The sequence below is a fragment of the Marmota monax genome, unplaced genomic scaffold (assembly GCF_021218885.2).
Source record: "Marmota monax isolate L192 unplaced genomic scaffold, Marmota_monax_Labrador192_F-V1.1 WCK01_AAM20220418_F8-fsc00041, whole genome shotgun sequence".
Taxonomy (NCBI): domain Eukaryota; kingdom Metazoa; phylum Chordata; class Mammalia; order Rodentia; family Sciuridae; genus Marmota; species Marmota monax.
Genome location: NW_026695238.1, coordinates 12,978,062 through 13,104,109, shown reverse-complemented (window position 1 = coordinate 13,104,109; position 126,048 = coordinate 12,978,062). Strand labels below are relative to the sequence as shown.

Here is a 126,048-nt window from a genome sequence, read left to right as displayed (position 1 = left end):
CCTGCTGTCAGCATCTAGGGGAGATGTACGGGGAAGAGACGGAGGTGGCCTTACCCACGGAAGCACTTGCTAGAAAATGTGGTGGGCAGGAGCTGGCCAAGTTGGAATACCTGGGAACCGGTGTCCAGGGTCACAAAAATTCCACAGAGTATAGATTTGCACAGAGCATAAATTGGCCTTTATATCCGACCAACCATCAAAGTTCTGGTTTAGGGAAACTCCAAAATAAAGCATAACGAGCTCTCCCGAAGGCCACAGAGGTCTCTAAACTACTGTACTGTTCCCCTGCCTGGTGCACGTGCTTCTCACAGGTACAACACTGCACTTGTGAAGCAGGTGGGCACCCAAAAGGGCCCCAGCACAGGCCAACCACTGGGTCTAGACAGGTCATGAAGTGGACCTGGGAACACAGGAGGGTGGCCCAAGGGCTCTAGCAGGTCATTGGTGCCCTGCTGTGCTGAGCATCCTTGTCTCACATGGCAACTAGGCTTATCAGGTAAAGGCAGGCTCCAAAGCCAACAGGTGGAAGAGCTCCTCGGGAGCAGGTGGCCTCCAGGGTCTGCTGGTACTGTGGCTTTGGGGGGAAATGCTTGGCACAGTTGTGTTAGTTCTCAAAACAACGACATTCAAGTTGCAAACTCACCCATCTCACTTGCTACACACCCATTTTCTTGGAGTACTAAGGAAAAAAACAGTAAGTTCTCTGTCATCACGTGCCAGTTCTCAACCTCTAACCAGCTCAGGATGGCTGGTGGGCTCAGTTTACTTGGTGACTTGCTTCCTCCAGAGAGAATGGAGACCCGTCTGCCCTTTCCCACACATACCGCCTATGGCCTGTGGCTCCCTCTCCTGTGGATAAATCTGGGAGGTTTTGAGCCCGTTGAATGTGGGGTCACGGTAAATGAGCGGCCCATGTGTATCCAAGGACTCGGGGTTGAGTATGACGACAATATGATATCCCTGAACGTTGCCTACAAGAACCAAGTATTGGGAGTTGGGTTCTTACCACTGAGCTGTTTTGGCAGGAGGGGCCTGGATTTACCATTTATTGTTCAGACAATGTACAATGCAGGAACCCAAGGACTATTTCTTGTCTTTCCTGAATAAACACAAAGTAAATAAAGACAACCAGTTGGAATCTACAGAACTCAGGCCACACGTCTACATGCTACCTACATGTGCCTCAGGCTCGGTCTCATTCTCACAGACCCAGAGAGGATGAATCTAGAACACACAGACCTTGTCTGAAGCAGTGTACACTCTTCCAGTCCCATATACCATGAGGTTCAGGGCAAAATGTGAATGAAGAGATCAGGAGAGAAATTTCTAATTTTGATGCAATATAGAAACAGGTGGTTTCGTGTCAGATGAAACATTGTAGACCAGAGAATCTGAACGTGCCTGTTATTGAAAGGTCTGGCAGCTCTGATTAGTTCATTGTTCTGTAGCCCCCAACCCCTCCCACCCCACCCCCCGTGTCCCATCAGCATCTACACTGACTGGATGGGTAGCTAATTGCCATCTCTTGCTTGAACCAAAACAGGAACTCTATTTTAGCAGGTGATTCTGGTGGTTAGGCTCAAACTACACTCTTGGTCTGTAGTAGAAAAAGCTCAGCCCCAGATCTGACAGATTTCAGTTTGCCACAGGTATCAGCCACAGACTAGGGAAGGGTTTACACACACATTTTCTATGACCCTCTCTTTTTGGACATTTTCCCCTCACTTCCCAGAAAGCCTGGTTACTCTGGGCTCTTCCCCTGGCTCTTCCAAGCAGAAAGAAGAGCTTCCTAACAAAGTTTTAGGCCACCAAGCAAGAGTGTGGCTGTTCTTAGAGGAAGAGGAAGTGGATTCACTACAGGCTGCTTCCTTCGAGTTTCGACTTCCCCCCAAAGTTTCGATTTCTCCCCAAAGCCCGCCTGCTTGTGTTCACCTTTCAGAAGCCTCAGGCAGCTGGTTTTTGAGTAGTGTCCAGAGTTTCTAGCTAGTTTGGAACTTTGGAGGGGAAATCCTAGCATGCTTCAAATCCTTGAGTCCCTAAAACTTACCTACATGTCATGTCTCTGAGTCTTGGTAAGGTTTACCTCTCACACCCACAGTACCTGTGATTTACCCAAGGCATTCAGAATACTCAATACTTCTTGCTCATCAGATCCATGACCACACTGTGATCCGTACAGTGGGCCAATGTAGTGTGTTCCAGCAGCCAGAGGAGCTCTACTGTTACAGAAAGCAGGAGAATTTCTTTGCCCTAGTACAAGTATACTGTTGTCTGACCCACGTAACTGTTGTGTCCTGATGACACATTCAGGAGCTGGGAAAATGACTGCCGACTGGATTCAGTACACCCATTCTGAGATGGACATTACCTGACACCCATACACTCTAACAAGGGGGCCAGGATGGCTCTGTGTCCCCAGATATTTGCATCAACTCCAACCCTGTGTTCAACAACTCTTGAAATATCTGTGTGTTTTTCTTTCCCTGACATGTGGTTATTTGAACAAATGGCCATAGATCCCTTTGGGGAAGAACTGAGGGAATCCTACTACTTACCCTCTCAAGGTTCTTTCTTCTGAAAACTTGCCCTCACTTTTATTGGAAATGATCCTCATGAGAACTGGCTAAACTGAGGTAGCTATCTATCATCTTGTGCTCCTCTATTTCAAATCACTTTTGATGATGTATATGAAGTAATATCCTCATTGGCTGAGGAACACAGTCACTTCCCGGATGAGTCTTTCCATTGTAGAGCAGGGTCACGCTAGCATGTCAATGTCCCTCGGCTTTTGTTCCCCAGAGCCTGCCACAGCAGTTTGGGCATCTCTACCTTCCACTTCATTTAATATGTACCACAGTTATTCTAAGCCTGAAATAGCCACCTGGGGCATACAGAATCACTACCATCATCCCCTGCCAGGTTGATTAAAGTCTGTGGCACAGAAGAGCTCTCCTGTATCAACAATTCCCCCTTATTTAGTTTTACATCTTACCTTTCTTGATCCAGGATCTACTACCAATCTCCTAGCTCCTGTTGGTAATGTTGGCCAACCTCCATCTCCTTTGAAATATAAACCCTCTTTCAACTTGCAGCCCCACCCATAGTTTGTCCAGTTGGGTCATGCAGAGAGGCCTCTGCATGCTTAAAGTCTTCATTTAAGCAAGATGGGGATGGGTGTAGTTCCCTCTTCCAACAAGGGGAAGGGGGATTCTTTTTCATGACAAGTGGTTCAGAGGGTATAGTGGTTCAAAATTCTCATGTGCATCTACCTTGATAGCCCCATTTTGAGTTTCAGGGCCTTGAATTTGGCATAGAGACCACCTGAGCTTGGAATCCAGTCCTTTTTGGAGTTCTGCCATTCTTAAAACCAGGACCTGAAACAGGCCTGAACTTCCTGTCTGCTTTCCAGATGCAAACATAAGGGCCTCTTGGCTTTAGGTTGGCGATTAATAGATCTAAACCTGATATTTATGCTTATCAATATATTAGCAATAGCCACCAAACCCAACATTTCTTATAGTTACCTTTTCTCCCTTCTTAAATGCCAAATTGCACCAGCTAGTGTGCCTCTTTTCCTGTAGCTCATCTGGCTTTCTACAGTAGAAAGTCTGGCAACTGTCCTGTTATAACATCCCAGGGACTACCAATATCTACCTATCACGGGGCTGGGGGTGTGGCTCAAGCAGTAGCGCGCTCGCCTGGCATGCGTGCGGCCCGGGTTCGATCCTCAGCACCAGACACAAAAAAACAAAGATGTTGTGTCCGCCGAAAACTAAAAAAGAAATATTAATAAATACTCTCTCTCTCTTAAAAAAAAGTTAAAAAATATTCACCTATCACCATTCTGCGAGACAGTGATCCACCTCCAGGATCATGTTCTTAAGAGTTTGTTTTCTAGGACCACTACTTAGGGTGGGTCCCTGCTGTGGTTTGGATCTGGAATGTCCCGAAAAGTGCATGCTTTGAAGGCTTGGCCCACAATGAAGCAATGTTCAGAGGGAATCACTTTGGAGAAGTGACTGGATCGCGAGGGCTCTGATCTCATCAGAGGATTGATTAGTCAGTCGGTAACTGAATGGACTGCTGAGAGTGGGGGCAATTGCAGGCAGCAGAGTCTGTTGGAGGAAGCAGGTCCTGGGGGTATGGCTTAGAAGGCTATTCCTTGTTCCTGGCCCTGTTCTCTTTCCTCCTTCTCTCTCTGCTTCTGAGTTGCCACAAGCTGAGCAGCCTTCCTCGGCCATGTTCTTCCATCATGATGTTCTGCCTCACCTCAGGCCTGGAGCAGTGGAGTCCGCTGACCATAAACAGAAACCTCTGAAACTGCAACCAAAAGAAATCTCTCCTCCTCTAAGTTGTTTTTCTCAGGCATTTGTCACAATGATCAAGAAAAAAAAAAATTAACACAGTCCCCTAGAAGCAGAGTCTGAGATGAAGTATCTTAAGGTATTGGTTTATTGTGAAGCTCTCTCAGAAGAGGAGCGAGGGAAGCAACATAACAAAGCGAGAAAGGTGAGGTCAGCTGGAAACTAGTTTCAGCCTGGTTCCGTGGGATCAGTAGCCACGGTGTCCCTGGTTCTACCTTAAGGCAAGGGAACCAGCTCTCAGGCTGGGAGGTGCCACCCCGGCTGAAGCTGGCTTTCTTTGGTACAGGGATGCTAGACTTAGTAAACGGTGTTCACTGCAGCAGAGGGTGGGAGATCTTGCCAGAAAAATAAATTGCACCAGAACACCAAGAGCAGTTACTGCACCAGTCAACTATTTTCATTTGTTTCCTGAATAGTGAACAGTCCCTTCAAATTCTTCTCGAATTCAGTCTCCAGTCTAATTCCCATTTGGCCACACTCACGGTACTGGAAAAAAAATAATAAAGACAAAAATGAAAACCTCATTTTCCGTGTTGTTAGACATCTGGCCATTGAGAATGATCAGGACACTTGTTAAACATTCTGAGGCACACTAACCAGTTCAAACTTGAAAACTCATATAGCTAGGAGCAACTTCTGTGTTCTGCTAGCATAATTAGAAAGAAATGTGAAATCATTGCCATGTTGGGGGACCATTACTTATTTGACTTTGGTTGTTCATTAGAGTTCAGTAAGAGTTAGAAAACTGATCTATGTTAATAGAAGTCATGTGTGAGGGGAGATCAATGATCTCTTCCTTCCTCATCACTTCTATTCCTCTATTGGGGAGTCCCTGTTAACTATATGGTCCTTGAACATATATAGGAGCCTTGAGTTTGGGATTTCTGAGAAGTTTTAAGGAAGCTTGGGGGAAGATAAGAAGCACAAACTGACTTGAATATAAATTCTCTTTCTGGGCTGGGGTTGTGGCTCAGTGATAGAGTGCACGCCTAGCACGTTCAGGACCATGGGTTCGATCCTCAGCACCACATAAAAATAATAAATTAAAATAAAGATATTCTGTTCAATTACAACTAAAAAATAAATATAAAAAATAAATAAATTCTCTTTCTGTGTGTATGGGAAAGGGAGGACTTGACTGTTCTCTCTGTGCTCTTGTCGGAGGGATGGCAAATGAGCGCTTGAGAGCATGGGGCTTTCTTTGGTTACAGGGACATCTTCTGATTCACTGTTAGCTAAGTCTTAAACTAAAAGAATCACTCATTTCCAGAGCCTTGCTTGTGCAGGCTTGTTAGAGGAAGACAAGGGAAACTAAACTTCCCAGGTGCCAGAAAATGAGGGGTAGAAGCAGCCAATGGGAGAAAACAGAAAGGGAAGCAAGAGTGCGTTCCTTACCTTGTATGAGGCCCTGTGGTTCTGAAAGATGAGGCGTATGTCCTGCACAAACCCCTTCACTTGGGAGTAACCCTGTTTATTCAGCCTTTTCTTGATTTTGTCTAACCACATAGGTTCCTTCAGACTTTGACAAGTCTCCCTCATCTGCTGACAAATACACCAAGTTACTTAAGTCTTAAACTGGAAGAATCTGTGAGAGCTACTAGCACAGTTTAGTGTTTGACCTGCTATGGATTCTCATAAAATCCAATAGAGAGACAAACAATGTAAAGACAACGGGCTGCTGTCCCACTCCCAGGGACTGAGATCACAGATCCCATTTCAGAGTCCCCTCGTAGCCTGGTGGCCTGTGACCGAGGCTCTCTGCTGTTACTTACACGATAATAGCGTGGATTCTTGGCAAAAATGGAGCTCTCAGAACAGCAATAGACCTTCAAGAGGAGGAACTCACATTTCTACAAGAGAAGTAGGCTGTCAATGAAAAGCAGCTTGAAAAGAAGAAACCCATATGCTCACCCCACAGAAATGAGCATGACTCATGCCCCCCAGCTTCAGGAAGATTCTCCAAACATGTGTAATGGCCAAGTTATTCTTTCTGTAAACATGTTCTGGTGTGATATCAGCATAACAGAAGTGTGGATCGGAAGAGAAAGCTCCCTCTGAGATCCACTTCTCTGACCCCAGGCCTGTTGGTGTTTCTCACAAGAGAAGGGAAATGAGAAGGCTTGGGGATTCCACGGACTTACCAACTGTTCCTCGGGCTGCATCTGCCTCTCTAGGATCTCAGACTCCTGATGACTCTCTTGACTGTCTAAGGAGCCCATCCTGCAGAAAATGCAACTCCACGGGATCCTGAGAGATTGTGCATAAAGTGAGCAGAGAACATGGCCCCTGGAAATAGCTACTGTTCCTATAGCTGCATGTCCTCCTTTAAGGAATAGCTGATACGCTAGTTAGAGAGCACACTCCCAGAGAGTGCAAGATCCCCACATGGGATCTTGAGCTGTCCACTCTGTTTCCATCTGTGGCAGAAACAGGATGTCAGTCGTTGGAAAGAGTGTCATATTGACTATTAGGATCTCCTTTCCCCCACTGGGAATACAAGGAGCCCTGCCGACGAGGCTCAAGTATAAGAAACGGGGCTTTAACTCCTGGTGATCTTGGGTCCATCAGCCCATTAAAGCGTAATGAAAAGTGGGAACCAGTTGTGTTTATTTCTTTCCTGACTAAGCACAGAAGAAAAAAAAAACCTGTCATTTCCCATTTCCAATCCATGGACATAAGTCCCTGCTGCAAAACTTTGAAGAAAGGACAATTATAGTATGTAGGCTAAGGACCCCAGTCACCAGTCTCTGCATCCCCAAAGAGGTATCGCTGGTGGCACAGAGAGTATTGATATTGCAGCATCTTTCAATAGCCCTCTGAATCATGCTGCTAGATCCTGGTCGCTAAGATCTCTGCTCACTCCCCATCGAGACCCAAGAGGAACACTGCAGGGCAAGTGTGCATGGCAGGGGGAAGGACTCCTAGCAGGAGAGAGAGAAGGAATCACATCTCACTCCTCAATCTTTGCTGGTGGAATGTGACAGTCCCTATGGAAGGCTCTGGAGCAAGTGTCACAGCAGAACAGCAGTCCCCTACGCCGACACACCTCACACACTTCCGAGTTTCCCATCTAGAAGAGAAAACAACAACCACGTCACTGGGATTGGCAAGACCCTGCGCAAAGCCACTGCTATGGGAACCCAGAACACAAGCCTCTGGGCAAACTTGCATGGACCCATTTGCTTCTCCCTGGGATAGTAAGTGCTTGGAGTGGAGAGTTCAGACAAGACATCTTCTGTTAAAGTTCAGGAAGAGGAGACCACGTGCCATACCAGAAAACATTTCCTCTCAAAACCAGAGATATAACACAGAAAGACCAACAGCAAAACAACGTGATGATTTTGAGGGAATCAGAATAATTTTATTACTAGCCTGCAGACAAAAGTTCCTAAAATAAATGTTGAATCCATTTGCTTATACAACATTGCTGAAATTGGCTCATCAAAGTGTGATTTACTAAAGGTTTATATATGAGGGAATAAACTTTTGAAATATCACTGCATCCCATAGCCTTGGCTGTAAGCTCCCCATGAGCTGAAGGAAAGGCCTGGGGAGGCTTTGGGCTGTGGGTTCTGACTATGGAAAGTAATCAAAGATGAAAAGGTGCTGACTAATAATCCTTTTTAGGTTTGTTTTGAGCTTTGGGATGAAAACACTTGTTAGGTGAATTGGGATCTTGGTCATTTATTTGATCTTAAAAATGGTCATATATGAGAAAATACTGGGCCCCTAAGGCTCCTGCTTGATGTCATGGGGGATTCTTATGCAGATCTGCAATTGGAGACTGAAACTGCTCAGACACGGAGCCTTGGACCCATTCTTCTCGTTAGTGCAGACTCATGGATTACCAGCATCACTGTCAAGAAATTGATGCCTCCTCTCCCCAAACAACAAGGAAATAATGGAGGCAACAAGTGTTTCAGAATCTTGCAATCATAATCCTTTTAACAAGATATTTGATTCCTTGACAGTCCATGGGAATCCTCAGTGGAGAGTACATAAACTACCAACGTCCTGGTCCCAACACCAGAGACCAAGTCATGTGGTCTGGGTTGGGGCATCAGCATTACTGTTCCTCTTTAAGTCATAGAACAAGTATTTCTGTGCAGCAGAATCATTTGAAGCCTTTGAACAAGTCCTAGTCCAAACTAGTTCAGAATCAGAATTTCCTCTGGGGGCGGGATCCAGGCAACAATGCTTTTTACACCTTTTCAGGTGATTCTGGTGTCAAATTTGAGATTCAGCCTGAGACAAGTCTGGTTATTGAGGCCTGGAGATGTATATGTCAGGGTTGTTCGGCCTTAATATCTATCCCAGGAAACATTAACAGGGGAGAGGATACCTTTGCTTGGGTATGACCTAATCCTATGTCTACATCTATCCCCAACAAGCCACACAAATACTGGACTCCAGGGCTGTTTTGACTATTGAAGACGCCCTCTGTAGAACAAGGTAAAAACCAGTGTGAATAAGATCTAAATCTGGTTGGAGAATTGCTGTGGAGGTGTGTGTAAAACTACTTTGCTATGCCTCTTCTGCTGAGTGTCATGAATGGAAGACACTCTTTGCAAGTATTGACCCACAACTGAGGGAAACGCTAACATGGCCTAAAATCTGCATCTCATTGCCATGAAAGGAATCTAGATATGATTTAGCACAAAGAGAGGAGTCATCCATGATTTCAGCAGACCCCAAAGCAGGAAGCCATATGGCAAACAGGGCCCATGGAATCAGAATGCTTTGTACATTATTAAGCACCAGCCAAACAGTTTGAATAAACTATGATTTGCTAAGTGGTGATGGTTTCAGTGTTAGCCAGCTCAGCCTCCTAATGGCTCCCTTGAGACTGGCTACAGTCTTTCTTTCCCTCCCTCCCTCCCTCCCTCCCTCCCTTCCTTCCTTCCTTCCTTCCTTCCTTCCTTCCTTTTCTTTTTGGTACTAGGGATTGAATCCAAGGGCACTTAACCACTAAGCCATCCCCAGCCCTGTTTTCTGTTTTATTTAGAGACAAGGTCTCACTGAGTTGCTTAGGGCATCACTAAGTTGCTGAGGCTGGCTTTGAACTCACAAACCTCCTGCCTCAGCCTCCTGAGCCACTGGCACTACAGGTGGGCACCACTGGGCTGGGTGTTCTGTGTGCATTTCTATGCAGGACTAAGAACTATGTAAGACTAAGGATGTTAGTACTTACATCAGGTTCAACATTGTTGTGAGTCTGTGGTGTTGTCTGTTGAAAGAAAAATATTCAGTGGCTACATTGCATGTGATGTTTGAATCTATCACTTATTTAAACAATCATGTTTCAAGGGATTCAAGTAACAGTTATTTTAAAAATAAATTAATTAGGAAGTCAGTGGGTTGGGTTGGCTTCAGGACTTTAAGTTTCCACAGCTTGAACTCGCCAGTTGGGCCCAGCCTGTCCCCTCAGGGTGGTGCTGAAGACCATCTTGAGCTCCGCCTGCATCTGGGTGGACGTCACATATTTTCCTTACCACCCTTTCCATCCCCACTGACTTCTTTAAAGTGCTGTTTTCCTCTCAAATTTGCTGTACACCCCTCATCTTCAGGCCATTCCTGACCATCCCTACCTTCAATTCTGCCTCTAGATCTCTGCTTCCCATACCCACTTGGAGGGGAGACGAGGCACGGGAAGTTTTCCACTGAAATATAAGGAAAGGGTACTTTCAGTGGAGACACCCAGTCTCAGACCCATGTCCCTGTCTTGGGGGACACACCTGATATTCTTTGTTCATTGCACACAGCAACATACTACAGGAGTGAGTGCACTTCAGGGAAAAGCAGTCATGACACAGGAAATGTGCTTGGAAAAAGGTCTGCGGTCTGGGGATGCAGCTGGGAGTTAGTACTTACATCTGGGGCAACATTGTTGTGAGTCTGTGGTGTTGTCTGTTGAAAGAAAAATATTCGGTGACTACGTCGCATGAGATATTTGAATTTATCACTTATTTAAACAATCATGGTTCAAGAGATTCAAGTAACAGTCATTTAAAAAATAAATTAATTAGGAAGTCAGTGGGTTAGGTTGGCTTAGGACTTTAAGTTTCCACATAAAAATGTAAACAGTAAGGAAAAACTAGTGACTTTAGCAATTAAAAAAAAAAACTACCAGCTAATCTTTAACCAGGGTCTTTCCATTCTAACCAATTAAACGTATCTTCTCTGTCTTACTTCCACCTTAGCCCATGAAAGTCGCCTGCTCACACTGGTGCATCGGAGCTCAGTGGTGTTCTTACCTGAGTGCTGCCCAACTCACGACCCCTTCATTGCTCAAATAAGCTCATCAAATTTATTTTGTCTATAAAGATTTTTCTCTCAACACAATAGGCCTTTTATTTCATACCTTTTTATGTTGACCTATGTATCTATGAGGAGAACAAAAAGTGCCAAAGAGCTCTGTGTGCCAATGCACATTCCCTTCCCCAGCTCTTCGATTCAAAGTGGGCCTTCGTGTTGCCAAGAAAGGACCCAGGACCTAGTTTCCACAGACTGAATTGGAGAAATTTTACCTGTCCTGTTGCTTCAAGGGGTTCCCAGCCATTTTCCTTCAACTTGGCTGCCCAGGATCTGCCAGCCCACCCACAGGAGCTGCAGCGAGAATCAGTCTGAGGACTTAGCAGTCACAGCCCTCAATAACCACAGGGCTATTCTGGAATATTCCTGGAATCCAAGGAAGCCCACAGAGAACTCTCCTACTTTCTGAAGCTCTCCTAGGGATTATCCCTAAAGATAAAATATATAAAAAGTCCCCAGGACTGAAGTTCTTCTCCCTGAATGTCCCCCTCCTTGCTCCTCTATCCAAATCCCAAGAAGATGTCAGCTGGCTGACTGAATTTTCAGAGAAAATTCTAGATTTGTTTACATTGCCTTTAAACATCCAGTACAACGAGCTGGCATTCTTCCCTTTGGAGATATGTGCAAACTCAACTCTTACCTCTATCCCAGGATGGAGAGACCATAGACAAGTGGGACCTCAGGGACAATACCCTCAGAGGTGGCCATGTCACTGCCCACCTTTGACCAGCTTATTATTATTCCATTTTTACAATGAATTGACACAATCCTTAAGGTCAGGAATACAGTTTCAATCTTCTCTAGTGACCACTGGACACTTAGGATGTGTTCATTAATTATGTGTCATGTACTGGAAAGTTTTCACCTGGTGCTAATGGTGACACTGAAGTTTTCAGGAGCCAAGTGGCTCTGAAAGCAAGGGACACTCCAAGAGGCCCTGAAGACCTATGGAAGTAGAAATGGATCCTGGGATCTGCCACTTTGGAGAGCATCTGCTCTCACCAACAAGGAGACACAATATATAGAGGCAACTGCAGCTTGTAAGCCAAGAATTACACTCATGATAGGGAAGATTCTGTTGGTTGGAAATTTCCAGCTCATTCTCATAATGTGGTCTGAGTTACTCTTGACACCTTGGGAAAGTTAGAGCCACTTGTCTTTAAAGCACTCACCAAGTAGGCAAAAAGTAGTTTCTTTTTAGGAAACCCACTGGATGAAATATTCCAGGGGCTGAGAGTTCAAACCAGTGAGACCACTGATATTGCAAAGGCTGAGATCTCAAATTCTAACATGAAGTCCAGAGGTCAGTGATGTGACCTGTCTTAGAAGTCTGTGAATGTCTTGAGTGGCTCTTTCTACCTACAGTATATAAGAAGGGCACTTCTCCCCTTCGCCTCCTCTTTCTCAGGTTATCATTCATACTCAGTGTTGGAAAAACTGTTGCCTTGCCCTGATTCTACACCACACTCAACCTATTTGTTTGTTGCCTTCTTTCATAGAAGGACAAACCGCTTCTCACAAATAAAAGTTTGCATGCACAATCCTTCTGATGGAGCAAAAGTGGTGGTGTCCAGTTCAGCACATCTTGTATAGATGTACCTACCTTCCAAGACCTCCCTCTCCAACAACACTGTCCTTATTTATGAAAAGCAAATAATTTTCCCTTGAGAAAGATTTCTATGTGGTCCGGGTCCTGCTGAGGGCCGGTCAGGACTCACCCGTTGCTTGGGTTGCCCGGCAAGGGGAACGAAATGCTGCCATTCGCATAGGATACCAACATGGCAGAGATCTGATGTCAGCAGAAAGCGGTGGAGGAGAGATCTTCATCAATACCAGCGGTGACATAAGCAGTTGGTCTCCTGGTAAGGGGGGTGAGGCTCAGTCACCCGAGTCTCCTCAATTTGTCCTCGAGCCAGAGGGAAGGAGCCGGGCCGCCGCCAGCCCCCGGAGCAGGCCCAGCGGCTCGCCAGCGTGGTGACCGTGTGACCCCAATTGGAGAGGGGGCGGAGCGGAGCCGCCACCCACACCCGCCAGGTGGGCAGACCCACGAACCAGTAGTACATGGGCGTGGTAGGAGGGGCAGGGCAGAGCCGCCCTTCGCGCTTGCAAGGTAAACAGACCAGTGACAGCCTGGCAGGTCAGGCCCAGTGGCCTGCCAGTGTGGTACACACGTCACCCCAACTGGAGTAGGGGCAGAGCAGATCCTTCTCCCACGCCCGGATCAGGCCCTGCCGGTGTGGTGGTCACGTGACCCCAATTGGAGTGGAGGCGGAGCAGAACCGCCAACCGTGCCCGCAGGGTGAGCAGACCAGTGATCAACCTGCAGATCAAGCCCAGGGGTCCGCAGGCGTGGTAGGAGGGGCAGGGCAGATCCGCCGCCCGCGCCTCCAAGGTAGGCAGACCTACAACAGACCGGCGGATCAGGCCCAGGAGCCTGCCGGCGTGGTACAAACACCACCCTAATTGGAGTAGTGACAGAGCAGAGTCGCCTCCCTTGCCAGGAACAGGCCCAGCGTCCTGCAGGCGGGGTAGTCACGACACCCCAATTGGAGTAGGGGCAGAGCAGAGCCGCCGCCAGCTCCCAGAACAGGCCCAGTGACCTGACGGCGTGGTAGCCACGACACCCCAATTGGAATAAGGAGAGAGCAGAGCCGCCGCCCGCGCCTGCAGGAAAGATACGCAAGCAGTATGAAAAGACAAGGAAAGAAAGGACCACAAGCAATGCAGGTCAACGCAACTTTAGAAGAGGTAACAGCTGCAGCAGATGGAATGTCAGATAAAGAATTCAGGATGTACATGCTTCAGATGATCTGGAGTATCAAGGAAGACATTAAACAGCAAAATCAGACAATGAAAGATCACTTTGACAACGAATTACGCAAACAAATCCAGGAAGCAAAGGATCAACTATACAGGGAGATAGACGTTATAAAAAACAAGCAATCAGAAATCCTAGAAATGCAGGAAGCAATAAACCAACTTAAAAACTCAATGGAGAATACTACCAGCAGAGTAGAACACTTAGAAGATAGAACATCAGACAATGAAGACAAAGTATTTCAACTGGAAAAGAACATAGACAGCTCAGCAAGACTGTTAAGAAACCATGAGCAGAACATCCAAGAAATATGGGATAACATTAAGAGACCAAACTTAAGAGTCATTGGGATACAGGAAGGTACAGAGCTCCAAACCAAAGGAATGAGCAGTCTATTCAATGAAATAATACAAGAAAACTTCCCAGACTTGAAGAATGAGACAGAATCCCAAATCCTAGAAGCCTACAGGACGCCGAATGTGCAAAATCATAAGAGATCCACACCTAGACACATTATAATGAAGATGCCCAACATACAGAATAAGGAGAGAATTTTAAAAGCTACAAGAGAAAGGAAGCAGATTACATTTAGGGGTAAGCCAATCAGGATAACAGCTGATCTTTCAACACAGACTCTGAAAGCTAGAAGATCCTGGAATAACATATTTCAAACACTGAAAGAAAATGGGTTCCAACCAAGAATTGTGTATCCAGCGAAATTAAGCTTCAGGATGGAGGATGAAATTAAAACCTTCCACGATAAACAAAAGTTTAAAGAATTCGCAGCTAGAAAACCATCTCTTCAAAACATCCTCGCCAAAGCATTACAGGAAGAGGAAATGGAAAATAACAGTGAAAACCAACAGTGGGAGGTAGGACAGTAAAGGGGGGGGGAAATAATCAAAGAGGAAAACAAACAATGTTTAGTAACAGAAATAAACAAATATGGCTGGAAGAACAACCCATATCTCAATAATAACCCTAAATGTTAATGGCTTAAACTCACCAATTAAGAGACACAGGCTAGTAGAATGGATCACAAAACAAGACCCAACAATATGCTGCCTACAGGAGACGCATTTGATAGGAAAAGACATACATAGGCTGAAGGTGAAAGGTTGGGAAAAATCATATCACTCATATGGACTTCGGAAACAAGCAGGCGTGTCCATACTCATATCAAATAAAATAGATTTCAAGCCAAAGTTAATCAAAAGAGATAAAGAGGGACACTACATACTGCTTAAGGGAACCATACACCAACAAGACATAACAATCATAAATATTTATGCCCCAAACAATGGTGCAGCTATGTTCGTCAAACAAACTCTTCTCAAGTTCAAGAGTCTAATAGACCACCACACCATAATCATGGGAGACTTCAACACACCTCTCTCGCCACTGGACAGATCTTCCAAACAAAAGTTGAATAAGGAAACTATAGAACTCAATAACACTATTAATAACCTAGACCTAATTGTCATATATAGAGTATACCACCCAACATCAAGCAGTTACACTTTTTTCTCAGCAGCACATGGATCCTTCTCAAAAATAGATCATATATTATGTCACAGGGAAACTCTTAGACAATATAAAGGAGTAGAGATAATACCATGCATCTTATCTGATCATAATGGAATGAAACTGAAAATCAACGATAAAAGAAGGAAGGAAAAAGCATACATCAATTGGAGAATGAACAATAGGTTACTGAATGATCAATGGGTTATAGAAGACATCAAGGAGGAAATTAAAAAATTCTTAGAGATAAATGAAAACACAGACACAACATATCGGAATCTATGGGACACATTGAAAGCAGTTCTAAGAGGAAAATTCATTGCTTGGAGTTCATTCCTTAAAAAAAGAAAAAACCAACAAATAAATGATCTCATACTTCATCTCAAAATCCTTGAAAAAGAAGAGCAAAACAACAGCAAAAGAAGTAGAAGGCAAGAAATAATTAAAATCAGAGCTGAAATTAATGAAATCGAAACAAAAGAAACAATTGAAAAAATTGACAAAACTAAAAGTTGGTTCTTTGAAAAAATAAACAAAATCGACAGACCCTTAGCGATGCTAGCGAAGAGAAGAAGAGAGAGAACTCAAATTACTAGCATACTGGAGGAAAAAGGCAATATCACAACAGACACTTCAGAAATACAGAAGATAATCAAAAACTATTTTGAATCCTTATACTCCAATAAATTAGAAGATAGTGAAGGCATAGATAAATTTCTTAAGTCATATGATCTGCCCAGATTGAGTCAGGAGGATATAGAAAACCTAAACAGACCAATATCAATTGAGGAAATAGAAGAAACCATAAAAAGACTACCAACTAAGAAAAGCCCAGGTCCGGATGGGTATACAGCAGAATTTTACAAAACCTTTAAAGAAGAACTAATACCAATACTTTTCAAGCTACTTCAGGAAATAGAAAAGGAGGGAGAACTTCCAAATTCATTCTATGAGGCCAACATCACCCTGATACCTAAACCAGACAAAGACACTTCAAAGAAAGAAAACTACAGACCAATATCTCTAATGAACCTAGATGCAAAAATCCTCAGTAAAATTCTGGCGAATCGGATACAAAAACATATCAAAAAAATTGTACACCATGATCAAGTAGGATTCATCCCTGGGATGCAAGGCTGGTTCAATATACGGAAATCAATAAATGTTATTCACCACATCAATAGACTTAAAAATAAGAACCATATGATCATCTCGATAGATGCGGAAAAAGCATTCGACAAAGTACAGCATCCCTTTATGTTCAAAACTCTAGAAAAACTAGGGATAACAGGAACATACCTCAATATTGTAAAAGCAATCTATGCTAAGCCTCAGGCTAGCATCATTCTGAATGGAGAAAAACTGAAGGCATTCCCTCTAAAATCTGGAACAAGACAGGGATGCCCTCTCTCTCCACTTCTCTTCAACATAGTTCTCGAAACACTGGCCAGAGCAATTAGACAGACGAAAGAAATTAAAGGCATAAAAATAGGAAAAGAAGAACTTAAATTATCACTATTTGCAGATGATATGATTCTATACCTAGCAGACCAAAAGGCTCTACAAAGAAACTATTAGAGCTAGTAAATGAATTCAGCAAAGTGGCAGGATATAAAATCAACACGCATAAATCAAAGGCATTCCTGTATATCAGCGACAAATCCTCTGAAATGGAAATGAGGACAACCACTCCATTCAAAATATCTTCAAAAAAAATAAAATACTTGGGAATCAACCTAACAAAAGAGGTGAAAGACTTATACAATGAAAACTACAGAACCCTAAAGAGAGAAATAGAAGAAGATCTTAGAAGATGGAAAAATATACCCTGTTCATGGATAGGCAGAACTAACATCATCAAAATGGCGATATTACCAAAAGTTCTCTATAGGTTTAATGCAATGCCAATCAAAATCCCAACGGCATTTCTTGTAGAAATAGAGAAAGCAATCATGAAATTCATATGGAAAAATAAAAGACCCAGAATAGCAAAAACAATGCTAAGCAAGAAGTGTGAATCAGGCGGTATAGCGATACCAGACTTCAAACTATACTACAGAGCAATAGTAACAAAAACAGCATAGTACTGGTACCAAAACAGGCGGGTGGACCAATGGTACAGAATAGAGGACACAGAAACCAATCCACAAAACTACAACTATCTTATATTTGATAAAGGGGCTAAAAGCATGCAATGGAGGAAGGATAGCATCTTCAACAAATGGTGCTGGGAAAACTGGAAATCCATATGCAACAAAATGAAACTGAATCCCTTTCTCTCGCCATGCACAAAAGTGAATTCAAAATGGATCAAGGAGCTTGATATCAAATCAGAGACGCGCCGTCTGATAGAAGAAAAAGTTGGCTACGATCTACAGTTGGTGGGGTCGGGCTCCAAATTCCTCAATAGGACACCCATAGCACAAAAGTTAATAACTAGAATCAACAAATGGGACTTACTCAAACTAAAAAGTTTTTTCTCAGCAAAAGAAACAATAAGAGAGGTAAATAGGGAGCCTACACCCTGGGAACAAATCTTTACTCCTCACACTTCAGATAGAGCCCTAATATCCAGAGTATACAAAGAACTCAAAAAATTAGACAATAAGAGAACAAACAACCCAATCAACAAATGGGCCAAGGACCTGAACAGACACTTCTCAGAGGAGGACATACAGTCAATCAACAAGTACATGAAAAAATGCTCAACATCTCTAGCTGTCAGAGAAATGCAAATCAAAACCACCCTAAGATACCATCTCACTCCAGTAAGATTGGCAGCCATTAGGAAGTCAAACAACAACAAGTGCTGTCGAGGATGTGGGGAAAAGGGTACACTTGTACATTGCTGGTGGGACTGCAGATTGGTGCAGCCAATTTGGAAAGCAGTATGGAGATTTCTTGGAAAGCTGGGAATGGAGCCACCATTTGACCCAGCTATTCCCCTTCTTGGTCTATTCCCTAAAGACCTAAAAAGAGCATGCTACAGGGACACTGCTACATCGATGTTCATAGCAGCACAGTTCACAATAGCAAGACTGTGGAACCAACCTAGATGCCCTTCAATAGACGAATGGATAAAAAAATGTGGCATTTATACACAATGGAGTATTACTCTGCATTAAAAAATGACAAAATCATAGAATTTACAGGGAAATGGATGGCATTAGAGCAGATTATGCTAAGTGAAGCTAGCCAATCCCTAAAAAACAAATGCCAAATGTCTTCTTTGATATAAGGAGAGTAACTAAGAACAGAGTAGGGACGAAGAGCAGGAGAAGAAGATTAACATTTAACAGGGATGAGAGGTGGGAGGGAAAGGGAGAGAGAAGGGAAACTGCACGGTAATGGAAGGAGACCCTCGGGGTTATACAGTGGAGGGGGTAGAGAGAGAGGAGGGGAGGGGAGGGGAGAGGTGGGGAGGGGGGAGGGTGGAGGATGGGAAAGGCAGCGGAGCACAACAGACACTAGTATGGCAATTTGTAAATCAATGGATGTGTAACTGATGTGATTCTGCAATCTGTGTATGGGGTGAAGGTGGGAGTTCATAACCCACTTGAATCAAAGTGTGGAATATGATATGTCAAGAAATTTGTAATGTTTTGAACAACCCACAATAAAAAATTAAAAAAAAAAAAAGATTTCTATGTGGCTCTACTCTGCCCCTACTCCAAATGGGGTGACGTGTCTGTCGTACCGGCAGGCCACTGGGCCTGTCCCGCTGGTCGGTCGCAGATCTGCCCACCTTTTGGGCACGGGTGGAGGCTCTGCTCTGCCCCTACTCCAATTGGGGTGTCGTGACTACCCCGCCTGCAGGACGCTGGGCCTGTTCCTGGCACGGGCGGTGACTCTGCTCTGTCACTACTCCAATTAGGGTGGTGTTTGTACCACGCCGGCAGGCTCCTGGGCCTGATCCGCCGGTCTGTTGTAGGTCTGCCTACCTTGGAGGCGCGGGCGGCGGATCTGCCCTGCCCCTCCTACCACGCCTGCGGACCCCTGGGCCTGATCTGCAGGTTGGTCACAGGTCTGCTCACCCTGCAGGCACGGGTGGCGGTTCCGCTCCGCCCCCACTCCAATTGGGGTCACGTGACCACCACACCGGCAGGGCCTGATCCGGGCGTGGGAGAAGGATCTGCTCTGCCCCTACTCCAGTTGGGGTGACGTGTGTACCACACTGGCAGGCCACTGGGCCTGACCAGCCAGGCTGTCACTGGTCTGTTTACCTTGCAAGCGCGAAGGGCTGCTCTGCCCTGCCCCTCCTACCACGCCCATGTACCACTGGGTCGTGGGTCTGCCCACCTTGCGGGTGCAGGTGGCGGCTCCGCTCCGCCCCCTCTCCAATTGGGGTCATGCGGTCACCACGCTGGCGAGCCGCTGGGCCTGCTCCGGGCGCTGGCGGTGGCCCGGCTCCTCCCCTCTGGCTCGAGGACAAATTGAGGAGACTCGGGTGACTGAGCCTCACCCCCCTTACCAGGAGACCAACTGCTTATGTCACCGCTGGTATTGATGAAGTTCTCTCCTCCGCAGCTTTCTGATGACATCAGATCTCTGCCATGTTGGTATCCTATGCGAATGGCAGCATTTCGTTCCCCTTGCCGGGCAACCAAAGCAACGGGTGAGTCCTGACCGGCCCTCAGCAGGACCCGGACCGAGACGCAGTTTCCGCAGGCTCCTAGCCCCGGTCCAGGGAAGTTCCAGGAGCCGGAACTCGGCCGCTCCGTGCTCGGTGTAAGCTCCTATAAGTGTAAGCTCCAAGAAGCAGTCCCCGCGGGCTCAGTTCCGGGAGCCGGAATTCGGCTGCTTAGTGCTTGGTGTATGCTCTGATAGTAGCAGGGTCCAAGAAGCAGCCTTCGCAGGCTCCGCAGCCCTGGGCCAGGGCGGTTCCGGGCCGCCCCGCGCTCGGTGTTCGCTCTGATAAGATCAGATTCTAAGAAGCACCCAGGCGCTGAACCCTAGCAATCTGTCTGCAAGCCGCAGGCGAATTGCAGCCTGAAATTACCTGTTCTATGGCTGAATGAGCTGCGGTCAGTCGAAAACAGGGAAGGTGACGTCAGTTTACCAACATGGTGGCTGCTGGCCTCCTCTGTGGTCTGACCGGTGTGGAGAACCGAGATGGACCGCTTCCTTCCCCCGTCTCGAACCCAGAATTCAGCCCTGAGTACGGTGCTTGCGCAGCTGGCAGAAACTGCAGCGCTGTAACCCTGCGTCTCTATCCCAGCGCGCGCTGCAGACTCTAGCCGCGGGGCGATTTGCTGAATAAGCAGTGTTACCCTCCGTGCGACAAACCTCTCGCGTTTGAGTCCCCGTAGCCGATCCTCGTGCGATGGAAATCCTTCCTCCAGGTTCCGGAGCACCCCACTATTGCTGGAAATTCCTAACAAGATATCCTTTAGCCGTCCTGACTTGTCATACACCCACACAGTGAAGCAGCACACGGGGGCAATGCACTCCCCTCGCTGCCATCTTCCTCCAGGACCCTATGTATATATTTAGTTGGAAATTGGAAGAGGATGTGAAGGACCAGAAAAGGAATATGCTTTTGGTTGTATTACTCATAAAATGATATGTAATTTCACATAGGTCCCATGAAAAACTATTAGTTCAAGCTCATCAAAATGACTGTGAGCAGAAGAAATAGCTCAGTTGGTAGCATGCTTGCCTCACATGCACAAGGCCCTGAGTTCAACCCCCAGCACTATAAAACAAAACTGACTATGAGCAAACTTTCGCTCCATCAAATTTTATTAAAACTAGAGAAACTCTTGGCTTGAGTTGAAGATGACTCTATCACATGATTATGAGATGTTTTTATGTATTCCACAATTATGTTTGCCTTTTCAACTTTGATGCCCTTAAAACAATTACAGTATTGCTAACACACTTCCATGAGGTCTATTTTGATGGCTCTCTATCATCTCCACTTCTCATGGATTAACAAAGAAGACCTAGCTTTATATACAGCATTGTACTCAAAAGTCACAACTCTGAAGGTGCATGTCCCCCCCATCCAAAATGAAAGAAAGAAAAAATAAAGGAAGGGGTGGAGGAGGTGTAAGATTAGTTATGATTACCCACTTGAGATGCCATAAATAAGACACTGTACAAGTAAAGTCATATGTGGTGAGAACTTGTAGAAAGTTATATAATGATCACCTTTTTTTTCCTGTGATATATTCTTGGAGGATGAGGTAGAAATCCTTCCTGCAAGATAAAAAGATTCAATATATGGTTACTCTGGGTTTCTGTTTTGTGAGCCTGCATAGCCAACCTCCTCCCAAATATTTCTGCCTGCATGCTCCACTGCCAGTTGAGATTCAAGGTGTCTGAATGAGAATCTTTCTTTTCTCACTTGCCTCTTCCAGATTTCAACAAATGGTAGTTGGAAAGTCACCTGTAGAACCTTCTCCCTTTCTCTTGTCCTCTTTTCTAAGTCTCTGAGAGGCTTTCCTCAGACAGCCTTTACCTATTTCCATTCCCACAGGACGCTCAAGTTTGAATTCCTACACTAGGACTCTCCAGGCAACACACAATTATTGCCCAATATCTATTGGAACCTCTAATAGATATTGGGCATGCAAAGAAGACACATGTATAACTCTGGAGAGGTCTAGAGAAGAAAAACAAACTCAAGGAAGTACAAATCTAAAATAACTGGAGAGGAATCTTAGTGGTGGGCTCAGAGAGCCCTGGGAAGGGATGATGAGGGGCTGGGACATTTAGGGAGGGGTGACACATTTTAACTGAGCATTCTGTGTTTGATATAGATTGCTGAGTGCAGAGACAGGGAAGCTGTTTCAAAGCAACATGGCTATCTAACACACTGTTTTAGGGGACTGAGGTGTAGCCCAAAGGTAGAGTGCATGCTTAGCATGCACGAGGCCCTGGGCTCAACCCCAGCACCCAAAATAAGACAAAATTGTTTTAAATGTTATTTCCAACAACAAAGATTTTGCCGATTCTATGTTGACTAAATTATGAATTAGAACCAATTAGCCTAGTATTAGAACCCTCCACAAATGATCCCCAAAATATGTCTTATTGCATACAACTCATCAATCTAAATCCACAGTGCTATTTCAGTAATGCCTTTCTCTGGAGTGTCTTCTTGCATTGTTTGACTGTAGGCTTTTTTTTTTTTTTAAACGCAGAAAGTTTCTGCATTTACTCTAATTGGAATGGCCACCCCCCTCTAAGGTTCTGCATCTACCCTTTGCAACATTCATGTGCTGTACTGTCCTGGAGTTACAAATGTGGGACCCCTGGCTTTGAGTCAAAGGAAAAGTGCAGAGGCATCAGGGCTGTATCTATAACTCACAAACATTTGATGATGAAATAGTGACCTAATTATTAAGATGCAACAAGAGGGGTACATCTCTTGCCCTTTGTGAACAGAATACCTGCAGCAGCCATAGCAGGGGCCGCCCGCCACAGTACACACTCTGTTTCCAGTACTTCGATCTTGCGTAGCCTCCTTTGATTTCAAATTCACGAGGTGTGAGCCAGTCTCCAGTCTCACTCTGTATACACTTTATGGAGATTCCTGTAAGACCAGAGAAAGTTGATCCCTATTTATGTTTGTCCCTAAAGCTTAGACTACAGCCTCCCACCATCCAAATTGGGCTCATGGTCAATAGCAGAAGTCCCACCTCTCAGATTTCAGGGGACCCAAATCCAGCCTGAAAGTTCCCTGAAAGGAGATTTCTGGCAGGGTGTGTACATTTCTTTGATCTTCGCATGAAGACAGTAACAATTACCATGAAAAGCAAGCTTTTAAAAATATCTAGGAATCACCTACAAGAGGAAAAGCAAGCAATTCCTAAGAATGAGAGGATTTCAATTTGTTGTCGGGTTCTAGAGATAGAGAACATTGATTTGTATGCTCTAAATAGTGAACTGAATTCTATGTGAATGATATTTCAGTAAAGTTGTTTTAAAAATTAACACCCAAAGACCCATATTAAGAGAGGTCTGAGCAGTGTAACTCCACATCATATACAATCGCAAGGATGGAGGTTATACTCCGTGTGGTAGGATTCGTCAAAATACGTTCTACTGTCATGTATAACTAAAAAGGACAAATTTAAAAAAATTTTAAAAGGAGAGGTCTGAGATGAAGTCCATCATCATGAACTATTTTTGAAAGGCCTTAGAAACTATGGTCATAAAATACGTTGTGTCGATTCTACTCATTAATTCTTACAGCAATACTAGGGTGCAGGTTTTTAAAATCATTTTCCCCTTTCGTAGATAAAAAATTTCAGGCTCAGCAAGACCTCCTTCTCTCATGAGAATGAAACAGGGGCTGTGGATATAGCTCAGCTGGTAGAGTGCTTCAGCCTTGCATGCACAAGGCCCTGGGTTCGATCCCCAGAGCCGCTGAAACAGGAACTCAGGTTTCCTGATCCAAACCTAAATCCTGTGATCTCACCAGGTTAAGCATCCCGCCCTGTGATGAAGATCCAGCAGGGGAGAGGGTATAAAGGTAGAGGCTGAGGTCTATCTCTAGCTATAAGTAAGATATTTTATTTCCCACCTCTGGATGGGATTTCCTGCACTTATCTTTGGTTCTTTGGGTATTACTATGGACAAGCCCACGTGAGAGCATCTAATATCTGTGATTTCTCAGTGTAAAAGTATCATCTTAAGAATTCCTTCCTCCTTCTCTCAAGTCAAACTAGAGACTCAGCTCCTTGAATGTTGAGTGATTCACATGACTGATTCCCTTCCTTCCTGGGAATCCTTCAGATAGTAGTCACAAATTAAAGAAGACAGTGAAACCCACCTTTTTTCAATTTCTCCTTATATAAAATTCCTTTCAGCTCACCACAGCTCACAGGAAGTAATGGAGCACAAAAATCCACAGGTTCATTTCTGACCTTTCTTGAACCTGCAAGAGAAGGGTCTTATCCCAGTTCACTTTCCAATTGCACATGCCCCCCTCCTCCCATATTGAGGTCATTCCTGTAACGGCAGGAGGTACTTAAGGAAATTCAGCCCCACAAATCTCAAGAGTTAACATCTTTTTCCAAGTGGTATTTTGGATAGATAATAATGAAATGTCTCCCTTGATTTCACACAAACTGAAATGCTTTAGCAGAGAAACCAGGCTTCAATAAAACTGTTTTGATTCTCAATCTAGTGAGCTCCACCGATTCTTACATGAGCATAAAATATACAGTTACTGTCACTGTTCTGGTGAGGTCTCCAGCATTGCAGTTTTGCCACAGGTGGGAGCCAGAGACAGAGCCAGGGATGGTCGTCCCACTTCCCCATTTGAGCACTGACCAGGCAAGCAGAGGGAGGAGGAGGATGGAGATGGTGTCTGCTTCCTATTGCTCTCTGCTTTACTTATACTTCATTTTCCCCTTTCTCTATAGGTTAGGAGGGAGCTCAGGGAGTTATAGAATGATTTGAAAATTATAGAGGGGAGGGAAATGGAGACCTGACTCCACAGAAGTGGGGAAGAAAAGTCTTGAAACAAATTCCGGGTGGATGAAGAGCTAATCTAGCTTCTGACCAATGTGGCAGAGGCATGATGGAGGGAGGGAGCGGTGTTTGGTCCTAAGACTGAATCTGGGACAGGTAGATGTCCAATCAGGACTGGAAGGTTCTGTGAAGGATGGCTGGCCCAATTTCCCCTTTCAATTAACAGATGAGAAAACTGAGGCAAAAGACGTCAAATATCATGCCTAAGTGCTCACAGTCAAAGGACAAGAAAACCCTAGGACAAGTCCTCTGACCACCACGTTGGCCACCTTGGTGTGCAGTCACAGACTGTTCCCTTGATATGGCCTGACTGTTTGCACCCTTGAACGTTATCTGTTCAATGAAGGCAGCACTGCAGTAGCCCTGGGCCCCTGGAGTCTGGTTTCAGACATGGCATAGAGTTTCTCATTTTTCTCCCAAATACATTGACTAAATGGGACACATTTCTCAGTAGTTACCATTGCTACATGAAGTCATGAAGCAACTGGAGAAACAGGTTTATTAAAAAAAAAAGCAGAGTAAAGACCTGGAAATCAGATATTTAACCATTGAAAATACATTGTATTCTTCTCCTTCTTTACCTCTTGATCTTCTTTGCCATGCGCCTCTAGCTTTCTGAGTTAGGTGGATTCTAGATCTGCCTCTCTTTCTCTCTGAGAAAACAGAAAAATATAATCACCACACTGAATATGTTGGCACTTTTTAAAAACTGCACTTAAATGTAGCTTCCCCAAAACCAAGAATTAAATGGCTAATCTTAGGCTCATCTTATGTTTCATTTTCATATCCCTACATCAATAAAAAACTAATTGAAATCAGTATTTCACTTGTATCTCAGGAAGCAGTATGTTGAGTCTTAGTACATAACATTCATTCTACTATTTAATATTTTTATTCTACTAATTTGTTTAATTTTTGCAATAAATAAAGGTGATGATGATAAAGGTGAGATAAAGGTGATGACGATTAGAGAGAATATTAGAAAATATTCAAGAATATTGAGACGAAACTAAAAGTTTAAGTGAAGACATTGTAAGTTTCTCTTAGTGGAGAGAAAAGAACAAATCCAGTTCTGTGAGTACAGGAAAATCTTTTGAGGTGTTCCAGGTGAGATACTTGCTTGTATATCAACTTGAATGAAGGTATCTGAACATTTGTTCTGAAAGTGACCATAAAGGGAACCAAAGGCTTTGTTCACTGGGGTTTGGACAGAGATATTTGGATCTGAGAAACTAACCAGGAGAAGACTAGCCAAGAAAATTGAGTCTTCTGAAAATTGTTTCAAATAGTAATTATAGACTGACTTGGAAAGTGCTTCAGAAAGAATATACTTCCATTTACAAGTTAACTGACTGTGGATGGGAATCTCAATATTTTCCATCACTCAAATTGTGTTTTATCTGCTAAAGAAGCAATACAATTTTTTTTTTCTCCTTTCTTATATCCAAAGTTTACCACTCACGGACCACCATCTAGTGGTGCTAGTTGAAGTTATGCAGACCCCATGAGAAAAAACCCTCCTGACTATGCAGTCTTAAGTGCTGTCAACTCTCCCATGTTAGGCTGCAAAATTAAAAGGATCTTCATTTTATTCAAACCCAAAGTGTTCCTGGTACTTGGTAATATAATTCCACTTTCTGTTCTTCAGACTGAACAATTACTGTTATTTAAATCCATAATGGTCTGTGGGACAAATATTGGTAATTGGGCAACCTTATCCCAAGACCAAACAACTTTCATCCTTACAAACTATAACTCCATTAATATTTAATCAAAATACTGGGAGCTCAAACAAGAGTTCTAGGAGAGTTGGAAAAACTCATGGAAGAAAGTAGGGTATCAGCAGCCGAGGGCTAAGGAAAACTAATAAAATGATGGAAATGTAGTCCTCAGGGAGAATATTATCTGCTTGCTCTCTCTTGCTTCCTCTCTCTGGCCAGCACATTCACCAGTCTCTCCCAGGGGCTCTCCTCTCCCCTCTCACCCAAGACACCAGTAGGACTCTGGATAGCAAGGACATCTCTGGGTGTTCCTTCTACCCCCTCCTCCTCTGAGGGTCCACACTCAGAGCCCAATGAGAAGAGATTCAGACGTCTTATTCTTGCTTCTCTTTCTCCTCCTATATTCCAGCTAGGCTTGACATTACAGCTCTGACCACACCCTCAGACAGTCTGACAAAGACAGAGCTCTTTCTTGCTTTCTATCTATCTCTGTCTGGTTACATCTTTTCTGAGACCAGTAGCCATATTGTGTTTACCTTCATCAAACCTGTTTACGCCTAATACTTGTAGGAGAGAAAAAGCAAACATATTGAAGTCTACTCTAGCCCTTGGATCCTTTGGTATAAGGAGATTTGAAGCTTACATCCAGCTAGCCCATAATATGGCACTATTGTGTTTTCTCTCAAAACAGAGTGGCTGAGCTAGGCAAGATTCAACTTATTGTGCTCTTAGGTTAAAATAGCCATTTAATAATACTAAAATCTCATCACAAATTCTCTTAAATACAATATGGTCAGAATATAATTTTAAATTTTCATAAAATGATTGTTATGGATGGTATTGATTAAACTCTAGAATTAAGTGTGACACAGTTGTCAATTTCTTCCTTTTTTTCTCAAAACTTTAGTAGACATCCCAATAGTTGGGAACAATTCAATAAGTGCCAAGTAGGGTGACCCACTGTCCTTATCTGCCCAGGACTAAGAAAATGCCCAGGACACAGGAGTTTCAGGGGAAAAACTGGAAAATCCAGGCAGCCAGGGTGAGTTGGTCACTCTAGTTCCAAGCACCCATATCCCAAGAAAATGCACCAGGTCATCTGCACAGTGTTGGCAGAACTGGTTGTGCCAAGTCACGTCCAGGTGGCAGAAGAAAGGCTGCATTTCTTTTGAAAGAAGTCAATTGTGGTGCCTGATGCCTCCCGGTCCCTCAAAGGGGAGCTGATGAAAGCATCTTCACTCCATTTCCAATGTCATTCCATGGCTGTGCGTGTCAAGCAAAACCCTTCCTCACTCATCTCTCCTGTCCTCCTGCTCCCCAATCCTGGATGGGCCCAAGCCAGCAGCTATTGAATAGGGGTAGAGTTTAGAGAGAACAAGAGAAGATGGCGACCATGCCACCCCTGCTTTACAATCAAAGAGGAAGAAAGGTTAGACGGTGGGCAGATGAGAATATAAACACAAACAGTGTGCAACTCTGGTTCCAAGCGAGTTTGCTTTTGAGATTTCACTGCTCTCAAATCAACTAAGAAATTTGACTAGTAAAAAATGAAGGATTTAGATTCCTCGAAACTGTAGCAAAATCTGTACTGACCTGCAATGCGGAGGTAAGGTGCTACCACTTTCGTCCTACCCCTGATCCTGGCAGGGCCTGGCAGATTCATTGTCACTGCCTCTTTGCTGGAGGCCTTGTGGTCATTAGCTGTGCTGTTGCCTGTGGACAGACATGGGAAAGGGAGAGTTGGGCAGAACCACACGTGACAGGTGGGAACAAAAAGAAGCGAGGGTGTCCTGGGTTTGCTTTGGACCCTTTACTCCACACTCTCAGACAAGCAAGTGAATGCCAAGCAAAGTCCAGCAGGGGTCCAGGGCGTTTTCTCTCTTAGGAGGGTCCACTGTTAAAATGACACGCAAGATTTGTTGGTTGTTTTTTTTTTCTTTAATTTTTGGTACAAGGGATTGAACTCAGGGGCGCTCTACCACTGAGCCACACCCCATCCCTATTTTGTATTTTATTTAGAGGCAGGTCTCACTGAGTTGCTTAGCACCTCACTTTTGCTGACACTGGCTTTGAACTCATGATCCTCCTGCCTCCGCCTCCTGAGCTGCTGGGATTATAGGCATGCGCCACTGCACCTGGCAATGTGCAAGATCTAATCATGCTTTGGAAAGAAGTCTCCTAGAATTTGTCTACATGCACATAGACTTAAGTGAAATGTTATAATGGCTTAGTCCAAATAATTTATCATTTTGAAAATACCCATTTATAAAATGGATGCAACCATTTTTTTCTTTTCAAACAAAAATGTACATATCCACCTATAGGGGAGCCATATAATTGTCAAAAACATAAGATATATATAGTTTGGTGAAAATTTTAATCCTTAATAGGATTTTTAAAATCTACTATTTCAAAATTGACAGTCATTCGGAAAACAAGGGTTAGCCTTCATCGTCTAGGAGAAAGGAATTCCTTAGACCTTTTATAAAATAAGATCTGGGGGCTGGATATTGTGGCTCATGTCTGAAATACCAGAAACTTGGAGGCTGTAAGTTTAAGGCCAGTCTCAACAACTTAATGAGACCCTCAAGCAACTTAGTGAGAACTTGTCTCAAAAAAAAAAAAAAAAAAAAGTAAAAAGGGCTCAGTAGTAAAGAAGCACCCCTGCATTCAATCCGCTGTAACAAAAAACAATCCAACAAACAAAAAACCTTCAAAATAATAAGATTTTAGGGAACTGATTATAAATAATATATACATTAAAGAAATTTAGAAAATAAAATTGTATGAAACATTACTATGTAAAGATAGTCACAACTAACTTGTTCAAAAATATTCTCTTTGCATGTACTACTTTTTAAAATTTTTAAAAATATTTATTTTTTAGTTGTAGTTGGACACAATACCTTTATTTTGTTTATTTATTTTTATGCGGTACTGAGGATCAAACCCAGGGCCTCACTCATGCTAGGCGAGCACTCTATTGCTGAGCCACTACTTTTTAAATAACGTTTTTGCATTACAAAAGCTGAACATGTTAAATATTTTAATATACACACATACATTTTAAAACTAGAAATAAAAATATAAATACCTTTATTCCATTGACCAAGTGTAACCAATGCATATAGTTTTATGGTTGAACTACCACTGATTTTTCTATATGTCCACATCTATGTCCCTATATACAGATAAATATATATGTACAGATCTGAATTTATAGACATTTAAATACATACTTTCATAAATATACATGTTTACATACATGTATTTTTTATAATGCCCATACATGCCCACATGCATATGCATACATAGACAACCTGCTTTGTTCATTTACGCTTCTTTGGGACATCTTTCCAAGTAATAAGAATTTCTCAAACTAGGAAATAAAGCCACATACTGAGAATGGCAACACTTCCCTATATTAACTGTGGATCATTTACTGCTGGATGAGTCAGTAACATGTATGAGAAATAAACCATTTTGTAAAAGCCATTGTATTTGGGGACCTCTTTGTTACAGCATCTTAGCCTACCCAATACAGTAGCTATGAAACCACTATGGCCCTCGGGAGGTTGCCCGCCTCCAAGCATACAATGAGCAGTGCCTTAATAAACTCATAGGATGCCCCTACTTCACTTTGCCTGCTTACCTTTTTGAAGTATGTTTTGTGGCCTTTTCCTTCTTATTCTTGATCAGTTATGTCCTTTCTTTTTTCCTTCAAAAAATAATGAAGTGAGTCATTCAGGGCTATAAATCGAAGTCTCCAAGCCTTATAGGTCAGTAGTATTCAAGAACTGTTTGCAATGGGGAAAATCTCTCAACACCCAATATAGCAAAGTGGAAGTTGATTAGAGAGTAAAATTTTAATCCTGCCTTTGCATTGGCTCCCAAGCTTGGGAGACTGTCAGAGACCACATTTCTTTGAAAATTCAAAGAGGAGGAAATAAACTCCTGCTTTCTAACTAGATGACAACTGTCACTGTTATTTATTAGTGTTTCCCTTTTAAGCGTTTTTCATGTAAATTCAAATGTGCAAGGAGAAGGCACATTTCTTGAGTCTGACAATGTGATGGGTAGTAGACTGTCCTGGAAGTTGGGGTAAGTTCTCAACTGGGATGTGGAGAGTCTTTGTTAAATAATCTCTATACTCTTGCAGTTGCAATGCAAATCCTCTCACATATTTAATCGAGCTCCCAAAGAGCCTGGAGCACTTTAAGGAACCACAGTGGGTTCTTTGTTTTGCTGTTGTGGCTTTCCTTTGAATGATTTGAATGCACAGGAATGAATGCATAAGACCACAGGCACTGAGCGAATGGAGACTGTATAGAATTATTGGCAACTATAGTGACAGCCACCTTCTAGAGTTTCATTTGCTAGAAGTGAAAGCATGACTGGAGGAGAGAGGCCTTGACTGCCCCACCTGAGAAGCCCATTTTGGGTGGGTCAACTCAGGCTCCAGAACTGACAAGGAAGGTTGGTTCAAAAACACCTTGCTCTTCAACTGGAAACGGTATTGTCAAGAACACAGGGACTTTGCCTAGTGGCACCTCTGCTTCAAGCCTGTAGCAAGCCTCTGGGTTGGTGGGGGCCTCGGCTCATTGAGATTCCCCTGAGGCCTGGGCCTGGTTCACTCATGCTTGGTGAGGCTGGGCTGCTATGGCTGTTCAGCCTCAGAGACAGCTATGCAGAGCCAAGAGTGGACGTGGTCACTCCTCCTGGTTGGCAGAACTTAGACAATTGGGTTTTGCTTCAATGGCTTACGTATTTGGTCTACCACATGGGAAACCATAGGAGTGGCAGATTAAGGGCACACTTCTCTGGGGCCATGAACTGTGGAAACAGTCTCTGGTTGCCGAAAGGCCTGGTGGGTGGGTCTCTCATGGAAGTGCCAAGTAGTGCCTGGTCTCTGCTGTTGGCAGCTGATGCTGTTTCTCACATGGAGGCTCCTGCTGCCTACTAGCTTTGCGACTCCTGCTGAATTGTCCCTCTAGGGGGAAACCAAGGTGCTTTGATTGCTCCTGGTACATGGATCAGACCTTCGAGCCCCTCTTAGGGCTGTTGGCAGTACCTCAACACCCACCCCTCAGGTTGCAGGTCAGCTGACTTGGGCCACGCCCTTGCAACCATGGAAACTCACCAGTGTCATGCCTGGCGATGAGGACCATCTGCAGCCTGATAGGGACGTGCCCTTTACCAAACAGGTATGCAACAGTGTGCTCACTGCCTGACTCTGTGTCCCTCCTCTCCTCTTGTCCACATACCTTGCAGGGCAGTTTGCTCTCGAAAGGTAGCAGTGCAGAGAGGGACCACTGCCTTCCTGGATAATGACCAGGACAAAAGTGAGGGATGGAGTCCTTATAGGTGATATACGAGCCTCTCTTGAAAATTTAGGCCTCTGTTCTGACCATTGCTCATTCTTTCCTCCATAACTTAGTGTATACAGCTTTCAGAGTGCCCAGGGGAGTCTGGTTTAATTCCAGTTACATTGTCTAAAAATGCTTTTGCCCTGCTTGTATCAGACCCTTGTGGATGGAAGGTCTTGGTGAGAAAAGGAGATGATTAGAAAAAAAGATGTAGCTACAGCCACTGGAATGGCACATACAGCTTGTGCGGCAGCAAAGTGAGAGCAAGACTCCAAGCATCAGAGAAGGAACGTCTCAACCCCTAGAAGGTAGGCAGGAAAGAGGAGCACTGATAATGTCTGCCTTTCAGAGCTGCCACTAGGTCCCTTGTCCATAGGAAAACACCCTGGTGCGGCTCTCTCACCACTGGGGATGCAGAGATGAATGCCACCTATTGCCATCGTGGACGAAGGGTGGATTGGACACACTGTCCTCAGTCAGTATCCTCCCAAGTCAATGAGCTGAACAGGAAACCGAGGCTTACAGCTGTCCAGAGGCCATGCTAGAGGCACTGTCCACCTCCCCTCTGCCTAACATGGAGGAGGAGCTCAGTACTTGCAAACACTTCTTTTCCAGGGGACCATGTGTGCCCTGGGCCTTGGACTTCTTGTGTGAAAGCCAGGCTATTAACCTGCCCCCTCATGCCAACAGGGCCACTTGTACTTTAGAGGTGGTTGTCAGAGACCTAAAGCAGTTGTGGTTTATGACATTTATTAAATACTGTGGGAAACAAATCCAATTTGCTCTGAGTCGCATTTTAAGGCTGGGAGTTTCCTATGCATTGTGTCCCTCAGCTGCCACAGCCCTGGGTGTGCGTCACCTGCTCAGGCCTCCTCTATAGCATGACCTTCACGGATCTGGGACGCACACCCAGGGGGAGAGCTGATACATCTATCCTGCGGCAGAACATTTCACGCCTATGTATTTATGCAAGAGGTAGGAAAGCGCCTGGCCCTAGACAGACTTCTACAGGACATTCATGGAGGCTTTCTCATTATAGCTCAAACTGGAGACTTGGAGGCATCCGAAGATTGGAGACTGTATAGACAATGGTGAATCTAGACAATGCACACCACTCAGCAATAAAAAGAAACTACTGCCACACTCACAATGTGGATGAACCTCAAAAGCTTTATGCAGAGTGAAGGGATGCTTATGCGAATGAGAACATGCTGTGAACCTTAATTATATAAAAAGTTTTAAAACAACCCAAATTAAGTTATCATGAAAAAAAAATAAAGAGTAGCAGTTGCTCTCTAGGCATGAGGCAGAAAGGGCACAGGGAATCTCCCCAGGGTGATGTCATTTTCTGCATCTTGAGGATTTCGATTGTACAGAATGATACAATTACCAGGATGCATCAGATGGTAAACTTGATAATTATGTTTTATTATAAATTGTTTAAAAAGGATTGCAAAAAATATTTGAACTCCAGGTAATGATATGTGTGTTGAAGTGTGTGCAGGGAGGTGTACTGATTTCTGCAACTTTGAGGAGTTAACAAATGGACAGAGAAACGGATGGATAGAAATGTGGTAAAGCCATAATGCAGGAATAATACAATAGCATCTGTGAATGCACGTGAATGGACATTCGTGTTCACCGAAATATTCTCCCAGGTTCTCTGGATGTTTAAAAATTTCATGATTCAATGTTCATGGAAAATGTATTTGGAGAGAAAGAACAAATTACTTGCCAAGAATGAATAGTTACAATAAAAAGTACTTTCATCAGTCACACACTGAGTCCTGAAGGCGATGTGGTGATCACTTTACTGCACTGAGAAATACATGTCAACATCAAATTGTCAACTTAGATTTTAAAAACCTATAAAAATAAAGATAATTTGCACATACAGGATTTGGAAAAAACTTACTACTTAGAGATCACTTGCTAAAATACCTGAAGGATTTACTTCAGCTAGATAAAGAGTGGAGCCAAAGAAAAAAATAATTATTGAGTACATAAAATAATTTTAAAAATTTGATCTAAGTAAATATCAACCACAAAAGAATGTTTCCAAATTCATAAATAAAAGACAAAATATTAAATAACAACAGTTAAGTGGTAGAGGTAGAATGTTCAATTTCTAGTGAAACCACGGTAAGATATTTGCCATCTTCTAGGATTGGCACATGGTTGAAAAATTACAGAAATTTTATCTCTAATTTCCAAATAGCAGGGGGCTGGGGGGAGGGGAGGGGAAGGAATATATAATTTTTTTATCCATCTGTCAGAAAACAGGAAACACACACACACACACACACACACAGAGAGAGAGAAAGAATGGTCAGCAAGAGTATAGAGGGTATGGATCCATATGAGTCAGGAATCAAAATAAGTGTAAACAAAAGAAACTTTATTAAAAGTCTATGATGATCATATACAATTACAAGAGCTGAGTGTTGTTATAAGGGACACAAAACAAAGCTGCACTTGAGAGGTTAACACAAAGGGAGTAAGAAGCACAAAAAACCCCAAAAGTTTGTGGAACAATTGTCAGCACTCCACAAAAGAGATGTTAAGCATCAGTTAAGATAACATGGCACATGGTTAATTGTAAAAGAAAAAAAATTCACTTAAAAGTTATAATGTCATGAAAAGCCTCAAAGTACTTAAAGTAAACCAACAGAATAAGCAGGAATTGGAAAACACACAAACCTCGTGGGCAAACTTAACATATCTATATGAATCTAGTGGAAGAAATAGAACCTAACTTACCATGGAAAAAGATTTAAACAAGATGGCACTTGAAGAGGAGAGGCATATGAAGAAAAGCCACAGCTCAACATACAGCTCAGTTGGGTATTATTTTCAAGTGGCATAGAACATTTGTAAGTATTGACCACACATTAGAATGCAAAGGAACATTCAACAATCTTAAAGAATCCATGATCAAGTCTTTATATTGGCTTTCAGATATCCATTTCCCATTCCTAATTAACTGACAGAACCCCTTCAGTATTGGAAAGATAGATGTTTCCAGAGAAGACTCCACAGCTCGTAGCCTCTCTTGCAGATGGTATGGCTACCAGCTTAAATCTGGCCATAAGACCATAGCAAAATATCACTGTGGAAGGAGGGAAAACTTGGGGACACTTCTGAAAAAAGGAATAAATCTCTGAGGAAGATAGTTTTTGCTCTCCATCCTCTCCTCTCCATCTAGTGGCTAGAATATGTATTATAGCTGAAGCTCAGCAGGCACCTTCAACAAGGATGTGATCTCAAGAGGGCTAAACTGAAAGGTAGAAGAAGCTTCAAAATGCACAGGGCTGAAAATATCCAAAACGATTTTGAAAAAAAAAAAAATCAGAGACTTACACTTCCTGATTTCACGTATTTTTACATATATAATATATATAATAAAAGCCAGAAATAGACCCAAACACATGGCCAACTGACTTTCAACAAGGATGTCAAAGCAATAAATTTAATTCAGAAAGAATTCACAATGGTTCATCAACAAATGGTTCATATGGAAATTCATATGCCAAGAAAAAACAATCCTTCAATCCTTACCTCATACCATATACGAAAACTAACCCAAACAGGTCATAGATCTAAAAACTAATAACATAAAACTTCTTGAACAAAAATAAAATCTTGAGTTAGGCAAAGACTTTTTACATAGTACCCTAAAATCACAGACTATAAAAGGGAAAAGTTATAGAAGGATACTTCATCAAAATTTTAAAATTTTGCTCTTTAACAAACAATGTTAAGAAAATTAAAAGGAAAGCCACAGACTGTAAGACCTAAAACTAACAAAAGACTATCTGCAATATGTAGGTCAATTAGTACTATCATGAATTTCTGGTGGGGAGGTAAAAGGGAACAATCAATCTAAAAAAATGTTTTGGCAGATTCTTAAAATATCAAACCTGTATTTATATTCACGTGACCCAGTTGTACCACTCCTAGGTATCCAACCAAGAAAAATGAAATAATATGTTGACCCAAATATTTGTATGCATGTGTTCCTAGCAGCTTTGTTGTGATAGATGAAACTGGAAACAGCTCAATGATTATAAAAAATAAACAGATAAACTATCTCTGTGTATCCATACAATGGAACACTTCCTGGCAATAAAAACAAGAGTAATTACTGATACATACAGCAAGATGAATGAGTCTCAAAAGCATTATGTTAAGAGTGAAATGAGTCAGATATAGATAATCTATTTATTGTATGACCCCATTGATATGAATTTTCATAAAAGAAAAACTATATGTATAAAAAGAGGTTACTTCTTGCCAAGAGCCAGGGGGTTGGGAGAGGGACCCAAGAGAACCTTTGGGGGTGATGGAAATCTACGCTGATTGTCGAGGTATTTATATGACCACCCATTTGTTAAATGTGTACACATTTGTTCCATTTTACCCTAAAGTGGTGAATTTTAAAGCTGATAAGGAAACTAAAAAACATATAAGATCTACATAAAGAAACTATTCCCTTGGTGCCCTTATCAAAGATTATTTGACCACACATGTGCGGTTATATTTATGGGCTCTCTATTCTGTCCCATTGGTCTGTGTATCTGTGTGACAGTGCTGTATGGGTTTGATTATTAAAGCTTCATAGTAAAGTGTGTCAGCGTGTGATGGCTCCAGCTTTGTTCATCTTTCTCAAGATTACTTGGCTGATGTGGGGTCTTTTGTGGTTCCGTATACATGTTAGGATCACTTTTTTCTATTTCAATGAAAAATGCCAATGGAATTTTAATAAGAATTGTATTGAATCTGTAGATCACATTGGGCATATGGACATTTTGACAGTATTAGTTCTTCCAATCCATGGACATGAGATATCTTTCCATTAATTTCTGCATTGCTCAATTTCTTTTACCAATGTCTTGTAGTTTTCAGTATATAAGTATTTCACCTCCTAGAATGAATTTATTCCCAAGTGTTTTATTCTTTTTGATGCTATTATATAGGGATTTTCTGGTTAGTTTGTTGTTAATATAGAGAAACACTACTGAGCTGTGTTATGTTGATATTTGTATTCTATAACTTTACTGAATTCATTTATTGGTTCTAATTATTTGGGGGTAGAGTCATTAGAAGCTTCTATTTATAAGGTCATATTATCTGCAAAGAGTTTTACTTGTTGCTTTCTGATTTGTACACTTTTTATTTATTTCTTGCCTAATTCCTCTGGCTAGAACTTCCAGTGCTGTGTTGAAGGGATAAGGTGAGATGCTTCTGATCTTAAAAGAAAAGATTTTAGCATTTTGTTTTTGAATATAATGTTAGCTGAAATAAACAGACTAGTGATTCGGAGTTGATTCCAGACACAGATCTGTGTATGACAGAAAAAGTACATTAAATGATATTTAATGTTGGGGTTATTTTTTATAAATACTATCTCACATCAGACACAAAAAGGTGAGTCTCATTACATTACTGGGTTATTGGGTCTAGTGTATGATATACTGATTTAAATTGAGGAAGACATAGCAGTATGGATAGATTTATTAGATAAACAGGATTATTTCTAAATGTGTAAATACAAATATTAAACATTGAAACATACTAAGTATTTCAATTACTCTAGAAGCAAATAAAAATATTTCCAAAGTCTCGAGGTAGAAAATATTCTCAATAAAGCTTATATAAAACCTGAAAACCATCAAGAAAGAAGCTGAGAGATTTGACTACATAAATTTTTCAAATTTCTCTAGGATAAAGATGCAATTAAAAAAACTTAAAAGAATAACATCTAATGAAACAAAATATAGCAACATATGCAGGTAAAATATACAAGTAGTTCTACAGTTATTCTGCATGGTAAAGAGAACAACATAAGACACCAACAAGGCCTATGTTCCAGGTATTTGTAGAGAAGGAAACTAAATGGTCATAGCAAATGAAAAATGTACCCAAAGTAAAAGCACTGCAAATTAAAATAGGAATGAAATAAAACTAAGTAAAATATTAAATGGTTATTGGGTCTAGTGTATGATATACTGATTTAAATTGAGGGAGACATAGCAGTATGAATAGATTTATTAGATAAACAGGATTTTTCTAAATGTGTAAATACAAATATTAAAAAGATACAGGAAAATATACACCAAAGTGTGTGTGTATTAACATCAGAAAAAAAAATAACATAAAGATATAAACCATTTAAAAAAAAATAAATTTATATTTTTAAAAATCTAATATATCCTAGCAACTACCACTCTTCTTGTCTCTATAATTTTAGGTAAGTATTTAATATAAATGAAATTATACAGTGAAAAAAGTTCAAATCTAATATAATTATATATGGAGGATTTTTTTTTTTTTTTTTTTTTGTCTTTTGAATGTACTGGTTTTCCGTTGCTGTCATAATGAATTACTATAAACTTAGTGTCTTCAAACAACATAAGCTTATTGACTCACAGTTCTACAGGTCAGAAATCAGCTGTGGGTCCCGCAGTCCCACAAGGCATCTGTTTCCTCCTTGAGGCACTAGTGGAGAAGTCATTTCTTTGTTCTTTCCAGCTTCCCACAGCTGTCTACAACCTTTGGTTCAGAGACCCTACTTAATCTTCAAAGCCAGCTACACTGTGCCTCTCTGATGGTTCTCCTGTGGTCCTATGCCCTTAGGTATCCCTCCTTCCAAAGAAGAAAAGGATCTCTGATTTTAAAACTCCATGTGATTTGATTGCACCATTCAAATACTCCAGAATATTCTCCCTACCTCAGTATCCTTAACTTAATCCTATCTTCATTTTAAAAAATTTCTTTTGCAGTGTTGGGGATTGAACCCAGGGTCGCGTGAATGCTAGGCAAACACTCTACGACTGAGCCACATATCTCCAGCCCTTATTCCTATCTTCAAATTCCCTTTTGCCACCTACAGTAACAGATTATAAATTCTACAGAACATGGACCACATTGTTTCTCTTGCTACAATATTCTCAGAATCCTAGGGATCTCCCACATATGTCATGGGCATTCCATTAGACAACAGGCACCCCATAGATCTTCCCTAGATACCCATATATGTTTTTAACTTCAGATGAGATGACTGAATGGATCTATAGTCCCACACTTCCTCTCTTCTTAGAACCTATTTTTGAGTGAACACTCCAACCTTACACGACTTCCCAGGCACTAGCAAAAAGCTTCACAGACATTCTATCTAGGTCACCTCTGACCAAAGCACACTTTCCTGACAGTGAGTCTCCTAATCTGAGCATCTTTTGTAACCTGGACAGGATGGGAATTTTCCAGCTCACCAAGCCTTTATTTCTTTTCTTTTAGCAGTTCTTCCCTCAATTGATCCCTTTCCTCTTAAACTTTACTATAATTGGCAAAGATAGCAGGATGCACCTTCTAACTCTGTTTTGAAACCTCTTGACTTTCCACAGAGTGGCGGGACAGAATTTCACTAAGCCTTCTGCCACTATATAGTAAAGAGCCCCTTCCCACCAGTCTCCAAAGACACGTTTTTATTCCTTTCTGGGCCTCCCCTGTGATATCGGAAGCCTTCATACTTTTACTAAACGTCTGTTGGGTTTGATTTAGGCATTCTCTGAGACAACACAGAATTTCTCTACCATGTTCTTCACTCCCTTCTGAGTGCTCTCAAGCAGAGACTTTAGCATCCATATTTCTACCAATGATCTGCTCAAGACATTCTAAGCCTTTCTATCCTGCTATTTACAATCCTTCCATTCTCTACTCACTACCTAAATCCACTCACTTCCACATTTTTAGGAATGCGTTATGGTTGCACCCCACTTCCAAGTAGAGTCATACATTACTTAACAGTGGAGACACATTCTGAGAAAAGTGTTGCAGGTGGTTTGTCACTACACAAACATCACAGAATGTACTTACACCAACTAAGAGAGCTACAACTTCACTAGGTGATGCAGTCTTGCAGGACCACCACATCTGTGGTCTGCTAGTGCAGAAATGCCACTATACAGTGCCTGTCTGTACCAAAAGCTGATTTGCTCTCAATTGCTTCCATAACAATTACCACACAATTAGGGACTTAAAACAACACAAAATTATGATCTGATAGTTATATGAGTTAGAAGTCTCTTTCTGGTGGCTGTAGGAAGAATCTACATTCCTGAGTTTTCCAGATTCTGAGGTCAATCACATGCTTTGGTCCCTTCTTCCACCTCCAAACTAAGCAACACTGCACCCTTCCCACCACCCCTCCACAACCACACCTCCCTCTCTCAGGAAAGCCTCTCCACTTTCTGAGGCCGATAAAATTAGATTGAGCCCACCCAGATGATTCAAAATAGTTTCTCCCTCTCCAGGTCCCTAGCTTAACTCTATCTGGAAGAAATCAGATTACAAAGTCCAAGGATTCAGTCACAGACATCTTTGGGAGCCCATTATTCTGTCTACCATGGCATGGTAATAATGGTAATAATAATAATAATAATAAGCATTAAAGACTCATCTGCAACATTAGAAGCAAGTAAAGTCTCATTTATTCTTACTTCTTTTGCTCTTGGGTTTTCCTAAAGTAGCTTGGTTTCCAATATTCACAGTGTCTAGAAAATAACAAGAGATAATGAGGAAATAGATATTAATAAATAAAAGTAAACAAGTCTTAGGACAATTTCTAATTGCAGAAATTACACTTACAAAAATGTCTGGATTATCATTTCGTTCTTCCTTGTAAAAGAATCCAAAAACCTTCTGAACTGAGAAGTAAGCGTTCAGGAGGGGCCCTGGGTCTTCTTTTTTTCCACAACAGGACTTTGAAAAACTGTTTCTTTGGTAATAGAAACAGATGCCCCTGCCCTTGCTCAGGCCTTCAGATTTTTCTACAGATTAAATAAGATTTTAAATTTTGCAAAATTTTCTAGGCAATCCCTGTGCAAATCCGTGACACATTGGAGGCTCTCAGTAGAAAACATGCCCTGGATTGAGAAGAGCTGGTCTGAAGCCTTTCCTCCTGCCAGTTAGACAGCAGGACTCTGCCTGTGGACAGACACCTTTCTAAGGCTGTGGGAAAGTGACACTGTAGTCTACCAGCGGAAGTTCAGGTGGCTTCCTTGGGTTCCTGGGAAAATTGTGTTTAACTGTGGTAAAGAAGGTACCTGCCATTTTTAAAGAGTGCATTTTTACATCATGCTTACATGCTCAACAGAACCCATCCTGTTAAATGGGACTGTATAAAGATTTCTAGCCTCCCTGCAGTTCCCAAAAGCCTCAGGCCAAGCAAACACAGAGAGAGGGATTCTGGGGTGGACTGCATCACCAGTCGCTGCTTTACCGGGGCCCGTGGTACCCACGAAGCCCTCCCAAAGCCCTCCCAAAGCCCTCCCGCACCACGGCCCCCGCAGCCTTACCCGTGGCATCCTGCGCTTGGCTGCTGTCCGCCCCTGTTCCTGAGCCTCCTGGCACATCTCTTGAGAAACACATGACACAGGTACACTTCTTATTTCCCTGTGCTGGTTGCTCTGTGTCTGGAACAAAATTATGATTTCTGAACACATCTCATTTGCCTTGCCACCTTTTCCCCCACACCCTTTGGTCCCCACTTCTCTATTTCTTCCTCTGAAAAATTTCCCTTCATTATTCTCCTGTATCTGACTCTTCCTTTCAGTCTTAATTTTTTCCCCTTCCTGTCTTTCTTTTAATTTTTTTAAGGGATATGTACTTGTGTTTATGAAAAGGGCCCAAAACTTTCAGTAAAGCGTGAGTAGAAAATAATTATCGTTGGAAGGTAAGAATGTTTAAGCAGAAGGCTGGGTACCATTTTCCCTTCTTAGCTTCTGTGCCTTAAACACCAGGTAAAACTTGAAATCATCAAAAGTTAAATCATGTTTTTTCCTCTTTATCAGAACTGTGTCTGTTTTAATGATTTTTAAGTCCTAATTACCTTGTCCATCAGAGCAGAGCAGGTTGGAAGTAAGCTCTTCTGACTCTCCTTCTTTATTCGTTTGGCGATCTTCTAATTCACCAGATACTAATGAGAAACAAGAAGATTACAGTCCATGGATCCTGAGACAGTGACCAGGGAAGAGTCCCGGTGCTCCCATGACACACACTGAAGTTCTAGGCTAAGATGAACTGGGGGAGGAATAATATCTGCTCAATAACCACACCCAAGATCCAGCAGAGCCCTGCTCTTTCCATTTGACACCTCATTTGCCTTTTCTAAAACTTTTATCTTTCTTCTTGTAGCCGAAAATTGTTTTTAAAAAGATCTTTTCTTCCAGAAAATAAAAAAAAAAACCCACTAGTTGTTCTTTGGAAATAGTAAAGAGTACCCAGCAGAACCATTTTCAAACTCATCCCAACTGGCCAGTGACTACTTACATCACTAACCACATTGCTCAAAGTCAGCCAGTCAGAGGCAGCCCTGCAGGATTGAAATCAAGCCATCAGCCAACACCCCCTAAAAAGCCTGAACAGTGGCTAAATGCCAACATACTCATAAACACTCCTGCTTCTAGAAGGGTTGGGTCCTGAAATCCTTATTTTTCCAAAACTCGATAAAAAATCAGCAGTTTCCTGTTTCATAGAGACTGTGTCCCATAAGCACAGTGTCACCTCCCAATGGGACCTTTGCTTAGCAATTTCAGATACTGAGCTCAGATATTGAGTGATGAGTTTTCTCTTCAAATTTTGGAGTCCCCACCAATATCCTCTGGAAGACTTGCTTAAGAAGGTCCAATGGGACCCTTGGACCACACAGTGGTCAATTCCATACCTCTTGGGCCTGGGCCTAGCTCAGTGGTCTTCCTGGTCCACTGCCAAATGAATCAGCATTAACAACACTTGAGCTCTGGATTGTTTCCCTGGGCTTTTATTTCTGAATTTATCTGATTTAATTTGTTTCATCTGATTTATTTTGGTTTTGTTTAGATATTTTGGTTTGGAAGTACAGCATCTAGCAATTATTCCCTCTACTTATGTACTTATTCTCCACTATATCATTTGTTCTCACTTTTGTCTGTTTTAAAAAGTCTTGTATTGTCTGTTTCTGATTTTCCTGTGCTTTCTGAATATTAAAAGAATGTGATCCTGGGACTGGGGTTGTAGCTCAGTGGTAGAGCACTTGCTTTGCATGCATGAAGCACTGGGTTTGATCTCGGCACCACATAAAAATAAATAAATATATTTTAAAAAAAGAAAAGAATGTGATCCAAAGCACATATATGGAGACAAAGGCCTAATAAATCCTTAATCCAAGTCAGCACCCCAAACTGATGGATGTGGGTTCATAGACAGTAGCCAAATTGTGCAAAGATGTTTGGTCACAATTTGTCTTGGGTTCCTCATCACAACCTTCAAGAGGGCAACTTGGTGTCTTCTCAGTTTGAACCACAAATCATTTATGTAGTATGCAAGCTGGATTAAGTTATTCTCGTGTCATTGGTCATGTGTCTCCTTTTGAGTCTCTGGTTGGTGATCCCAGTGTTCCATGCCTGGGTCCCACGCCATTCACATTCATTGCTGAATGCAATGGCCTCATTGCTGTTTGTCACACGACTGTCTTCCTTAAAGCCACAAGCATTCCCTGACAAAACTTGCCCCTCCTTTATAGACTCCCTATGATTCTAACTCTTGCACCCATCTGAATAAATGGCAAGAAAGGGTAACTGGATTACAAGGAGGGACTTTTGACATGTCAAAAATAACACATTTCAGCTAGGCGTGGTGGCTGATGCCTGTAATCCCAGTGGCTCAAGAGGCTGAGGCAGGAGGATTGCAAGTTCAAAGCCAGCCTCAGCAAATTAGTGAGGCCCTAAGCAACTCAGTGAGACCCTGTCTCTAAATAAAATATAAAAATGAATGGGATGTGGCTCAGTGGTTAAGTGCCCATGGGTTCAATCCCCAGTACCAAAAAAGAAAAAAGAAAGAAAGTAACACATTTGGTAAGTACTTCTGTAAAAGAAGGGGGGAAATCTCCAGATGTTCCCATATCCCAACCAGAAACTGTTACTTTCAGAACAAAATTACAAAATATCTACATATCTTTCTTTTCTTTTTTACTTTTTAATTTTATATCATGTGTGTTTGTTACAAATAAAAAAAATCATCTATTTTTAAAAATACTTATTTGTTTGCATTAACACACTTCAGCAAAGAGGGGGAACTGGCATTCAACTATGGCTAGCCAATCATGACCATGTTAATTATGCAGACTTTTCTTTCTTATTCTTCAGTGCTGAGGATTGAACCCAAGGACTTGTGCGTTCTAAACACACCTCAGCATTGAGCAACATGCCCAGTCCCCAAAGATACTTTTCTAAGCAAACAGTTCTTACATATTACGAATTTGGCACTGAGTTAGGTGGAATAAAGAATAACTTAAATAGGACAGAATCAAATCCCTTTAAAAGGTGAAGTCAGCGAGGAGGAGGGAGAAGGACGTGAGTAATGTAGTAGAACACTGGAATTCTCTTCATGTGTCCATTTAATTCTGCTCTCCTTTATGGATTTAGTTCATGCTTCTTGTCTTGACAAGAACTCAACTAGAAAATACATATTTTATAAATGAATTTGATTACTAAACAAAGTATTAAATATATCAATTCTAGACTATTTATCTTTATATACTTCTGCAGCTCTTTCTACCCTCTGTTTCTGGGTTCTGTCATTTTTTGTTATGAAAAAGAAGGCATGGAGGAGATCCTAAGCAGGTGGACTCTTCACATCTTTGCTCCATTTGATATTGTCTGTGACAATGAAACCCAATAGGTAGCAGAGGTGCTAAAAGCCCCAAACAATGAGTGTGGGGTGGGGAGATCAGAGGGCATTTCACACAGCAGACTGGATAAGTTTCTAGTCCTTACTGAGGATGGAAGCATTAGGGTGGAGGAGGCAAAAAGATTATTTGCATGAAAAATGTTTTGCCTACCACTTGTTGTGATTCCCATTTATCTGTAGTTATGTTTTAAAAGCTGCTTCCTAAGGAAATTCTTCCAGCCATTTCTCAAAGTAGTTTTTTGTTTGTTTGTTTGGTTTCTTTTGTTTGTTTGTTTGTTTGTTTTTGCAGGAGGGAAGGGATTGTCGAAAGATTTAAGTCATCTTAAAGGACAGAGGTGTAGAAGCATTTCATTGTTGCAATGATCCAAACCCATATAGGTCATTTCTTCCTCAAAAATCCCACTTGGTGCTCTTGCCTGGCAGGGAGCATCGCTGGTGAGGATGGGAGGTGTAGGTGAACAGAAAGGGGTCTTCCTGTGGTGGATGGTAAGTGAGAGAAGGAACGTAGCTGTTGAAATCCACAGGCACTTTCTCTTCATAAAGCTCGCCCCCTGGATTTGGCCATAATGGGTGGCAGCTAGTTTTGGCAGCAGGTGGTTCCAGGGGAATCTGCTGGGGAAAGTTTTCCAAAGAATTCTGGGAAGGAAAGAAGTCACAAGGCCAGCCGGTCAGAGGAAAAGGATAATGGGGACAATAGTTGTCATTGAGAGGGCTTCTCCCCAAAGCAGCGTTTTTATTCCATGCTTGCAGATTGTCATAATCTGAGTAGACTCCAGAGGCAGAAGGCTGAAACAGGTCTCCACTATTGTAGATCCTATTACTGGAAAATCTGCATTTTTCATACAGCTTAGTGGGGTCTAAGGTGGAAGTCGGGTCTGCCAGATCAGTGGTTCCCCCTGAACCATAACTGTTGGAGAAGGATAAGCAATCATTCAGTGAATTCTGCTGGGGAGTGTTAGCTATTAAATGTCCACTGTAACTGCCAGGCAATTGGACACCTTCCTGGAATGACCAAGTTAAAGGTAAACTTCCCTGACTTTGTGTTTCACCTGGAAGAGACTTCGATCCTGGGTTCCCCTTCAGCTTTAGGGAGACAGAGGCAGGTGCCCCATGCACTTTCTTCATTGCTCTTCTTGCCTCAGCTTCTAACTTGGTTTCTGGCTTTGGATGATCATGCTCTCCCTTTGATTGGAAGAATATGAAGCGTCCATCGTGTCTCCAGAAGTTGGTGACGGGGAAGCCCCTATGGCCTCGGCAAGGAATCAGCTTCAAAGGCCCATTACAGTTGGGACAACTTTTCTTCTGCTGCTTCTGCCGGGCTTTGTCACAGATCGCAGGTCTCAGGTAGACCTTGTGCCCCTCCTTGGTAGAGCAGTTGTGGCCGCGCACCACCACGCCCAGGCAGGACTTCTTGAGGATGCGAGAGTTGCGGTTGTTCGTGTTGCGCATGGCCCAGCTGCTCAGGTGCCGCTGTGCCTTCCTGTCCTCTGAGCTGTACATGTGCTTCACATAGGAATCTGGCCACTCCTGGAACAGTCAGTCTTTTTCACATTCTGTGGCAGTTTCATGTCATGAATGTCCCAGTTTAATACCTCTTTGTCTTCAGAATCAGAGTCGTCAGGTTCCATGATAAAGTCAGGTCACCCACACGTTTTCCTCTATTCAATTTCCTTCAATTTGAACTTGATTGCTCTCAAAGGTTCTTGATATAGGTGGATTAGCCTTCTGACTTCTTATCCAGATGTAGACAATATTGTCAAGAACTCATCTCCCGTTCAGGTCCCAGTAAGTTCTGGTCATTTTCCTGTTCCCTATTCCAGGTCAGGGTACACTATGCTAATGAGCTCTGGCAACAATCCAATCAAAATCTAGATGCTCTCAGCTCAGGATAGGTAAAAGCAGCCTGTTTCTTCTCAGCAGCCAACAATGTATGAATATTCTATGGTGTGCTTCTGAACTTTCCCCTTCTTTATGTTGAGGACCTTGTAACTGAAATGGACATTGAGAAGAACCTTGTGAAGAAGTACAGATGTCTTCCTTCTTGTTTCATAGGGTAAACCCAAACAGATTCAATCACTGTAGATCTTCATTCTCTTACCATTTCTCCAGCCTGTCTCCTCTTCATTTGCCCAAGTTGCCAAAGCCTTGGTGCAGTGTGGTGAATAGGCCTTCATTCTGGAGCAGCAGAATGGTGTCGGAGAGCTATGGGAGGAGGCCCAACAATGAGCAATCCATATCTTTCTTTTATTTAGTAATACCCCTACAGATGTACTGGGTAGAGATCTCTTCTGCAAATGGGACTGACAGATCAAAAAACATACACAAGGACTAATTTTAAAAGTTCCCAAAAAATTCTCCCATGCATCATCAGTTTATAGTTGATCTGAACATCGGCATTCCTCCACTATGTGTGATTTAAGATCTGCAAGCATTAAACAGAACAGCTACACTTCACTTCCTGTGGCACCTAATCCATTTACTATAATCTCTTCAGCCTCGTCTAAAGACAGATTCTTTTCTTTCATACATTTATGTTCTACTTTCATTTGATGTCCCGTTTAATATTATTCTCTTGGGGAAATCAGTGGCTCATCTAGACAGTTATTTTCTCTGGGTTTTGTTAAGCACTGCTTGGTAGGCAGAATTCTACGAAGGCTCCTGGAGATTTTCTTCCCTAATCTAAGGAACTATGAACGTGAGGTGTTATTCCCATGATTAGGTTACGTTGTATTGCAGAGTTGACCTTGAGAAGGGGAGGGTTATCTAGGTGGGCTGGGCCTAGTCACATGAGCCCTTTAAAAGTACTGAATGTTTTCCCGCTGGCAGCAGAAGAGGCACTCAGAAGTTCAGAGCGTGCACAGGACTCCACACACTGTTGCTCCCTTGGAGATGCAGGGGCCATGTGTCAGGGGATGTGAGTGGCCTCTGTGGGTTGAGTAAGCCCTGGCCAAGAACCAGCAGCAAAGCTGTGACCTCAGCCCTACAACCACAAGGAACTAGTCATTTGATCAACTAATTACTAAATATCACTACTTCTCTTTTTTCTGTCTTCTTCCATAGGCTTAACACTCAGTCCAGCAGCCCTGTCACTCAGTGGGGGAGAAGCCTAGGAGTTTTAATCCAGTGTCCTCTTACAGAAAACATTTGGCTATGAACAATACCTTCATGGCCTTTCTTGCATCTTCTTAGTAGGGACTTCCTCATGGGGAAACAGATTTCAAAGTTCCTACACTCCTAGGAAAACTCATTATTCTTTGGCCACATGAACAAATAAAGCTAGAATCATCCCAATTAGTCAATGATAGCTTCCGTCCAGGACACAGGCCTCTGAAAGCCAGCCCATCATCACATCCCCAAGATTCTGACAGTCAGCAGAGATGTAGGGGCCATGCTCCCCTTAGCTTGCTCTCACTAAGGGTCAGCTGGTCCCCATGCAAGGCCACTTCCAAAGGTCCTCCAATCCCTGAGCTCCACACTCTCCCCAAACATTTCTCAATAGGAGTGCTATTTAGAAAAACTGGACTCATAAGGACAACTCTTCCTCGGTTAAAAAACAATGAATTCAGCCTTTGGTTGAATATGAAGTGGTACCCTCTTCTTTTAATACTGTACACATTTTCATTGCTACACCTCATAAAGGGCCTCTGTGCTTCTCCTTGACTTCCTGGATCTTCTCCCTGACATTTCCAGTCTCCATGATAATCTGCCTTTTTCTCCTTCGGTGATTCTCTGTGTCTACTTTTTCACATTGCCTCTGTGTTCACTTCTTCAGGCTCTACTCTTCTGGGTATCTCCTATCTCATATGGTAGATTACATTCACATATTTTCTGTGATTTCCCCCCTCTTCTCTCCCTAAGCATTCTTTATTTGCTAAATAAAATCTCTGTCCATTGAATCCTAGTGGATTTCTGGGTACCCGAAGGCCCCTTGGACTTCTGCTTTGGACGTTGAACATGGCCCAACCTCATGCCAGCTTCTCAGAACCTGAAGCCCATGTGGATCTCCACTCTGCTTTTCTCTCTTGGGACTTCTCTTCCTTGCATCTTATATATATCTTATTTCTAGTTCCTCAAAACAGTAGCAACATCTCCCTGCCTGTGTCTTAAAGTTTTTGAGGATGGAAGAAGAGCGTAATTATTGAAGCACACTGAAAAAACACTGTGTAATCCAATGGCACAGGGAGAACACTGGTCCAAACCAGAATCTGGTTTTATAAATAGCTCATCTGAATTCTATCAATTAGATACTACATTAGTGTTTCTTTGAAGGCTTTGTCAAGTTTGTGACAAAACTGTAAAGAAATTATCAACCAGCAGAGAAATGCTAAGCTTTTTTTTTTATTTCCATAAAAGATAAGGAGTGAATGGGAACAAAAATTGTTATAAGAATTCAAATAATAATACTAACAGTGGTGAAAAGAGGAAGGCAAAAGAGCATTCTCTTATCCTAGTATTTTTCGACTTTAAGTGCATATACCAATACCTAATAACAAACAAAAAGACTCCTTAATCCCAGAGTTTCTCGAGATTTCTTGTCTCCCTGAATTTCCCCAAAAGGCCAAGGGAAAATGTGAAGAGTAACTGGATCATTTCATTATGAAGCACATTCAGAGTAAACCCACCAGGAAACACTAGCCCCCCAACACCCAGAAGCCATCGCCACCCCTCCCCTGCCTTACCTGGCTCACCCGCTGGGGGTGAGCCCAAGCCTTCCTGGGCCTCTTCTTCATCAGACATTTGGAAACAGCAACTGTTACCTTCTGCAGAAGAGAATGAAACCCTTCGAGGACTCCATGTTCAACCCCAGGATTCCATGACAGGAAAGCCCACACGGGAAGGCCAGGAAGCCCCAGGCAGTGCAAGTGACTCCTGGGGGATGTCCCTGGCTTCAGACCCCCCTGCCTTTGAATCCTCCCGACGTGGGGGCTAAGGCAGCTCCTGTCACTCTTACCAGAGGCAGGGGACAGTCTTCCCACCTTGCTCCCTCCCTGAACAGCACATTCTCTCTTATTTCTGACCCCTTACTTTGGCTCCTCTGCCTGGTAACTACAAGCAGCAGGGCGGAATGGGAGAAGACGGGGAGAAACAAAGATTCCGCAGTTGCTTGGGAGCAGACAGCACAAATGCCTTCTCCAATCCACAGTGGCTGGCTGACCACCTCCTCTAGATTGTCTGTGGGGGCCATCTGGGTAGTATCCAGTTCCCAGGAAACTGAAGAGATACAAGGTCACAACAGACCACGCAGAGGGACCCTGAAACATATCTTAGTATGCTCAGGTGGAGCCAGAGAGTTCAGAGAAAATGTTGGACGTGCAGAGATCAGAATCATATATTGAATTTTTAGCATAAATAGGCGGGAAGAGTGAAGGGGAAAGGTCTAACTCGTTAAGGGTCATATGCTTTCCCTCATATGAAGAAGCTGGAGAGGAAAAAGGAAAATAAAAATGGGACTCGAATTCCAAAAAATCAAAGGGAGATCAGTTAAAGACAGGAACCACGGTGGGCTGGGGGAGGGGAAGCTGGGGAGTGATACTGGCCAAATTAGGTTGTTAAATCGTGTGCATGTACGAATATGGAAGAGCAAACCCCATCAACATACACAACTATAATGTAACAATAAAAGAGAAAGAGAGTCATTCCTTGGAACTTATTACTTCAACATGAGCAGGGAAAACGCATATTCGAACAATGAAGGCCATATTGTTCCAAACAGAATTCACAAGAATTTTTCCTTGTGCTTCCCAAAAAACTCCAGGATAAATGCAAAGACTTGCATCTGAGGACTAGCTGGAGAGTGCTCAGTGTGAAGCCAACAGCAAACGCCAGGGCTGGATCAGCTTCCTCCTTACCTGGTGCATGTCCTGGGGAGGAGCAGGGGGCTTCCTGTGGTTCCTCTTCCCCACATATATCCACACAGGCATTGCTTCCCTCTGCAGAAAAGAAATGACATCCTTCAGACGTGCCAAGGTACCCAAAAGGGGAATTGTGGAGAAAAACTCAGCAAAGGTTTCGGAGCTCCAGCGTCTCCTGGGTGGGACGAATCCCCATCTGAAAACCTCCCAGTGAGTGCTTCAGGATCACCTGGCCCGTATGTGGACACACCCCAGGCATCCTCATCAAGGCCGAGAACCAGCTTCCCATTCATTTCCTCTCCCGAGCAAATCCTTCTCTCCCCCATTCCACAGCACATTGCTGTCTCTGCTCTTGTCTCTGACCCCCAGGTCTCCAGAGGCCTGACTGTGGATGTGCTACTGTCTCCTCCTTTGTCCCTGTCTGTGTTTGCTCCCTGGTTTTTCCTGTCTTTCCCATCTCACTTGGATGGGCAAGATGGAGGAGTGCAAGAGGAAACAGGGCACTCGTCCTTTACCAAGAGAATCAGGCCTGGAGAAGCAGGAATTCTAGTGTCAGAAACAAGGTGTTGGTTCCAATGGGAAGGGTTCAGTTCCTGAAAGACATCCAGTGGAGAACTCTGGAAGGATGAGCTGGCAAGACAGGCCTGCCCCACAGACGTGCACCTGGGAATCTTCTGTCATCGGAGAGCAGGTGACGTTGCTGGAGAGAGGACCATTACTCTCATTGTGTCCCTAGGCCACTCCTCCTGTGAAGGCCTTCTTCTTAGACCTCCCTCTGGAGAGGACCTTCTTCCGCAAGTCACTGTGACTCTTACTTCAGTGCTCAGCCTGCCACTTCTTTCTTCCCTCCCTTGGATGCAGTTTTTACTCTTCAAAATGTGTACTTTTTAAAATCTTCATTTATTTTTAAGTTTTAGGTGGACACAATATCTTTCTTTTACATTAACATGGTGCTGAGGATGGAACCCAGTGCCTTGGTCATGCTAGGCGAGTGCTCTACCACTGAGCCACAACCCCAGCCCCCAAAATGTGTGTTTTGATTGACCTGCTCTCCACGGTTTGCTCAATGCTTCCTTGCCACGTGGTTATGATTTGCTTTCATTCATCTCTCTAAAAAATTTTCCCTAATTTGGGCCTCTAGATCTTATTTCTTAAAAACATAAAGTCCTGGGTGAATGCAAAGACTTCCATCTGAGGACTAACTGGAGAGTGCTCAGCGTGAAGCCAACAGCAAACGCCTGTGTTGGCCATCCCCACCCTGCAACCCAGGGCTGGATCAGCTTCCTCCTTACCTGGTGCATGTCCTGGGGAGGAGCAGGGGGCTTCCTGTGGTTCTTCTTCCCCATGCATATCCACACAGGCGTTGCCTCCCTCTGCAGAAAGAAATGATGTCCTTCAGAGGTGTCAAGGTACCCCCAAAGGGGAATTATGGAGAAAGACTCAGCAAGAGTTTCGGAAGCTCTAGCATCTCCTGGGTGGGAGGAACCCCCATGAGATCCTCCTGGTCTGTGCTTCAGAGGAATTTTGGAGAAAAGCTCAGCAAAGTTGTGGGAAGCTCCATCCTCTCCTGGGTGGGCCTCCCTCTTGGTCTCCCACTTTCTCCTTTTCTACCTCTGTTTCTGTTACTGTGACCTCCTGGATGCCGGGATTATCTCTATGATTTTCTATATTTGCCTCATTCTTGACCCTCTCTTCTCCCAACTTGACAAAAGCCCTTTCGTTTTCACGAGATCCAAAACACCAGGGACCCTGCCCTCATTAAATGCTCCCCAACACGAGTTTCTTAAATTGCAAGACTTCTACCACTGCCAAAACACAGGTCCATGTGCCGTGTGTTTCCAGAAGGAGCTGAAGCCATGTCCCCACCTCACCCGTCAAGACCTGCTGATATTGGGGTTTGGGGTGCACTTCATTCTATCACCCTGGCACTTGTTCCTTGGTGCTCAGCTTTACTTTGACACTCTCATTGCCCTAAGTTCTCAGCACAGGGGCACCGTCTCCCCTTGGGACGTCCCAGGCCTTTATCCCTTATCTCTCGAAGTTTTGAAACAAAAGAAGATGGATAAAATTCCACCTCACCTTTGCAAAAATGAAGAGAGACAGGCAGGAAGGGGGGCGGAGATGTTTTCCACACTGATTAGAAAGGAGAGATCTATTGAGGTCCCTGGGAACCCATGTCCTCAGGGCCCTGTTTCTCACCTGCTTGCGGAGGAAAAGCCTCCTGTGGTTCTCCTCCTCCTCCTCTGAGAGTCTCCTGGGGAGTTTGGGGATCCCAGGGCTCTGTAAAGAACAAGGAAATGATGAACCTGGGGGGACGTGGTCTGAAAACACCCCAGTGTGCTGGGACCACCTGTGAGGGGCACCACGTGTCTGTCCCACAGGCTAAGGGCCTCCGTCGGCCTCCACCTCTTTCCCGTCTCAACGACTCTCCTCCCCTCTCCCTCTGGCTGCGTGGTTCTACCCACTCAGCCTCTCTCCTTCCCAGCTGTGGTTCTCTTTAACTGTGGGACTGCTCTTCCCCCGGCTCCTCCCATCTCTTGTTTCTTTATATTTTCTTTTGGGGACACTGTATCCCTTTCCTGTTTGTTGTCTGGTCAGCTGTCTGGTGCTGGACCTCAGCTCTCCTAGTGGGTGGCTCCAGTCCTATGCTCTCTGCACTTAGAATTTTCTCCCCCTCCCACCAACATTATTTCACTTTTTCTTCAAAGTCTTTTTTTAAAATATGTATATTTTTAAGTTGTGGATGAACCTTCATTTTTATTTACTTATTTTTATGTGGTGCTGAGAATCGAACCCAGTGACTCCCACGTGCTAGGAAAGTGCTCTACCGCTGAGCCACAACCCCACCCCTATTTATTTATTCTGATTGATACATACATACATAAAATTTTTACTTGCAATGGGGTAGCAGGCAGTGTTCAAGGCAGGTATACACTGCATCATGTTTCAACCAAGTTAAACATATCTCCCCCAGACCTTTATCATTTCTTTATGGTGAAACCTTTCAAACAACTTTCTTCTAGCTTTTTGAACTGCACTGTACATTGTAATGACGGTCACCACACCGGGCACTGTCACACCAGAGCTTCTTGTTCCTATTTAACGGCAACTTATTTAACTGTACAGTCTTACACAGGGCCTGGTCCATTCTGGAACCGGAGCTTCCTCTTTCTATTCTGACTGCATGACCGGCCCCTGACACCCAGTAACATCCCAGGATGCTGTGCCTGCTCTTCTTCTTCTACCCCACCCTTACAAAAATAACCTGCATACATGTCTGGGCCTTATTTTTCCATCTGTAGGAGAGAGGCTTCAATGGTGTGCATGCCTACGTCTGAAGCTTTTGTGAGGGGAAAGGGGGGTCTTGCATGATTCAGCTCTCTGATGGGGATGGTCAGAAATCCCACCCAGCTTCTCTCCACCCCTTTTTCTCATTCTCGTTTTCACCCCTTCCATTTGTCTCTGCCTCTTCTCCTTCCTCCTCTGGCCTGGCTGATGAGGTCCACTGGGACCGCTCTTCTCTGGCTTCGTTTCTTTCCCGTGTTCATTCCCAGTTCCTTTCTTCCCTGATGCTGGGCTTTGTGCTCTTTCCCCATCTCTCATCCTATTGCTCTCTAGAACCAGGGATGAGAAAAGACATCTCGGAGATCGTCATGCCACCTCACAGGCTTTCACCAGATTTGGGAGCAGGATGGAAAGTGGGAGGGGCCAAGAAGACGCGTCCAGGTGCAAGGCTAAGCATGTGCAGTGGCTCAGAGGGGAAGAGGGAATCGGAAAATTAAAATCACTCAAGAAGTTCCATTACCCTGAAGTAAGAGCAGGAGAGGCAGACATGAAGCTGGAGATTTGGGGAGGAAAATGGATTTAGACTTTATGACAGCAAGAAGTCATTGACCTCAAGCAGGAAAGCAAAGTTATGCCAACTCACATTTTTCTTAGAGTCCTCTCATTGGGTTCCACAAAATGCATGTGATGGGGCAAGACGGGAGGGGAAATCTGAGCCTGGAAGTCGTTTCTATAATCTCAGAGAGAAGGGGGAAATGTTGACTAAGGTTTCTGTGTTGGTGATGGAAAGCAATGACTGGTGGGAGGTATGTGAAAGGTAGAATCAACCAATCTGGATGGTCTAAGTTGAGGGAGAGGGACCAGTTCTAACAGTGAACTCCCAGACACGAGGCAGGTCCGGTGTCAGGAAGGGTTGCAGGTGCGATTTTAGTTATGTCTCATACTGAGGCTCCTGAAAAGCATCTAAATGTAGACGACTCTAAGATTATCTGCATGAATGAATTCAGGCTCACAAATGAAGGAGGCTAGAAGACAAGCCTGGAGATGTGTCTTGGGATCATTCGTTTATAGGTGGGAGTAGATAAGAATGCCTGGGGAAGGCCAATTGCCTCTGAATGTATTGTGTCACATTAATAGCTGAAAACTCTGCTAAAGTGATCATCCTCGTGCCAGAAGTTGGTTCTGTCCAGTGACTTTCAAGCCCCAGATGTCTCAAACTGTCTTTTCTGGTGTGCAGACAATTTTTCCTTTCTGCTGACTTTTCATTCATTCATTCTCCATTACCATATACAGCAGGGTGCCCTCCCCCTCAGGCCCTGTCTTAGCAGTCTCCCCCTCTGGTTCTCCCTTAATATGACTTTCTCCACCTTGGAAACGCTGCACCTTGTTGGATGAGTGAGCTTATCTCCTGGGGAAATGAAACTTAAATATAAACATTCAAATTCAGTCTTTCTGTCTTATCTTTCTCCCATGTCATCAAAGGCCTCATCTTTGCCATTGACACTGGAGCAGGGACCCTTCCCCTTACCAGGTCCATTTCAAAAGTCTTTCACAAGAATTTTTTATATTGCAGTTATACTCATTATGTCTAAGTTCCCGGCACAACCACAGAAAGTAGAGTGGAAATTATCTCCTTCCTTGACAACATGCACTCCAACATGGTGACAGATGAGTTGCATGACTGCTTAGGTAAAATTGGCAATCACTTGGGAATTTTTTTAATGGTTCTATCTGCATTTTCCATTCTCCCTTTCTTTATGTTCTATACACAAGAAAATCTCACCAAGTCTGAACTCCTCCTTCTTATGTGTTTGTATCTTCTTACAAAAGCAGCCAAAATCTGGGCCTGGTTTGTCTGTCTGTACACAGGGGGTGTAAGGATAGTGAATGGATGAATTGATAGATGGATGGATGGTGAATGGATGAATGGATGGATAGATGGATGGATGGATTGATGGATGGATGGATGAATGGATGGATGGATTGGTGGATGGATGGATGGATGGATGGATGGATTAGTGGATGGATGGATTGGTGGATGGATGGATGAATGGATGGATGGATTAGTGGATGGATGGATTGGTGGATGGATGGGTGAATGATGGATGGATTGGTGGATGGATGGATGGATGGATGGGCAGATGGATGAATGGATAGGTGGATGGAAGCATAGAAAAGAAAATGAAAGAATAGATATGTATGTTGACAGAAAAATAAAACTTTAGTTAACAGGTAATTTAAATTCTTATTACCTTCTCTATCATAAGGTAATAACCTGGGCATGTCTTCTGATTCTCTTCCTTCATCCATTTGTAGAGAAGATTTCTGGGGCACTGAAGAGAGAAACAGGAACGTGACTGGTAGTTGATGGTGACCTGGACACCTGCCTGGATGTGGTCATGCTAGCCTCTGATGTTCACAGTGCAGTGCTGCTGGGGAGGAAGGTGTGTGGCACTAACCCAGTCTATTTCACTTCCTTTAGCACTTTCTAGGCCCCCTGGCCCCTTCTCCTCCTCTCTACCTCTCCTTTTTCTGATTCTAACCCTGTTTTCACACACCACTGCATCTGTACCATGAAGCTATTTGTGATCTCTTTGACTCAACTTCCTCTTTCTGACTTGTACCATCTTTCTGCATTTCTCTCTCTCTTCCTCCGTGATAGTCTTACCTCTTGGCACAATTATCTCCCTATTTATTCTTTGAGCTCCCTTCCATCTTGTCCCCCTATATTCTGTATGTCATTATTCCTAACACTCCCTACCAAGTAAGTTTAAAATGATTCCTTTCTTCTCCATCTGCCTCCTGCTAGTCATCACTCAACACATCCTGACATTTCAGTCAAGGACGGACCTCATGTGTGATAATGATTCCATAATGTGATGCTGCCTAGTGACACTGCAGCTGTCCTCTGCTGTAAGTACACTTTCTGATGATCATACAAGAAAGAAATCACCTAAAATCACATTTCTCACAATATATCCCATCATTAATGACACCTGACTGCATTTATATTCTCTATTTGTTTAGATTAAAAAGGGGCTACTGGGGGGGGGGCTGGGGTTGTGGCTCAGTGGTAAAGCACTTGCCTGGCATGCGTGAGGCCCTGGGTTCAATCAGCACCACATATAAACAAACAAATAAATAAAATGAAAGATACGTTTACAACTAAAAAATATATTTTTACAAAAAGGGGGGGCTACTGGGGAAACTCCATTTGGTGCCCTTAGTCTACATTTCTATTACTCTCTGTCCTTGGGTTCTCCACTCAGAAGCCCCTTCCCCAGCTTGCCTCCCACACACCTGGGAACAAAGCCACAGGTGAACACAGGTGTGGGTTTGTGTGAGGGAGAGGTGGGGGGGAGGATGGAGATGTCCCTTTCATACAGATAGACAAACACATCGGTGAGTTAGTCGGTGATTTAAATCATATCATAATTACCTGCCCCGGCACCTGGATGCTGTCTGTCTGTGGTTTCAGCCTCGCCTCCACTCCAACTCCAGAGAGCCTGGCACTCACGGAAAACTGAAGAAAAACATGGAAATAACTAACCAGACCCAGTGAGGAGGGAAGAGCCCGGGCCTTTGTGCAGATTCTGGCGTTCAGTGCACAGGTGAGCTTTTGGGAAAGGGACAGCGATTCCAAGGACCCCACCCAAGGTCCCCCAAAGCCTCCCTCTCCCCGTTTCCCTTGCTCTCGTCCCTGGGCCTTCCTCCTCCTCATTTCCTGCCACATGCGATGGCTTCCACACCATGAGGAACCCCACCCTGGGTCCTTGCCCCGCCCTGCTCCCTGGTCCTCTTTATCCTACTGTGTCTCGGCTTTTCCTCTGGGTCCTCTTCTTTCCGAGCTCTGGCATCCCACATGGCAGGCTCCACCCTATTGTCTCTGCTTTCCCCATCTTGGGACTGAATCCTCTTTTGAATGAGAGGCTCTCTGTGCCAGGCCCTGACCCACTCCCTGGACACCTGCAGAGCCCTGGATCTCCCTGCAACCTCTGCTCAGGGATCCCAACCACCCCAGCCCTCACCAGCCTACACAGCCTCCGTCACAGTGAGTCATCAGGGATGCGGAGCTTGACAACCCTGACCTGTAACCCGAGAGACCTGGGCACAGGGGCCAGGGAGGGGGCTCCCTGTAGTCCATGGAGAATGTGATGGTTTGAATCTTAAGTGTCCCCCAAGGCTGCTGTGTGTGGAAGACTTGATCACCAGCTGTGGTGCTATTGGAAGGTGGTAGAACCTTTAGGAGGTGGGGCCTAGTGGAAGGAAGTTAGGTCAGTGGGGGCGTGGCCATGGCCCTTCTCTCTCTCTCTCTCTCTCTCTCTCTCTCTCTCTCTCTCTCTCTTTCTCCTTCCCACATGGAGAGTGTGATGGTTTGAATCTTAAGTGTCCCCCAAGGCTGCTGTGTGTGGAAGACTTGATCACCAGCTGTGGTGCTACTGGAAGGTGGTAGAACCTTTAGGAGGTGGGGCCTAGTGGAAGGAAGTTAGGTCAGTGGGGGCGTGGCCATGGCCCTTCTCTCTCTCTCTCTCTCTTTCTCTATCTCTATCTCTCTTTCTCCTTCCCAGCCACCCTGTGGTAAGCAGCTCTTTGCTCGCTAATAAACTCCCCACCATAATGTTCTGCCCTACCAAAGGCCAAAGGCACAGTGCTAAGCAACCATGGACTAAAAACTTGAGCCAAATAATAATAATAATCTTTTTTTCTATTTAAGTTGTTTATCTCAGGTATTTTGTCACAGTGACAGGAAAGCGAACACAGAGAAGATCAGAGCCCACAGAGATATGCACAGTTCTCTCTGCAACTTTGAACTGGAAGGATCCTGGGTACAAATAGAATATCGACTTAAAATTAGTACCTAGATATTCAATATCCTTTATCCCTTTCTTAGACTTGGATATATCATTGTATGGAAATGAGGTAGCTCTTATTTTAAATCAAGGTATAGTTTCCACAAACCAACACATTCCACTCTTCATACTGACTTCTAATTTTTTTCCTACTTAAAAATCCTTTATTGGAAATTTTTAAAAGGAGGATCCAACATGGCGGCGAGAGGGGAGGCAGCGCTTTCAGTACCTCCTCAACAAAGGGGTCAGAGAGACGCATGGATACGCTTAGATATGACCTGCTGAGAAACTCCTAGCAAAATTCCACTAAAGAGAGACCGGCCGGGAATTGGAAGGATTTTTGGAGGTGACAGTCTGCGCTAGATGAGTGAATCTCCGCCATGCAGCGCAGAGGTCCAGACCCGCCAGCCGCTGCCCGCGCGACTCGGCGACTGTCGGCTGCCTGCACGCGGCCCGCGTCAGGGCGGATAGCCTCCGAGGCGCAGCGCAGCGCAGCAGGAGCGGTGCAGGGACTCTAGGAAGAGGTCTCTCGCCAAGCCTTCATGAAATAGCAAACCGGGAGCTGAAACCAACCAGAGACAGACCAGTCCCACCCCTCCCTTCGGACACTCCGGCAAGGAGCCTGGGGCCTGCCATAGCAGAGTGGTGACATCACCAGAGTTCCGCCGACAGAATTCCTTCCCAGCGGAATCCACATTAGCAGGTGTGTGACTCCCACCCCCTCCAGATACAAGCAGCCAGGAAACCACTGGGGGCGTGTCTGTAGGGAAGCAGAGGGGACTCCAGATCCCCACCTCCCCTTAACACCAGCGGCGACACCCAAGATCTTAGCCGCCAGTTTCTGGGGGCGTGCCCACCAAAGGGGTCCTGAAAAATTTAACTGTTGGTTCCCAGATCACCCCACCACAGCACTGGGGCTTAATTGAATGACAGAGAGGGTGTTCATCGTTCGGGATATAGGACACGCGGTGGGGCTGCAAGTGTAATCAGATCCTTGGGGAACCGCCTCTGGTGAACAGGACCTGGCTGGCTGGCTGGGAGGAGGAACAGGGGGAGGGGCCGGATAAGTGAAAGGGCTCTGGACTAACAGGATTGAGAGACTCCCAGGAGCCACCGTACAGGGATTTCTGTCAGCACATAGAGGGCAGAAGCTCAGCTCAGAGGGCACAGCTCCGCCTATTGGAAGAGAAGAAAATGGGATTCAGCCATAGAACAGGGGATGCCAGCATGGCAGAGATCTGATGTCATCGGAGAGCAGCCGAGGAGAAAACTTCATCGGTGCCAGCGGCGACGGAAACAGTTGGTCCCCTGGTAGGGAGGGTGAGTCACAGATACCCGAGTCTCTCTCGCTTTGTCGTCGAGCCAGAGGGGAGGAGCGGGGCCGCCGCCCACGCCCGCAAGGTAGGAAGACCTGCGACCAACCTGCAGATCAGGCCCAGCGGTCTGCAGGCGTGGTAAGAGGGGCAGGGCAGAGCCACCGCCCGCGCTGGCAAGGTAAGCAGACCCGCGACAGACCTGTGGATCAGGCCCAGCGGCCTGCCAGCGTGGTACACACTTCACCCCAACTGGAGTAGGGGCAGAGCAGAGCCTTAGCCCGCGCCCAGATCAGGCCCAGCGGCTCGCCTGTGTGGTGGTCAAGTGACCCCAATTGGAGTGGGGGCGGAGCGGAACTGACACCCTTGCCCACAAGGTGGGCAGACCTGCGACCAACCTGCAGATCAGGCCTAGCGGTCCCCGGGCGTGGTAGGAGGGGCAGGGCAGAGCCTTCGCCCCCACCTGCAAGGTAGGCAGACCTGCGACAGAACAGCGGATCAGGCCCAGGGGTCCGCGGGCGTGGTAGACACCTCACACCAATTGGAGGAGGGGCAGAGCAGAGCCCCTGCCCGCACCTGCAAGGGAGAATTTTCAACTATACAAGAGCAACATAAATATAGAGGGGGGGGGGGAAATTTCAAAAACACAACAGTTTCACCAAGAAGAAAGAAACGCAAGCAGTATGAAAAGACAAGGAAAGAAAGGACTACAAGCAATGCAGGTCAGCTCAACTTTAGAAGAGGTAACAGCTGCAGCAGATGGAATGTCAGATAAAGAATTCAGGATATATATGCTTCAGATGATCTGGAGTATCAAGGAAGAAATTAGACAGCAAAATCAGACAATGAAAGATCACTTCGACAAGGAATTACACAAACAAATCCAGGAAGCAAAGGATCAACTATACAGGGAGATAGAGGTTATAAAAAACAAACAAACAGAAATCCTAGAAATGCAGGAAGCAATAAACCAACTTAAAAACTCAATTGAGAGTACTACCAGCAGAGTAGAACACTTAGAAGATAGAACATCAGACAATGAAGACAAAGTATTTCAACTTGAAAAGAACATAGACAGCTCAGCAAGACTGTTAAGAAACCATGAGCAGAACATCCAAGAAATATGGGATAACATTAAGAGACCAAACTTAAGAGTCATTGGGATACAGGAAGGTATAGAACTCCATACCAAAGGAATGAGCAATTTATTTAATGAAATAATACGAGAAAACTTCCCAGACTTGAAGAATGAGACAGAATCCCAAATTCTAGAAGCCTACAGGACGCCGAATGTGCAAAATTATAAGAGATCCACACCTAGACACATTATAATGAAGATGCCCAACATACAGAATAAGGAGAGAATTTTAAAAGCTACAAGAGAAAGGAAGCAGATTACATTTAGGGGCAAGCCAATCAGGATAACAGCTGATCTTTCAACACAGACTCTGAAAGCTAGAAGATCCTGGAATAACATATTTCAAACACTGAAAGAAAATGGGTTCCAACCAAGAATTGTGTATCCAGCGAAATTAAGCTTCAGGATGGAAGATGAAATTAAAACCTTCCACGACAAACAAAAGTTAAAAGAATATGCAGCTAGAAAACCATCTCTTCAAAACATCCTCAGCAAAACATTACAGGAAGAGGAAATGGAAAATAACAATGAAAACCAACAGTGGGAGGTAGGACAGTAAAGGGGGGGGAATAATCAAAGAGGAAAACAAACCATGTTTAGTAACATAAATAAACAAATATGGCTGGAACAACAACCCATATCTCAATAATAACCCTAAATGTTAATGGCTTAAACTCACCAATTAAGAGACACAGGCTAGTAGAATGGATCTCAAAACAAGACCCAACAATATGCTGCCTACAGGAGACGCATTTGATAGGAAAAGACATACATAGGCTGAAGGTGAAAGGTTGGGAAAAATCATATCACTCATATGGACTTCGGAAAAAAGCAGGAGTGTCCATACTCATATCAAATAAAATAGATTTCAAGCCAAAGTTAATCAAAAGAGATAAAGAGGGACACTACATACTGCTTAAGGGAACCATACACCAACAAGACATAACAATCATAAATATATATGCCCCAAACAATGGCGCAGCTATGTTCATCAAACAAACTCTTCTCAAGTTCAAGAGTCTAATAGACCACCATACAATAATCATGGGAGACTTCAACACACCTCTCTCGCCACTGGACAGATCTTCCAAACAAAAGTTGAATAAGGAAACTATAGAACTCAATAACACAATTAATAACCTAGACTTAATTGACATATATAGAATATACCACCCAACATCAAGCAGTTACACTTTTTTCTCAGCAGCACATGGATCCTTCTCAAAAATAGATCATATATTATGTCACAGGGCAACGCTTAGACAATATAAAGGAGTAGAGATAATACCATGCATCCTATCTGACCATAATGGAATGAAACTGAAAATCAACGATAAAAGAAGGAAGGAAAAAGCATACATCACTTGGAGAATGAACAATAGGTTACTGAATGATCAATGGGTTATAGAAGACATCAAGGAGGAAATTAAAAAATTCTTAGAGATTAATGAAAACACAGACACAACATATCGGAATCTGTGGGACACATTGAAAGCAGTTCTAAGAGGAAAATTCATTGCTTGGAGTTCATTCCTTAAAAAAAGAAAAAACCAACAAATAAATGATCTCATGCTTCATCTCAAAATCCTAGAAAAAGAAGAGCAAAACAACAGCAAAAGAAGTAGAAGGCAAGAAATAATTAAAATCAGAGCTGAAATTAATGAAATCGAAACAAAAGAAACAATTGAAAAAATTGACAAAACTAAAAGTTGGTTCTTTGAAAAAATAAACAAAATCGACAGACCCTTAGCGATGCTAGCGAAGAGGAGAGAGAACTCAAATTACTAGCATACGGGATGAAAAAGGCAATATCACAACAGACACTTCAGAAATACAGAAGATAATCAAAAATTATTTTGAATCCTTATACTCCAATAAATTAGAAGATAGTGAAGGCATCGATAAATTTCTGAAGTCATATGATCTGCCCAGATTGAGTCAGGAGGATATAGACAACCTAAACAGACCAATATCAATTGAGGAAATAGAAGAAACCATCAAAAGACTACCAACTAAGAAAAGCCCAGGACCGGATGGGTATACAGCAGAATTTTACAAAACCTTTAAAGAGGAACTAATACCAATACTTTTCAAGCTACTTCAGGAAATAGAAAAAGAGGGAGAACTTCCAAATTCATTCTACGAGGCCAACATCACCCTGATACCTAAACCAGACAAAGACACTTCAAAGAAAGAAAACTTCAGACCAATATCTCTAATGAACCTAGATGCAAAAATCCTCAATAAAATTCTGGCGAATCGGATACAAAAACATATCAAAAAAATTGTGCACCATGATCAAGTAGGATTCATCCCTGGGATGCAAGGCTGGTTCAATATACGGAAATCAATAAATGTTATTCACCACATCAATAGACTTAAAAATAAGAACCATATGATCATCTCGATAGATGCGGAAAAAGCATTCGACAAAGTACAGCATCCCTTTATGTTCAAAACTCTAGAAAAACTAGGGATAACAGGAACATACCTCAATATTGTAAAAGCAATCTATGCTAAGCCTCAGGCTAGCATCATTCTGAATGGAGAAAAATTGAAGGCATTCCCTCTAAAATCTGGAACAAGACAGGGATGCCCTCTCTCACCACTTCTGTTCAACATAGTTCTCGAAACACTGGCCAGAGCAATTAGACAGACGAAAGAAATTAAAGGCATAAAAATAGGAAAAGAAGAACTTAAATTATCACTATTTGCAGATGATATGATTCTATACCTAGCAGACCCAAAAGGCTCTACAAAGAAACTATTAGAGCTAATAAATGAATTCAGCAAAGTGGCAGGATATAAAATCAACACGCATAAATCAAAGGCATTCCTGTATATCAGCGACAAATCCTCTGAAATGGAAATGAGGACAACCACTCCATTCACAATATCTTCAAAAAAAATAAAATACTTGGGAATCAACCTAACAAAAGAGGTGAAAGACTTATACAATGAAAACTACAGAACCCTAAAGAGAGAAATAGAAGAAGATCTTAGAAGATGGAAAAATATACCCTGTTCATGGATAGGCAGAACTAACATCATCAAAATGGCGATATTACCAAAAGTTCTCTATAGGTTTAATGCAATGCCAATCAAAATCCCAAAGGCATTTCTTGTAGAAATAGAGAAAGCAATCATGAAATTCATATGGAAAAATAAAAGACCTAGAATAGCAAAAACAATGCTAAGCAGGAAGTGTGAATCAGGCGGTATAGCGATACCAGACTTCAAACTATACTACAGAGCAATAGTAACAAAAACAGCATGGTACTGGTACCAAAACAGGCGGGTGGACCAATGGTACAGAATAGAGGATACAGAAACCAATCCACAAAACTACAACTATCTTATATTTGATAAAGGGGCTAAAAGCATGCAATGGAGGAAGGATAGCATCTTCAACAAATGGTGCTGGGAAAACTGGAAATCCATATGCAACAAAATGAAACTGAATCCCTTTCTCTCGCCATGCACAAAAGTTAATTCAAAATGGATCAAGGAGCTTGACATCAAATCAGAGACACGCCGTCTGATAGAAGAAAAAGTTGGCTACGATCTACATACTGTGGGGTCGGGCTCCAAATTCCTCAATAGGACACCCATAGCACAAAAGTTAATAACTAGAATCAACAAATGGGACTTACTCAAACTAAAAAGTTTTTTCTCAGCTAAAGAAACAATAAGAGAGGTAAATAGAGAGCCTACATCCTGGGAACAAATCTTTACTCCTCACACTTCAGACAGAGCCCTAATATCCAGAGTATACAAAGAACTCCAAAAATTAGACAATAAGATAACTAACAACCCAATCAACAAATGGGCCAAGGACCTGAACAGACACTTCTCAGAGGAGGACATACAATCAATCAACAAGTACATGAAAAAATGCTCACCATCTCTAGCAGTCAGAGAAATGCAAATCAAAACCACCCTAAGATACCATCTCACTCCAGTAAGATTGGCAGCCATCATGAAGTCAAACAACAACAAGTGCTGGCGAGGATGTGGGGAAAAGGGTACACTTGTACATTGCTGGTGGGACTGCAAATTGGTGCAGCCAATTTGGAAAGCAGTATGGAGTTTTCTTGGAAAGCTGGGAATGGAGACACCATTTGACCCAGCTATTCCCCTTCTTGGTCTATTCCCTAAAGACCTAAAAAGAGCATGCTACAGGGACACTGCTACATCGATGTTCATAGCAGCTCAATTCACAATAGCAAGACTTTGGAACCAACCCAGATGCCCTTCAATAGACGAATGGATTAAAAAAATGTGGCATTTATACACAATGGAGTATTACTCTGCATTAAAAAATGACAAAATCATAGAATTTGCAGGGAAATGGATGGCACTAGAGCAGATTATGCTAAGTGAAGCTAGCCAATCCCTAAAAAGCAAATGCCAAATGTCTCATTTGATATAAGGAGAGTAACTAAGAACAGAGTAGGGACGAAGAGCATGAGAAGAAGATTAACATTAAACAGAGATGAGAGGTGGGAGGGAAAGGGAGAGAAAAGGGAAATTGCATGGAAATGGAAGGAGACCCTCAGGGTTATACAAAAGAACATACAAGAGGGAATGAGGGGAAAGGGAAAAATAATACAAGGGGGAGAAATGAAGGTCAATAGGGGGGGTAGAGAGAGAAGAAGGGTGGGGAGGGGAGGGGAGGGGGGATAGTAGAGGATAGGAAAGGCAGCAGAACACAACAGACACTAGTATGGCAATATGTAAATCAATGGATGTGTAATTGATGTGATTCTGCAATCTGTATATGGGCTAAAAATGGGAGTTCATAACTCACTTGAAGCAAAGTGTGAAAGATGATATATCAAGAACTATGTAATGTTTTGAACAACCAACAATAAAAAATAAAATTAAATTAAAAATAAAATCCTTTATTGCTTTTTTAAATTTCCAAACAAAACAAAATTTAAAATTCCTCAGCACAGGGTGTATCAGGCCCTCCAAAATTGGCTTCCAAACCCACCCTCCATGATCCAGTCTCCTGGTTCTGAAAGTGTTCCCTCCCTGCCACACACTGAAGCTTTCACCAGCTGTCCCTTGTGACTTCTCTCTCAGGAGAAGCAAGTGGCATAGGACTGTGTGTCTATAAGCATCAGAGAGGGCTTCCTCCTTCCTAAGAAAGGGCATCGCTCATGCCTCCCTCATTCAAATGCAGACTCAAACCCTCTGTTTCACAGCCCCCAGGTCAGGTCCTAGGGTTACTGGGCCTGAGTGAGCTCCATGAGGACACAGGTCAGGTTGGTGTCTTCACCGTTGTGTCCATGCCATGGTTCCTCAGCAAGAGTGAATGATGGGTGACTGGACTTGAACCCCAAACACCACCACTGAGAGCTTTTGTTACCATTTAGGAAGCTTCTGGAAATCTCCACTAAGTCTGGGTAGGCCGTCAGATTGGTGTTGCTGAACAGTTCATTCAGAAGCGACAGGCTGAAGGTCTTCTCCAGGTCACTGAGGACGGTATATACCACTGCGTTCACGGGGAACAGGTTTCTACAAGCTTCTTGAAGATGCTGGAAAACGTTGAATGAGAATTATGTCACTATGGATTTGTGGATTATAGAAGACTCTTAGGTGGGTGCCTAGACCGTTCCTCCTCTCATGAATTGCAAGAATTTTGCATGTTTGGAGACTTCTTACATAAAAATAGTCTCTTGGTTTTGTGAACCTGGCTCTCTGAGAGGTTGAGAGGAAAGCCATTTTGAAGAATAAAAGTGTGTCCAAAGTCAAATGTTGTATGGGACTCTAAGAGCCAGATTGTGTGGGGGGGTGTCCTATAGACCATGAGAAGATGTTCTGGTGATTGGACAATGACCGCTGCTCTGTCCCCAGGACTGGACTGGCCTGAAAGCCTCCTAGAAACCAGGGATCACCCTCTCCTACTGTGATCCTAGCCAAATGACAAGGAACAATTCTGAAGACAAAGAGGCAGCTTGTCCTCAGTATCCCCGGGGAGACCCAATGCTAACCCTAACCTAGAGCTCCAGAAATGTCTAAAGAACAGAAAATGACTTGGAGAGAGAACGGCAAGCGTCTGTTTCCAAATTTATTCTAAATTTGCCCTGTGAGTTGCAAAAATCTCATGCTCAAGGGTTTAAAGTAAGAGGGCCTGCAATGAAGCAGTGCTGGGGTCCCTTAATTTACCTTTAGTTTACGTTAGTATTTGCATAAAGCACCTAAGATGCTCTGCACTAGGAAGCATTCCTGCTCCCCAGCCTGCCCTCTCCCATCACCTCCCCACTAACAGTTACTGCAGAAAAAGCAACACTTTCTGTGATGCCTGCTTCTCCCACTGCCTCTTGACAGGATGGCACAGGTCCCCATTGCCACCCTGAAGTCTGACATCATGCAGTGTGGGGCTGGTTTCCGGTCCTGAGGAAATTCCCCTGACTTACGTCAAACATCCGCTCGGAGATGAAGGCGCGGTCTTGGAGGCTCATGAGGAAAGGAAACAGCTTGGTTATTGCACTCGCAATCTCCACCTTGTTTTCTTTGAAATGCCTGAAAAGGCGTTCGTGCAAAACCTGCTCCTCTCTGTTCTCGAACTCCATCTTGGGGAGCTCTGTGGCCACCCTACGAAACAAAGATACGACAGATACTGAGCTTCCAAGAGGCTGGTGATGATTTCAGACATGCAGGAAGGTCGGTGAGAGCCAATGTGTGGAATAAGGGGTCATGCGGGAAGACCAGCACGAATGCACTTATTTTAGGGAACAATCCAGGGTGCAAAGGAAGAAAACGGGGATCTGGGGAAAGACCTGCACATGGCAAAAGGACTCCCCCTGCTCTAACCAACACTGAGCTGAGCTCTTTAGAAAAGCATCAAATTGATAAATGTTAAGATCTTCTCTGGTATTGACGTGATACTGTGCTGGTTGATTTCTCATGTCAACTTGTGGGCGGGGGCTGTTTTTAAATAAGATGAGCATTTAAATTGGTGAACTAGGAGTAAGACTGTTTGCCTTCCATGATGTGGGTGGGCCTTGTCCAATCGAAGACCTAAATAGAACAAAAAGACCAAGTGAGAGAAACCAAAACTGCATCTGCCTGCTACCCACACCACAGAGTCTGGACTTGCCAACCTTCATGATCGAGAGAGCCGGCTCCTTGCCATAAATCCCTTCCTCTATATACACATCGCTTCTGTTGCGCATAGAACTCTAATACAGCGTGTGTGTGTGTGTGTGTGAGTGTGTGTGTGTGTAAAGTTACAGACAAGGGAATTTTTTTAAATGAAGTATCACAGAACCTAACACTGAAAGGCAAGTCTTATTAATCAACAACAGAGAGAGAGAGAGAGAGAGAGAGAGAGAGAGAGACATCAGAAAGATGTAAAGGAACTGTACCCTGCACCTCTCCCATCTCTAACTTCTGAAAGATTCTGCATCATCAAACTGGTTCAAAGATTCTTATCTGGTGAAGTTTGAACAGTCACAAGAATATCAGTATACTTCTCTGGTCCAATTTGGAGACTTGTACAAATATTCAAAATGAAGACACATTATTCTGTATCCCACCTGCCTATGGAGGTGATGTAATGGAGACCTCTAAGACGGCTGGTTTTCATACAGTAAGACCACGCCCAGAAAAAAGTAATTTTTGAACTCAGAAAGGCTGTAACTCTGAGTCTCACTTGGTAACTTGTTCCCCTTACATGAAATTTCTTTCTTTCTTCTTTTTTTCTTTTAGTTGTTGATGGACCTTTATTTTATTTATTTTTATGTGGTGCTAAGGATCGAACCCAGTGCCTCACACATGCCAGGCAAGCGCTCTACCACTGAGACACAGCCCCAGTCCACATGCAATTTCTTAACAGACTTCCCTGTATTTCTAATTGATATAAAGGCTTGTACGGTCTTTTTTTTTTTTAAATTCCACCATAAGAAGGTACTTCAAATGTGCACTAGGATAGAATAGTATCCTATTTCTCTGTCGAAAAAAGAAGACTTCTGGTTAAAGATGGTTGATTGAACACAATTGTTTTTCTCCTCTTTGCTAGAGTGTCCCCTAACATGACAGTCAAAGAATTAAAATCACAATGACAAAGAGGGAAATTAGACAAGAAATTAAAGTCTGAAAGAGAAAAAGTGTCAGCAGAGCCCCAGTTGCTATGTGGGTGGAAGATGCTTCTCTCTGGTCAGAAAAGGGTCAGGGTGTCCTGTGGACTCCTGGAGAGGTGACGGCTGGAGTTAGCTTTTCGGTCCCCCATCCTGAAGTATGAATGAGCAACAGACCATTGGTGTTGGTGGAAACCCACATGAAGGACTAGAACCAAGATGAGCAAAGGACAAACTTACCCCAGCAGAAACAGAGATGTGGCAGAAAACAGAATTCTAAAAACCAGAACTGTCACACAGACAAGAGAAGACCTTGTGCCCACAAAGCCATGCAGAAACAAATATCCAGAAAGTAAGACGGAGAGCCTGGAAATTTGAAATGATAGTTGAATTTTTTTAAAAAGTTAACTAGAATGGCTTTAAATGGGTTGGGGAGGGAGTTTCCCTGAACAAAGGGAGAATGCCCTAAAGGGAGAAATTAAAAGTAATTTCGAAACCTTAAATGTCAAAAACAGTTATGAAATTCTACAGACCTAGATGTAGAAGGAAATGACAAAAAATGTTACACCCTGATCCATTATTCATATAGGAAGACAAAATTGATATTTAGCTGTGCCAGGACCACCTGCAATCTCCAACTTGTTTTCTTTGAAATGTCTGAAAATGTGTTTGTGCAAACCAGTGAGAAAATATCCCATTCATGCCCTTTTCTGAGGCTCACCCATTTCACGATGTACTTTCCTCCCAGGAAAAGAAAGATTCACCCCTCTGCCCTGCTCCAGGGATGATGTCTCTGGCAGCAGAGTTCAGGCCAGGCTCTGGTTAGACACTCTCTGGTCCTCTACCAGGGTGGCAGCCATTCGAGATGGTGTGATGCATTAGCCAGAAGCAGAGTCTAGCAGGAGGGTCCTCAGGAGCAGAGGCACCGTGAGACCCCACTGAGATCTGAGAGTCATTTGTTCCTATTATCTACTCAACTCTTACTGACAAACTGGGGCAAGCAGTAGATAGAGCACGCTGAGGTTCATAGCCAGTATTGCAAAAACAGAAAAAGAATCTAAAGGAATTTGAGAAGCACTGTTCTAGAAATAAAGGCTATGTACTGCATATAATAATAAAATTATAAGAATTTCAATCTTAAGGTTATATAAAAAAATTTAATTGAGTGAGTACTAGTAAAAAATTCAGTGAAATTAATTTAAATAATATTGTTTCACATTTGATACTATAGACCAACTAGAGATATAGAGAGAATTAACTAGAAAACTCAAGAGTAACCAATAGAGTCAAAATGAGACTACAAAGCTTACAAAATAATGAAAAAATGAACATGTTGTTTTCTCTAATGCAGAAAACAAAAGAGACATAAGTTATAAGAAGGACCAAAAAAATTCATAGGAAAATATATCATTTAAAACAGATTAATTTCCATCTTAAAGTATAAATGATCAAAATAGAATCTAACTACAAGAGATACAACAAAGATTAGGGAACATTAAAAATGTTAACAGTCAAAAGCTGAGCAAGTTCCACTGGGCAAATGCAAAAAAAGATTTTTAAAAGATAGACATTCTGTCATGATTGCTAAAAACAATTTCACTTCCAGTTTAACTCCTCTAGTACATAAAAAAAGATCAAAGATGTGCAGAATATGTTTCAAAAATTAGCAAGATTGACTTATAAATAACTCTTGATCCTAAACACTTATGAACATACCATGTTTCTTGCTCTGAATTAAATTCCATAAATACTAATAATGAGAAAGTTTCCAGGTTACATGTTCTGACTATAAGACAATAGTACGATAAAACCAAAATTTTAAAACAAAAAAAAAGTTTGTTAAGAGACATATCTAAACGTAACAGAGATCTGAAAGTTCACTAGACTGCTGGTTTTGGCTCTGAATGCAAAAACGTTGGAAATCATCACTCCTCTCCTACAACAAGAAGAAAGCAACCGAAAATCAAGGGCTTTTCTTGTATCTATGAAAGAACTGAGGTCTCAGGGGAAAACTGCCAACCCCAAATCTGGAGAGACTGATAAATCTCAGCCAAGGTGAGCAACCTGGGGCAGAAGCCACCACAGCCATAGACAGGGGACATTTAAATTGTAAGTTTGGTGAATTGCCAGAAGCCGAGTGCGGAGGGAGAAATTCCTGGGGGCCAGAGTCTTAGGGCAGCCCCCAGCCTTTTGTGGCTCTTCCCTCCAAGAGCACCACCAGGTTCTCAGTGTAAAGAGCCAAGAAAACTCCCCTGCATTTCTGTCAAGGGAAAGGGAAAAGAAAAAAATTGTTAAATAACCAAACACTCTACCCAGGCTTTATGGTCCTAGGGGTAGGGCTGCTGTACATCCAGCCCCTTAGCATTGTCTCTTCTAAACGGGATGGGAAAGGGGAATAACTAAGAATACTTGCACGAGTTATAGTCCAGGGATACAGTCCTACTAAATTGTTTGTTGAGGGCCACAGCCGAGTTGGGATGACGCATGGCATTTTTGCCAGAAGTAGTGGTTGAGAGGTGACACTAGCGAGCCATTAAGATGATGACTTTTGAGTTCTGGCGGAGTTCCCGTTGAGTTCCCCTTGAGCTCTCACGGGGATTCCCGGAGAGTTCCCATTGGTTGGGGAAGTTCTGGAGGAGGGATTTTCCGGTTGCTGGTTCCTGGGGAGGCGGCGTGGCGTTTGGGGGAGTTGCCAGGAGCGTGTGTGGAGTGTGCTGGTGGAGTTCAGAAATAAAGTTTGTTCCTGCTTCAGTGGCTCGTGATTTGTGCCCAGCTGGACTGCGGCATTTGGTGGCCCGTACGGGGAAAGCCTGAAGCTCGGAGGTAAGTGAAATTGCTCGCCCCTGAGGGAAGGCGAGAGAATGGGTGACCATTTCAAAAAACAATGTGTTCTTGTTTTGATTTGTTTTGTTTTTGTTTCAAGCTGCCTATCCCTAGAACTTTCTCAGGCAAACTGGGAAAAATGGTTGGCTCAAGGTTTGAAGTTGTTCGCCCCTGAGGAAGAGATAGAAATAGACCACAAATGCACATGTCAAGAAAATATGAAAATTGATACAACAATTTTTGTTCCGTTTTTGTTTCATTCTGTTTCGGTTTTGTTTTGTGTTATCTTGATGGGTTGCATTATCTTTATAGTAGATTAGAAATTAGTAAAAAACAAACTGAAAGAATGTTAAGTAAATTGTTAGAGGTCCAGACTATGGTAGAAAACATGTTAGATCAAGCAAAAGAGAAGGTCTCTCGAGCTAGTCAGACAGAGGAAGAAAATTTAAAGGAAGAAAGCTTAGAGGAGAAACAGCTATCAGGGGGGAAGCTACAACAGGAGGCTGCTACTAACTCTGTTCTATCACCAGAGGGCGTAATTCAACCAACAGCTCCACCTATGGAGACAGCTGAGTGGCCCTCAACCCCCGTAGTTGATAAATGGGATCCTGAGACAGGACCTCAAAGATTAGCATGCCCTGTACTTGAACAGGCAGGAGGGCAGCAAATTCACCATGCTTTAGATTTCAAAACAGTGAAGCAGTTAAAGGAGGCTGTAACAACCTATGGTCCCCAAGCACCCTTCACTGTAAGCATGGTCGAATCCATTACCAACTTGGACATGACGCCAGAACTCAAAAGTCATCATCTTAATGGCTCGCTAGCGTCACCTCTCAACCACTACTTCTGGCAAAAATGCCATGCGTCATCCCGACTCGGCTGTGGCCCTCAACAATTGTTGAGATGGAATCACAAGATAACAGATGACACCTTCTCTTTCTATCCAAGGGCTCCAGTATGGACTAAAGCTGAGATGAGGTACAGACTGTTTAAGAAAGGACTTAACAACAGCATACTACAGGGACACAGCCACATCCATGTTTATAGCAGCACAATTCACAATAGCTAAACTGTGGAACCAACCCAGAAGCACTTCAGTAGATGAATGGATAGGGAAACTTTGATATATATACACAATGGAACATTACTCATCATTAAAAGAGAATAAAACCATGTAATTTGCAGGTAAATGGATGAAGTTGAAGAATATAATGCTAAGTGAAGCAAGCCAATCCCAAAAAACCAAAAGCCAAATGTTTTCTTTGATATGAGGATGCTAACTCATAATGGCGATGAGGGCTGAGCATGGGAGGAACTTTAGAGAGGGCAAAGGGGAAGGAGGGGGAAGGAGGGGGCAATGGGGTAGGAATGATGGTGGAATGAGTTAGACATTGTTACCCTTAGTACAGGTATGAAGACATGAATGGTGTGGAAATACTTTTTGTACAATCAGTGACTTGAAAAATTGTGCTCTATATGTGTAATATGAAATGAATTTCATTCTGCCATCATGTATAACAAATTAGAATAAATAAATAATTTAATTTTAAAAAAAAGAAAGAGCTCTTGGGAAATCCACAGAAAACAGAGGAAACAAGAACAAGAACTCTAGAGGAATTTGAAATCTCTGCCATCTACAGGGAGAACCAACATTCAATAGAGCCCATCATCCAACCTGATGTGTTAGGGACAGCGAATCAAGTCAAGATGGCGCCTGGCAGAGATTTGCGGTCCCCAACACCGATGGGCATGAAACCTCACATTAATGGTTCATTTACCTCCATTCCTATGACTGAATTCATCGTGTCTGATATTTTTTGGAAAAATAAAAGATAAAATATGCTGAACGTTTTATCATGTTATTTAAGAAAACAGGCTATTTAAGAAAAAATGGTCTGAAGAGACACAGCAACCATCAAAACCAGACTCAGTTATGAGACACTTTCAAATTATTAGGTAAGGATGCAACATAATGATCGTAGCTGATATGTCAAGGGTCAAAAGGAAAAAGCAGACAAGTGCAAGAATAAGTGGTGGAGAAAGCAGACAGATAAAAACTCAAAAAATAATGAACAGTGAAATGCTAGAAATCACAACCACTGTAACAAAGTGAGGAATTCTTTTGGTGGGTTTATCTGGCCAAAGAAAGAATCAGTGGGTTGAACTACATTCACAGAAATGTTTCAAATCGAAATGCAAGGAGGAAAATGAGAAAGGAAAAACAGAACCCAATATTCAAGACGGCTGGGTTGATTCCAAGAGACATTATTGGAATATCAGAGGAGAAGAAAGGGAGAGTAGAGCAGAGGATACACTTGAAGTGATAATGGTGAAGAATTCTGTGTCTAATTAATGAGACAAAAAAAAAAAGATTCAGGGGCTAGGGCTGTGGCTCAGTGGTAGAGCGCTTGCCTGGCGTGTGTGAGGCACTGGGTTCGATTCTCAGCACCATGTAAAAATAAATAAATAAAGGTCCATCAACAACTAAAAAAAAAGATTCAGGAAGCTCAGCAAACATCAAATAATTTCTACCTAGATGTACCATTCACAAACTGCAGGAAGCCAAAGACAGAAAATGTTGAAAGTAGCCAGAGGGGTAAAGCCCTTATCCATGGAGGGACAAGACTAAAAGTAACACCTGATTTCTCTTTAGCAACTAATACTGGAGTCCTAGGCTGGGGAGCCCTCATTCTGGGGGTCCCAACAGACCAGGTGCAGTCACTCACCCTGGAAACCAAGCAGAAAATGATGGGAAAAGGGAAAAGGAAGTTATTCAGTTTGGCCAGGCTGGGAAGGACAGGGGAAGCCCAGCATCCTCAGTCCTGTCTTTGGGTACTGGCAAGAGCTCTAGGATTTTACAGGGGAGGGACGAAAGTGCAGGGTGAAGACATATGCCTGGTCAAGTCGTCGTGGTCAGACTGTGTCTGGTTGGTGTCATCTCAGTATGAGCCATGAGGAGCCTTGTCACCTCAGTGATGAGAAAGCTGCTGCTGCCTGCCAGAAGTTTCAACCCTTGCCATGATGCATGCTTCCTTCTTTCTCTTTCTCCCTCCCCTTCCCCTCCCTCTCCCCTCCCCCTCCTCCTCTCCCACTCCCCCTCCCTCCCCCTCTCCCTCCTTCCTCCTCCTCCTTCTTCTTCCTCCCCCTCCCCCTCCCCTCCCCCTCCCCTCCTTCCTCCTCCTCCTCCTCCTCCTCCTCCTCCTCCTCCTCCTCCTCCTCCTCTCCTTCTTCTTCTTTTTGACAGTACTCAGGATAGAACCCAGTGGTGCTCTACCACTGAGCTCCACTCTCAGCCCTTCTTATTTTATTTTGAGACAGGATGTGGCGAGAGAGAGTGACTCAGAGGAAAAAAAAATTAAGTGAGAAAGGCAAGACGGAATTAATTACACAATGACTGAGTCCAGCTTAGGTGCAAGGTCTTTAGGTGCTGGTCCAGTGGTCTGGAACAGGATGTTGTACAGGTGGCAGTTGACATCACGCCCCTGCAAATCTTGAAACTATCTTCATCTCTCTTTTCTTGCTGCCTTCAGCCTTGAAGGCAGAGGATCACCAACTTTAACAAACATTCTTTAAATGATTAATATGTCTACCAGCAGATTTGATCAGGAATCTGACCCAAAGTTTATGCTAGCAAAGGAGAGAGGCCAAAGGAAGGCAGAGAGACCAAGTTTGACCCTGCCTCAGTTACCCAGTGGACATCCATGAGCCCAGCTGAATAGTTAGTGCTTTAGCAAGAATACCCTCAAAGTCCCTGTTACAAAATGACATAACTCAAAAGGGGAGAAAAATATTTATAACGATAAAAAAAGAAAAGCACCAATCTAGACTTCCATTTTCTGTGAAAGTAACTTTGCCAGTGACAGAGAAATGAAGAAACAGAAACTGGGGGAATTTGTTGCCACGTGATCTATCTTGCAAGTAATATTAAGAGATATTCTTCATAAAGAAGAAATATGAAATGAGTTAGAAACTCAGATCTACTTAAAGCAGAGAGCATCAGAAAAGGAATAAAAGCTGATACAAGTAATTGTTTTTCCTATTTTAACATGACCTAAGAAACAGTGATTTGTTCAAGGAAAAACAGCAAAAGTCGACTGGATGATTCTAGTGTGTGGGTAAGTGAAATAACTGGGAGCAATGTTCAAAAAGGATAATAAGAAGTTTGTAATTTCAAGTGGGCATGATTAGTGTAAAAATGTATTGCAAGTGTAAGGGTAGGCATAATTGTAACAATCATGTTGGAAGGTAGTATCTATTAAATTCTATCTAACTTTTTATACACAATCTATATGTTAAAATAGTCATCAAAAATCCATTTATCAAAGAGCAACAAGGGATGAATTTAAGGCAAATGTAACTAATATTCATTTCTTCTCATAAGGTAAAGGATGGTAAAGGTCCTAATCAGAAGCAAAACATCTTGGTATGATTTCATACTTATAGAAAAGTTGCAAATAATGACTTTTTTTTTAGTATATTCTCTAATTTCTATTTGTCTATAGATTCTTTTTTCCTGAATCATTGGCAAATAGGTTGCACCTATCATTCATTCTTATCCCTCAATATTTCTGTATTTCCTAACAAAGTAGCATCAAAACATGCGAGGCATAAAGAAGAATGAAATGTTGGCATTTGCCAGTAAATGGATGGAATTGAAGACTGTCATGCTAAGTAAAATAAGCCAACCCCAAAAAACCAAAGGTCAAATGTTCTCTCTGATATGCGGATACTAACACATGATAAGGGGCAGAGGCAGATAGAAGTTCATTGGATTAGACAAAGGAGAATGAAGGGAAGGGAGTGGGGATGGGAATAGGAAAGACAGTAGAATGAATCAGACAGAACTTTCCTACGTTCATATATGAATACACCATCAGTGTAAGTCCACATCATGTACAACCACAAGAATGAGAGATTATACTCCACATATGGGTGACATGTCAAAATATACTCTACTGTCATGTATATCTAAAAAGAACAAATTTTAAAAATTTTTAAATGCAAGGCAAAAATTGATTGAAGACAGTGAGAAATAGACAAACCCACTACTGTTGGAGATGTCAATATTTCTCAGTAGTTGAAAATCAGTGAGGATGCAGTTGACCGGAACCGCAATAGCAATGAACTTGATCTAAGTGACACTTATGTAATATTCCATTCAGTGACAGAAGAATACACACAGTCTTTAAGTTCACATGGAACATTTTCCAAGATTTGCCATATTCTGAGCCACAAATCACACCTTAGCAAATTTAAAAGAATAGAAATCATGAAAAGTATGCTGTTTGACTACAGTGGAATTAAACTAGAAAGCAATAACAGAAAGATAGCTAGAAAATCCCAAACTATTTAGAGATTAAAAAACACAGTTCTAAGAGTCAAAGGAAATGTCTCAAAATAAGTTTTTAAATATTCTGAACTTAATCCCAGTGGCTCAGGAAGCTGAGACAGGAGGATTGTGAGTTCAAAGCCAGCCTCAGCAATGGTGAGGCACTAAGCAATTCAGTGAGACCCTGTCTCTAAATAAAATTCAAAATAGGTCTGGGGATGTGGGTTAGTGGTTGAGTACCCCTGAGTTCAATCCCTGGTACCAAATAAATAAATTAATTAAATATTTTTAACTAAATGAAAATAAGAACCTAACTATCAACATTTATGGAATGCAGTAAAGACATGCTTAGAAGGAAATGTACAGCATTGAATACATATATTAGGAAGGAAGAGCCTGGTATGGTGGCACACACCTGGAATCCCAGCAACCTGAAAGGCTGAAGCAGGAGGATTGCAAGTTCAAGGCCAACTGGGGCAATTTAGAGAGTCCCTGTTTCAAAATAAAAAGGGCTATAAATGTAGCTCAGTGGTAGAGCACCTCCCGAAATGAAGGAGACCCTAGGTTCAATCCTCAGTACTGCAAAAAGAAAAGAAGTAAGATCTCAATCAATAATCTATGCTTCTATCTGAGGAAATTGAAGAAAAAAAAAAGAGCAATTGAAGCTTAATGCAAACAGAAGAAAACAAGCAATAAAAATTAACATAGAAATTAATAAAATTGAAGTTGGGAAAAGTGACGCACACACACCTATAATCCCAGCGACTCAGGAGGCTGAGCCAAGAGGATTACAAATTCAAGCCAGCCTCAGCAATTTAGCAAGGACCTGTATCAAAATTAAAAAATAAAAAGGGCTGGGGATGTAGTTCAGCAGTAAAGCACCCCTGAGTTCAATCCCCGGTGCCAAAAGAAAAAAGAAAAAAAGGAAGGAAGGAAGGAAGGAAGGAAGGAAGGAAGGAAGGAAGGAAGGAAGGAAGGAAGGAAAAATTAATGAAGTTGAAATAGGAAGGCACTAGAGAAATCCAATGAAACCAACGATCAATAAAATTGTAAATCTTGAGCCAGGCTTACAAAGAAAAACTAAACAAAACAAAACAAAACAAAAACAAACAAATAACTAAAGCCAGAAATAAAAGAAGAGTCATCACTATGAGTCCTATAGACATTAAAAGGATTAAAAAAATACTATGGGAAACCCTCCGCCTACAGAATTGATAACAGAAGAAGTGAACAAATTCCTGAAGTCATGAACTACCAAAACTCGAAAAGGAGTGTTAGACCATATGAACAGGACTCTGTCTATTAAATAAATTGAATCAGTAATGAATAGCCCTCTAAAAGAGAAATTCTAGTCCCAGATATTATCACTACTGGATTCTATCAAATATTTAAAGAGGAAATGATTTTTTTTCCTTGTGGTTTCACAGTGTCAGAAGTACCTTGGCAGAGAGTCCCAATTAGAGGATTTTTCCATACACTTTTACACTGCTTTAGTTTCTATCAACAAGACTATATTACTGTATTTGTCTTTTCTTGTGTGTTTAAAAGATCATTTTTATCCTTCTCTAGCCAGATGTGTAACAGAGTCTTGTTAAAAAACAACAACAAGCAGCACTCTCCCCACCTATCCCGTTGGTTGTTGGGGCTCATCTACTTCTGATTCCCCCAATCAAGGGTTTAAAGATCCTGCATGGACTCCAAGGGCTCATGGCCACCCAGAGCAGAACTGGCCCCCAACTCTGCAGGCTAGAAAAAGCTGAACAACAAATAGGCATTTAATTTGGATTCTAATTTTTCTAAAAAGACTTTTTTTGTGGGGGACAGAGTTGTCTGTTGGGTGGGGATAAGGAAAGCTGAGGCAGATGAAAGTGCAGAGGTCACAAGGAACCTTCAGGAGGGACCTTGAAGTTCTAGCAGCCCCAGCCCAGCCATGTGACTTTGAGTGGCTTTTAGTTCCCCCAAGAGCCAACCCACTGCCATCAACATCTGCTTTCCTAGGTTTTATTTCTTGTAGTCTTGTTCTCTTGTGGACCTGTGGAATGGGCTGGGGAGACATATGTAACAAATGCAGAGGTGACCTTACCACAGATGAGGACAAGGAGAGGAGGCTGGGACTTACCTGAAACTGAGACTTTGGGTCCACGTCTGCCGTCCCTACTGCTGGCCCCTGGGCCGTGCGCTTGGCTTAGCCGCAGCTGGGTTAGATTTCCACTACCTCTGTGCCATCCCAGAGATCAGAGGAGAAACCCCGCCAATTGGTCAACCCCTCCATCCCTCGGGGTTTGCGTCAAAAGGGGAAGAGAAAAGTGAAATTGCCCAATCATGTGAAGTGGCTGCACCAAGCACCAATACTCTAGCCTGTGCCCTGGGGAGGAGGAACGGGCCAACCCAGGAGTTCCTGAAAGACAGGGTGGGAAAGTCCATTCAACTAACAGGGACCACTGTTGTCCTGAGATGAGGTGGCATGGTTCGCACGGGGGAAGTAAATGCCATGTTTGCCCCTTCCACTTGCCACGGTGGCTGGGAAAGTGAAGCTTTGAGAATGTTCTCTCAGGCCTGTGCCTGGCCAGTCACCTTGGCCAGCCTGGACTGGAGGAGTCAGACTTAGTTATTGGAGGTGGAGACTCGTGGCATTATAAAGCTCTCAGCCTCTCTGGAGAGCATCCAGAGGTAGGAAAAGACTCTTCCCACTCCTCCAACCAAAGGCAGATGCAGAGAATTGGAGCAGAGAGGCCAAAGTGGAATTCTAAGTTGCTTGTATGTACGGGCACTTCACAACCACAGCCAGGGTGCCTGGGAACATCAGCTTCAACCATTTCATCAGAACTCGGAGGAGAGCCTCCTGGATGGAGGCTCAGAGCTGAGATGATCTAGACCTTCAAAGACAAGGTGATGCGGGAAGACAGGGCATCTTTTTTTTTGGTTATTTGTTTTTTTACTATACCTGACCCTCATTCTGAAAAGGATCTGAAACAACTTTCAAAAACAACTACATGGATATAAAGTTGAAAGACAAAGAAATTGGAGCAAAAGACAAATGAAGCAAATAAATAAAAGCAGAAATCCAGGCAGAACAATGGGTCTGAGACGGAGGCAAATGGGAGACAGGGGGTGCCTGCAGGACCGGGCGGAGACAGCACGGGCAGAACTGTCTCTTTACCTCCCTGTGACCGTGGGGCCAAGAGACCCCAGCCTGCCTCCTTGCTCCCACCCAGATTTAGGCCAAGTCAGTGGTAATCCCTACAGGCAAGTTGAAGCTCTCATTTGGCCTGGAAGATTCCTGTCCATGTGGCTGAGCACGCCAGAATCCACACGTGGAACCAGGAGTCACCACAATCTGAACCTGCGACTTTAGGCAAAGCCTGCCGAATTCCAGCTGGTGAACACAGACAGGGTGCTCACTTCCTTTCATGTCCAGTGTTGAGAGCCACAGCCAAAGGGGCCCCAGCAAACTTTCAGACTGCCAGCTGATGATTGGCTCACGGGGGGGGGGGGGGGGGGGGGGCAGCAACTTCTAGCTGATTGGCTCCTCTGCGGTGATGCTCATTGGGCTGTTTCCCCGCCCTTTCAGATGACGTAGCTGCTCATTGGGGGACTTTTTTTGGCTCCGCCCACGCGACCCAGCCAATCAGCCTCGAGAGCAGGAGGAGTGGGGGAAGTTGAGAGGCTTATGGGAAGCCGGTGGTGGCAGTTGGGCTCTGAAGGTTTTTCCTGAGGAGCTGTTTTGTTTGGCGTGTGTGGTTCTAAAAATAAAGTTCCTTTCTTTTGACAAGTGGCTCCTGAATTGTGCCCAGCCAGACTGCGGCAGTCCAGCTATGTCAGGTGACAATCCCAGAGAGACCACACAATCTTTAAAGGTGCGTTGCTCACAATTCATACCCTGGTGCCCAATTTTTGAATCAGTCAGGATTTGGGATACAAGTAACCAAACTGATTCCGGCTAACTGGGGTAGAAAATCATCGTCTTAGAAGCGTATTGGGGGGATTCCACCTCTTGGGTCCCCTTCTTCCTCCGGGAGAAGTCTTTTCTCATGTCCTTTAATAAACTTCTAATTTCTACTCTGACCTTGCCTCAGCGTGCTTCTTTGGTGTTATTCTTCAACATTGGGGAAGCAAGGACTCGTCACCGGTCAACAGCGGTAACATATTGGAGGTCCCAGACCGAGATTCTACACCGAGGTAAGTGCACGCACCCCATGTCTGTTTGAGGTGCATCTTTCTCTCTCTTTCTTTCTGGAGGGTAAGGTGGGCACCCGACGGCTACTTAAAAGCAATTAGTGCAGCCGCCACTCTTCAAGACTCGGGTGAGAGGTTTCCCGGCCTAGGCAGCTCTCAATCACCTGTTCAATACAGAGCAGGCATGTTGGGTTCTGCCAAAGCCGCTTCCAACTTTTCTGTCTGGGCCTGGAGAGCAATTGGCGTGAGTACACAGTGTCCCGAATCCCAATCTGCCTCGGATGCGTGGAGGTGGAGGAAGGAGTTTGGAACAACTGCGGAATTCCAGTCTGGGCTACACTCAGAGGATTCCTAAGGTTCCTTTCTCTTGAGCCCCCTCCCGACAGCCCTCAGGGGTATCTAGGGTGATCGGTAGATGAATGGCACTGAGGGAAAGCCCCAATCACATTTGCCTCTGTATGGGCTACGCAACACTCCCAACCCCGCATCCATTCCTCCTGGATGCTCCCCTTCCTTTGCAGGTCAGAAATGTTAGCAATTCAGGTTGTAGGACTGAGAGAAAGGCATTGGATAATTTGCAAAATCTGCCCAGGTTCCCTAAGATGCATAGGTAACTTTAACTAGTCTGTTTTACCGCCCCAATGTTTAAAATGTGTTGTGTTCCCTAAGCTGCTAGAGAGGCATTTTTAGATCAACTCCTCTGGTAATCTGCTACCTTACAACCAGTAGATATCCCTTAACACTTAGGCGGCTCCTTTAGTCTACAGAGCAAAGGCAACAAAGAGCGCATGTTTCTCTTTTGCAATGGGTTTTTAGTGGCCAGGAGGATAAGCAGTAATGCCCTTAAGTCTGAATCCTCCCAGGGTCTCGGGCACAGGGCAAACTGAGACCCTAGCACTTTGCTAAAGGGGACCAGAAACCCCTTGGCAAAGCAAGGTGAGAGACGGGTTTTCTGGACCGTTTAGGAAGCTCAAACTTAGGGAGACGTCCCTAATGAGAACAGTTTTCTCTGGCGCGGCGTGGGCGCCTGAGTCCTGTTTTCTTCTCACTCAGACGGGAGCTTCTCTCTCTCCAATACGCCAGGTGCACCACTAGCCTGCGTATTAAAAAATTGGGATAGATTTGAACCTCAGACGCTCAAGAAAAAGCGCCTCATTTTCTTGGCCTGGCCTCAATACAAACTCTGATGAAGAAACCTGGCCACCAGAGGGAAATATCAATTTTAATACAATTTTACAGTTTGATAAAATTTACAAAAAAGGAAATGGTGTGAGGTGCTGTATGTTCAGATTTTCTTTGCTCTAAGGGAAAATCCTAAATTATGCCAACAGTGTAAAGTAGACTTAGCTATGATATCTGCCATGAAGAGAAAAAATCTTGGACTCACTGAGGAAAAAGAATCAGGAGAAAAATTTGGGCCGATCAAAGTACATAACCCCTTCCCCCTTCAAGACCTAAGGCAGATAAAAACTGACTCTACTGGAAAGTTAAGAGATATGCCAGATTGCCTGGGATTGGATCTATCCAAAGGAGCTAATCCTGTAAGTAAAAGGGAAACTGAGGTACTCCCAGCAGCTGCCAGAGCCATTTTCGCTTTGGGGAATTTCCTCATCCTTCCCTGCACTGTAAGGATTGCTCCATCTCTGTCCACTTAAAAAGAAGGGACACTGAATGCAGTAAAGTCAGTCACACTGAGACCCTTGATTTTACACCTATAGTTGCCCCTCTGTGAAAACATCTGGTCCACTCATGGGGAAATCTATGGTGCCACTGCTAGGAGTCATAATTAAATGGAAGTTAAAAACCTGGAGAGATTTTTCTCTTATCTGGTCTCTCTATTTTAAAGGTTATTATAGATTGTTTCTTGGGGATGATCTTGGCTAAATGTGTGTCTAAAAGATGATTTTTTATTGTAACAATCTGGTATCTAAATGAGTTTGAAGCATTGCATAATCTTGCAGTTAAAAGTTGGGGTTAGGTAATTGTTTAGTTTGTGATTTCAGATAATTCATGCTGGAGAACTTAAATACTTAGGATAGAAAATTAAAAGAATTCTACTTCCAAGTTGGCAAGTAACTCCCAATCATTTAGTTTTATTTTGAACTGGGTAGCCTGAGAAGATTTCACTAGGTGTACCAGAGCATTAACTTGGGCAAGGATAGTAAATTATGATATGGTATCTTTCCCCTCAGTGTGTAAGATTTAGGAAAAAAATGTTGAATTGGAACGTTGGTCTGGCTTATTGAAATAACATTGAATAGCAACAGTCTTAAATTTTTAAAGCTTAATTTTGGATATACATGGTAGTGTGTGGTTCTCTTTTAAAATTTTTTTCAAATGACTTAATGTAACTTAATACTACTTTAGGAACTTCAGAACAAAGGAAGTGACTTAATGATCCTAAAGAAATTTCTTCTGATGGTAGAGATCCTATTTTCAGTTTTGTGTGAGCAAGTTTTTCTAGTGTAGGAAAATGTAAAGATATGAAATTTTGTAAATTGTATCTTAAACTTGTATCATAATTTTCAACATCCAAACCTGAAAATTGTGACTTATGGTTAAAATGCCTTAGGCATGAGGTTTCTGCTCAGAATTCCAGTTTTCCCAGTTCCTTCCAGACCTCAGCCAGGACTTAAGTTGATATGCAAATAGAAGTCTGGAGCACTTAGTAGGAGACAGATCTGAGGCCCAAGAAAAAAAAGAGTAAAAGTGTCTTTTTATGGGAACTCAAACTAGATTAAACCAAAGAGTAAATTGTATGGCATTTACTAATTACTGGCCGGTCAATTTTTTCTAGGACTTTTGCTTTTTCTTAGATTCTGTATTTTTTTTTTTAGTTCATGATTTTGATCCTACAGACAAGTTAATGTTTTTCTGATAAGTTCTATTTTTGATCAACTGGAATTTTTTTAAACATTGCAATGAGATTTCACCTGAAAAAGCTACAAGGCCTTTACTATTGTGTTGTGTTACACTTGTGTTACGTGTTGTATGTCGGTATGTCTGTGTGTATGTCCATATATCGTGCAGTGATATGACAATTGACAGATGAGGAGCGCTCATGAAAAATTTTTAAAAAATGGATCCAAATATCTTTGATTCACGTGATTCAAATGGCTCAATTTAAATTTGGTAAATAGATGAAAAAATATGTCTATAAAATTTACAAGTATTGTTTCAAAATGTGAACAGAAAAAAGTTAACAGATGAGAAAGAGAAACTAAAAGGTTCTAGGTATGGATTTAATAGAGGGAAAATGTGTTTCTGGATAAGAGTCTATATGATTAAGTAATTAAGAGGGTTTAAGTAAATGATATAAAAAAGGTCTGTGTAAGTTGCTTATAAGTGTAAGTTTTTGAGCAAGTAATCTTAAAGAAATTAAACAGCTGGTTAAACAAGTACTGTTTTTAGAGAATTGTGCCATGTTATTTCTTTAAAAAGCTAAACTTGATTAATATAAAAACATCAATGTAATTGTGGTGTTAATGTGTTCATATCTTCCAGGTATACAAGTCTGTAAGGTAGAAGTTTTAAAAGAGCATTGTATCAAGCTGGTGTTCTAAAGTTGTATGGTAATTTTAGGCTTAAAAAGAAAAACATGTTGCAGATTTATTTATATCATTTGTGTTCTATAACTGGATTTGTTATCAATAAGATATGTAAAGTTCTATGTTACTTTTTACACTGAGATACAATTTAAATGTATTTTTAAGTTAATGAGAGCCTAATCTGTGTGAAGGTTTTATTGCAAAACACAAAAGTACTTTGCTACTTTTCTACAAAAGGTTAAAAGCTTTCAGCCTTTCTTTAATTCATGTTTTAGATGTGATATTATGTTGTGTTTGCTCAAGTTCACAACAATTTATGTAGGCTTTGTAAAATGATGTTTAAAAAGCAAAGATCAGTTTCAGAACTACAGTACTTAAGATTTATGAAGAGCACTGCCTTACTTGAGATAAGGCTCTGTCCCATCTCACTGCATGTGAAAGTGACTATGGAAGAAGTAGGCCAGATTTCAGTACATTTAAAGTTGTGTCCAGAAGTTGGTTTTTGTCACGATTACCAGGATCTCAAACAAGGGATTATAATGTATAACTCTACCAAAATTCAAGGTAGCTATTACATGAACTAAATATGTTTTTACTCTTGATAATTTTATTTTGTAGTTTTCTTATAAATGATTTAAGATTGCCTGTTAATGTTTTGCAGAGGTACTGCTTTAAGAACACACAACCTGGGTTAATTTAAGATAAGGAGTTATCACCTACAGGAGAGAGAGATAGACATTAAAGCCCAGTACTCTTAGTATAAGGCTGTTGAAACTTATTTGCTGGATGTTTAAGATTAAGTTTTAAAATTAAAGTTAAATTAAAAGGGCCAAGAAAACCAATATTTGGCTCTTGCCCTCTAAGTCAGTCTGAATCAGGGAATAGGGGACTTCTCCAAAGAGCTTTGCAACTCTAGGCCACATAACCTCCCGATCAGGGAGATTAATGAGACCAGTGGAGGACAGAAAGCCAATCAGTGCATTTGCTGTGAAGAGGAGGGTCATCAGAAAAGGGAGACATCCCTGATGCTTCCAAGGGAAGCCACATGGTCAAGCAAGGCCTGGACCCATCCTAGCGCAAATGGCACTAGCAGAACTGAGAAGCTGCTGTAAGTTCCCAGAGGACTCCCAGGGAAGCTCAGCTGACTGTTAACAATAGATAAAAACAAAAGTCAGTTTGACTTGCTTCATCTTAAACACTTAGCAAAGACAGTCAAAGCCAAAGCACAGCTGTTCTTGGACATTTTAAATAATAATAATAGTTAAATGTAACTTCCAAAAATAAGTAAACTGGAGGCTGCAAAAGAGATTCTCAGACAGGAATGCCTGATAACTATCAAAAGGAACTGCCAGAGTAGTTTTTAGTTTAAGGCCTTTATTTCTAACCTACACAGGTAGGCTTAGTGTTTGCAAGTATGGTTATCCAGCCCTAAGTAACAGAATTAAAAATTTCTCTATTAGACACAGAGGTCATACTAGTAAAAGGATTTTTCAAGATCAGACGACATTAAATTATTAAACTGTATCTTAAGGAAAAGGACATCTGTAACCCTAAAAGTTAAATGTTGTGTTTACATCCCTGACATTTCTCGCAATGTGACAAATATCCTTAAAGATTTACATGCTCAGATAGAAGCCATGTCCTCAGCAACTTTGTCATGGAAACAATATCTTAGCTCCTGGTTCTTGGTACTTCCTGGTGGAAAACATTGTTAGTCTTTGTCTTTGCCATCATACTCATTGGCATATTCCTGTGCTATCGCATTTATTGCTGCATCAGTATGGTTCCAATACTAATGAATTCTTGTTTCTCTTATAGACCATCCATCACTCAAATGGCCCTCCAGACTATTACTTCTCAATCAGACTTCTATCATGGACCACTCGATAGACCAGATTTTTAAAGGGGGACTCCAAACTGCTTGCCCCACATCGTCCCTTTTCAGCCTGAAGAAGCCAGAAAGATCTTCTTCGCCCCCCTTCCTTACAGCAGTAAGGAGTTCCCAAATTAGAGGGGGGAATGAAGCCAGATTTAAAGTTAGGTAGTCAGTGTAGTTAGATAAATCGGGTCTAATGCCGAGTGAAATCTAAAATGGAGGCTATGCTGGCAATGATTCTGGGAAACGCAGGACAACTCATGGAATGTTAATGAAGTCCCGAAAAGGCCCTAGGCCAAAGTCCACCTCAAAGAAATGTTAATGAATAGCCCCCAGCAAAAAGGTGCTGACTCAGAAGTCCTTCCTGACCAGATTACTTCTTTGGCCCACCTGTGTCCCACTCCTCGGGCCTTCCCACCTACATTCCATCACTGAAAGAACTATAAAAAGGGGAAGACAACATCACTTCCACAGATTCCACCTCTTGGGTCCCCTTCTTCCTCCGGGAGAAGTCTTTTCTGCTGTCCTTTAATAAACTTCTAATTTCTACTCTGAAAAAAAAAAAAGAAGCATATTGGGTCACTCACAGAATTTATAAGCCACTGGAGGAGCAGGCCAAGAAGATAGGCAGTTCAGGAAGATCCCCAGCCATCTCTTTTCACAGGTGCACAGTGTGGGGCTGTTGATTCAGTAATGTTCTCTTTCCTTTTGGATTAGAAAGAAGGATCCCAAACGGTTTGCTTTTATATTCAATACATAAGAATATTAATTATGATTTTGTTTTGGGGTTCAATTAGCTCACCTGTCTTTTGTCATAATAGATTCAAAAAGGTCTGGAACACCTGACATCCATAGAACGTGCCACTGATGGATCACATTGGTGACATCATACTAACCAGACAGGATGAGCGAGAGGTGGCCAGCACATCAGCTAGAGAGCAGGAAGGAGTCTCAAAAGTATTATGATGAGCCAGAAAAGCCACATACCAGAAAGTGCACACCCTAGGTTTCCATTTTTGTAAAATTTAGTACAGATGGAACTAATCTGCAGTCACACACAGATGGTCTACCGTTGCCCATTGCTGGGGTTGAGGAGGGAATTTTCTGCAAAGGATACAGGAGAGCACTCTGGTGTGTTGAAGATGGACTGCATCTTCATTGTGGTGGTGCCGATATTTGCTAAAATTCATCACAATGTTCACTTAAGTTGGATCCATTTTATATACCCATAAAATTGAGCTAAGAAGAATTATACGCACAGTGAAGCACATCTGTAATCCCAGGGGCTCAGGAGGCTGAGGCAGGAGGATCACGAGTTCAAAGCCAGCCTCAGCAAAAAGCAAAGTGCTGAGCAACTCAGTGAGACTCTATCTCTAAATAAAATACAAATTAGGGCTGGGGATATGGCTCAGTGATGGAGACCCCTGAGTTCAATCCTGGAACCCCACCCCAGAATAAAGAATATTCATAATAAGCCCTCACTACAGAGGTCACTTGCATTGAAATTAACAGGCAAGGTTTTCCCCTTCTTACTGTGTTCTTGAGCATGTGTTGCTTAGAATAAACATCTTTTATCCTTATTCACTCTTTCTCATATAATAACCTTTGCCTGATCTGACATTTTGACATTCTTCCCCGCCCTTTCCTTCACCCGTGCTTTTGCATCTCTGGTGCATCTCTGAGCAAGTCTGGAGGAAGTTCTTGCTGCTGACCTCTCCCTCCATGAAAGGTTTTCCAGGTGAAGTGGAGGGGCTTAGGAAATGCAGTGTGACCCTGACATAGACAGTCACTACCTATCGCCAAGGATCCCCTGCACCCGCAGCACTTAGACATCCTTTTGTGCTACCCTGGGCTTGCTGTGGCTTCCACCGTTGTCCCCACTGCTGGGACGGACTGCACTGGGCCTGTTGCTCTGTCCCTCCCTGGCGGGCAGATCGTGGTCACACCTCCTCGGGAAGCATGGCGGGCTCTCTCTCCTGCAGGTCTCCTTGTTTCAAGTGTCCATAGACCCCAGAATCATATTTCGCATCTTTTTTCCTGAGGGCTTCATAGGTTTCCTGGAATGGGGGACTCCTGGGTCAACTACATTTAAAATTAATGACTTAAATAGAGTCAAGCAGATGGCTAAATTTCTCACAGATCTCCAAGCCCATGCACACTAAGAATCTTTAAAAGGGGTGTGCTGAAGAGGGCGCCTGTGCTCTCTCCTTGCCTCACTGATCTGGAGTCCTCTCCTGGCTTGGCTCAGCCTCTGCGTGATCCCAGCTGGTGCTCAGGTCCCTTTATTTGCAATGTTCTCATATAATCGTCTTATCCTGATAAACTCTAGGCTTCTCTGGCACATCTTCCTTAGCTGTTGATGTGGTTTTGATGGTGTCTAGTAAATTTATTCAGTTTAGAACATTTCATCACCCAAGAAAGTACAGAATGAGGAGGAGTCATTCATTCCGGGGAAATGGAAGTGCGTAGCGAAGGGGACAGCGGTGGATTCCCAGTTCCCTGGCCCAGGTCTGGTCCCCTGGGCCTGCCTCCTCCCCGGTCTCCCACTTGGGGCTGGGAGACAGCGGCTCCTCCCCACCCCCTGGGGGCGTCCGAGCCGGCGGTGAGGGAGGCTGCGGGCAGCGGCCTCCGCTTCCTGCCTGAGGTGCTCGTCACTTTCGCTTTCCTTTCCTGCGCCACCAGGCCCGGCACAGGCACTTCCTGTTCCTCCGCCTGGCCTCGGCGTCCCTGCGGTCCTCCCAGGCTTCCCGGGGCGATCGCTGGCCCAGCCCCTAGACCTGGAAGGGGCCCGAGCGGGCGGGGAGCCAGCCCCCAGGTAAGTGTCTGCCTGTCTGTCCGCGCTGCCCTTCAGTCTCGGTGGACGGGCTTTTATAACTGGCAGCCACCCCAGGGTGGAGCTCGAGGATTTAAAATCTAAGGCTCTTTTTTTGTAAAGGAGTGTTTTCCAGAGGTGGAGGAGGCACGCGGGCTTCTCAGGGGACTGGTAAGACGCGGACGTGCAGCGCAGCTGACCCACGGCCCAGCTCCCTTCCCTGGGGGCCAGCCTGTTGCAGAGGGTGCAGCCGAGATTCGCCATCTCCCCAACCCGACCCTGCGTCTACCTGCGTTATCCACTCCACAAGCCACCAGCAGAGAGACTGGTGGAAAAGAGAAAATAAGGAGAGTCCTTTTAATTTCCTCTCTAGCATGTCATGAACTTTTTATCTAGTTTCTTTAAGCATGTTCATCATTATTTCCTTGAAATAAATTTCCAAGCCTGGCTGGTGGCACACGCCTGTAATCCCAGAGGTTGGGAGGCTGAGACAGGAGGCTCATGAGTTCAAAGCCAGCCTCAGCAACTGCGAGGCACTAAGCAACTCAGTGAGACCCTGTCTCTAAATAAAATACAAAATAGGGCTGGAGATGTGGCTCAGTGGTTGAGTGCCCCTGAGTTCAATCCCCAGAAATTTCTGGAGGTGGAAATTTGAAGGAATACACATTTTAGGACATTTGATGCTGGTTGCCAAATTAGCCACTTGGAGGATCTCAGCCTGTTTGCATTTCCATCCAGTGTCTGAGATTGTTGCTGTTATTTTCTGTCTTGGCCAAGACAGGCAGGTGTGCGGTCACATTGTCTTTCTGTGCATGTTTCTAATGACTAGCAAGTTAAGCTTTTCACAGATCGTTGCACATGTGGCTTATTCTTCTCTTAGTTGCCTGCTCATGTTTTTTTTTTTTTTCTTCACTTAGACGTTTGTATTTTGCTTATTTATTTGCAAAGTCCCTTTACATAATAAAAATCTGAACATAGTCATCTATGAGATGTGGCATCTTTTTTTTTTTTTTTAAGAGAGAGAGAGAGAGAGAGGAGAGAGAGAATTTCAATATTTATTTTTCAGTTTTTGGCAGACACAACATCTTTGTTTTGTATGTGGTGCTGAGGATCGAACCCGGGCCGCAGGCATGCCAGGCGAGCACGCTACCGCTTGAGCCACATCCCCATCCCAGACATGTGGCATCTTGCATAGTGAGGAAACAGGAAATAAAGAGTCAGATAAACCCTGCTTTGCCCCTGGATGCCTTGGGCTGGTTACTTAACCTGCCTCATTCTCATCTTTCAGGATGAGGAAGGAGGAGTTTGGTGAGGTCCTATTTGGAATGCTGTTGTATGATGAAGGGTCCTAAGTGAAGCCGGCGGTTGGTGTGGGGGTGGCCTCCGGCTGCCTGTCAAGTACTCCTTCTGGCTCCCATTGACTCTGGACTCACCCTTACACTCTCTCCTCCCTGTGCACACCATTCTCTTATCTTCTAGGATTTCTTCATGAAGCCCGCATCTGTTCTCCTTTACCACTGCTGTTGTGGATTATTATTATTATTATTAATATTTTTGTTTTATGTATTTATTTATTTGTATATGGTGCTGAGGATGGAACCCAGTGCCTCATGCATGCAAGGCAAGTGCTCGACCACTGAGCTACAACCCTAGCCCTGGATTATTCTTTTTTATCTTTTTTTTTTTTTTTTTTTGCCAAATTTCAATGGGAGTAGAAGCACTGAATGTACCACTGTCACAAATGAAGCTGGAGAAAGTAGTGCCATGTTGCCTTGTCTTTTAAAAATCTCCAGGTGACTGTGTCTTTGTTAGTGCCTCCCTGTTGTCAAGGTCATCTGCAGATTTTCTGCCTGTTACAATTTGTATTTTCCATGATTCATAAACAGTCGGTTTTGTACTTGTCACGTAGGCACGGCACAAGGCGGGTGTGTCTGTTGTAAGACGCGAGTGGTCAGGTGAAATAAACCACTGAGGTCACCCTGGCTGATCAGACTTTCACAATCCTTCATGGTTTTATTTATTTTTTCATCTGCTTATGTCAAAACGTTGGGAGCTGCTTATTAGAATTCGTAAATACTATCAGGTTTCCATCTACCCATTTCCAAGTGGTCCCTGTTCCCTGAGCTTGGCTGGTTGACAGCTCAGGCTGCAGCCCAGGCCATCCAGTTTAACCCAGCTCCGTGTGGCTGTGAGTATAGACCTACAACTCAGAAGCCTGCAGCCAGCAAGCTGGGGTTGTTCTCAGTTCTTCCCCTGCCAAGCTGCACAACCCAGGGCGAGGTTCATGAATTTCTGTGTCATTGTGCTCAACAGCTAAGTGGATGGAATCAGAGCAGTCAGCTTGCAGGGGTTTGTGAAGATCCAATAAGCTACTGCGCATGAAACCCTTAGAACAGAGGGGTGCACAGGAAACAGTCAGTCACACCAGCAGTTTTTAATATCCACCTCAAGTTCACGGGAGGCCCCTTGGGGATCTGGGCATCATCGGGCCAGAGCCTCTCAGCCTTTATTGTTGCTGGGCCCTGCCTTCTCCTCCCTATGTCTTTGAGTCCTTTAAGCAGACATTGCTTGTGGACTGCTAAGGGATGCCTTGGGGACCTGGATGTCTGTCTTGTGTGCCTCTTTCATGCAGAGAGCAGCTCCCCGCACACCTGGGAGGTTTTCCCCTGTTTTCTCATTCTGCCTCTCTCCATAGGATGATCACTGTGAGCGGGGCCATGGAAAAGGCTCTTCTTCAGCATTTCATATGCCGGAAGCTGGAGATTTCCTATGCCATACAAAAGCCATTTCCCTTCTTTGAAGGCCTCCGAGACAAGTCCTTCATCACTGAGAAAATGTACAGGGTGAGTGGTGTGGACCCTCCCCTTGGCAGCCCAGTCCCTACCCAGTGTGCCCTGTAACAGATCTCACACCACCAACCACCAGGGCCTCCAGGGTGTGGGAGGCCCAGCAAACACGTCGTACATGATCACAGGATGGGCGGTTGGAAGACAGGGTGTCCTAGGGGCTGCCTTCCTTTGACAGTGCCATGGGGACCACCATGGTGAATCACCACAGACCAGGTGGCTTGAAACCACAGAAATTCATTCTGTCACAGTTCCTGGGGCCATAAGGCCAGAATGAAGGTGCTACAAGGTTGTTCCTTCCAGAGCCTCTGGAAGAACCTGCTGCCTGCCTCTGTTTTAGCTTCTGACGGCTGGTTGCTGGCACTTCCCAGTATTCCCTGCCTTGGGGACGCATCGCTCCGATCTGTTCCCATCTCTGTGTCACCTTCTCTCTTCTGTGTTTCCTCACTTTTCCTTTCTTCTAAGGGTACTTGCATTTAGGGCATCTGGAGCCCACCCTAATCTAAGACGATCTCATCTCAAGATCTGTAGCCTAATTTAATCACATTCTGCAAAGCCCCCCTTTCCAAACAAGTTCACATTCATTCACATCCACGGCTCCGGATAGGCATCTCTCTCGGGGTCGGGGGAGTGCCATTCGACCCACTGCATCCTCAGGTATTGCTCACAGTCCCTGCTGATATAAGGCAGGGCTGTCCACATAGGGCCATGTGGACAAAAGTGGCTCCAGGCCCAGGAAAGTGCCAGCCATGCTGGAACAGTCATGTCCCCGGCTCGGCCTGGGTGGCTCCAGCTCTCCCTCAGATCACAGCCAGACAGCACTCCTCAGAGGGGTCTCCTCCCCCGCTCGCCCCGCCCTGCACCCTGAAGGATCAATTGCACAGTGGCACCCTTTGGCTCCACTTTCCTTCCTTAAAACTCTCTCTTCCATCCAATGTTCCTGAAAGTGGAGTTCACAAGAAGACTGAATTATTTTCAAGAAGGCTGCATAAATTATTTATTCCTACAACTAGGCACCCCAGCATATGTGAAGTGAACATGTGGAGCTGCGACCTCTTTACCAGAGAGGATCAGGTCCAAAGTTTATATCATATGTCTTCTTTTTTTTTTTTTTATTGGTTGTTCAAAACATTACAAAGCTCTTGACATATCATATTTCATACATTAGATTCGAGTGGGTTATGAACTCCCATTTTTACCCCAAATACAGATTGCAGAATCACATCAGTTACACATCCACATTTTTACATAATGCCATATTAGTGACTGTTGTATTCTGCTACCTTTCCTATCCTCAACTATCCCCCCTCCCCTCCCCTCCCATCTTCTCTCTCTACCCCATCTACTGTAATTCATTTCTCTCCTTGGTTATTTTCCCATTCCCCTCACAACCTCTTATATGTAATTTTGTATAACAATGAGGGTCTCCTTCCATTTCCATGCAATATCCCTTTTCTCTCCCTTTCCCTCCCACCTCATGTCTCTGTTTAATGTTAATCTTTTCCTCCTGCTCTTCCTCCCTGCTCTGTTCTTAGTTGCTCTCATTATATCAAAGAAGACATTTGGCATTTGTTTTTTAGGGATTGGCTAGCTTCACTTAGCATAATCTGCTCTAGTGCCATCCATTTCCCTGCAAATTCCATGATTTTGTCGTTTTTTAGTGCTGCGTAATACTCCATGGTGTATAAATGCCACATTTTTTTTATCCATTCATCTATTGAAGGACATCTGGGTTGGTTCCACAGTCTAGCTATTGTGAATTGTGCTGCTATGAACATCGATGTGGCAGTATCCCTGTAGTACGCTCTTTTAAGGTCTTCAGGGAATAGTCCGAGAAGGGCAATAGCTGGGTCAAATGGTGGTTCCATTCCCAGCTTTCCCAGGAATCTCCATACTGCTTTCCAAATTGGCCGCTATCACATGTCTTCTTAAAAGAGTAAACTTGCTTTCCTGTAACTTAGAAAACCACAAACGTATAATGACTCTCCATTCAGTTCTGAATCCTCCATACTAATCCTTCCCTCCATGTTTTAAAGGAATCGCTGGAAGCCTGTACAAATTTGGTCCCTGTGTCCAGAGTGGTGTACAACACTCTCACCCAACTGGAGAAGACATTTAACCTTTCACTTCTGCTGACATTGTTCAGCCAAATTAACCTGCGGGAATACCCCAATCTGACGGAGATTTTCGGAAGCTTCAGAAGCGGTAATGTGATTGCTTGAATACTTCTTGCACTTGAGGGGTTGCTATGCTGAAAGTTCAGGTTTGTTTCCATGTCAACCCCGGCTTCCCTTTGGCGTGGCCGGAGGGCAGCCCTTCTTGCCTCTGTCCCCAACTCTCTAAGATGAATTTCTAGAGGAGAGAGACCATTCTGCCTAACCTGTCCTGTGCATTTGGGGGATTGCCCAGTATCCCTGGACAATCTCTAAGGAATGCTAAGGTGACGGAAATGCAAAGCCAGAGAGACCAGGTCCAACAGAAAGATAAGGAGAGTCGGGTGGAAAGAGAAAGGGATAGGGATGGAAAATCCGAAGTCTCTCTCTCTGTTAGTGCGGTATCCCACCTACTTTATATGACTCTCTCATGCAATCTTTTTTAAAAAATATTTATTTTTTAGTTGTAGTTGGACACAACACCTTTATTTCACTTGTTTGTTTTTGTATGTGGCCGAGGATCGAACCCAGGGTCTCGCACGTGCGAGGCGAGCGCTCTACCGCTGAGCCACACCCCCAGCCCCTCATGTAATCGTTAAAACCCTGTGAGGTCCTTATTGGCTGCTCTTGACACACAAGGAAACAAAGCTCAGAGTCAACTTTCTGTTTAGAAACAGAGCCAGAAGTGTGGGTTTCCTGATACAGGGCTCAAGATCTTAACCACTATTTGAACAAGGCGGCAGGAAGGCATATTGTAAAGCTGAGAGAGGAAGAAGGTACCTGGAGAGGAAGAGAGGGATCACGAAGAGTCTGAGGAAGACTGCAGCATGAAGTACGCTGAGGAGAGGGAGAGCTGTGTGGTGGGCACCTCCCCATCACGATAAAAAATACCTGAGGGAATTAAGTTATAAAGAGAGAAGGTTGATTTTGCTCACCGTTTCGGAGGGTCCAACCCACGATCAAGTCCCTGTGGCTTTGGGACTGTGGCAAGGCAGCACAGCGTACTGAGTGTGCGGCAGGACAAAGCCACTCACCTCAAGGCCAGAAAGGGAAAAGAGGAGAGACCAGAGTCACACCCCCCGTGACTTCCCACTCGGCCCCACCTCCTAAGCACAGCGCTGGGGACCAAATCCTCAACACCCGGGCTTTGGAGAGACCTTTAACATCCAAACCATAGCAACTGGGTAAACAGAGGGGAAAGAAAAAGGAGCAGGGACAAAAAAAGGCGAGAACGAGAGGGCCAGGTAGTAAAAGCACTGTCCGCTGGAGGAAAGCGTTTTGGCCAAAGTGTGTGGTTCTGGCAAGGGAAGGATCTCCAGGTCACACTCGATGGTGACATCGCCTTCAGTGGAGTCCCTGCTGTGGACGACTCCTCTGCTCCCTGACACTTCACAGCAAGGGAGTCCTCCCTAAAGACACAGGATGCCTTGAACTAAGGGGGCAGCAAAGGGAGAGTCCTCCAGGCAGGTGCAGCTGTGCCCGGGCCCTCCTCCTGGCCCCTCTGAGAGCCCGAGAGCCACAGGCCTGGGCTGGGATCCCACGTCCTCCTGCATCTGCTCCTCTCTGGTTTTGTTCTGGGTCCCTTTTGAAAATGTATTCCTTTTCTCTGTCCACTGGTTGAGATCCTTTTGCTTCTGAAATAAATAATGGAGAAGATTGTAACAAAAACCCATCACAAGCCATTCAGAGGAACAGCGTGGGGGATGCCGAGGGCCTGGGCTGGTGGGGTCAGGAGGGAAAATTTGGTGCGGCCACGTGGTCAGGTGCCAAATCTGCAGAAATGAGCAGAAACCAGAATATAAATATTCTGATCCACCTTGCTAAGGAATTTTCATTGTATCTTAATTTGCTCTAGGGAAGTATGTTTATTAAAACAGAGACCTCTGTTAAAATTATAGCATTTATATCATTGACTGAATTCTACAAAACCAAAATTAAAGAAAGTTAAATCCCTGGGTAAAAAGTCAAACTCAACTTTACATGTGAAACCATTTTGGGGGCAGATCAGGGGTTAGATGCAGTGATTACAAAATGGAATGCCCACATCAATAAATAGAAAGGAGCACAAATGGACAGATATGACCACAAATTCGTTCTAAGTCCTTGCAGGGAATGAATCACTCCATGTCCCCGTCCTCTTGGAGATCGTATATTAAGAAATATCCTGGGCTGCGGCTGAAGCTCCACAGTAGAACCACTTGCCCCAAATGCTCGAGGCCTCAGGTTCCATCCTCAACACCAAGGAAAAAGAAAGAAATCCCATTCCCTAGATACTCTGGGTCCTGATGTGTTCTCCTTCATCACTCCCAGTGGGTGCTTCCTATGGAGAGAGGAGCAGAACCACAGCCCTGCCACTCAAAGCCCCAGCAGAAAGGTACACGCTGCTGCCGCTGATCGCACCCCACCCTCCCTCACTGAGTCATCTGTCCTGTGCGCCCAGAGTCAGTGAGCCCAGAGCAGCCTTGCAGCAAATCCACGTGACCCTGGATGAACTACCCAGCACCTCTGACCCTGCCACGCCTCCCCGTGACCTAATCCAGGGAGGAAGAAGCACTCCAGGTGAGAAGCAGACCCTGCCCAGCACCCTTGTATCCCCAGCCTAGCCCACACATGCCGTGGGGCCTAGATCCCAGGGTCCTGCCCTTATAGATCATCTGGTCCTTTCCATGCACCCCTCTGCCCACACAGACCTTTCCAAAAAGGATCCCAGGCTCCGCCAGGGGGCACGATGAGACCTGGAGCCCAGAACACCTGCTTCCCATTCCTGGACATCCCAACTTTCCAAAGCCCCTGAGCCTTGGTGCTCCATCTACCCTGGGCATTTTGGTCATTCAGTGTCCTCCCTGACACCTAGTCCCTGTAACCTATGATTTTCACTCCTCCTTCAGCGCCCAGTGACAACTTAACACCTGAAAGAACTGAGGAAGAAGACTCACAAGAGACGCCCAGCACTCCCCCTGGCCCTGGGCAAGGTAACCTTGATCGGGGCTGACTTGGCTTAGCTCCAGGGGGCTGAGAAGGGAGAGCGGGCACCTGTCCACTGAGAGGCCATGGCAGGAACCTTGGACAAAAGAGCTGGGGATGACAAGGGGTGGGTGGTTCACCAACTTGAGTGCAAAGCCAAACAACAATCACATCTCTTCTGAATTGACGCGCACCTTGCACAACACCCACGTGGGAAGTGCTTACCTGGCCCCTCACCCCACCGAGTATGCGGACCTGCCTTTGTGTGTCAGCCTTATCCATTCTTCTTTGGATTGGATTATAAGAACAATGCTATGGAAATTATTATTAGAAAATATCATAAAATAAGTTGGACCCAAGTTAGCTTCTCAACTTTTGTCACTTGTTCTCCCCAAGCCATTTTTATAATGGAATTGGTTACATTAAATATTACCGTGGTCTAGTACTATTATTAATTATGTTATTGTCAAAAATGATATTGTGGGTTCTGAGCTCTCTGGTACCAGTATAATAAGGGGTCCTATTTGATCCAAATCCTGCTTCCTGTGCACCATCCCGATAAGGTTGACACAATAATCAGGAAGCTCACAACAATGGATGATTCCATCTCCAAGATTTTCAAAAGAAAAAATACTGTTATTACACTAATCAGCATCTGATTGAGAGTGAATCATTGTTCACTTCCTCACTCTGTCCCACCCTTGCCTGGGCATTGGTGCTTGGTCACCCATTATTTTTACTAGTTGGAATCAATTACTTTCCACCTCCTCACTCTGGTCCCCACTTTCTGGTCCTGGAATCTAGAATTTTTTATTTCTCTCTGGTCACTGTCCTCCAGTGACAACCAGACCCTCAAACAAAAGATGAGGAAGACCATACCCCCTCAGGCCCTATTCCAGGTTATTCTCATTTGGACCTTTTTGTGTGTACCAAGAAGGAGAGCCATTTGCATCTTCTTGGAATGGGGCTGTCCATTCTCTGAGCCGCCGTCTTGGCCCCATTCCAGCTGCTCACCCAGTGCTTAGGACAGGCAGGAGACCGGAGCTCCTGAATGGAGGCAGAGTCCCAGGGAAGGGCCTGGAGGCAGGTCTGGAAGAGGTAGGCACCAGTCATGGAGGTCAGAAGCCCCAGTATACCTGCTAAACTTGGACTCCAAGTACTATATGGCATCTGCAAAGGGAGAGCATTCCTCTGCCACAAGGGATTGTAGCGGGAACCGCAGGGGAGAAGGCCACAAGAACGGAGGCAGAGCCACTTTTATTAGGGAATGCTCAAACTGCCCTGCCGAGATGCAAAGCAAGCAGAGAAACACCAGGTGGCCTGAATGCTGAGTGGAAGGGCAATACAGATGGACCCGCCTTGCCCTCACTCACGCTGACTGGGGGGAACTCCCACCCTCAACCCTAGTCATTTTTGTATCATTTGGATTTTTGAAAGCAGATATTACTAAAGCAATGTGAAAAGTAGTAAATTGTCTCAAAAGTTCAGCAGTTGCTTATCAACACAGTCACCTGCTGCTATATAGGCAGAATTGGAGACAGAGCTCCTAGAATTGTGTAGAAAAGAAGAAAGTGGCGTCCCTACGTGGGATGGACCTTTATTTATTCTATTTCAAGTCCTCAGCAGAACTCGGTTCATATTTGCTGTGAGTAGGTGCTAGAAGTACTGCCCGCCCCTACCTTTTTCAACAATCCTCCTCTCCAACTGTGCCCTGAGCCCTCAGCCTCCTTCACTGTTTCTCAAGGTGAAATGGTCACAGGTAGAGCAGTGAGTGAATATCCATATGCTGACACCTAAGCAATAATATGTTCCTGTGGCCATCAGAATTCAAGGTCACCCATTCCCTTCACTCTCAGCTGAGTTCCCTGAGCAAGGGCTGCTGAGCCTTGTCCTTCTCTTCCTCCCAGAGAAGGATTGTCTGAAGTGGGTCCGACAGTAACCACAACTTGGCACAGTCAAGGAAGAACCCTCCGGCCTGCAGATTCCAAGGTCTGCAGGACATGCGCTCTCTCCCTTTACGGAGTCTCCCTTTGACTCCCCTGGGCACTTTCTCTTCAGCCTCTTCTGAGCTCTGAGAGGAATTTTGTGTCTTTTGTCAGTGGTGACAGAGAATTCTCCAGAGTCAAATGACCCAGAGGAGCCCCACGAGGCACCTAGCACACCTCCAAAGAAGAAAGGTAAGGATTTCCTTTCTCTTTAGATGTCAGGAGAGTGATTTTGGAGTTGCTCTCTGTGGTTCTGATCACATCTTGTCAAAAGCAACCACTACGTGTCCCTAGTCCTGATGGCCAAGACTCCACCTTCCTCAAAGGCCTTTATAGAAACTGTGACAAACCAGAAGGCATTTAGACACGTGGAAATAAGCAACTGTCAGAATCGCCTGTTCTGAAGCCCTCCGAGGCCCGTATCCACAGTTTCTTAGCGTGTTAGTCACACCAATTTCTTGAGCTGAAGGTTGCTTCTCCTGAACAGAACTGCTTCCTGGCAAGACACAGCCAGCCATTCTCTGCCATCTGTCACCCACACCTGTGGTCCACACCTCGCCACCCTAGACCCCATCCAGTCTCTTGCTCCCCATCCTCTCCTCTGAGGTTCAGCCATTCGATTAAAACACCCTTCTCTCCAGCCCTCTCATCTGTTGGCCTCCTGTCCCTCCTTAGTTGGCCTGAGGCTATGTTTCTGTCACCTCAGGTCCCACCTTAGTCCTGGATGCCTGCAGGACCCATGAGGACAGCAGATGGGCCATCCAGTCCTCTGGCCTCTCAGCCCGTCATCTGCTCATTTCCAATGACTTTTTCCTCCACAAATTCTTGGCTGCCTGTGCCCAGAGCAATCCATAGGCCTTACCATCACCCAAACAGCCCGATTTCCCAGTAATTAAGCATTCCTCTTCTGATACCTGTTCTTCAAGTTTTCTACAACTGTCCTTCAACTTCTGATCTCTCCTTCTCGGCCCAGTACTAGAATAATAATAAATTTAACAACGTCCCTCTCTGTTTTCTTCCTCACAATGTGTCCCCTCTGCAGCTGTCCTTCAGTGCTTTTGAATGTCCTGTCCACTGGCCTTTCCTCACCCCCTCACCGGCTTGGAGTCCGAGATCCACCATCTCATAGCCCGTGGCCGTCTTCCTAACCTGCCCTGCCTCTCTGTCTTCCCCCGGCCAGTCTCCAAGGAGCTTTCTTATCTGCTTCTGCACACGGCATCTGAGAGAGGGCGCTGCTGGACAGTCACAGGCCTGGACAAGTGCCCCTGCTGCGTCTTCCTGTGTAAATGACCTCACTCTGCGGGCAGGTCCTCTTCCTGCCACTGTCCTTTCAAGCCCTGCGCTGTCTTTTGCAGCTTCTCCCGTGACACTCCCCGTTACAGTAGCAGAGGAGATCCCCTCACTCCCCGCCGCCAGCCCTGACGGCCACCCTCTGCCCTCCAGTCCTCCCCTCCTCACAGTATCCGCTGTCCCTTGCTCTGTGGGTGTTCAGAGCTCTCGCACCAGGGCCGTCTGCGGCCAGGGGCCAGGGCTCGCGGCTTATCGGGGAGCTTCAGCTGCCTCCACAGCTTCCCCTTCATTTCTAGAAATGTCTTGCCTCGGCCTCTCGTCTCCGTTTCCTTTCTCTTCTCTCTTTCCTCTCTTGAGAGCCTCTTCTAACCCCACTTCTCCATTAAGCAGTATCCCCTAAGGCCACCAATGACCCCCTGGCCACTGTGGTGTCAAGACCAGAAGTAAAAACTGAGTGTCGCTGACATGTAAGGCTGGCAGATCTGTATGTATAACCATAAAAGATTCTTTATCCTTTCTTTTTAGGAAGAAAAATAAGAAGAAATATCTGGTCAACTCCAAAAAGGAGACGTCAGAAAAAAAGCTACCCGAGAGGTAATAATGAGAGGAGGCGGGACCCGCGGGGAGCTGTTCAGGTCTGTAGTTGGGAAAGGGGGTTGAATCGTATTCCAAAAGCAAGGGCGGGTCATTGAAGAGCTCTCAGCAGTCAAGGGACCTGACCTGATTTTAAATTTCACAAGAGCGAGTTTGCTGCTGTGTACAAAGTGGACTGGAGATGAGCAAGAGGCTTTCAGTTCAGGTGACAGATCACATCCCCCAGTCAAAGAATGGAAGGGGGTGGGTTTTAGTTTATGTACATGAGGGGGACCGCCATCCTTTTACCGACTAAAGGGAGAATTAAAAAATTAAAAAGCCAGGCATGGTGGCGTACACCTGTAATCCCAGAGACTCAGGAGGCTGAGGTAGGAGGATTGCAAGTTGAAGGCCCTAGATCCTATCTCAAAATAAAAAAGGGCTGGGGATGTGGCTCTTGGTAGATAACCCCGAGTTCAATCCCTGGTACCAAAAACAAAAACTTTGCTACTTTGAGATAAGATGGACAGGATCCTGGTCCTCACCCTAACCTGGTGGTATTTCCAGAGGACAGAGAAGCTACAGTCTTTGATTTTTATAGCGTACAGATGTCTCCACGTTCTGGACGTCCTCTCTCGGTACTTGTGAATTTCCAGTTTTCCTGGCACTTTGAGACTTAACCTAGGAACCCGGGGCAGCAGGAGAAGGGCAGAAAGGCAGTTCACTAGGGAGGGGAAGGGGCAGCTCTCTGTGGGCCCTAATCACAAATCACCACTTGGTCCAGAGGCAGCCTCACCTGGGCACAGAAATGAAGAGAAGCTCCCAAAGCAGGATCAGGAGACTCCAAGGAAGGATCACTCAACCTGCAGCTCGAGGGTGGTGACAAGGGCCCAGAAGGCTAGGCTCACACGTGCCTGGGCATCCAGACAGGACCGTAAGTCTGGGGAAGGAATGGCTGTCCTGGAGCAGGTACCCGGAGGGAAGGAGGGGGAGGGCAGGTCAGGGGAGAGGACCACAAGGAAAGGACCGCAAGGATGTTGGCGTGAGCGGTTGTCGGGACCGGTACGTGTGTCTACGTGTGTCGTCTGGTGCCCCTCACCTCAGCTTTGCAGCCGACCCGTAGCCCACTGATCTCGTTTTGATTGGTGGGGTCACCAGTACCCCACGCAGTGTGAGAAACTCCTTTCTGATTCCCACCCACCACTGTTGGAGGGCCACCCGCCTCGGGATGGCTACGTTCACAGGATGATTTCCTAATGGTTCACTTCTAGAAGCGAAATCACTTAGTCAACAAGTCTGCATATTCTAAATTAACACATGTTGATCATCCAGTGACCCAAATTGTTCACACTTCCGTTGACCTCATGGAGATACCCTTGACCCTGCACCTTTACAAATAATAAGACTTTTCTTTTTTCCAAACATGAAAGCACAGAACAATAACCTACTGGCTGTTCCTGAGTTTCCTCCTGCTGTGCCGGTGGCTAAATGTGCCATAGATACTGGGGTCCACAGTGTTCCCAAGCCCTAGCAGCCTCTAGAAGTGAGACACCCAGCCTGTGAACTCTGGATGTCCAGGCCCTGACTTGGCCAGTGATACGCAGACCAAAGTGAGAGGGTCACTTCCACTTTGAGAGCTGCCTGCCTCTTTCTCTCCACCGGAGAACAGCCATCTTTGGACAGAGAGGTTGCTCTGTGGCCAGGAGCCTGGAGCGTCCATGACGCAGGGCTGAGCTCCCTCTCATCTGTGATGATCAGGGAGTGCAAGAGAGAAGGAGAGCTTTGCTGCTGAAAAACAGCAGGTGGCAAACTTTTTTCCCAGTAGGGCCAAATGACCAAGCCATCTTCATCACACACGCTCAGCTCTGCCTTTGTGGAGTGTGTGTAGGCAGATGGGTGTGGCCAGCTTCCAATGAAAACTTCCTGGTGGGAGGCCAGAATGGCCCCCAGGCTGTCATTTTCTGATTTCTATAATAAATTACTGAGATTTATGAGACTTATGAATTACTGTGCCATTATCCAGCCTGTCTTCACTAATTGACCTGTTTTTTTAAAAAAATAAATAAATTTGTCAGAGTTTTTTTCTTTTGAGCATCATCTGTTTACAGTTACTAATTTTTTTTTTTTACATAGGACTATTCATTTCAAGCTTTAATCAGCTAGAGAAATCAGTCCTTTGTAGCAGATATTATAATTTGTCTTGCTTTTTGTCTTTTACTAGAGAAGCTTTTGGTGGTAGAGACGTTTTATTACCAATGTATACAGGCCAATCGGTTTATCTTTAGCAGTATGGCCAATGGTAGTCTCTCAACCTTGGCAGCCACTGACATATGGGGCCAGATAACTGTCCATAATAAGGCAGCCCTGTGCACCAAGGAATGCCTAGCAATGTCCCTGCCCCTACCTGCTGGACACCAGAAGCACCTGCTCCTTGTCCTGACAAACAAAAAAAGTCTAAATGTTGCCTGACTTCCTCGTGGAGAGGGTGGGGGTGGGGAGCCAAAATCGGCCCCCCATTGGAAGCCACTGCTTTATCTTCCTTTAAAAAGCCCTTTCTAGAACCAGGCACAGTGGCAGTGACACTCAATTGTAATCGCAGCAGCTCGGGAGACTGAGGCAGGAGGATTGCAAGTTTGAGGCCAGCCTCAGCAACTTAGTGAAACTCTTGGCAATTTAGGGAGATCCTGCTTCAAAATGAAAAGGACTTAGGATGTATTTCAGTGGTAAAGTATCCCTAGGTTCAATCCCCCGTACCAAAAAAAATGGGGGACGGGAGCCCTTTCTACATAGGATCTATAAGTCTATACAAAATATATATATATATACACATATATATATATATAAATTATGAAAATGGCTTCTCTAATACTTTCTATCTGTGACCACTTTGAGCTTGCCGTTTTCCGTAGGGCTGTAATTTTCCTTTCCAAGGGACCATACCAGATTTCTCACAATGTTGACGGGTTGGACACCAAATTCTTCACCTCCTGCCTGCCCCAGGACCCCTCTCATGTCCCAGTACTCACCCCCAAGACAAATCCCACTCACCCTCCTCCCTCTCTGTGCCCTACCCTCACATCCTCCCTTAAAGATCCCATCTTCCCTGTCCCAGCTGGCGGGGAGGGTTCCCACCACACCCCTCAGAGCCTTGTGTCCCAGCTGTAATTAATTTGCTGCCTGCCTCCTGGGGACCTTGTGAAAGTCACTGGAGGTGGCGCTGAGTGAAGCAGTCTTGCTTGTTGCTTCATGTCCTGCTCCTCTGTGCCTCACAGTTTATACTTAAATAACTAACAAATAGAAATATTATTCATTCTTCTTCATCAAGTGTGAATACCAACCAATACCAGGGCCAATTACAGTGCACCTGTGTAAACTGGAAAATGCGCCTTCCCCGATACACCTGTCAGGGTGGAGCCGTGAAACCAAGCCCTTTGCTGCCCTCTGCTGGAAGACTGATGTACTAAGCATACACAAGGATTGTGTTTCTTATGTGACTTAAAGGTCCCCCGTCAAACGTGGAATCCTTGCTCATTGTACAACCCACGACACGACACCTTGTGTATAGGCCCTGATAATACAAGTAAACGTATCACTTTACAACTGACAAAGCACTTTGTTCTACCTTTTGTCATCTAATCCTTACAATAAACGAGTGTTAAGCCCATTTTGCAGATTCAATTAAAGGGTAAAAGACATGCATGAGCTAAAATCAACCTGATTGGTTCTAATCCGAAGTCCTTTGTTCTTTACATTAGAAAACTAAATAAGCAAACCCAAGTGCCTCCTAGTTTTGTTTTGTTTTTTAACAAAACACTGGAAGAAGCAGATATATGCCAATAGTTGTCCCTCTGCCTCTGGGTCTCCACCTCCTCAGCTGTACACCTGGTTCCTATCTGTGAACGCTTTGAACTTGCTGTTTTTCCGTAGGGCTGTAATTTTCCTGTCTTAGGGACCACACCAGATTTCTCACAATGTTGGTGGGTTGGGCACCAAGCGCTTCACCTCCTGCCTGCCCCAGGACCCCTCTCATGTTCCCTGTACTCACCCCCAAGACAAATCCCGCTCACCCTCCTCCCTCTCTCTGCCCTACACCCTCACTTCCTCCCTCAAAGATCCCCTCTGCCCTGTCCCAGCTGGCGGGGTGGGTTCCCGCCACGCCCCTCGGAGCCCTGTTTCTCTTCTGCCTGGCTCTCGTCCCAGCTGTAATTAATTGTGAAAGTCACGGGAGGTCACAAGGTGAAGCAGTCTTCACTTAGACTCGTCACCTGGTATCTTCTAATTTAACGGTGTCTGTTGTTGGCCCAGTGAGGTGTCTGGTTGAGCCATTTCTCCACTCATGGGACGAGCATGACCGGGAATCAGGCACCTCTGAGTTCCATTCCCAGGCTACCTCCTACACTGTGGGCCACCAGGAACTCTCCCCAGATCTGAGCCCAAGTCCCCATCTAATAATGAGGACAGTGGTCGCCTCCTCCTTTTTACCCATTGTGTGAGGACAGTGGGCTGCCCTTCTGTTTCCTTGACCAGTACTTTTCCAGTCGCCCATCTCCCGCTCCTCCCAGCCCCGTCATGCCGGGTCACACAGCTCCCGTCCTTCCTAGGCCTCTCATCTTTCCATGCATAATTTTCACCTTGGGGTTTTTCTCTGAGATTTCCAGGAATTAGTCTTCCGCTTGCCAATTAGGGTTTTTCCATCCTGCTGCCGGCCTCTCCCGGCTTTCTTTTCGTTTCCTACCTGCTCTTCTTTGTTTCCACCCTCATTTGCTTTTGAATTGCTTCCCCCCAGGCTCCCAGCTGTTTGCTCTCACTTGCTAACGGTGATCCAAGTTCCCCTTGGAGAAGGGGCAGGTGTTGTTGGAGGGCCCCCCCCCAGGCCTTCCTGAGCCTGTTTGCTGAGCTGGGCAGGTGAAGCTGACCCAAAAAGCACTCCTGGGAACTGACCAGAGGCTGCCCTTGGGGGTAGGTGGGTGCCTTTGAAGTCCTCAGGCCTAAAGGCCCAACTCCCTGGGTGGCACCGAGGGAGGGAGAGCTGAGCCAGGGCTCTACAGGTTGGCTCCCTGCCCACACTCATCCCCTGTGAGCATCTGTGTCTGGGCCATCTGTGTCCTTAGAGCTCTGTTTACCACTGGGAGTTGGAGAAGGCATTTCTGGGACGATGGGGAGCTATAGAGGGTCCCCAGAGCTGTGCTGATTTCCCCCAGGGCTTATGACTGCACTCAAGGCTACCTGTAGCTCTGCCTTTCACCCAAGATGGGAACTGGAAGCAGAAAATCTCCCACTTAAACTTTATAACACTGAGCACCCTTAGGAGCTCCTTCTAGGAGCTGCAGAGGAGAATCACAAGCCCACCAGGTCGGGCTCCCAGGCCAGGCTCTCACCCGCTGCACCAATTTCAGGGGAGCCTGGAGACACATGAGGGAGTCCGCTGCTCCGGGAAGAGTGTGGCCGACTGTTGAAATCAAGTCTTTCTCCCCTGCAAGGTTTCCTCACGCCCATGCCCAGCCCCGCAGCCACCCTGCTCCTCCAAGGATGGGCACTTGGGCTGGCAAACCATGCTGTCATTCCTCAGGGGCCCCTCTGCTCTCAGTCTCCCTCCCTTCCCACCCCATCTCTCCTCTTTGCAGTAACTATCAGATTCTTCACTAATGACGCTGTTCTTCCTTTTCCGACAAAGCCTCGATTACTCATGTTTTCTTCTGGCTCTTCCAGTAAGTGTGTGAAACAGCACAGGGTTGGACCACTTGTTCCCTTTGACTCATTTCAGGTGGAGCCTCCTCCATAACTCAACCTGAGGCATGGGCAAGGCATGGGTAGCCCTTTCCCCTGTCCCCCAGGACACGGCCCCTGCAGAGAATTACCCCACAGTGAGGTCAGAGGGCTAGGGAGCAGGAATTGCTGACATTTATTTCAAACGCTTTTGCAACTGCTTCTCTTGAATCCAAATCCAAGATCCCTCCCTGGGGGTTCTGAGCTGCCAAATCCCCATGTGCAATTTACAAATTAATCCACGACTCTCTAGAGTTTTCTTTTATTCATAAAAGAAGAAAACAGGAAGCCATGAAATAAAAAATGAGAGCAAACACTGAAAACAGACACAGTCTCACTTAGCCAAGTCCTCGTTTGAATTAGGAATAAACTTACGAGCAAAGACTTTTTCTGCAGCTACATGATCACAAAGAAATATTCTATTTTTTTTTTTTTACAAAGAAATATTCTAGATGGGAACTTCCATCAGCACAGAGATAAGCAGGATTCTGTCGAATGCTAAAGAACATTGGGCAATGGCCAATTAACTTACAAATTAAAACACATTCAAAGTATGCCCTGTAAGTTCTTCTAAAATGCTCTGACTAGTGTGGGGCGGTGGTGGTGGTTTATTTACTGCTCACCTAACTAATCTGACACTCAGAGCAGAGCACTTCCTGTGGCTGAACCAGAGAAGCTTCCCCAATACCATTTACATTATTGTTTGTTATTATTATTGGAATCCCAGGGACAGGGAGCATTCAAGAGGAAATGTGAAGGAAAACTAACCCAAAAATGTTCTCTTCTCCTTTCAGAAAAACCTAAAGATGACCTCATGGATTTTCTGTCTCCTGAACTTCCTGTGACCTGTGGTACAGCAAAAGGGATTTTATATAAGGAGAAAATGAAGCGAGGTGAGTTCCTTGGTTATTCTGTTCTGTGGATCCCGCGGTGATAGAAGGGAAGAGAAGTGCCTGGGCAAACCATGTCCAGTTCAGGACACGGACCCTGCTGGCCAGGCTGCAGAGACAGACACGCTTCCTGTGAGGGAATTTCCAAAGGTTTCCACATCACAATCTGTCAATCAGACCTCTCCACCCCACATGGAAGTCGTCCCTGGACCTACAACCTGCTGTACATAGGTGTCACATACAATGCAAATCCTGTCGCACCCCCTCAACATGCACACAGGCTCGGTGCTCCCTTCAAGCTTAGAGAAGGGGAACCCAGACTCCCCTGCTCCTGCCCCAGCCTCACAGGAATCCCTCTGGACCCAGGAAGGTGAAGCAACACCATTGGGAGCTCAGAGGCTGGGATGAATTCTCAGAGGGTCAAGGTGGATCTCAGAATGGGCTGCCTCTTCTTCCCAGGCTCCTCCGAGAAGTGCATCCAGAATGAAGAGGGAGCGTGGTTCACACCCCAAGAATTTGCCATTAAAGGAAAAGGGAGAAATGCAAAAAACTGGAAGTGGAGTGTGCGCTGCCAAGGAAAGACCCTAAGTCAGCTGCTGGAAGTATTACAGTGACCAGAGACGGCAGGTGACGGGTTTAACCTTGGGAGGGTGAGTAGAATTTCACTAGGATTCAGCAGCATGATTTAGGAAGAGCTCAGGGCTCACAGAAAAAAGCTACAGGTGACAAAGTTAGGATGGGTGCTGATGAGGAAGACCTTCAAGGCCAGCAAAGTAGCGTGAGGGTTTAAATGCAGGGGAGGGGTAAGGGCTCTAAGAAGCTTCGTCTGGCAGTTTGGGTGGATTGGAAAGAGGGTAGCTGAAGGCTGATGCTGAACAGCCTGCCTGTGTCCTCTGCCCAGTGAACACCAGCTCACCTGGACCCTCCGGGAAGTGTTTCCAGGCCACCCTGTCACTGAGCCACCCTATGGCTCAGTGGCTAATCTCTCCTCTGCACTTCTAGGGCATACTGTTCCTGTCCTCACAACAACTGCAGAGGTACCAGTCTTTGTGACCCCAGGACCCAGCACAAAGATTCCAATAATACTCAAAAAAATTATTATGGGGATGAAATCATAAGGATTTTATCTAGAGAGGAAGAACGGAAATGGAAAGGAAGAGCTGGGAGAGAGGAACTTGGATTTAAGTAACAGGGGAAATGATTTTATCACTAAGTACAGCCCACAAGAACTGATGTGGGAGGGAGCTTCTGCTTGCCTTGGGTTTGAGATCTAGTGTGACGTCCAGGCGCAGAGATTCCTAGGAAGGAGGAAGGTCAGTATTAGCTTCCATAATAATCTCATTCATTGAGCCCTTCTCTCTTGCAGGACTCAAGAGAGGAGTAAATGGCAGGTGTTCCTACCACATTTCTGGTCGCCTTGTTAACTCTGAGCCTCTGAGTGTCCCAGCTCGAAGCCGCCCCTCACTTGGGCAGGGTGACTTCACGACAACTGCCCTAGCACCCTGCTGCCAGCACACTGCCACTGCTTTCATAGTTAATTTGGGTGGGGAAGAAAATGACTCTTCAAAATGAAAACAGGGGGCTGGGGTTGTGGCTCAGCAGTAGAGCGTTCGCTAGCATGTGTAAGGCCCTGGGTTTGAACCTCATCGCCACATAAAAATAAATAAATAAAGGTATTGTTCCAACTGCAACAAAAAAAAAATATATTTAAAAAAATGAAAATTGGGAGGACAAAAGCTGGTGATGTCCATGTGTTTTAAAAAAGATCTGGCTCATGGGTGACCGTCCTTCACTGATCACCAAGTATGGCTCAGTGGTAAGTGCTGGTTATCTGTAGCACTGGGGTGGAGTCGGGGTTTGAGCTGCGCTTTTCTTTGCAAAACCCCTCCAGGCAGCATGGCAGGCCTGTGATGGCTGTACCACCCTCTCCTCCTCGACCTTCTCTACTAGCTCGTCCACGTCCTCCAGGCTCAGGTCCCACTCGTGAGCTTCATATTAGGTGTGAACTTTCCATCTCTCCTGTCTCACCTGGGAGACTGGCCTGACCCTTGGCTGGATTCATTCGGAGTTTAAGGCACTGATTCTGCAGTGACATCTGTGGTATGAACCATCTTTTCCATGCTGATTGGAAGTACCGTGGGAATCAGGGATGCTCAGCGTAATAGCAAAAAGTTATGGAAGAACACAAACCCCATCAATATTATAAAATAAACCGATATATCTTCAGAATGAATTTTTTTTGAAAATATATGTGGGTTCCTTGGTATTGCTGTGGTTTGAATGTCCCCAAGAAAACTCATGTTGAAATTCAGTCTCCATTGTGAGGTGAACACTTAATCCAATTATGATGTGTAGAAGTATGACCTTTAGGAGGTAATTAAGGTTAACTGGGGCCATAAAGGTGGGGTCCTCGCCCAGTGGGACTGTGGCTTTATAAGAAGAAGGGGAGAGACCTGAGCTAGGACCCTCTGTCTTGCCATGTCAATATTGAATTGCCTTTGAACTTACCAGATTAGGCCCCTGATCTTATCTTGAATTTTCAATGCCCATGAACTGAATAAACCTTCATTCTTTATAGATTGCTCTGTCTGGGGCATTCCATTGTAGCAACAGAGAATGGGAAGCCACCAACAAGTTTTGAGTTAAGATTATGCTGGTAATAATGAGTCTGGTTTATGGGACTATCTAGGCCTGTGGCCAAAAATGTATCTGAAAGAATCAATTAGTTATTCTAGGGTAGGATTACAGGGACATTTGCTTTCTGTGTTATACATTTGCTTTCTGTGTTGGTACAGTTGAAATTTTTGTGATGACTCTATTATTTCTATAACCACACAAAAAATAAAGATCTTGAAAATCTAGAACATTAATAGCCGTATTATTATTGTACCTTCTAACTCTTATAATGCCGTGCATTACACATGATAGCCAGGGCACACTTGACTGGCCTCTCAGACCCGCCTACTGGCAGCCACACTGGATCAGGAGAATGAGCTTAATTCTATCCAAGGGTGGACCAAGGCAGGCCTGTCCCTGGCCACACGGTCCAGCACTCCTTACCCACAATCCTTTTCCTCTGTTAGTATGTGGATGCTAATGAGATTTCCCTGAATGTCCCTATCGTTAGTTCTATATTCGTTCTTTTTGCCAGACTAGGTTTTAATGTAATGTTCTTTCCATTTGTCTTGCTTGGGTACCCTAAGCCCTTTCAGTACACATATAGTTCCTTTTATTCTGCTTCATTAAACCTTACTGATGCAGGTTTTTTTCTAGGCTCACTTTTAAGAACATGTATTCTCCATGTGCTATCTTTTCTCAGTCCTTCCTGTTCATCATTTGCGGGGGAATGACCCCCAAATTACTACTCTTCTTACACCTTCATTATGAGACTTAAATATAACTTAATGCAATTGTAATTTGATGGTCAACATTTTAAACCTAAAGAAGCTTTAGCATTTTAATAATGCTACTTGCTGTCTATTCACCAAGACTCAAGGGACATAAACTTTGCTCAACACTTTTCTCAAGACAATAGTAGGAAAGTAGTGGAATTGACTAAGTTGTCCCCATGTGTGCCTCTGACTACCCTTCCTTATTTAGTGTGGATGGAGATGATGACCTCGGACCCTCACCCCCACCCCATAGCGAGGCAGAACCTGCCACAGTGCTCCTGGCCTCCCAGTGAGGCATGAGAGGAGTGGGTTGGTGTTTCCACGGGGTAGCTGAGGTCACAGACCAACAAGCAGAAAGTGTATGGAAGTCCCCTTGGATCCTAACTCCCAGTGTGTCCACAATAGTGTGGCCATGGCACAGATCCAGGAAGGAGCAGGGGCAATTGGAGCACCGACTCAGAAAAGCATGTAATATAACAGAATTTCCTTCATTATATGGGAAGATGGCAAATTTGACCACAAAGACTGGCCCTCTGAATGCTGCCTCAGAGGGCTCAGAGGGTGAATGTACATCCTGGAGAAGATTCCATCAGTTTAGGCTTCAGATTCCAAGTCGCCTGAGAGGCACACCAAAGATTTGCCTTCCTAGTGTAATCCAAGTGCGTTTCAACCAAAGGTCCCACTCCGGACCAGGGCACCAGTGCGCCAGCCTGCCGGGGGTTAAAAGATCCTGTGTCCTGTAATGGTTTGCATCCAGATTGTTCCTGAAATGCTTGGGTTGAAATCATGACCCCCCCAAACAGCAAGGTTCAGAGATGGGGCTTTTAGGCAAAAGACCTGCCGGCCAAAATACATTTTCCTCCTTTAAGTTATTGTTATCAGGTATTTTGGACAAAGCCGCAAAGAGCTGACTAACAAATATTCATTTGTGACCCTGCCTTCTATTCTGGCCTGGGTCAGCTGATCCAGGTCTATCTAGCTATCTGTCATCGACTTCTGGCCCTGGGCTGCTCTATACCTGGTGACGGGGTGGGTGGGGGGGAACTAAAGAGCCATTTATTTCTTCTGGGTTGGAAGTTTCAACACTAGCAGTTCAGTTGCCATGACAACCAAGAGCCCATCCCTGGGACCTTCTCTCCCATTGGCTTCCTTTGGTTGCTGCCCCACTCCTGGTTTCCAGGCTTTTCCTCCCTTGCTAGCTTTCTTATTCTGCTTAGCTCCCCTGAGCTACAGGCTCAGGCCCTCCCTCTGGGTCTCCCTGCTCAGGCCTCACCCCTGCTGGCACCCATCTTCTACACATTAAAACTCTTTATGAATCCAGTGTTGGTGACCTCCCTGCAGACAATGCCAACTGTCCCTCCCCAGGGCCTGGCTGCAGCCCTTCCCCGGGGGGGGGGGGGGGGGGGGGGGGGGGGGGGGGGGGCCTCTCTCCTCCTGCTCCAGCTGCCTTCCACTCCTGTCCTCCCTACTGCAAGCCAGCACCTGGGAGAGCCCACCTCAACTCAGGACTGCCTCCTCCCGAGACGCAGGAGTCTTTAAATGACTGTAAAATGGCTCCCTGCAGGTGAGGGCCAAGGCTGAGAACACTTTCTTATTGGGTGTAACTGGAGGAATTATATGCAAAATGTACCCCTCCAGCTGATATCAGAAATCCCACCTTGAAAAATGCACTTAGGAGCCAGAAAGTCACTGTCTGCTGACCGAGTGCAGCTGAGCTGGGGGAGGGGCAGACCTCGTTGGCCAGCAGCATCTGAGCTGACTCTATTTCTCATTTGTGCTCCAAGTTCAGGCCCTGCAGAGCAAGCTCATGTCCAGGGTGGTTATGGGAGTCTGTAGCTGGTGAGCCCCGTGAGTCCTGGACTCTCTTTTTCCCTTTCTGGGCCCCAAGGACCCTGACTGCTTCTCTCTCCTCCCACTCTATCCCATATAATTCCTCTCCTCCCGAAATTGGGTGTGTGAGCTGCAGGAGTCCCAGCTCTCCCTTCTGTAATTGTGCCTAAAAAAGAAAAGAAAAGAAAAAGCATAGACACTGATGGTTTTAACATTCACTTCACTGGAGTGACAGGCAAAGCGATGGAATCCAAGTAGCCATGGTCTTGTCCACCTCTCTCTGCTTTCAAGTGCACCTCTGCATCTTGCATCTCTGGAGCCATGTGTAAAAAGAACACTACCAGTGAAGTCCTCCAGCACAGGACTTCTTTGGGAGCATGGTACCCCACTGGAAAAGATCAGAACTAAGATATATTGGCATAGGGACAGTCCTGGTGGGGGTGGCTATTAAAGCCTGGTCTTTCTGCCCTCAAGTGGGGGTTCTGGAAGCCAGCAAAAGGTGTGCAACGAGGTTAACGGGCATATCTTTGTACTTAGCAGCAGAGAGAACTGGAGGTCCTCCAATACATACTAACACCCTGTGGGAGCTGAATCGCCTCCTCCTAAGAAGGCAGAAGATTGGCCCCAACCAGCACAGCAAATGTGTGGTGGGAGGCAAGCCCCTCACATACTGATTTACTACATTTTCCCAGATAACCCACAGGTCAGATGTGGTGTTTCTGTACCTGATCTTGATTCAGTTTCTATTCAGAGCCAATGCCTAATATCAACACCATCCCAGCTTCCAGCTCTTCCCAGCAGTTTACCCTGCACCCTCCGGGCCTGGATCTGAGCTGTTTGGAGAAGGCACAGAGAAGCAGGCATAGAAGAGGTTTTCCTTCTCTCTCAGGCAGGCACAGAACTCAGTTCCAAGTAGTGGGTACCCTGGGCGTCTTCAAAAAACTACAGTGCAACCCCACCACCAGAGGGCAGTGTGAAGGCTGAAAGTAACTGGGTAATTAAAATTCTGCAAGAAATTGGGTACTGGGTATGGAACTCAGGGGCACTTTGCCACTGGGCTACATCCTCTGCCTTTGTTTTTTTATTTTGGGACAAGGCCTCGCAAAGTTGCTGAGAGTCTCGCTAAATTGCCCAGGCTGGCCTGGGACCTGAGGTCCTCCTGCTCAGCCTCCCAAGTCTCTGGGATCACAGGCTGTGCCACCGCACCCAGCTACAGTAAAGCCTTTAAAGGGGGTGAAGATGCTTTCAATGGCTCTGTCACTGAGCGTCCAGAGACAGGAGAGCCAGCCAAGAACGTGAGGCAGATCCCACCAAGATTAGGCTGGCCAGGATCCATGAGCAGAACCGTTGTGGTTAGGCACAGGCTTGTGAGGATTTGCTTATGTGACCAAAGATCGCTTCTGTCCTTTGTCATGAGTCTAAAGCCCCACAGTAGCATAAGGGAACGACTGAGATGCTATCCGTGGTGCAGGTGGGAGGAGGGTATGCCATCGCTTTTCATTTAAACAGGTTGGGGACCTGTGGCAGGCCCAGGTGAGATGGCCAACAGCCAGCTCAGCCCTGCACCCTAGATCCTCTCACATGCATCGACTTCTCACTGTCCCACTGTCCAGGCTTCTGGGGGATCTGCAGTCAGGGAGCGGGTTGAGTGAATGCTGTTCTCAGGGGATGAAGGGAGGGAGGAATGTGTAAGGAGATGGGGGTGCTTCACCTTAGGTCCCAGTTTCTATCCTACAAAACCTAAAATCAAAACCCACTTACCCTGAAGAGTGGATTTCCTTCCTCATCCCCAGGTAAGGGTCACAGTTCTCTGTAGCAGACAGAGCCCTCCTGCTTCACTTTCTTCAGTTTAACCCTCTGACCTGGTCTGATTCACCAAACATCATGTCTCGGGGGCTACTAAACCTGTCTCAGGCTTCCCTAGGCTAGAACACCTGCCCTCAGCCCTGGGCTATACAAGGTTTTCTTTCACTGACAGGCAAAGGAAGGTACCCAACCCCAGATGAGCCATCTGAATTTCTCAGAAGGGAAGAGGAGATGCCATTGATCCCCCAACTTAAGCCAAGTGCCTGGCATTCAATGAAGCCATCTCACCATGGCATGAGATAAGGAAATTCCCTTCCCTCCATCTGTGCTGTCCCAGGGTCCACCCCACGAGGGACCCTGGAGCTGAGCTCCCATCCTGCTGCCTGGACACTACAGCACAGGTGACCTACTTCTGCCACACTGGACAGAATCAAGGACCCCAGGAAAGGTCAGACAGGATGATACCCAGAGGGAACCACAACCCAGCTCCAGCCGGGGAGGCCATCCACCAGCTGGGTAGACAGAGGGGAGCTCCTGAGGGTGCAGATCCTGAGACGAGACTTCTTCTGTTCTTGGGGGCACGGGAACCCTTTTGAGAAAGGGAAGGAGGGCCGTGTTTTTCTCAGAGACACTCACAGCGAGGCCTCTTTCTACCTCCTCCCTACCCCACCACTCACGGCTTTCCAGGGTGGAAATTGCTCACCTGTTTAGCCCTGGTGACAATCTAGACTTGAGGCAGGAAGCTGGTGTCCCGAGCCATTACTACAGACTCAGTCTGAGGTGCAGTTAGATTCAATCAAATCTATTTTATTGATGCTCATCACACTTCAGACACATCCTGATTGTAAGTCCTGACTGAGTCTACACCCAAGGGTCCCAGGTGCTCACCTGTGACGTGTCTTAAGTCCAGGCCGCTGGAACTCCATCTGGGCCAGGGGAGTCTGGTGCCGGGGGACAACCGCTAAAGAGGTCTGGTCTTTCTGTCCAAGTCCTGTTTAGTCCTGCCGGCTCTCAGAAGGCTGGGTTTTGAAGTCCCAGTTCTCTTGTGCTTGCTGGTGAGCCCTGGGGTGTACGCCTGGGTGTAGACTCCTATATCACTAACTGAGGTCTAAGTTCTGCAGTTTATCTAAGTTTTGCAGTTGACATTCCATCGTGGACACAATGCTTACAGTCTTATCTAACACACACACTAGTTAATATAATCCACAGTCAATAACTGTATAATATTTTCTGGGACTCATATCCCCTGGCCAGCAGTCACAGGCTGCCCGGGAGCTTGGCCATGTCTGCGGGCCCCACCTTTGAGTTAGAATTGACCACTGTTCCTCACCTGCACAGGTAAACCAATGCCATGATTTGCCGTGGTCTCCCTGGTCTCACTGCTCCTGCCCTGTCCGGCCCTCATCCCAACAGCCTCTCCCAACCCCCAACCCCAAGGCCTATTCCCCTCCCCACAGCAGCCAGACTGAGCCTGCTCCACCCAGGCCTTCCCCACCAGCGCCCAGGGTCCCCCTAGACGGGCGCCCTCCCTTCTTCCTGCTGTCCTCTCTCCCACCTCCTGGCCCCTCACTGTTCCTGGAAGCAGCAGGCCACTCGTGTCTCAAGGTCCTTTACACCAGTGGCTCCCTGTGTCTGGAAGATTCCCCTCCTGGACATTCCCATGGTTCATTCTTACATCCTGAAGGGTTTGCTCAGATATTACCGTCTTGGGGACGCCGCCCCCTACCAGCTTCTGAACCTTGTCTGTGCTGTCCTTTTGTCCCATTTATGGTGCCCTGACACATGATAACTTGTTTTTCGTGTTTGGTGTCTACTGTCACCATCACCTAACCTCCACAAGGACAACCCTTTGTCCCCTTTGCCGGCTTATCCCCACCTCACGCTCCTAAGTGCTTACTGGGTGGAAGCAATGCTCCTGCGGCCCGGGCAGGCCGGCCGGCCACCTGTGGGCTCTGAGCTCCCGCCTCCCTACTCCTGCGTTCAGAAAACGGAGTCTCACACCTGGGCACCCAGGCCAGTGTCCACTGGGCAAGCCAGGCCCCCGCTTTGGTCCTTGCCATGCCCTCTGGTCAGTGCCACTGCCCTCCCTGCCCAGGGCCCTGCTCCACCCTGGCAGACCCCCAGTGCAGCCTGGATGCCTCCCCCTCTGCTGCCCCGTGGGTTCTGGTTCTCAGTGGGGCACCGTGCCTCCCTGAGCCCTGACTGGAGGTCCCCTCTGTGACAGCCAGAGTCTGACAGAAGTTCAAGTGGTAAAAACTGGATCCAAAAAATGGGAATTTTTGCAACAGGGCAAAGAGAGTTCAGTATGGTACTGGGCTCAACTCTGAATTCAACAAGAACAAGTGACCCAAGGATAGAAGATTACCAAGAAGAAACCTCAGGAGCAAAGAAGGATTCTGGTGAACAGACGTGGCAGGATTCTTGCTGAGGGCAGGGCAGGTGATCAGATTCCCCAGCTGAGGGATTCTCTCTGACCCGTCAAGAAGGGTGTGTGCGAAACCTGGTGATGCAGCCCCAACAAGAACAGATTGGAAGCCCAAGGTTGAAGAAGACCCGAGAGAGGGCTTAGAGGGGCCCGACTCGGCTCAGTCAAGGAGGCAGTCTGTGTGCCCCATGAGAAGCAGAGCCCTTTCCTGGCGAGGCCAGCCCCAGGGCCTGGCCCCGTCCTCCTGCTCTGCCTTGAGTGCCAGGCAGGCCCAGAACAAGATGAGGTCAAGAAATCCTGCCTACATGAGGACCCAGCTTCCACCTAGCCCCAGTGGTGCCCAGCACCCACACCCTCCAGAGAGCACTGTGGACACCAGGGAATAAAAAATCATCTCTCAATAATGACATTAAGTGAAACTGGTCTAAACTCATCAATCAAAAGACATATGCTGGGAGATTGGATTAAAGGCAAGACCCACTACTATACTGTCTCCAAGAGACTCATTGCATAAGAAAAGACATGAACAGACTGAAGGTGAAAGGATGGGAAAAACCATATCATTCACATTGAAACTGTAAACAAGGAGGGGTTTCTATTCTCATATCAGATAAAGTGGAGGTCAAGCCAAAGTTAATCAGGAGAGACAGTGAAGGTCATTTCATACTACTTAAGGGATTCTACAACAACAAGAAATAACAATTGTAAATATTTATGCCCCAAACAATGAAGTATCTATGTATATTAAACAAACCCTTCTCAATATCAAGAATCAAGTAGACCATGACACAATAATATTGGGTGACATGAGCATACCTCTCTCTTCACTAGATAGATCTTTGAAACAAAAACTAAATAAAGAAGCTACAGAACTAGAAAATGCAATTAAGAATTTATGCTTAACAGACATATATAGAATATTTCATCCATTAATGACCAAATACATTTCTTCTCAGTACCACATGAAATATTTTCTAAAACAGACCATATTTTAGGCCATAAAGCAACTGTTATCAAATATAAAACATAAAGATAATACCGTGTATTCTATCAGATCATAATGGAATGAAATTAGGAATCAATGATAGGATAAAAAATAGAAATTACTCTAACATTGGGGGACTAAATAAAACACTACTGAGTGATGGATGAATAGCAAAAGAAATCAGGGGTTAAATTTTAAAAATACTTAGCAGTAAATAAGAACAGTGATAAAACATATCAAAATTTCTAGGACACTATGAAGGTGGTTCCAAGCGGAAAGTTCATAGCATTGAGCTTATACATTAAAATAATAGAAAGATACCAAATAAATAATCTAACATTACACTTCAAGGCTCTAGAAAAAGAAGAATAAATTAACACCAAAATCAATAGAAGACAGGCTCAAAAATAAGAGCCAGAATCAATAAAATTGAGATTAAAAAAAAAAATAAAAAATCAACAAAAAAAGTTGGTTCTTTAAAAGAATAAACAAAATTAATAATCCCTTAGCTAAGACAACCAAAAGAAAGAGGGAAAAACTCAAATTATTAAAATTTGTGATGAAAAAGGAAATATCACCAGAGACACTACTAAAATACAGAGGATAATTAGAAACTATTTTGAAAATTTGTACTCCAATAATCTAGAAAACCTTGAAGACATTAAAAATTCCTAGAGACATATGGCCTACACAAATTGAACCAGGAGGATATTAAAAAATTTAAACAGATCAATTTCAAGTAATGAAATTGAAGACACCATCAAAAGCCTAGCAACAAAGAAAATCCCAGGACCAGAAGGATTCTCAGCTGAGTCTCACAGGACCTTTAAAGAAGAACTAATAGCAATCCTTCTCAAATATTCCATTAAATAGGAAAAGAGGGAATTTTTACAAACTAATTCTATGAAACTAGTATCACCCTGATACCAAAATCATACAAAGACACATACAAATCATACAAAGACCTCTACAATGAAAACCACAGAACATGACAAAAAGAAATTTCAGATCAATATCCTTGATGAACACAGATGCATAATTTTAAAAGAAAATACTGGCAAATTATATACAAAAACACATTAAAAAGATAGTGACCCATGATCAAGTGTGTTTCATCCCAGGGATACAGTCTGGTTCAACATATAAAAATTAATAAAGGGGAAGGGGGGATAGGAAGGACATCAGAATAAAATAGACATTATTATTGCTGTAGTATATATGTGACTGTATGACCAATGTGATTCTGCAACCTGTACACTCAGAAAAATGAGAAATTATACCCCATCTGATTCAAATGTATGATATTTCAAGGTCATTGTACTGTCATGTGTAACTAATTAAAACAAATAAAAATTTAAAAATATTATTCAATGCAGGCATGAATAAGGTTAGGAAAATAAATAAATAAAAATAAAAATTAATAAATATAGTTCATACATAAATAGACTTAAAGACAAGAATCACATAATTATCTCAATAGATGCAGAAGAAAACATCTGACAAAATACAGCATCCATTCATGTTTAAAACACTGAAAAAAAAAGGGATATAAAGAACATACCTCAACACTGTAAAAGCTATATATGACAAACCCAAGGCCAACATCATTCTAAATGGAGAAAAACTGAAACCATTTCCTCTAAAAACATGAACAAGACAGGGATACCCACTTTGACCACTTCTATTCAACATAGTCCTTGAAACTCTAGCCAGAGCAATTAATCAAAAGAAAGAAATGAAAGGAATACAAATAGCAAAAAAAGAGCTCAAACTATCTGTTTGCCAAAGACATGATTTTATATTTAGAAGCTCCAAAACACTTTACCAGAAAACTTCTAAAACTCATAAATGAATTCAGCAAAATAGCAGGATACAAAACTAACACCCATAAATCAATTGCATTCTATATTCCAAAGATAAATCACCTGAAAGAAAAATTAGAAAAACCATCCCATTCACAATAGCTTCAAAAAATAAAACAAAATCCTTGGGAAGAAATCTAACAAAAGAGGTGAAGAACCTCTACAATGAAAACTATAGAACATGACAAAAATAAATCGAAGAAGACCTCAGAAGATGGAAAGACTTCCCATGTTCATGGATAGGCAGAATTAATATTGTCAAAACGGCCATACTACCAAAAGCATTATACAGATTTAATGCAATTCCCATTAAAATTCCAATGACATTCTTCATAGAAATAGAAAAGGCAGTCATGAAATTCATTTGGAAAAATAAGAAAAACCCAGAATAAACAAAACAATTTTTAATGAGAAAAGCAAAGCAGGAGGTATCACAATACTGGACCTTAAATTATACTAACGAGCTATAGTTAAAAAAACAACAGCACGGAATTGGCACACACACACACACAAAAAAAAAAAAAAAAAAAAGCACGAAGACCAATGGAATAGAATAAAAGACATAGGAAAAAACCTATGTAAGTACAGTTATCTCATACTAAACAAAGGTACCAAAAACAAGTATTGGAGAAAAGATAGTCTCTTCAACAAATGGTGCTGGGAAAACTGGAAATCCATATGTAGTAGAATGAAATTTAACCCCTAACTCTCACTCTGCGCAGAACTCAACTCAAAGTGGATCAAAGTCCTAGGCATTAGACCAGAGACCTTGTGCCTACTAGAAGAATGTAGGCCCAACTTTCTTTCATGTTGGTTTAGGAACTGACTTTCTTAACAAGACTCTGAATGCAAGAAGTAAAATAAAGAATCAGTAAATGAGATGGCATCAACTGAAAAGCTTCTCCACATCAAAGGGAACAATCAAGAATGTGAAGAGAGCACCTACAGAATGGGAAAAATCTTTGCCACCTGCACCTCAGAAAGAGCATTGTTCTCCAGGATATATGTAAAGAACTCAAAAAACTTAACACCAAAATATATGTATATATAAAAATAAATGGGCTAAGAAACTGAACAGACACTTCACAGGAGAAGAAATAAGATCAGACAACAAAAACATGAAAAACTGTTCAACATCTCTAGCAATTAGAGAAATGCAAATTCAAACTACACTGAGATTTCATCTCACTCCAGTCAGAATGGCAATTATGGAGAATACAAGTAACAATACATGTTGATGAGGATGTGGAGAAAAGGTACATTCATACATTGTTGGTGGGACACAAGTTGGTGCAACCACTTTGGAAAGCAGAATAGAGATTCCTCAGAAAACTTGGAATGGAACCACCCAGTTTGGAATGGAATTAGACCTAATCATCCTACTCCTCAGTTTATACCCAAAGGACTTAAAATCCGTGTACAACAGTGACACACCACGTTAATGTTTATAGCAGCTGAATTCACAATTGTTAAGATATGGAATTAACCTAGGTGCCCTTCAACAGATGAATGAATAAAGAAAAATGTGGTAAATATACACAATGAAGTAATATTCAGCTATTAAGAAGAATGACTTTACAACTTTTGCCTGTAAATGGATAGATTTAGAGATCTTCATGCTAAGTGATTTAAGTCAATCCCCAAAACCAAAGGTCAAATGTTTTCTCTGATATTTGGAAGCTAACCCACCATAAGGGAGGAGGGGGAGAATAGAAGTTCAGGCAATTAGACAAAGGGGAATGAGAGGAAGGGAGGGGGATAGGAAAAGGAAAGACAGTGGAATGAATCTGACATAACTTTCCTGTGTACACATATGAATACACCACAGTGAATCTCACCATCATGTGCATTCACAAGAATGAGGTTCTTATTAGAATAAGAGATATTCATTGCTTATATAATCATATCAAAAGGGATTCTACTGTCATGCATAACTAAAAAGGACCAATAAAAAAAATATTAAAGCCCCAATGAGATACTATGATATACCTATCATCATGGCTAAATTTTAAAAGATGGATAATTCTAAGAGCAGGTAAGAAGGCCATGCAACTGGAAATCTTACTCATGGCAGGTGGGAACGCAAAATGGTACAGTTACATTGGGAACGTTTGGTGCTTTCTTACGGAATTATGTTTAACATTTGGCCCAGCGACCCCCTCATAGGAGCTAAAATGAAAACATAGGTCCACATAAAGACCTGTAAATGAATGTTCAAAGCTGCTTTATTTTTGATGGTTGGTCGAAAACTGACAATAACCCAAATTTTCATCAACTCAACAATAGGGAATAACAAATTACTGATAAAAGCAACACCAAGAATGGATCTCAAGATAACTAGGTTAACTGAAATAAAACCAGACCATTTTTGTTATAAAAGCCTTTTTGTTATAATTTATTATATAAATATATATAATTTATATATACATAAATAAATAAATTAGACATATAAATTTATAATTTATTATATACGATGACAATGATATGACACTTTCAAAAAAGGAAAACTATAGAGATAAAGCATGGATTGGTGGTGGCCGGAGGCTGGGGTAGGATCTGAGCAAACTTTCTGGGGCAATGGAACTGCTCTATGTCTTGATCGTAGTGGTGCCATGTGGCTTCCCATTTGTCAAAACTCAACAGACCTACATGCAGAAAGCATGAAATTCATTGTATGTCATTTATTCCTTGATAAATCTGACCAAGAAAAGAACACGATTGTCTGATCCCTACTATTTTTCTAAAACAAAAACAAAAAAATTCCCTATATTTTGGTCCCACTGCTACCTGATCCCCTAAATTGATCAATCTGAATATTTTTACTTTCCAAGGTAACAAAAGTGTTTTCCAAACTTGTCCTGCAAATCTCTCTGTAGTGGGAGGGTGGGGGGCACTGGAAGGAGCCATTCCCAGAAGAAGCACAGCAAAATCAAGAGCTTTAACCTAGGGTAGGGATTTAGAATTCATCATCAACTTCACTTCCTACTGTCCAAGACTAAATTGCCAGAGGAGTTGAGAACTTAAAAAGAGAAAGCACACAGCTGTCTAGACTTGGGCTTTTGTTTCTGTGTATTTTATTATCAAAAAGCCACAGATGCGTTCTTGAAAGCAAAGGCCCTTCTGCTGCAATCCTTACAAGTGCTGACAACAGAGACCTCAGAAAACAACTTCACACAAAGTCTGAGAGCTTCTTTGGTTGTGGTTTCTCTTCATGGTGGAGAAGAGCCCTTCTCAGAAAAATTAGGAACAACACCCCCCCCCCCAAGGGCATGCCTGCTGCTCACCGGTGCAGGTATTCTAAGCTGCTGATTGAAATCCCAGGACACCCTAGAGTTAAGATTCCAGATCTTGATGCTCATGTTATCAGAACCACGTGGAAGAAATTGGTGCTTTGTGTTGTGTTTATTCTGTCAATGCCAGCAACGAGTAAGGGTAAGAGAGCTTCTGACTCAGAAAGCCTGTTAACTGTAATTAGCCTTTCAAAGCATTCTCCAGAAAAGCATCCCTTTATCTTTTATGAAACCATATTTCATTGTGTCTAAGACATCATAGATAGTGTAAGAAAGGAAAATAAGTTGCGAATTAAATCATGGCCCCGTGCTTTTTCACTTCTTAGGAGTTGCGTTGTACACTGTTCAAAGAGCTTTTAAACTTATTCAGACAGGTTTTCTTATCCTACGTCACCTTTGGGCACATAAAAAGAAAAAAAAAACATGCAAAGAATATTAGTTAATTAGGATGTTCCCTAAATGTATTGAGTCCAATTTTTCTGAGTCACATCTCATTTTAATTCAAAGTCATCAAATCTCCTGTTTTGCCAGACTCTCCCGCTTTCTAGGTCCAGGGTTGGCAAACTTGCTCTGCAAAGGGCAAGATAGCAAATAATTTAGGTTTTGCCAGGCCCTGTGCTCTCTGGCACAGTTACTCAACCCTGTGGCTAAAGAGCAAAATCAGACATAGGCAATGCTTAAATGAATGGCATGGATGGGTATGTCCCCCTCTATTTATTTATTTATTTTGGCAGGTACCAGGGATCACACCCAGGGGTCTTCAATCACTGAGCCACATTCCTAGCCCATTTTTATTTTTTATTTTGAGACAGAGTCTTGCTAATTTGCTGAGGCTGCCTCAGCCTCCCAAGCTGCTAGGAACAAAAAAAAAAGTTTGAACATGAAAATTGAATTTCATAGATTTTTCATGTTTTGAACTCTAATTATTCTTTTGATTTTTTTCAGCTATTTAAAAAAGTAAAAACGTCCTTATAGGCTATACAAAAACACAGAGTGAACTGAACTTGGTCTGTGGGTGGTGGTTTGCCAATCATTGCCCTATGCCATTGGAAGCATTATTAATGCAATATATATTTTTTAAAATATATACTTTAGCTTACAGGACTATCTTTGGGCCACTGACACTTGGTTTATAAATTTGAATACTGGAAAGCTTCACCAGGATAGGCAGTGTTGTGCTGCAATAACGAACAGTCCCAAAATCTCAGTATCTGAAAACACAGGCTTATTTCTACTCACACAAGGTTCTCTGAAGGTCAGGGCTACTCTCCAGGGCAGTTGCCCCATGTAACAAATGAGCTTTGCTCCTCCATACAAACATGGGCCTCCTCAGTATGGACAGGGGGCAAGATTATGGGAGATCACACACCAGCTTAGTTTTTCTCCAGAGGTGCATGTGTCACTTAGAGGTAAAACCAGTCACATGACACTGTGCTTTTAAAATATATCTACAGATTTGTTGACATTTCCACTTCCAAATGGAGCCTGAATCCTCTTCCCTTGCAGGTGGGCCAGGTGGAGTGCCCCTCTGCTGGTATTGTGTGACTTGAGAGACTGGGTCACTAAAAGGCTAAAAGGATACCTGACCTGGCCACCATTCTCAGATTACTCACTCTGGTGAAGGTCAGCCACCGTGGCATGAGGACACTCAAGCAGCCCTGAGGGGGCCACAGAAGGAGGAGTCCCTGTGGGGAGGAGCCAGCTCTCTGGGGTGAACTGGCTGGCTATGTGGGTGGGTCCTCCAGCCTCAATCTAACTCTCAGGTGACTCCAACCCCCAGACCCCAAGTCCTCCAGTTGGACCCTTGAACATAACCCGGCAGAGATAAGCCATCTCCCTCACACCTATGTCCCACCTGAATTCCTGAGCCACACAAATGGTGAGATAATACATGATTGTCATTGTTTTAACCTTCCAAGGTTTGAGGGTTATTTGTTACACAGCAATAGACAAACCATGCATGTTGCTTTCACAGAGTTGGGGAAGTTCAAGTTTCCCATTGCCCTAACGAAGGGAGGAACTAGTTGCTGGTAAATGTCTTGGTCTAACACAGAGTGTCAATGAGAAGTTTCCAAACAAAAACCTGAACTCATTCCTTTCTTTAGTGGTTGACCAGTGGCTGTTGACTGAAACATCATGGGATTACTCAGATCCCAAGATACTGCCAGGTATGATACCCAGGTTCAGAGATATTGAAGCAATGACACTGAAGCCAGATAGCAATTTTTAAATGTCTTTGTTGAAAAAAACTCCTTGGTTTTATAAACATTAAAATGTTAAAAAAAAAAACATTTGGGAATTCCTAGAAATTTATTTTCTTTAACTAGGAAATCAAAGGTAGGAGATTTGGAGATAAAGTGAGAACACTGGGGGATGGGGGTCCAGCTCAGTGGTAGAGCATTTGCCCTACAGGCATGAGGCCCTGAGTTCAATCCCCAGCACCAAGAAGAAAGAAAAAGAAAGAAAGAAAATAAGAACACAGGTAGAAAAAGTTCTCATACCCAAAGCAAAGCAAATGACAGTGAGTTTTCTATATTTAAAAATATACACATTGCTACATAAACTGTAAGTATAATCTTAATCAT

General features: G+C 44.0%; 2 protein-coding genes and 1 pseudogene across 5 annotated transcripts; 1 reads left to right on the top strand and 2 right to left on the bottom strand.

The window, feature by feature from the left end:
- Positions 1-4,434: 4,434 nt before the first annotated feature.
- On the bottom strand, positions 4,435-79,330 carry Sp140 (SP140 nuclear body protein). The gene is given in 26 exon segments (XM_058577569.1): positions 4,435-4,850; positions 5,760-5,903; positions 6,137-6,214; positions 6,506-6,611; positions 7,319-7,434; positions 15,030-15,038; positions 19,378-19,410; positions 21,172-21,219; positions 22,416-22,558; positions 23,801-23,905; positions 25,086-25,157; positions 27,819-27,938; positions 29,878-29,943; positions 40,090-40,143; positions 40,948-41,064; positions 41,481-41,567; positions 48,997-49,077; positions 50,167-50,247; positions 51,462-51,542; positions 52,369-52,449; positions 55,707-55,787; positions 56,894-56,977; positions 57,664-57,674; positions 65,991-66,298; positions 67,181-67,358; positions 79,114-79,330. Coding segments are annotated over 25 exon segments (2,361 nt in total). The 5' UTR covers positions 67,337-67,358; positions 79,114-79,330; the 3' UTR covers positions 4,435-4,751.
- LOC124089698 (chorion-specific transcription factor GCMa-like) lies at positions 41,574-48,972 on the bottom strand (annotated as a pseudogene).
- Positions 79,331-88,867: 9,537 nt separating the features above from the next.
- Positions 88,868-110,737, top strand: Sp110 (SP110 nuclear body protein). 4 transcript variants are annotated; one of them, XM_046439767.2, is made up of 13 exons: positions 88,871-89,102; positions 89,277-89,409; positions 89,530-89,577; positions 92,102-92,249; positions 94,289-94,457; positions 96,716-96,964; positions 97,294-97,377; positions 99,469-99,546; positions 101,170-101,238; positions 102,002-102,151; positions 107,778-107,876; positions 108,333-108,523; positions 109,240-110,737. In XM_046439767.2, exons 4-12 carry the CDS (start codon positions 92,103-92,105, stop codon positions 108,485-108,487), a joined length of 1,200 nt encoding a protein of 399 aa, XP_046295723.1. In that variant the 5' UTR covers positions 88,871-89,102; positions 89,277-89,409; positions 89,530-89,577; position 92,102; the 3' UTR covers positions 108,488-108,523; positions 109,240-110,737. The 4 variants fall into 4 exon arrangements, with proteins under 4 accessions (XP_046295725.1, XP_046295724.1, XP_046295723.1 ...); XM_046439768.2 differs by lacking the exon at positions 89,530-89,577 and having other exon boundaries at positions 88,870-89,102; positions 108,333-108,500; XM_046439766.2 differs by lacking the exon at positions 89,530-89,577 and having other exon boundaries at positions 88,872-89,102.
- The last annotated feature ends 15,311 nt before the right edge of the window (positions 110,738-126,048 follow it).

What these genes read in the sequence shown, in the direction of transcription:
- Sp110 (XM_046439768.2), top strand. Translation starts at nt 92,103, where the DNA reads ATGATCACTGTGAGCGGGGCCATGGAAAAGGCTCTTCTTCAGCATTTC. An exon ending in CACACCTCCAAAGAAGAAAG is followed by an intron (nt 99,547 to 101,169) that starts GTAAGGATTTCC and finishes CTTTCTTTTTAG; the next exon opens with GAAGAAAAATAAGAAGAAAT. An exon ending in CTGGGCATCCAGACAGGACC is followed by an intron (nt 102,152 to 107,777) that starts GTAAGTCTGGGG and finishes TTCTCCTTTCAG; the next exon opens with AAAAACCTAAAGATGACCTC.